The sequence below is a fragment of the Nesoenas mayeri genome, assembly GCF_963082525.1.
Source record: "Nesoenas mayeri genome assembly, chromosome: 3".
In the NCBI taxonomy this organism is placed as follows: domain Eukaryota; kingdom Metazoa; phylum Chordata; class Aves; order Columbiformes; family Columbidae; genus Nesoenas; species Nesoenas mayeri.
Window position 1 is genome coordinate 15208048 of NC_137544.1, and position 144179 is coordinate 15352226.

General features: G+C 39.7%; 2 protein-coding genes across 2 annotated transcripts in view; both read right to left on the reverse strand.

The window, feature by feature from the left end:
• Positions 1-4842: 4842 nt before the first annotated feature.
• LPIN1 (lipin 1) lies at positions 4843-83726 on the reverse strand (the record flags this gene model as incomplete). The annotated part of the gene is made up of 22 exons (XM_080341895.1): positions 4843-5002; positions 5797-5900; positions 7833-7947; positions 9790-9942; positions 12753-12839; positions 14880-15028; positions 16597-16741; positions 19128-19204; positions 20582-20674; positions 23518-23587; positions 25247-25340; positions 26456-26643; positions 27958-28051; positions 29558-29867; positions 31727-31856; positions 35104-35211; positions 36343-36462; positions 36840-37174; positions 38724-38819; positions 40124-40324; positions 61058-61114; positions 83646-83726. 22 exons carry the CDS (start codon positions 83724-83726, stop codon positions 4843-4845), a joined length of 2967 nt encoding a protein of 988 aa, XP_080198021.1.
• An 8058-nt stretch (positions 83727-91784) lies between these two features.
• GREB1 (growth regulating estrogen receptor binding 1) overlaps positions 91785-144179 on the reverse strand; it is a gene marked incomplete at both ends in the record, with an annotated part of 58417 nt that continues 6022 nt past the window's right edge. The window contains 31 exons of the mRNA XM_080342018.1: positions 91785-91948; positions 93750-93888; positions 95481-95681; positions 96222-96357; positions 98639-98857; positions 99821-99995; positions 100824-101028; positions 102695-102856; positions 103616-103758; positions 106138-106296; positions 107979-108081; positions 116220-116836; positions 118254-118343; positions 119995-120194; positions 120906-121021; positions 122537-122876; positions 124118-124254; positions 124834-125026; positions 126853-127033; positions 127124-127321; positions 127749-127874; positions 129330-129458; positions 130277-130627; positions 131192-131377; positions 131562-131699; positions 132574-132696; positions 134595-134717; positions 136032-136175; positions 136492-136674; positions 143199-143375; positions 144082-144179. The exon at positions 144082-144179 is cut by the window's right edge and continues 22 nt beyond it. Of these exons, the coding sequence (XP_080198144.1) occupies positions 91785-91948; positions 93750-93888; positions 95481-95681; positions 96222-96357; positions 98639-98857; positions 99821-99995; positions 100824-101028; positions 102695-102856; positions 103616-103758; positions 106138-106296; positions 107979-108081; positions 116220-116836; positions 118254-118343; positions 119995-120194; positions 120906-121021; positions 122537-122876; positions 124118-124254; positions 124834-125026; positions 126853-127033; positions 127124-127321; positions 127749-127874; positions 129330-129458; positions 130277-130627; positions 131192-131377; positions 131562-131699; positions 132574-132696; positions 134595-134717; positions 136032-136175; positions 136492-136674; positions 143199-143375; positions 144082-144179 (5656 nt within the window). The remainder of the gene's footprint in view (positions 91949-93749; positions 93889-95480; positions 95682-96221; positions 96358-98638; positions 98858-99820; positions 99996-100823; positions 101029-102694; positions 102857-103615; positions 103759-106137; positions 106297-107978; positions 108082-116219; positions 116837-118253; positions 118344-119994; positions 120195-120905; positions 121022-122536; positions 122877-124117; positions 124255-124833; positions 125027-126852; positions 127034-127123; positions 127322-127748; positions 127875-129329; positions 129459-130276; positions 130628-131191; positions 131378-131561; positions 131700-132573; positions 132697-134594; positions 134718-136031; positions 136176-136491; positions 136675-143198; positions 143376-144081) is intronic.

A 144179-nucleotide genomic window follows, 5' to 3' on the forward strand; every position in this document is an offset into this window, starting at 1 on the left:
ACCACTATACACTGGTGGACTTTTATAAAAACAAAACAAAACAAAACAAAAAACCACCACCACACCAAGAAAAAAAACCTCCAGGCTTCACCTTTTATGCATTCATGGAAGATCTGAAAACTGTATTATTTATATTTTTAGACACTAGCTCTTAGCACCAATGGCCTCCTGCCTCTTGCAATGAACTATCCTGAGGTACTTGATGGCATCTGCAATGCATATTGAATTAAGACTATTTATTTATAAGGAAAAAAAAAAACAACAACAAAAAAACATTCCCTGTGGCATTGGGTAAAAAAAAACATGCCACACAAACACAACAACTTTATGATGTTCACCCCTCAGGAGGCTTGCTCCTGCAGACTGCTCTGCCTCTAGTGTTAATGGGATATTCCAGGAGCAATTAATACGTCCTTATAAAGTTTATGTTGCTGATGCAAAAGCACCATTTCTCCAACTTTTAATTAAAAAGGCACCTTCATTTCAAATCCTGTCTCCAGAGCTCCAGTGTAAATGTTTACACAAGCCAGAGACATACAGAAAACAGAGAAGACTGAAGCGGCAGTGACTGCAGTCTGCCCAAATACGGCTGCTCTTGTATTTTTAACGCAGAACTTGAGCTGCTGCAGAACCTTATCAACCCCAAACATCTTTGTTTTCATACCGACTGACACAAGCCTGGCAGACTCACTAGGGCCGCAATCAGTCTGCTCAGCAAACCCCAGGGCAGCAGGAGGCAGCTCTGGGCTCACGGACAGGAGGGAAGAGAATTTGCTTCTCACCACCACCACGGCCAATGTCAATGGGAACAAGAAAAGAAAAAGTTATCTGGTCTCATTGCCATGAATAACAGTACTCCCATTCAAAACGGACGGTTTTTCCTTAGGTCACACTAGGAATTAGACAAAAGGAAGATTTTAAAAAATTCTGGGGTGGGGTATGATCCCTGACTGATCCAACTTGCTCCAGTTTCCACCTCATTGTTCTTGGCTTTGAGGTGTTTTTGCTATCCCCCAAAACAGCCAGAGCCCAGACTCTGGCCCCATCTCATCAACGAACTCTTTCCACTTGAAATAGCTCTGGGTCAAATGCTGCAGCTGAACAGCAAACGTTTTGGAAATGCTGGAAGTTACACCGGATAGCCCTGAGAAGAGACAGGCAATCAAGACTGGAGCTACAAACGCGACGTTATACAGAGTGTCAGCAGTCCTGCAAAAGCACTCTGCCACAGTCAAAGCATAGAGAAAAACAGAAAAGTCAGAAAAAAATTATATTTGCTTTTATTACAATATATATTTCTACCTTTGTTGTATTCAGCAGATCAAAACGAGGTGTTAAAATGATTTTCATTGTTGCAGTAGCACACACGTATACAGAGTCAATACTGTATATAAACAGGCTTTGAAATAATAATCCATCTCTATAAATAAAAAATACTCAATACCTTCTCTCTCCTCCCTCCCCAAATTACAGCGGTAACATTTTATCTTCAGCATAACTAATGCAGCAAGTATGGTCTTCTTTCCTGCACATGATACAGCTGGAGCAGTATGGTCAGCAGCTTCAAGAAAATAAACATTAGTCACTCCTCACTGCTGCTTATTCTAGTTTATGTGTATTGTATAAATAGATATACTATGATTTAACATCTCTGCATTTTTATGTAAGCCAAATATTCTTTCTGTAACAGAAACCAACATTACACTGCAAGCAAGGCTGAATTTTTTTTCTTTCACAGAAAGAGTACAAATTTGTTAAACCATTCATTTTTCTTCTACATAAATTAACAAAGCAGTTTAAATGTTATGCATAAAATTGCTCCACTACCAAATCAAAATGTCTTACACTCTCTGAAAAAGTACAGCGATGTTTGTAGCAGGTCAAAACTCTGATTTCTGTAACTGTCTTTTCTGTGAGCAAATCTAATAAAACATTATTTATACAAACAGCACGTTCATTTCACTGTTCAGCTGTATTTCAACTTTCAGACACAAAGGGCTATAACAGGATGTCAGAACTCAGGCGTTTAAGTTGACACAATCTCAGAAATGTTGGTCAGAAGGGACCCCTGGAGGTCACCTAGTCCAACTTCACGCTTGAAGCAGATTGTTGCCAACACCAGATCAAGTGAGCCAGAACTGTTCTACTGCCTTGAAAAACTCCGAGATAGAGATTGCGCAGCATTGCGTGGTTACCTGTGCCAGTGCTGCACTACAGCTAAAAATCCAATGGAATTAAAATGACCACTCATTCACACTATCATTCGGTTTGAAATACTAATTGCAACAAACGACCCTGGTTTAGCTATTTATTAAGTTATAAGTAAACAAATCACAGGCTTTAATTGTGAAGAACTTTCAGGGATCAGATTTTAACCACTGAGAAGGATGAAAACAACAAAACCAACAGCCTCTCACTGAAGAGAAGGGTTGGGTTGGTTTTATTTTGCAGAATAAATGGATTGAGACAGGCCTTTACCAAAACTGAATTAAAACAGGATGTAGTTAGTATGTTTATCCATTTATTCCATCATTAATGACACATATTAATATATACTGTGTAGATACAGTGTGGCTATATTTAGAGATGCAACCATCTCAGTTTGGCAACCTACAATCCACACTGATTGTCTTTCAGAAAATCCATACCACATTCCTTCAATCCATAAGTAAAAAAAGTATTTGCATTTTCTTTAAGTTTTTGAGTCTGGGTTCTTAAATGTACCTTTCTTCCCCTTTGTGTCTGTCTACTAGTTCTGGTATCTCCAAAGCAGGCAAGCAGCTTGCCCAAAGCAGCAATGTCCACGTGAAAAGGAGGGCTTCGGGAGGGCTCACCACTCAACACTGCAGCTGGAGAAAGGATTGCACTTGTATTCATTACTACTGAAGGCACAGGGAAATCATAAATTGGCCCCTGACATCGCAGGTAAAGACTTCAGCACTAAAAGTTAGAAAACCCCTACAACAGAGTTACCATCCTACCAACGTTGCAATCTCTGATGACATGCAAAACCACAATTTTGTTGAAACACAACAAATGTGATACAGAGCAGCCGTTCCCAAACTTTTGGGTGCTAACGAACCACAATCATGTATTATAATTTCTCCTGGACCACTCTGCCTTCCTATTATTAAACTCTTAACTGAGAATACTACAAAGCAGCTGCAAAACATGCACCACAGCCTCACAGATCATAAGCTGGCAGAGACCACAGTTCGTGAACCACTGTTATAGCCATACTGAAATACAATATACATGGAATACCATGATGCCATTTTCAAGTGTTTCAGAGAATAATTAGACTTTTGAATACATTTTAAAAGGAAAAAAAAAGTTTCTTTCCTAGCTACAAGCACATTTGAGGATCATTTGGCATATGGCAACTTGATGGCTACATTTTAAGTCAAGCACCACATTGTGGAAAGGCAGACCATTGGGAAAACATTATCAACTGATCTGCAGTATTGCTTTTAGCATGCACAGTTAAGGCATAAGGCAGTCAAAAGCAGGTAGCAAAACCAGTATCTGCAGCTTGTGTCTGGACAAATAAGGAAAAAAAAATATATTAAAAGGGAGATTTCATTATCTTGGAGAATAAATTGCACTAAAAGCATCCATTCCTTATGATACAAAAACAAAAAAAATCCATACAGTAAAAACCTGAGATGCATCATTCACCAGCATCAAAGTTCACATTTTCACATTTTAGCCAAAATAACATTTCAAATAAAACCATTCCATTTTGACAAAATCCTTAGTGTTCCTGGCTCAGTAACAATCTTGAAACCCAGTACATTTGGTGGGTAAGAAGTCTTTACTGAAAATCATTGACTTCAGTAAGATGGGCACTATGTGCAGTGGCCTGTATCCTCCACTTGCACACTTACTTTAATCCGAATCATAGAATCACTTTGGTTGGAAGAGACCCTTAAGATCATTAAGTCCAACCATAACCTAAACTTAGCATCTACATGTCTTTTAAACCCCTCCAGGGACAGTGACTCCACCACTTCCCTGAGCAGCCTGTTCCACTGCTTCTCAACCCTTTCTGTGAATAAATGTTTCCGAATATCCAATCTGAACCTTCGCTGGTGCAACTTGAGGCCATTTCCTCTCATGAATGGCTATTTCTGAAATTTTTCTCAAATTGAGAAAGACTGCCAGGATCTGGCCACCTTATTTCCTTTGCTTTCTATTTAATTACACATCATTTCCTCAGAAAAGTGTTACCATGTCAAAACAACAGGCTGGAATAAATCAACACAGCTCAATCGGCTTTGATAGCTGCACTGATTTACTATGGCTGAGGATCTAGACCAGTAATTAACTCTTAAACAGTTGTTGGTCAAACAAGGGAAAAGAGGATCAATCACTCACTCCTTCAGAGAAAGGAATTTTGACATACAGACTGCAACCCCCTGTCCGTGTCACCAGTTGTCAGGACAGGTGCACATCTTCAGCTCCCTTACTTACTTGCAGGGGGTTCTGATGAGATGAAAGATGACTTCAGCGATGCAGAAGAGATATGATACCACTTTACAATCTTATGGCATGTTAAACTGCAACTCCAACATAACTTCACTTTTATTTGACCTTAAAAAAATGAAACTGTATGGCACAATTTGAGGAGCTAGAAACAGAACTTCTATTCCTAGTGAGACTCCTCGTCATCTGGAAATGTGACTAAGTATGAGAAAGCATTTCTAAGTTTGCTCACAGCAAAAGAATACAATGCTCACATCACAGATTCCAGCTGAACTGTCAAGAGCCAAAGCCAAGTGCTGTCCATTCAATACAAGCTAACACCTTCTTTGAGTTGAGGCCAACCGTGTGGAGGTGCAGTTAAGACGAAGATGGATGTGTGTCCTGAGTTTCAAAAGGCGGCGGAGGTTCTCTCCAGTAGGTGAACTGACTGTAGGTATCAGAACAAGGGAAGTCTGAAGAATGGCTTCTTTTCAACAAAGGGAAAATGTGGTCTACCACTTCACATAGTCTGACATAGCTGGAAAATAAACAAATAAAAAGAAAACTGAGCCATTTCAGATGGGTTTTGAATTTTTATAAGTCCCTAACCACTAAGGTATGGCTACTCTTACACAGACAAGTCAGCCCACTCAAATAAATGAAATTAAACTAGATTTGGGTTCCTAGCTTCCAGGAAGGATTCACAGTTCAGATAAGAAATCCATAAATTCTAAGCAACAATACTTATATAATAAGAAATACATTGTATTTTCCATCCAGATCACCTGCCAAAATATTCAAGCCCCCTATTTTGCTTCTCCATTTCTGTCCGGCTCAGCTCAAACAGATCCCTGCTCAATTCATTATTCATATTTCACACACATATGGCTCCCCTTCAATTAAGGACAATCTTAACATTATTAAAAGACCATTTCCATTCAGTTTTAGGTGCTACAGTGCCTAAGTATCTCGCTGGAAGCCCTCAGCCCTATCTTCAGATTTTGTTTTCTGTCTCTTCCAGATAGGAGCTGCAGGAAAGGGAAGTTTTGAAAAGGCGGATGGCTTCAGGAAACCAGCTAGTCTCATTTTTATGCTGACTAAATAGTACACTGATAATTCATTTCCATCTGCTTTACTCATGTAATATATTAAACTAAATACTAAACAATTTCTTTTTGTCAGTTTAACTGAAGGAAAGTGTCGAGTCTGTCTTTTTTTCTGTTTTGTTTGAAATGTCTAAGAAATTAAAAGCATCTTTGGGCAATCTGAGTCATCAATTAGAATAGCAAATTAATTTAGTCTGCAAGGTGTTAGGCATAAGAGATTACTTACGATGAGATGTTTGTCTTTGCATGCTCTTGTATAAGTTCTCCTTTGGGGTTAACTGTAAATATCCTGTTTAAAGAAACTCCCACCTGTTTGTATGAATAAACATCCTAAACAAAAGAGAGGGAAAAAAAGAAAAATCATGATTCTGCCTTCGCACAATGATGTTTATTCTTGCTGGATTATTTCACACAGAAGAACATATTTGCACAGGATTGGTACTGTATCTATCTAGTCACTGTGTATCCGAAATTCTCTAATATATTACAAACCTGAGGTCAGACTAACAAAATGCTCATGAAACAGCCAATTTGCAGCTAGGTAAGGAGTTTGCCACTTCTGTTTAAACTAGTGATCAAAAACCTGTTTTGTTGGATTTGGGGTTGATGTTTGGTTTTTCGTTTGGTTTGGGGTTTTGGGGGGGGGGGGGCAGGGTGTTTGTTTTGGTTTGTGTTTTTGTTTGGTTGTTGTTATTGATTTGTTTGTTTTTCAGTAACTTCCCTTGACACAAAAATAACATTCAATTAAAAACTAATGATATCTGGTTCAAAAGTATTTGCACTTCCATTTTTCTTTCAGAGAACAATTAATTTCTTGAATGTGTTGTACCAAGTATCTTGCAATAGTGTAAAAAGATTAAAACATAAGTGACACGTAAAATAGCGATTAGTTTGTAAGGACAAGATCACAAGAGGAAACCACAACAACTGTGTCTATATTAAAACCCCTGGAAACATGTCTTAGCTCCCGAGTTCGGATTTGTGCCATACCCATATATTGATGCCATGTCAGAGCACAGGGGAAAGAAGGGAAGGGAAGGAATAGATGCCAAAATAGCAGCAGTGAGCCCCAGCAGGCAATGCAAATGCAATGCTGGGAAGCAGTAGAATTAGAAGTAAAAATTAAGAATGTATTCCAATAAATTCAAATTGTTAAGGAAAGTAAGGCATCAGTTTTGATCTGTTCTGAAGAAATGCATTACCAAAGCAAAGATAAAAATAACTCCCAGAAGATCAGAGCAAAAACAAGCTTCCACTTTACTAATATAAGTCAATGGTTTGGTTTAAAAAGCTGAGGTGGTGAAAGACTGGAACGTTCATGAAGATTAAAGATTATTTTAATCTCCATATTGTAAAGAATATTCCAAAAAAATAAAGTAACTGAACAAAAGTGAACAGCAGTCACTTCAAGAATTCAGCATCATGGCAGTCCATGCACTGCCTACACCTGTAATGTCCATAAGCACTGAAACTTCGCTGGGGGGTGCGGGGTACAAAGTAAAAACACACTACCAAAGACATCAGGCTCATCACTTTCTCAAAGCCAGTAGCACACCTCACACTTGAGGACTGCTCTCCAACAGCGATCAGAGTGAGCTACCACTAATTCCTTTAGAAATATTAATTTACTGCTTTACTTGAAATTTTGTTGAAGTGTGCATGAAAATCATGATTTTATTTCCTTGGTGTTCAAAAAAATTGAACTAGAGGTAGGTGTCTTCCACAACACAAGACCAGAAAAGCGTCTAAAAAGTTACTTCAGAACAGGATAGGAGGAAGAAAAGCCGAGAGCCCCACTATCCAGCCTTTACATCCCTTCCCATGCAAAGTAGAACCTTTGATTTCAGTGGGATGTCCAAGTTATTTTGAGTGTACTTAGAGTTTCCAGAGTAAGTCCCACCAGTACCCATCCAAAAGCTTTGTCTGTCCGCAGGTACCTCACTGACACTGTATCAGTGTGCAGTAAAATAAGATCAGTGTTTTCACACAAGCTCAAGGATTTTTTGGTTAGGATTTCAGTCAGTATTACTGTTATGCTAACTTATGCAGATATAACAAATTTACTTTGCTGCTCTTCCATCTCTGTTTGTATCCGACATTGTGAGATCTTTGAGAAAAAACCTTTATATTCTCCTTTGTACAGGGCCTAATAAAACATTCCTAACTTCCATTTAAAGCTTCTAGGTTCTAATGTAACAGAACCACAACATAACAGCAATGTTTTTGTTCTCTGCAATAGAAATGAATTCAGCTATTACTTACAGCAGGTCTGTTTCCAAAAGCGGCATAAAAGGGTTCTGTGTTAGGATAAAACAAATTTTTGATGTCTGTCAAACATTGAACTTTAAATTTTTCTGGCTTCTTTTCTATCACCTCCCTGAAATGATAAAAAAGGGAGGCTGAATATGAACATAAAATATAGCACAAACCATTTTGTTTTCTTTATTAAAGATTTTCACCTGGCTGAATACTCCTACAGACCCCCCCCCACCCTTCTCCAATAAATCTCCCTTTGGATATCACAGGCCCATGAAGAAAAAAATCGCTTTCCCAAGCTTACATACTGGGTACAGTAAATAAATGCTCTGAAACAAGGGAGCTTCTATTGAAATCTATGCTGTAAAGATGATACTGAGCAAGGATGGTTGATTTCAAGGAGTAGGCGCTAAATAAAGACTTACTAGACACAAATTGTCATCAAGTAAACTGCTTCCTGAGATCTGCAGAATGATTCATAGATTGCATTAGCCTTCACTGGGTATAGCTTTTTTTCTTTCTTTTCTTTTAAAGGATTGCAATTACCTCATGTGCTACAAGCACTTCAGCCTGTTAAGATATTTCTACAGTCAGGATCCTCTTTCACTGCTAATTAGCAGAAGTTAAGGAACAAAGTAATCTTCTGCTTCTCTTCAGTTGCTCCTTACAGAATACAGAATTCATTAATGAACAGAGCAGTTATTTCATCTCTGGGCAAAAGCCCTTTCACAACAGCTTCTCTTGGCAAGGAGATGGAACAGGTGGCAGAGTCTGGAGTTCCCAAAACATAGGAAGATGCCAGCATGACACAAAAGTGCTTAAGAAGCTCAGAATCCCACATCCTAGCACCAACACATATGTCAAGGAAGATGTGAATAGCACAGAAGCTTCATAGGAGTAATACAGCCCTTTGGAACAGCACCTCCAAATCAAAGTTTGAGAATGTGCAAAAGAGGAATAAAACCATCTTTCCCCAGTCTCGCATGCAGCTGATCTCAGAGCCCTCAGATTCACAATAATTAAATCTATGGATGACAATGAAGTCATTTATTGCCCACACATCACAACATTTATGATAGCATATATTGAAAGATGGGCATTCTTTCATCTAAACAAGACACCAAAAAGACTATCACTTTAAATATATTTCTAGATATGAGTATCATAACAGTAACTACCCCTTCACTGCATTTATTATTTAATCAGTATAAGAAGTACACTGTAATATCTCCACAGTCTCTTATATTTAGAACATGACTGGTAAGACAGTCTGTAGCGTGTCACTCAATCAGGAGAACACCTGAACAACCATCCATTAAAAATTCTAATGAAATATATCCTGTCACAGAAGCTTTTAACAACTTAAAATATTTTCAGTAATCACTTGACACGCTTCACTGAATTAGGAAGAAGGTACAATATTCATAATCTGTGTTATTATAATTCACTTATTATAGTTCAACGCCTAGAAAAACCAACACTGTCCACACAGAACACCACCCTGCAGTTAGGAGCATAAAAAGTTCATTTCATTTTCACATTAATTTCTTCAAAACCCACCAAGCAATATTCTTCCACAAAAAAAAAAATATATATATATATATATTTATGCCAGTTGGAACACCTTACAAGTCAAGACAAAAGTGCTTGTTATTAATAGGTGAACAGATTTCCCATAGCTAAATATTCATATACTATGCAAAACACATCAAGTCAACAGAAGTACCAATTCGTAAACAGTGAATGTAGATTTATATTGAGGCACATTTAAGAGATAAACCAAACAAAGCGATTATCTGTTGAATTTTGGCATTTCTGTAACAAAGTTTCCTCTTAAATTTTGCACCAATGTGTAAGAAACAACAGTATGAATGATTTTCAAGCACTATCATCAAAAAAAGCTGAGCATTCAGCCCCCACCAACCTCTGAGTTTCTTTCTGCGTACAAGTGACATTGCAATACCTGTGAAAAGCTGAGAATAAGCTGCTTGGACTCAGCAACAGCGGCCCTTGAGGCAGCACCGTTCCTCGCTCGTTGACCCAGTGCAAGTATCCTCTGGTCATGTCTGCCATTCCAATAGCACGTGCTGAGCAGTACAAAAATTTATACCCGTTTCTGTGATCAGAAATAAAAGAAGAAATTACTGTAGAAATAAAGTAGGTATTTTGACATTAATAATTTTGCAGGTTTATTTTTACATGAATCAAATAACGACTGCTAAAAAGACTTACGTTTAACCTAGGCTTATTTAAAAGGAATGAAAACATTTATGCCAGGACCTTGCATAATTAAAAATCTGTCCAGCTCCACTGCAGTTAGTGATTTACACCTAAAGAGGGTTCATTTATCTCTGGTCTTCTTGTGGCTTAAGACTTCTTATGGCTTTCTTACTGACCCTCCATAGTGGAACCATACTCCTTCGAATTAACTGAGAAGAAATCTGCTAAGAGGAAAACACTTGGCATAAAGCAGACAACAGTGTCTTGGCTGTATTAATGGTGTTGTGCTCCTACCTCTTGGGCCTCTGCAAAAAAACACCAGTCTATGTGCAGCAGTAACATATTCCTTAGAGTCAGAGCAAATTTGAACTTCAAAACACAGTATGAAAAGCAATCTTGGACTTCGCACTGAAATAAAAGTTTCAGCAGAAGTCACAAGTTATCCTTCCTTCTGTTAATGACAGAACAGAATCAAATTATGCTAGTTCAACTTAATAGTAATTTACTTCCAAAGTCCTATACAAAATTATTGTTCAAAAAATAAATACTGTATTCAGTGCACATGTGGTCATAAAATCTAACCACTGAACATTAATATGGTGTTCAGCTATAATATCTAGTCCCTACATAATTAATTCGGTAATCTGAAAAACAAAATGACTCAAATCTATTTTTCCCCCATGTTTATGATCACCAAAGCCCTAATGATTCATAATGGTGGCAGACATAGAAATAACAACTGCAATTAAAAAAAAATAATTTTCAACAAATGTATTGCAAAGGTTATATACAGAACTAAATACTGCTCAGCATGTGAATTCCCAGGCTATCCTGTCTTTTCTGTGATTACATATGTCCATACAGAATAAAACCACAGACAAGTGTCTCTGGCACAATTTAGTTTCTATCATCCATAATTTATAATTCATCATCCATGTAAAATAAAAAGCATTAAATGAACCGTAGCATAACCCTAGTACACAGAACAAATCAGATTAACTAAGAGGACAGAGTGATGTGTACCGGAGGCTCTTCAAACATTTACAGTAATTTGAATATGTAAGAACAGCTGAATTTAACTTCATAAAGAAAACCAATTTTATTTTCTGCATAAAGCAAAAATATCAACAGACAGCAATCAGTAATTCTCTTTGTAAAAGTTAAAATCTGAATGTATAACATCAGAATATATTGGATACTTCATCTGATTCCATTCAGACATCAATTAATTGTTCTCCTCGTTTCCTTTTTTCTCCCAATTGCTAATCACAAAACTCGCCACATTCTCTCTTTGATCCTCCAGATTACCCAGTGTCCTGACTACACTGCAAACTGCATCCAGGGGACCAGCAGTACACCTGTGCTCTTGCACTAGCCTTGCTCACCTAGAAGGAATCCCACACATCACCCCATGGGAGTTGGTACAGTCTGACTGTTTTTCTCCTGTTCATATTTATCAGAGGAAATACCCAAGTTTTTTGAAATATATTGTTCTAGGTCTCCCTGTTCTAGTCTCCCTGTTAATGACATTAACTGACCAGAAGCACAATTGATCTACTGTTGTCCAGTATTTCAAAAGCTATTGGAAAAAGAAGTTTTTCCAAACATTGTTAGATCTCAGGTATCCTGAGCTACTTTTCAAATACGCCTGTCTTTCTCGATGAATTGCACAGAGTGTACGACCCACAAGTAAACATGATGAATCCAGATCCTTCCACCCACTGTAGCACAAAAGGTATTTATTATACGGAGCAAGAGGCACTAGCACAGATCAACTACTGAGCTATAATAGAGCAGCTCACACTGGTGTTGCCAGGTAAAGGCCAGTTCATCGGGGTCTTCACAGCGTATGTCTTACTGACTTTTAATGTCTTTAAACTGCACTTTAAGCAGTAATTTCTTATCACCTACTCCCAAAATTAACCAATGACACAAAAATATTTCAAGATTGATCCTTTCTAACTTTGCAATTTAATACTGGAATTGAAAACAAATACTTAAATACAGAAATAACAAAATAAATTGTATAATCATCAGTAGCAAAAATCATCACTATCTTTTAAACTTGTTATTTATACAACAAAAAAAACAACAAGAACATCAGCAGTGAATATCCAAAATGGGTCCATTTCTACTCAAGACATTGTGCTGAGCTAAAAGGATATGATTCACTAATCTCCCTTTCTGCTCACTGGAAAACAAGGGAACTCCCTCAAATGGATTCATCCCATGTGCTTTAGATTTCATCCCTGCATAACTCCAGGTGAGCTAAGTTTGGTGAGAACTCCACCTACAGTGACCACCCCAGGCTGAACAGTCCTTATGCATCTCAGAGACTCCTCAGCAAGGAGAGAAGGGAAGGTATAAAAGCATCTTATGAATTAATGCTGCTGCAACTCCCAGTTTGCAAAAAAAGTTCCACTTGCTGCAACTACACAACTCGTTCAAACTACTACGGTTTTTGTAATTAAATGTAGCCATATGTTTGAGATGGTTGGAGGAGCAATCACTACTCATTAATTCGGGGCTTTTGCTTTTGATATCACAAAGCAGGTTTCGCTGTGGCTATCATACAGCAGAATTGACAAGATATTGATGAAATTATCACCCTTGCAGGTTAAGAGAAGCCTAGAGAAATTTTAATTTTCATATGCAAATGAATAAACACAAACAAGCCACAGATGCACAGATTTACTGAATACTCACTGGCTCACTTTATGGTACAGCTTTGCAATCCCTTGGTGTGTCCAGTCTTTCCCAAGAGTTGGCAAAATATGACCTAAAGTATCTGACCTTAATAAAGGAAAAAGAATATAAATGAACTGAGAAAGAACAATACTTACAACCACCATTGAGGTTCATACAAACCCCACTAACTTATCTGGCTAGCGGTAAAGGAAAATAAGGTTTTCTGTAAGGTACTGATTATGATCAGAAGAGGATTATTTTACTCCCCTTTGAGACAGAACTGACATGCCCATCCTTGGCCACGTTGTTTTAATTACTTTTGTGCCCCAGGACTTGTCTTCATGGATAAGCTCATGACCCATAGGTAACAGGGAAGTTACAGCATATAGGCTATCCATCAGATCGGTGTGGTAGGCCAGCCAGTACTAAGCATACTTTTCGAGGTTTATATAAAATGTTTACTAAATAAACCACATATACCCATAAGGGAAGTTTATGGGAAAGTGTAAGCATCAGGTAAGTCACATTCTAGCTGACTTAAAACAAATCTCTCCACAAAAAGCCAGCAGTTGGTCATGTATAAAGTATCATGAAATAGCTATACTATATGTATTTCCTGCTTTACATAGGAGAAAATTATTTACACTAGAATAACACCTAGAACAAATGAGCAGCTCACTTGGCTATGCATTATGCAGATACAGAAAGTGACCCACACCCTGAATCTCTTGCATCTTAGAGAGAAAACATTGGGCATTGTCTTAGAATGGATTTGCAATGGTATTGTAAGGTGAAGCGATCCAGTAACTTTCTGGCCAGCTCAACAGCAGCGTAGATTTCATTCACTTTGTTGAAGTTCAAGAAAACAAAGCGGAGAATATTAATTTATGCTGGCACCGAAAAAAGGTTTGCCCTACAATGAATAAATCATGACAAAGAAAATAGTTCCATTTTAAATCAAGTATTTTAATTCACCCCAATTGCTCTTGGAAATTATTCTTCCTTATTCTCTTTTTTTCTAATTATAATGCAATCACAGAATGGTTTGGGTTGGAAGAGACATTTAAATGTGATCTAGTGCAACCCTCCTGCCATGAGCTTCCACTAGATCAGGTTGTTCAGAGCCCCATCCAGCCTGGCCTTCAGTGCCCCCAGGGACAGGGCATCTACTACCTCTCTGGGCAACCTGGGCCAGTATTTCACTCCCTTCATAGTAAAAAATTTGTTCCTTATATCTGGTCTGAATCTTCCCTCCTTTACTTTAAAGCCCTTGTCCTGTCACAACAGGCCTTGATAAAAAGTCTGTCCCCATCTTTCTTACAGGCCTCTTTTAAGCACTGAAAGGCCGCAATAAGGTCTCTTCAGAGCCTTCTCTTCTCCAGGCTGGACAATCCCAACTCTCTCAGCCTGTCCTCACAGCAGAGCTGTTCCAGCCCTCTGATCATCTTGGTGGTCTCCTCTGGACCCTCTCCAACAGATACATGTCTTTAGATACTACCAAGCTTGATTTTCAAATAAAATTATTTTGAAACGTATGTAAGCATTTAAATGGTCAAAAGAAAATATTTATTTTTTTATTAGGTGTTTTCCCCAATGTTAAATTACTAACTAAATAAAAATCAGCAACAGAGTGATTCATTTTGGTCACTCCAAAATGGTGGGCTTTACTCAAAGTACTAATCTGAAACTTTCCATCAAATTCTAATTCTGACATTGATTTTGGAGTCTTGTCTTCTAAATGACAATGCCTCTCACTGGAATGCCCTAATAATGCCTTCTAAAACAGAATTCACATGTTTCTTCTTTTTAATGTAGCCAGTGTACTTCATGGGTGTGATGCAGCGAAAATGTTATTATTTTGTAGAAGTTCCTCCAAAACCATTGTAAATACTACAATGGAACACCAATAGGTGACAAATAACGGGTGCAGATGGCATGTGTCTTCATGGAATTAAGAATTCAGCTAATGATTCTTGCATTGTTTGAAAGCTAAAAAAACAAAACCAAAACAAAACAACCATGCCCCCATCCCCCCCTACAATATGATGATTCTAGGACTCAAAATTCTCTGTCAATTACTTTTTCCTTTAGTTTAAAGGACAGCTTGTCCTTGCAGATAAGGCCTCTCCCTGTTCGTGAACTCACCGTGTGATTGTTCCATCAATGTCAGAAATAATAACTTTTTCATCCCAGTTCCATAGGTAAATGGTGCCTTCACAGCGGCAAGTGCCTTGATACTGTGTTGTAACACTGAAGGTCACATCGTTGGGGCCATTCTTGAGCTTTAAGCTTTTCTGCAAGACATTATCAGCAAGATAATCAACAAACTGAGCAGGTAAAATGGACACAATGCAAACACAAACCACAGATGATCACTGCCTTCGTCATAATGAATCTTATTGCTTTCAGCAGAGTTATTGTCTAAACAATGACAGCAGGGGTTTGCATAGTGTACATTAGGGATTTATTTATAGAGCAGAACAAAGCAAACAAAGAAAAAAAAAAAATCAATTTCACAGTCAGAGATATTAAAAAAAATCCCCGAAAGTTCATATAAACAATAACTAATTATGGAATAGGGACTATCTATGGAGGTTTTCCATTTCTGAGATATCGATACATATGCAGAAATGTAGGTAACTCTAATAGTGTTTATATGTGGATTTGTGTTCTATAGTATTACACCTCTTTCCTGTAATAACTCACCTCTCATATCACATGACCTATCGCCCTTCAGTGCCCAACAAATTTCCTGAACTTTGCCATTTCCGTGCCCTTCCCTCTCACTGTCTCCTGTGTCACTCAGCGACTCACTGGGCAAGAGACTACCTATTTGATTCTATTTGTGGATCTAACCATTCATTTTCACAAAACTTGCAGTTTAACATATTAAGTGTCTCTCTCTTTCTTAGTTACGTTTCACTGCAATTGTTCAGTGAGTTAAAAAGTGAAAAGGAGGTGGGAATGCAGAAGAACTGATGGGTACCTGATGACCCTCACCCACTGTTTCATCAAGAAACCAATTTAAAAGTTCTAGCTTCAGCTAATTTCTGCAAGGTTTCTGAATCTGAAATGCATCAATGTATTTGTGTAACCCTTCCTTTTTGTTTGCTATAGAAGATTACCAACACATCCCATCTGTCTCTTGGGAAAAATTCTGTATTTCTTGCAAACTATTCAGGCAGTGAGCGATGGGCTGTTTAATGCTGTGCGCCTTGTGTGGGTTTCCTTCAGAAAATTAATTGGCTGCAGATCAGATCACAAAAAGTATTTCCTTAAAACAGCCCATTTTTCCAGATCAAATTGTAATGGGCAGAACAGAAAACTAACAGTTTTGTCACCATAAGTCAAAACACCTTTGTCGCAGAGGAAGAGAACTGGCTCCAAAGAAATTAATAGCCTGGCCTCATAGTAAATTCACAAGCAGAATTCACATTCAGACGTTACTAAAAGAAAACTATATTTATGTAAAATATGACTGTCTGCCTACAAAGGAGAGGAGAGGAATAAGAAAAAAAGAGAGGTCTGTGGGTTAACATATACACATTATACATAATACAAGAAGGACATGGTTCTAGTACGCTTATTCATGCAGCTAATACATACTTTGGGAATTTAATTTTGATATTTTTCTAAATGGGATCCCATGCCTCCCAATCTCTAAACCCCAGCACTCGCTGCAAGGTAAAATATTCATGCTTAATAGTGAAAAGAGAGGAAAAACATTTTTTTTTATATATAACATGAGAAGTAATTAAATGCAAGAGATAAGAGCTAATTAAGCTTTGCAAGCCTGAATAACAGTATTGTCCATGTTGCATTAGAAATGACATTCTAGGACAAGGATGTAAAATTAACTCACAAGCTGGTCAGAAGTGAGTCGAAGTGTTTTTTTGTAACTGATTCCAGACAATAATGAGAGATGACTTGAGTTGGTTTGTAATGACCCGAGGTTTTGTTTGGCAGCTCTAGGGTCTTCATCGCTTGAAGAAGATTCATCTTTTATTCTGGAATATTGCACACCCAGAAAATGTTATCATGTCAGTAAATGCATCTCAGTATCCACTAAAAATGCATTAACAGTGAGTCACCAAATAATTCATTAACTCTCCACTTCTAAGTAGTGTCTCACAGGAGGCCATTCACATCATGGCTCTAAATATATCAATGAAGTGCCGAATTTTCATTCACACATGTTCCCGATTATTCATACTTGGATTGTTCTAGCCGTTCACTTGCCTACAAGCTAGTTTTCATTAATTATATTTAATGGATTTAAATTAATGTACCGTATTAACTCCAAAATCTCGTAGTGGTAAAGGAATAATAACCATTAGATACTGTAACTACAAAACGTCTTCAGTTCTCAGAAGAATAAATACGCATTTGTTATGCTGGCTTTCTCTTACCCACTTCTTTCCTCCTCCAAAGAATTTAGCAATTAATAAAAAACAACCCAGGTGATGGAACTTTTATTACAGAAACTAAGTCTTCTTTCTCCTTCAATGAGCAACTTTAGATCATTGGATTATTCTTTTCCAGAATTTGCAGGATTACCCCATTCAGGATGTGAAGATGAAAAGTCATAAAACCTGAGCCCCTTTATACAATTCCATTTAAATACACATCAATATAATTTTTATTCTTTTTTCCTGCTATAACTATTTTTTCAGAAATGTTTTAAGGATATTTTTCTTCAGAGAAAAAGTTTTCCTATAGTAAACAAATCTATCACCTTATAGAGAAGGTAAAATATCCCTTGTGGATCCAACAAATCTCATCTCTCAAACAAGCGTCATCTGGCCTCTTATTTCAATCACACCTGGCTGTTGTTTGATGTTAGGAAATCTTGACCAAATATCAAGATACCACATGTCATGACTAGCAACATTTAAAAGCCTAGCTTATCCTTTGTAACAGCAGATCCAAAAGCTTTACTCAATATCCCTCTTATCGCATTTTGCTTGCAGGCAATAAACTTTTAATGACACATTTCTAAGGTCAGTTAAAATTTAAACAAAGAATACCAATTACAGGATCTCATCTGCTTGAAGTCTTAATCCTACTTTAAAGCTTATCTTTAAACAGCCATGTAAGAAACAACAGACCTAAATGTCACTTGTCACCCCTTAAAGGCAAATGAGCCTTTCTGATTTATTCTGTGGCTCGCACAAACTCAGATGCAACTGAGATAACAACTAGTCTCCTACAGAATGAGGAATCCTCCTGCCAGCATGTTCTCCTGGACTGCAACTGCTGACCCCTGGAAAGAATGACAGCTAATGCCTTTCTGTTTCACAAAGATCCTTGAACTTAATGAGCATAAAGCATATTCGAATCTGGCCCTTCTCAGCTTTAAGTGCTGACAGCACACAGAGAGGTGTCTTTACAGTGAGATCTCTAAGTACAGCAAAGGGCTAATGTAGGAGAGCTATCCCTGGCTAAGTGATCCCTCCAAAGCAAGTTAAAGCCCATCTTATGGAACCCTCCTAAAGGAGAGATTCTGGCCATACAGTATAATTAATTTGGAGCACACAAAGGAAGAGACTTCTGCAATCCTTGAAAGAATAGAAAACCATGACTATTGCCTAGGAAAAATAAATCTCTGGAAAGACTTAGGCCCCTGAACTTCCCAGAATATGCAGGAACAAATTAATTATCAGGACATAAGTATATGTAAATCAGAAATTTTAGCAACTGGGATATGACAACAGCATAGGGTCACCTACAATGTTAGAACTGCATAATTGTTTTGGTTGGAAAAAACCTTTAAGATCATTAAATCTAACTGCCAAATCCACCTCTAAACCGTGTCCCTAAGCACCACATCTACACATCTCTTAAACATCTCCAGGGATGGTGACTCCACCACTTCCCTGGGCAGCCTGTTCCAATGCCTGGCAACCCTTTCTGTGAAGAATTTTTTCCTAATATCCAATCTAAACCTCCCCTGGTGCAACCTGAAGCCATTTCCTCTTGTCCTGTCACTTGCTACTTGGGAGAAGACACCAACACCCTCCATGCTACAACCTCCTCTCAGGTTGTTGTAGACAGCGATCAGGTCTCCCCTCAGCCTCCTTTTCTCCAGGCTAAACAGCCCCAGTTGCCTTGAAAACTCTAGAGAGATACATACAGCTTATTGTTTGTTTTCAAGGGGCTGGAACGTGTGTCACGGAGCTGCCAGCCAAACCACAGAAATGCCAGAGCACTCACAAGATCTGCAACCCTGCCAAGGGCAGAGTCCGCCTATCTGCACCCATTTGGTGCAGCGAATAACAAATTATGCATACTTCACTGAGGCAGTGTTTCTTTATTCAAAAGTAAGAGGTAGCTTGCTTTCATTCTTAAATAGTAACTGCTCCTCATTTCAGGGACAGATCATTTTGGGGGTACCTGTTTGCCATGCTCATTTGTGAAGAGCCTGCTCCTGTAAGTCTGCTCTCACTCATACCTTGCTCCGGCTTTGTTTCCTGTAAAAATACAAAAATGAGAAGCTGTGCATCTCCTGCTGGAGAGAGAGCAAAAGTTTTTAGAAAAATATTTGAAAAGCAAATTCTGTCCTGTACAGACTTGGTAAAAATCAACAGCATGTTTGTTTTCTTTACTTGTAGACAAAATAAAACTTAATGGTTTTCTTATAAAGGTTGTACAAAAAACTAAAAATCAGAAATATAAAACTCAGAAGAAGAATTAAGATTTAGTATTGCATGGAAGAAGTACAGAAATATCAGATTTCACATCTGGTACTGTTGAAGTTCAGGGATCAATCTCATAACTACTCAGCTCATGCACTTCAAACAGCAAGATTTCACCTGAAAAAGCAAAGTATGGCTCTGGAGAAGAAAAAAAAACATACTGTTACCTATCATACAGTCATTAAAATCTTCAATGCAATAAATCTTTCCAAACTGTTTTTACCTTGAGTAGATGCTAAGCTCTATCAATTTCGTCCCACAAAATTTTTACATAGGGAATGATTTTATGAGATACACAAACAACAACATAGCTACCACAGCTCAATAGATAACCAAACACTTCCACTCAGAAACTCTAAAAAACTTCAACCAACTGTATATAAATCTCATGCTCTGAATCTCATATCCACAGATCAGTACAATGATTATTTCATGCAAGGCTGAAAGATTTCATCGACTGAGGCACAACCAGGAAAATGTATTAGAAGTTATTTTCTCCCCTCAAGTACTAATGCTTTAGTAGTACAAATTAATATGAAGAGGTTTTATTAGCCAGCTTTAAAGATTAAATATGTCTAGACAGAGGATCAATATTTCATATAAAGTTTTGCTTTTTTCCCTGTTTTTAATGTTCATCCATGGCTTTAAGACTGTTACCACAAACTTTTAATGCTCAGAGAAGAAATTCAAAAATACTTTCAAACTAATAGACAGTCAGTTTTCTGTCTTAGGTTTTTCTGAATTTTACAGCTCACACTCCTCATAAATATGTCTGTTCACCAACTATCAAAAGAAAGCTGCAGAAGGTAGGTAATCTGCACGGAAACATTAAATTAGTGGCACTGCTCTTCGATTCCAGGTTCCTACACACATTTAATCCATTAGATAATACTGCCTCAGGTCTATGTAATGAAAATAAATGCAGAACCAAAACCCTGCAGGCAAATGTTTCAGGTAGAGTCTGATCCAAAGCTTTCTGAAGTCAAAAGAAGTCAGACTTTAGACTCTGTTTAAACATCTTTTAATGTGTATATCCTCAGTCAAATTGAATATTGCGTTACTCTCAGAAGCAGAATTCAAAGGGATGACTATGGAGGCATCCAGCCTTCCCAGTGCAACTAGAAGGAAAGTCCTCTTGCTGCTTAAACTTACCTCTTTAATAGTGCTGTTCCTCCCTCGCCATGAAAACCACCACCTTCCACCTTTTTTGGGCATCTTGTCCCTCATTATAGATTCCACAGTGGCCTGTGATAAATGGATGGCAACATAAAAAAAACCCAAAACAAAGGACAGCCTGATACATGTAAATGAAATAAAGTGTCAAACACACAATTTTAACTGATAATAAATAGAATAAAAGTAAACATACTGTCTGTGGACCATAAATTCTACTAAAGCAAAATCTAATGGTATCCAGAGCTGCTCTGAAGTAACTTAAGCATGAATACTTATGGTTTTTTAAAAAGGAAAATGAAAAAGAGATAAAATCAAAGAAGAAAAAAAAACATAAATAGATGTTAGTATAATGTCTAGAATGGAGAACCTACTGTTTTTAAGTTGAAGTTACTTAGTGCAAATCATATTTAAAAAAAAAAGAAAGGAAAATATCACTTCTTGAAGGAGCTCTCATGCAAAACGGTAACAAACACACATGCAAGACAGTTATTGTAATTTAAAAATAACTACGAAGTTCATATTTAATCACCAGTTTGGGAAAAAAAGCAGAGAAATCACTAGCTTTTATGAGTTTAGTATGATGTTATGAATTTGACAATGTTAGAACTAGGTGTTTTTTCACCCTGGCTACTTTTCATTGGCTGTAAATACAAGACCTCAGTAGAGAAAAGTTTCTTTCAATACCCACAATGACTGGAGTCTTATGCATTGTAACAAGGAGAGCTGAATTCTTTCACCCAGAGAACAAGCGAAAGACAAAAGGGGAAAATATTACAGTAAAGGTGGCCACAGTGTTTGGTACACCTGAGAACAGCTTGGCCACCGGCTTTCTAAGCTGGTAGCCTCAGAAAAAAACTGTGACATTGATTAGTGATTTAAAAAAATAATAAATCATTCTGAGAACTCTTCACAGTTAAGAGAGAGGGTTCCATACAGCTAGAACATGGTACAATGCATCCCTTTTCTCAAGTTTTCCATAGGTTCTCTTCACTGTACTATCTAAAGTATATGAGAAGAGAGAGGAATGACAGAGGAATAAAGTTGAGCAAATAAGTTGAGAACTTTTTAAACAAAAATGGGAAAAACAAGGAGCAGATGGAGCTACAGGGAATGGAATACCACTGTTGAGAACAGTGGCTAACTTTCAAACATATGGACAACTTCAAGCAGATGTCCTATTGACTTTGATTGAGATAATTCACATGCTCATGATTAGACATGTGGTTGAGTGTATTTTGCAGAAGATGAGTGATTTTTTTTTCAAAAACTCCAGTTCTCAATCACTTCATAAAGCCTGTTTCGATGAAGTATCTTAGTATTTTCATTCCTTAGTTTCATTATTACAGCAAATCAAACCTCTAATTAACAGGTCATTAAGAAAACCAGTAGGATGACTGGTAGCATAAATGAGCAATTTTAGTTTCAGAGGTACAGTTCAGCCAAGTAAACCTTCCCAATCCTACAGACTGCTCCAATTATATATACTGGCTTCTCCATTAAATTAAAATTGCACTGTCTAAAAGTTACCAGCATTCAGAATACGTTATCCACTAAAAAAAAATTGACACACTGAATTTCACACTCATAGAAGACTTTTCTTAACGGATAACCTACATGAATAATGATGTAACCATACCATAACGCTGTTTAAAGAACTGCCATTTCCCTTTGCTGTTAAGCAAAAATAATTCATACCAATTCTTTCCATTTACCCATTCTAGGCAAAACCCAAAACATCTGGCTTAGGCATCAAAATGTTTAATTAAAAATGCTGTTTCCTTTCCTTATATTTATTGCCACTGAAGACCTAATAGGCTCCTATCAAAGTCTGAATCACTCTGTGGAATTGCCCAACAAACACAGAGTAGGGTAACTATACACCTTCTGTAGGCATTTGAGTTCCATGGTATGAGTCCCACCTTTGAAGATTACTAAAATATTTGCAGTAAACCACAAAACATCTGGTTCTGTGGCATCCTTGAAATTCAAGTCAGGTTTACCAGATGTTTGGGACTTTTAGGATAAATTTATTTTATACTGGGATGCTACAGTGCAGATACACATTACTTCATACATAGGTAACATGGCACTAAGAACATGGTGGCAGAGAGTACTCTGGACTCTGAATAGATTTTTATTCCATGTTCATGGCAACAGAGATAGTATTTGAATTCACATAGATTAAACCCAAAGACATGTGAAGTGCTGCAAATTGCAGAGGAAAAGCTTAAGTTCCAAAATTTATTAAATCCATGACTTGCCAGGATACAAAGTAGTGCCAACGGTGATGCTACGTGTTTATATACATTCTCAGTAGTGTGTATTGCTGTCCTCAGCATCTATGTGGCACCTGGTCACGTGGAATTGGACTAAGTTCATCAATACATTTAATATAAGCCAACATATAGAGCTGTCACATAGCTGTAGCTATCTGCTACAACCTACCTGGGTTGGTTATGAAGAAACAACCAAGGGAAAGCTAGAAAGCTACAGGCCTTCCTTATCCAGTTGTTGAAGTTCAGTCACTGAAGTTACAATCCCAAGCCTCTATTTTTATTTGATAATGCATACTGTATCCAGATAAAATGGAAATCAGTCACCAAGTATTGAGCTACAGCAAACACTAACACAGGTCAATATAGTTTATGTTTACAATCCATATTAATGAAGGAAAACGGGAATTTCTCTCCCTTCAAAATATTTGTAACTATCTTAGCCTAGCAAATAAATACTATTCACAGATCAAATTTACTCCTGCTTATTTAGCCCTTAGCATAAGCTAGATGAATGGTTATGTGCAGATAGATATTATTGATGTGCAGATTGTTTTGCACAACAGCCCTCTTCCCTGTCTTTATAAATGGCAGAACATCACAACTCCTCTTCTGACCAACCTTCAGGTTCAATCTCACCTTTGGCAAAGGCTTCTGGAATGCCTGCATTGCTAGCAGAAGGGGACCAGCTGTCGTCCAGTTGTAGTACCTGGCCACGCAAAAGAGACAATTACAGCATTTTGTAATCCAATTCATGATCTACCTTGTATTTATCATCTGGCAGGTCAAAGCCATGAGGCCTCTTTAGCACAGGTCAAACTCTGGCCTGCACCAGTAACAGCAGACCCACTTTATTCCACAGTATGTTCATAGGTATTTATGGCATATACTTTTCAAGATATGCAACAGATGCTGGGTCCTTAAGTAGAAATGGTATTTGTTGTACATTCCTCATGTCCTTACTATACCTCATTATCACAGCATGAACTACATTTTTTTATATGCTGTTTTAACTGTTTTTCCATCAAGGAATTACACAAAAGGTAAGGGTCGTAGTCTGCAGGATGTCAAGCTTTTGCTATTACGTGGTGAACACAGGTCAGCTCTTGTAGAGCAAGATAAGGACTAAGCAAAACAAGTCGATTCAATGTTAATCACGCTAAGCCATTTATTACAGAAACAAGTCTTCTTATATACGTAACTATATTCTAATCATGCGTCCACGCTCTAAGCATGGATTCGTTAAATGAGGATCGTGGGCTGTCCGTGCTCTGGACTCTCACTGATGATACGTCCGATGATTCATGCCACGTCAGGACCCCGGTAATTGAGGAACGCCCCTCTTTCTCACAGCAGACTCTGTTCTTGAAGCGGCCTTGAAATACCTTTGAGCCTGACTAATTCAGCAACAGGTCTTAATCTATCAAAACCCATCCACAAGCTCTTGTTACAGACAATAGGAAAAACACAGTATTATCATCCATCTGTCTAGGGAAGCTGAAGCTCACATGACATCGAGATAATATGACAGTAAGAGCCTCACTAAGTACTCTTCTCTTCCCAGCATATCAGTAGGTAGGTAAACACTGCCATCAAATTCACCTCAGACCATAGAGGTCAGGTAGGAGGCTGTAACAAACTATCACATTAGGATGTACCAGGCACACGAGATCTGTATGAGCGATGTCCATGAGTAAGGGTAGCCTAACTTCTAAGGGCAGCACAATGCCACTATCTCTCCTCTGTTACACTGTATGCCAGGTGCAAGGAACAAAACACCCTCCAAAAAGCTGCATCTGACACAGACCACAGCACTGCATTGCTGCCAGCAATATAAACATAAGAAATAATGTCTTAGTCTTGCAGAAATAGAAGTCTCATACTCAGTGGGTGAAGTTTAACAAGTCTTGAAAAGCAATGTCTCCATAGAGGCATATTAGCAAAATACTCAGTATACACAGACAAACTGCTGGGTACAGAGTGCTTGCAAGCAGACTGCCACATCCTTGTAAATACTAATTATTCAAAGTAGCTCAGGACAAGCCTTAGCAAGTTCACATCCTATTTCATTTTTAGTCTGCCAATTGAGTGTGAACACTATTAGCATTTAATATCAGCTTCTTGAAATTCAAACTGTGCCAGTAAGCTGTAACAGGTCATCTGAAACTGCTCTTTACTCTCAATTTAAAGAAGGAAAGATAACTAGAAGAACCTGAATTCACTAGAGAGTTGACTCTTTCAGAGCAAATCTAAGCTATGAATGTTTAAAACCTGTTTTTTCAGCTACAATGAAACTGATCTAACACATAAGCACCACATAAGATTTTGTTACAAGAGTAAAATATTCTTTTTCCTGAAATATACTTACTTATTTCCAATCTTAACCACAAGGTTAGGGTCATCAATGATACCAGGATTGTCCACGAACTGCTGATACGTTACTGCATGTTCTAAGAACTCTTCTGTGGGAAGAAGAAAGTACATACATAAAGTATGCGTTTACAGATGCCTATGATGGGCCAACCTAAACCTCTTAGCATCTCTCAGACACATAAGCTTCACATTTCGGGTCAGCTCTTCATTACCAGGGTTCTGAGATGAGTAGTAATAAGGAAGAAAGATGTTCAGAGACTCTCAATCTCAGGAAGATGCCGAGGGTTTCTTTGTTAGCTGCTGGGTGCCCTTCCCGTTCCAAATACAAGCTAAGTGAAAGCTCAGGGATGAAACTGTCAGGGAGGAAAATCAGGTTTCTAAGCAAGGCAAGTACTTTGCCATTGTCTTTCACTGATCTTCTGCCCAAATTAGGAACAGGAACTGACAGGCTCAATGTATGTGTAAACCCATAGCCAGAAACTTAATTATCACTTGTAAGGCCTTCAGCAAAATGAAAATGTTTACCCATAAACACCCTTTTCTACTGCCTGTAACACCTTCCACAAAATCTATGCAATTCACAAGTGATACATATAATAAATACAACTCCAATAAATCACAGTATATTTCAAGTGTTTTAATAACTGGTTTCTGAACAGCAATCAGTGTAGCATCAGGCTCATATGATTTTCAAAACTGCAGCAACTGCAAGTCTTAACGCATTTATCTTCACTTTATGCAGCTGGAAATTTAAAGCACAGAGCATTCTAAATAACTTATCTGAGAGTCACACAAGAACCCGGATGTAGAGCAGGAACTCAGGTTACGGTTTCCAACTCCTCCTCCCATTGTCTCCATTTACAAACTACCTTTTTTATTTCTGACACCAGCAGCTGGGAATTTCCTAGCTACACACTGTACCAAGTGTGATATAAAATTTAGTACTGTCAGGAAATAAAAATACCAATAATATACTTTGAAAAAATTTAGTATATATTGGATTACTGAGACATGTTAAAAATCACAAGACCTACGTAAGCCCACTATTGCAAGCATGAAAATTCTAGGAAACTTATTTCAGGGACAGTACTTATCTCCTCAACACATTCTTGAGTACAGCCACAGGAGGGCACTGCTTCCTCGGTCTACGATGCTAAAACTTGGCTGACAGCGCAAGCCTGGAGTTCTGAAGGGATTCCTGTACCTTTGGTTATCTCTTTGTTGTCAGTAAGGCCTCCACAGAGAGAAATGGCAATGGAGGGCAAATCTCGAATTCCATCCGAGGTGCTTTCAACTCCACTGTCAACACCTGAGCTCCCGACAGACTGCGGAGACTGACTGGCGGATCGCGGCCCCATGTCATTCGCGTTCTTGCTTTGGGCAGTATCCCCACTGGAAAAGAAAAATCCGTAATTCAGTCCTCATGTATTCATTCCCAATTTCTCTCCCTTCAATAAACACCATTTCCTTCTGGCACACATTTAGGAAAAAAAAAAATGCTTGGTTTTGCCATAAAATTTAAACAAAGCAGCAGAGATCTCATGTACCCTCAAACATTAGATTGCTTCTGCTTACTTGCCTAAACTAGGCATGTATAATGATACCCACACTTACTTACAAGAGACAGGACAAATAAGACAATAAACTATACAACCTTAGTAGACAAAATAATGCTACTATAAGCAGAGTTTATACTAGTAGAACTATTCCCATGCTGGAACAAGAATAAACGTATTAGTTTATTATTTTATATTAATTATATAAACTGATAGCTAAAGCCAAAACAAAGGATGTGTATGTGTATTTATTTGTCATGTACATATAAATAAAATACTGAATATATAAACCATTAGGATTAAAATTTTAAGAAACAAAAAGTAATTATACCCACCTAAAAATCTGTGTATAAATGAAATCATTATTACAGAGCGTGGGCCCAAACTCTGCTTTCCATTCTAGATTTATATGAATGCATTTGAAAAAGGAATTATCAATCCAGCTTTTTTCTCAATATTACTGATCCTTCTCTGTTTTACTGAAATGCTAATATTACAACAACTAAGTTTAAGCAAGCAAGAAAGAAAAATAAAATATGCAAGCTACTTTAGTTGTTGCTCAATGACTTTAGTCAAGTGACTAGAGTCTGATGTGGAAAGCGGATAAAAGGCTCTAATGTAGATTGGAACAAGCTGGAAATTATATGTTCAGGGTAAAATATTTTCATAAATAAATCTGTTGTGTGTCATCAAAAATTATTATAACATTCATATTTATAGGTCATCACCCACAGTAGAACAACATTATAGCAATTATTTTGTGCTAATGCTGTTAGCAGTAAGGCATGTTCTTCACTGTAACAGGCAAGGACATACGGATAAATATATCCCAAGGCCAACTGCTCTCCCAGGGCATGTGAGTAATACTCGCAAACATCAGTGTACATTACATAACAATCCACAATCAATATACGCTGCTTAATTGACCCAAATAGAACAATCAGCTTCAAGTACATTTCTCAGGCCCAAATGCAGAGCCTTCTAAAAGCTCTAATATTTCCCTCCACAGAGTTTTCTTTTCCTTCTGCCTTCATCTCTGCTTGTACTCTGAAAAAGTAGTCTTATTTGGTTGGCAATTAAGAGTCTGATCTAAATCTGGAAGGTGACAAGAGCTCTTTGAATAGTAAAAATATAAGAAAAGGATTTATACTTCTTGGGGAAATAGAGTGCAGCAACTTCTGGTTCCATGTCAGGGAGGTCATCTAAATAGACACCATCAGCACCAAGATGACGGCTTCGTTTGTCTGTAAGGATAGCACAAATAAGCCTATTAATGAACTTTTCCTGAGTAACATGCCAGAACTATTATTCCTTTTTAACTACTTATTTCAAGATTGAGAAACCAGACAAATTGTAACAGTGTGTGAACTTTTCTATAAAATGGTACTGCCAAAAATTTTAAAACAAGTTGCTCATATACATTGTTCAGACCTTGAATACACAACATGGGACAATAGGGAGCTAGTTCTGAGATCTGTTGAAGCCTCCTTATCCCAGACAAAACCACTGGGATTTAGAAGTCCATGGTCACTGTAGGAAAACAGCAAAAGGAAAACTTTCTGTATCATTGTGTAGGCCTGTTATCGCAGTAAGGCAATCAGGGCATTTAATCTCCAAGAACTAATCTTCAATGCCCTCTTGCAAAAGGGTAATAACACAACAGACTATACTATAGTTACTAACAGACTGTAACCAGCTTGTTATGGAGACAACTAACTGTTTAGCACATACATCCTGATGTGTTGCGTGTGCACATGCACCATTGCAGGGGACAAAAAACCCTCCTGGGTTGCACCAACACACGGAGCCATCGCTGCCCTGCCATTGCTGGTTCATCTAGACAAGTAACCACTGTAAGACCAAGCCCTAATTGGAATTCGTTCTAAAACCCACAACTTCTCACTGACCCGATTTGCAACATCAAACATCAGAAAAGCAATCAGAAAAAAAGTTATGCAAAGAATTAATAGTAAGCAGAGTAACGCTGTCATTTTTGTCTTCAAAGACAGTGGAAGGCATGGGGAGGTGGCTACAAAACTTGTGCATTTATTGACTAAAAAGCAGCCACGCAAACTGGGTTTATTTAAGGCTTATGTAATTATAGAAAAATCAGAGCTCTAAAACATAACATTTGTAAGCAAATAAATTTCATGTGAATATTATGACACTTATTATAAAGCACTATGGGTACAGAGCCCAGAAATTAAGAAGCAGAAAAGCAGATGGAATTATATTTCACAATTTCAAGACAGCATGTGTACCACAGGGAACTGAAATTGCTCATGTGAAACAAAACACCTTATTTTATGGTAAATCTGTTGTTTGTGCAAAAGACATACTACTACTTTGTATTATCACAGAGAGGTTCCACAATTACCAGCGACACATAACACCTTCGAAAGTAGTCAGAGCACGTAAAGCAGCAGACCTACAGTGTGCTTGTACCAAAAAGTGAAATCTCTGAATCTGTCGAATATGGATGAATTTGGAGTAAGCTTTGCAGTCTTGCTCATATACAGAGAGCTGACAAAAACCTCAGACCAAGAAGAATCTTATATCTTACTACATGGCTCCTGTGAACAGCCTGCTGCACAGCTCAGGTTTTGAAGTTTCTTTCCAAAGCTTATTTCTTTTCAGATCTGAAAGTGCCTTCAGGGCACAGATTAATTTATATGACAATGAGGTGCTCTATCACCATGAAATTTAAAGACAAAATCATACATATGAAAGTGCAGAATCAACAGCTTTACCTTTCTTTCTGGAAGGGGAATCTGTCTTGCCAGCTGATTGGGCTGAGCAAGCTGTAGCTTGTTTTATTTCTTCACTGGCAGGCAGTGATGCTACAGCTGCTCCTGAAGACTCTATCTCTGGCTTATTTGTCTCAGCCGGTAAGGGCTCACTGTCATCCCCAGTTGTTGCACCTGCTTCTCCAGTGGCAGGTAGAGGAGACATAGTGTTAAACTCCTCTACAGGAGAACTCTGGATGACCCGAAAGTGAGTGCTTTCCGAAGGATTTACATCCACCACACTGGGTTCCTTTGCTTTGAGCACAGAACTGGCCTGTGAGGGAAAATAAAAACAAACAGATTGCTATTAAGGAAAGCTCTTACACTCCAGCGAGATTCTCAATGTACACAACTACAGTAGAAAGCCACAACTAACTCAGGTAGAGACTACAGCATACAAAAGACCTCTCTGCTGTGCACTCGCTCACACAAAACTCATCTGCATCTTGGGGCCAGGAAATCTTTGTTCTGCAATGTGCTCTACAGCCCTCATTTCCCACTCAGCTACCTGGGAGCATGTCACAACTCCAACCCTGCCCTCTTCCTGGCAAATCCCAGCTTTTCATCACAAGTTAACCCTGACAAACATGAGAAGGAAACACAGACTGGAGTCCTTAAACAATCAGAATGCTCTCAGGGACCAGAACAGGGGCATAAAGTCATTCATTTATACCCTAGATTTAGATTTTATATCACTTTATGGGAACAATTCTATATCTTCTCTGAACATTGCTCAGGAAGCGTTCTTACAGAAGGGAGCTGAGCTCCTACAGCAGCAGCTGTATACCTGCTGTGACCTTCTTGTCACAGCAAATTCCTACATGAAGATCAACAGCATCCAAAGTGTAACTCCCAGTTCAGATATGGCCAGATCATTGCCAAATAGCTTGGCTGGGACATAGAAAGGGACTGCAGAGGGAAAAGCCTCTAGGAATAAGATTTACAATACAGACACAGCTGTGTGACTGGGATAAAAATGAAACACCTAAATCTACTAAGAGGAAACCCTGAACTCTAAACTGGAAATGCCAATTTGAAACTCCTGCCTGGGTCTGCACACTTAAATCACGTCTCTATGTACAGAAGATAGCTCCCAATTTTCTTGTAATATACATGATGAGGAGAATAAGGCAGAGGTGATAACAACAGTTCATGTTTGGCCTAGTAAAAAAGAGGACAGAGCTTTTCTGAAGGAATTAAGAATTCTGGATTCCTGTCTCTGCTTTTTCACTAGCTACCAACAGTGAATTGAAGATAAATTATATTAGTCCCATTATGATTCTGGTGTCACCACCAGAATGAAAAAGTCATCTTCTTTCTGAGGAGGATACCACTTCCCTGGCCTGCAAAGCCAGGGCTTTGTTTCTTTATACTGCTCCTGATGCCATCACAGCCCTTAAGTCAGTCTTAAGCAGAAGGGACCAGACCCCGCACCATTCCTGCCCCAATAGTTGCAGTACGCCACGGGAACTCCATCTTTATTTCTCAGACCCTGAGGCATGTGTAAGCCCCAAATCTCCCCTTTCCCATAGGAATGCTCCAACTCCAGAGCTACCACAAGGAGACAGCCAGCACCTGACTGCCCCGTCATGTGCTCCTGTGCAGCACGGGTGACAATGCTGCTGGCACACTGCAGATCCTGCCATCTAACACGAGACAGGCACCAAGCCAGTCACTCAGCCAAGGGAACAGCACGTCTTGGCACGCAGAGACACAGAACTGCAGGTGTTTCTGGATGCTTATGTACTCAAGTAACACATTTCAATTCTTGTGAATCACACTGCAAACACCAAGCACCTAATTTCCCTCTAAGACCATTTCTGAATTTCAGTGATTTACCAAAGGACAATGGGTTTTATTTTCTATGTTATTTAAGCTTCTAACTTTTACAAGACTAGGTCTCAGATACATCCTAATTTTCTACTGCATATCATCTATGTTGAGAACATCCATAGCACAAGGTCCTTTCCTGTACCTCCTAAGGAGAAAGATGCAATTCTCTTACATAAATATTGCAATTCTATGTAAAAATAGAATCCATTCCCTCTTGGGCAGTCTGCAATAGAATAAGCACATTTGCCCCATTAAAGCACCATAGATGCTAGCAGGAATTAAACAAATTATGCTGGATACCTTTGCAGCCTGAGGTAGTTCTCCCCAGGCCCAGTGCATGTGGGGATTATTCTTCAGTCCACTTCTGTCCGCAGGCTTACTGACTAATTCTGAGTCACTTTGGGGAGTAGGAGGGCGTGAATCTGAGGGGCTGAAGAAAACACAAACAAACAGAAACACTACTTATTACAAAAATGTTACAGAAACAACAGCAACCACAATGCACTACACACTTTCCAAACTGATATCCACCAATGCAAAACATTGAAAAACTAAATAATTATCAGCCAACTGAAAGTGTGCAAGCACAGAAAAACAGTTTAAACAGCTCAGGATCCTCTTAGACCGGCATTCTGAGGTCTCATCTGTTTTTAAATGTGCATTACAGAAGTAGTATTTGAGAAGCTGGAAGAGACTGGACCTGAGCATTTCAGGAAGATTTTTGGGTTTCCGTGTGGAAAAAAGAACAGGGATGGCACAAGCAGCAGCAGATGAATAGATGTTAGTATTGTTATAATGGATGTGAAGAGTAGAAATTACTCACATCAACAAGACACTTTATCCAGAGTAAGTAATAAACTAGTCTAAGGAATCCAGTTGATTAGTTCCTTCTACTAACTTGTTCAGTTCTACCCTTGGATGCACGTTTATAGCAAAACCAGGAGAAGAACCATACAAAGAATGTGAGCCCTTCCAGTGAAAAAATATTTAACTGTTTGCTTTGCTGACTACTCAATATAAAATTTTTAATACTTAATTAGTAAATTATCAGTTTGTAGTGTATTTTTAATGTGGTGAAGTCAATAATCTGATGTCAAGTCAGCCATTAACAAATAACAATTCACTGATTCCAGTGACAAAAGGTAAAATTCTGATTATCTACTCTGCCTTTCCACATAACACAAGTCATAGAATTTCACCCAGAACCCCCAAACAAAGCCCATTATTTTTTGTCAGAGCTACAGCATGTCTTTGGTATACTCACGCAATCCTGATTTAAAAACTAAAAGCAACAAGAGAATCTAAAACATTCCTAAATCAAATGTCCAAACTGAGTTACCTTCACTCCCAAAAACAAAAGGCTTCCTAGGTTTACTATTCTTTACCTTCTTCTTGATAAACTGAACATCCAAACCAGTTTTACTCTTTCAATATACGGCAGTTCTGCAGAGCTTGCTGATAGGGAATTCATTGATCACAGACAAATAATTACTTCACACTAACACAAAGCAGCTTTCAAAAACTCTGTGAATTTCACATCTGAAAAAACAGCAACCTAATTATCTACATTATTCCTTGTTTTCACTTATGTTGTAGTTAGGTATACTTTGAATATGGACAAACACTCTGACTTTTTAGCTACATATAATTATGTTATCCAACTAAGCTATAAAATATATAAGCAATACTGTGGAAGATCTTTTTTGCCCCTAAGAATTTCAAATTGTTATTAGTCCTTAGGATATAAACTACCAACTGACAGATGAAGGAATTAATAAATGGGATTTTAAAACTACTTTCAAGCTCTAAGGATTCAGGAAATACCTGGTGACATTTTCAGCACCCTTCATCACCCACTGACAAGTTTGTAGGATTTGCAGTATTTTCCCTGCATCTAAGGCCCACTGAAACCTTGAAAATCAGGAATCTGGACACTTCAGAAAAATCTCAGCAAGCAATAATGCTTCTACAGCTGCTTTAAGACCAAAACATCTCGATTTAAGGAAGTGGTGTCACTGCACAAAATAATCTGTCAATTATACATATTTTAACCTTGAAAATACCTGTTTACTTAGAAAAATCTCTGGTCTAGGCTTTGGTGTATGTTCAGCCCAGGTTCACTTACCCAGCTGGATGACCTGGTATTAGAGGGCTACAAAGATGATTAGGGGTCTGGAGCACCTTTCTTATGAGGAAAGACTGAGAGAGCTGGGTCTGTTCAGCCTGGAGAAGAGAAAGCTGAGAGGGGATCTCAACAGTCTTCATAAATATCTCAAGGGTGGGTGTCAAGAGGATAGGACCAGACTCTTTTCAGTGGTGCCCAGCGATAGGATGAGCGGCAACAGGCACAGACTGAAACACAGGAGGTTCCATCTGAATATGAGGAGAAACTTTTTGAGGGTGACAGAGTACTGGAACAGGCTGCCCAGAGAGGTTGTGGAGTCTCCTTCTCTGGAGACATTCAAACCTGCCTGGACGCAATATTGTGCAATCTCCTCTGGGTTGGACTAGGTGATCTCCAGAGGTCACTTTCAACCCCAACCATCCTGTGATTCTGTGAGCCACCCAGAACACATCACTGCTCCCATCCCAACCTGTCTGTCTGTCCTTCCTTACCATGAGAAACACTGAGGAGAGCCGCCTTGAATGTTCCAGGATCTCACCTTAACTTGGTGCTGCAACATGGTCAGGTTAAAGAGAGCAGATCTGATCTAGAAGCTGAGAAAACCTCGAGATTATCAATTTTGATACAGCCTGAAGCACCTAGTATGGCATCTGTTAAGATAAGCAATGAGCAATTTAGCCTGATTTGTTACTCAAAGCTTCCCCAGCATCAGTGGGGAATTACAGAGGTCATATTCAGACACTCACTTCAAACTGAGTTGCTGCAACTTCTCTCCAGTGACTTAATGGAGAGAAAGTGCCTGGCTGCAGAATCTTCAGACATCTCAAATTTAAAATATCGTAAAAAGTGTCTGTATCCACTTTTAGCTCTGTAGAAAATACAGTCAGAGGAATCCTACACTACAGCAAAGGCTTAAGTCTCCTAAACTTTACACAAGATGCCTTATCTATTGCATCACCTTTACTCTATAAGATGCTCCCCCACTGTAAACCAACATACTGAAAATTTTCCCCTCCCCTAAACCAGGGAACAAAATAAATTCTCCTTTGGTATTGAGCTCCTTCCACTGCAAGCTCTGCACTCCTTATTTATCACTCAGTCCCTGAGGCCTTTGCTTTGTTTTTACTTTTGCACAAGCAAACGACTCTGGAAAACCACTGGATAAATATGTCATTAAAATGTATACTGACTGTAAAGAGCCACATGGAAATGTCAGTCTTCAGAGAAATGTAAGTTTTCATTAGCTAAGTTCTCCCTTTTTTGTTATCACCTTAATAGAATTCAGTTTTAACCCAGGTTTTCATGGGCCTGATTTTATATTAGCCACCCTCATTCAAGGGATGATTCACCAAGGCAATTTACCTCCAGTGGATGTCCACAAAAAAGTAAGCAGGAGAAGTGGCTCTCATTACTTTCTTTCAAAGTGTCCTGGTTAGCATTAAGTGCAGTTTTAAGTTCAGCAAAGTCCACATACTATTAACATGTTAGAAGTGCATTAACGTGTTAGAAGGATTAAAGAGCATTCCAGAAAGAGGGAGGACAACTGTTCTACCTGTCTGGAGGAGAAAAGTGAGAAGACTGTTGAGGACAAGAGTTAGATAGGCCTCCGTCTGCTGGAACACTGAGAAGAGAGGATTGCCCTGTGCAATCTATAGGTTTACTGGACAGCACATAGCATGTTGGTAGAAAAAAAAAACAAAACAGGGTGCCATTATTCACAAGTGTTGATTGACGTAAGCTCTTCGTGTGTTAGCTACATGAATGCTGAATTTACAGCTAGAGTTTTCAAACTCTGGAATACTGCAATCAAGAAACAAACGGAACATACAGTTCAAAAAGATACTGATTGGGCAGGGTACTGACACACGGTATCACCAGACTGATGAAGCTAATCACGTTAAGCTCTACAGTCAGTGGAAAAAGTTACTTCCAGAACACAACTCAAATTAAGCCCTTGCTCTGAAATCATCTCCCTGCTCTCCCTTCCACTGTCCCTCATCTACAGCGCAGTCTATTGAGATTAGACTGTTTAGGATATAGTCTTGTGAATATTGCCTCACTTCCATAGTTCACATGGAAGACATGCAGCACATGCACACAGACACACACAGACTTCATGGGATTGATAACACGATGAACATCAAGAAAAAAATTGTCCCTTTTTGACAGTGTTCCACAGACACAAGCGTGGATGTCCAAACTAATCTGCTCTGTCAAAGGTATACACACGCACACAAATACACATACAGGAAAAAGTAAGCAAAGTCCTGTATGTGTTGTTGTCACACAATCAATATTTCAGGTCCATCTGCCTCTGCAATTCAACAGACTAGCTTTCAAAGAGACACAAGAAGCTCATATGCTTATTCACTAAGAAAACTTTTTTTAAACACCGGTTCCAATCTTGATAGTTCTTAAAAGGATTACACTCAAAGTACTACAGATTTATATACCTGCATTCACTGAAGACCTTACAAGGTGTGTGCATCAGGCAGAGTCAGATTTCACAAAATGTTCATCCTCCCCACAGTATTTATATGCAGTGACATTAACAGATATATATACTCTTCAGAATTTGTGGACCTGTCTTTGTATGCAAGCATTTGTTGAATCAAGGAAAAAGTGAACCTGAAATTTTTGTACACTACCTGATCTCAAATACAGAAAGCATTCATCTCGTAGTTGACAGTGACCATGTTTGATAGCAAAATTTTTAGTAAGACTTCATACATCAGTGGCACATAAGAAATTAAAGGAAGGTAATTTAGAACTGTACTATCAGAAAAAGTACCTTTGAATAGGTGACCATTCTCCATCTGAATGGGGGTAAGATGTAGACTGAGAAAATGTAGAAGCTGCAGGAGCCTTTATATTAGACACTTCATCAACACAGACATCTGGAACAGGGACTCTAGGTACAGGAAAAGATGTGATATTTAAAAACCATCCTTGATTACTGAACTGTCATATACTCCAGATAACAAAAAATCCCAACTGTAGAGAAGAATTAGTATAACTTGAACTAAAAAGAGATAGAGAAATGCTACCCAGTTCACACCTTCCAGATCACAGTGTGATGGAGAATTGTTCTTATGTTTTCAATGTCATTTTCATTATTTTTGTTAGTAACATTCTTAATAGCTTTCTAGCCTAAAGGTTTTTCTTAAAATAAAACATGTTCATAAACCATAGATACTGACTTAAACAGAAAATACCGTTAGAAGGTATGTAATGGAACATTAACCCAGCATTAGGTTTTAATTATGTATCTCAGTTCCACTGTGATACCTTGAATTGTCCAGTGGTTCTTTTTCTTCCTCTGAGCTAATCTCTATAAGAAACATGTCCTCATCTTCTGACGTGTCTCCATTCTCTTCTCTTTTTAAGCTATCTAATTTATGGGTAGACTTCCTCCTCTTTTTCCTCCTTTTTTTCACAGAGCTACAGCCTGAAGATGTTTCAGTAGAAGGCTGAGATCCATGGGCTTGAGGTGGTACTTGTGAGGGTGCACCAGTGTCCAGGTTTCTTATTCTGTCTATGGAGTTCCTCTTCAGCTGAGCTTCCATTAAAGCAGTTCCCTCAGACAGAATAGGAGATGTGGAGAGATGAAAAGGAATTACCTCCTGAGAAACAAAACATGCAAACCACATAACATATTAGTCCCTCTACCAGTTGTAAATGTGGTTCTAAAATCTCTGCACAATTGCCAAAATCTAAGTCATTTATTCCCCAGAAAAATAACAAAGATTGGACATCTGGGTGCTCACTATGATCCTATAGAATAGGGGAATTGTTCCATTGCTCCATCTCCTTAGACAAGCCAGGAGCAATACTCTTAATAAAAAGGATTCTCTGAGCATCTGTTATTGGCTAGGTTATGTCATGAGTCTATCCACTAGATGCTAGATACAGAGCAGAAACAAAATCCTAGTTTATAACCTGAGCATTTTGTAAAATCCAATTTTCCTTCACAACTCAGATGACAGATAGTAATCAGGTAGGTCACTAGTATATAACTAGGTCACACAAACTTCCTCTTATTCCATCATATATGTACATCTCTAGACAACCATGGAAGTAATTCTAGCAATTTTCACCCACCAAATAACTGTTACCACAGAGAAGACTTAAATATAAAGATACAGAGATTAATACTGCATGTGCACACAGCTCTCACCTGAAGAGAGTAGTATCATCCTCAATAGAGAACCATAGAATCATTTTGGTTGGAAAAGACCCTTAGGATCATCAAGTCCAAACATTAACCTAACACTGCCAAGTGCTAGAATGGTTTGAGTTGGACGGGACCTTAAAGATCATCAAGTTCCAACCCTGCCATGGGCAGGGACACCTTCCGCTAGACCAGGTTGCTCAAAGCCCCATCCAGCCTTGAACTCGTCAAGGGATGAGGCATCCACAGCTTCTCTGGGCAGCCTGATCTAGTGCCTCACCACCCTCATGGGGAAGAATTTCTAATCTAAATCTATCCTCTTTGAAGTCACTACCCCTTGTCCTACATAAGAATTTTAGAACTCATCACACTCTGGACAGTGACAAAAATTATGGGAGATATCTGAAGAGAAGTGCCTGTATAAAACTCTTCTTATGTTACATTATGTGAGGACTATTTAAAACTAGTGTGCCCATAACTTACATAGACTAATATTTAATCACATGGCTCAAAAGCAGGCATTCTCATTTAACAGAATTCCACATAAATAGTAGTTGCAAGATCATGTCTTTGGTAAATACCAGAATTACTGTGTGCACCAGTGTTTACAAAGCACAAACACTTTTACCTGTGGTGTTCAGAGTAAAGATTTCTACAAAAAAAACAGGTCCATGGACAAATTAACCTCTGTTGTACACATCTTTGGAGCATGTGAACTCTGTACATGTTACTTCTGTTCACACACTGGCATGCACATAACTTCTAATTTATTTTTTAGTTATGTGATTACTACCTTTAGATTTTTTCAGTTTTGGTGACCTAAAAACCAAAGTAACTCCATAGTATTATATTAAATTTCCTTAGCAGAAAATTGTCCTGAAACTTTCAAAACTATAAAATGGGTAGAGGTGATGTTTTTCAACAAAATTTGTTCACTCAGAACTGACTCTGAAAAGCAGGCATTGAATTTTTAACAAATTAAAATTAGTTTTGACTCTCACCTGATCATTATCCATCTCCTGCACAAAAAAGGCCTCTCCATTGTCTCCTAGTTTCATGTGCAAATCTACAGCCTCTCCATTAATTTCTATGTCAACCTGGAAGAAAATAAATATATTTTTAAATGAAAATAAAGTTATTTTAGGTACACAGCTCCTGTTCAGATCTCCTACAACTGTCACTGGACAAATGCTTCTCAGGGAAGTGTAGGAAACCTTATAATAAATATAAAATACTGAACTTGTCTGTTTTGCTCCCCACCCCTTCACAAGGCCATCAATTGTCACCGTGCTTTTCTAACTCATTCAGCTCATTACTGTCTTGGTCCTCTACTCAGGAAGGTTTATAGTAATTATATAAAGTCCTGAATCTTTTTAAATGTAATTCTGAATGCTTCACTCACCACACAAATCTTTTTGCTCTTTTAATTCATAGCCTAATTTTGACTTGTGCAATAAGTACTTCAATATGCAAATTCTTACTATACTGTCTTTCAGTTGCATTAAACAGACTTCTCTTTACACTATGAGAAGCACAAATGTGAAAAATTGTCTATTTCTTCCAGACATTTATCTAACCACTATACAGCCTCAACTATTTCCATTTTTTGTCAGAAGGATCTCTCTCTTCACCTATAACTTTTCTTGCCACCAACTCTGTTCTCACTGGTGGGTTTTTCCGGACGTTTGGACAAGCCTACATTCATTTTATATTGCAGGACACAGTACACTATTGGCACAGTAACATTATTAACTTCTGCCCATCATAAATACTGGTATTCTTTTCTGATTCATGTAATAATTTAACACAGTCCACAGCAATATCAGGATCTTTCTGCTGAACAATTATAACTACGTTAGAATTAGACTGTGTGTAGCTACAAATTATTTACTATAATAATCCATCATGCATTACTTACTGGCAACTTTGCATCTGATATCATATTGCCAGGTCACTCAGCTTGGTTACACTTATCTAAACATCCTCACTGCTTTTTCTATCTTCAACTAGCCTCAACATTCTGTCATCTGAACATATTACTTCATTATTAACTCCCTTTTTATAACTATCAATGAACATGTTAAACAAAAGGGTCTTAATACACAGTTACTAATTAAATATTATAATCCTAGATCAGCACACTCAAAACTTTGCTTATTGAAAATAAATATTGCCAATTTCATGGTTCTTCTTGGTTTCTTTTTATAGTCAATGTCTTAGAAATTATGCTTTGAAACGGAAGAATAAGTAATGATCATTTTAACTGAATCTAGCCTCAATTTGGGCACCTTGCAAAGAGTGTCTTAATAAAGTCTTGACTAGCACATCATAGAACACTCAGTAATTTTCACACCATTAGAATCCCCCTCACAGAACATATAAAAATTCTCAATTTTCTTACCACTTTCTCCCTAGAACGTAGGACTCCCATTTTCCCAAAGCGTACATGGAAAGGGGAACATTGAAGATTTCCATCTGGCTGACGTACTACAATTATATCTATACATCCAGACAGTGTGGCTGGGTTCAGTCCCTTGTAGAGCTCCTTCACAGTCACAAATACTTGCCCTGCTAACTGTCCAACGTAATTCATGGTTTGGACCTGAAACGCAAAAGATGGAACAAATAAGATTTTGAACCCTGCTTTATATTTTCTAGACATTTGAAAGCCAGAGATTCCAGCAGTGGAGTATTCTTCTGTTACACAAATAAAAAACTTCATGTAGAATCAGAATTCCACACCTAACTTGTTTACAGCTGACACGTGTTTGTAGAGAGCTATTAAAGGACAAAACCAAAAGAGACCTTGTAAGTCAGAGAATTGTAACAACTTTCAAAAGTTCATAAAATCACTCGCATTCAAAACCACTGTCACTTTTAGATTCTGCAGCTCTTAAGTATCTCCAATTATCTCTGAAAAGCATTGCTTCCAAACTAACATCTCCTCCGATCATTTATTGTGCCCTCAACACTAAATACACCTTTCTCATGTATTTCTACAGGCTTTTAAGTGCATGGCAAGTGAACGGTTTTAAGTTGAACTAATTTTCCACTACACTCAAGTCAAAGACTATTTTTTCACTTTCCATGGATTTATCCCATTAAAATATTATAATGCATATGCACAATAGATATGCATTAAGGTTTGACAAGCAACCTTCGCTTCAAAGCATCTGAACTTTAGAGTGCTTCCTATCTCAACTTTACCATTCTTGTTTTAAAATTGCCTTTTAGTATCAGCAGCTTTATTAAAAATCAGGCCTGTGTTGATGGTTGAAGTGGTTGGCTTTACTTCCCATGCTCCTGGAATAATTTAGAATTTAACATTTAGCTTCCCGCATCTACACTGTTAATGCACATTCTGTTTGCGCTTCATTAACACACTCAGTCCCCTAAACAGGACAGCATGCATACTTAAGACATACACTTGGAGGGAAGGCAAGGGTGAAATTCCCATTGATGGTGATGAGAACAGAACTGAGCTCAGAGCCCGAGAGACAGTCACAGCACTGAGCTGCTACACACAGCACACCAGCTGCTACAAGAGACTCCTTCAGCTGTGCTCTCCCATAAACAAAGAGATGCAAGTGTGATGCTGTAAAAATAGCTCCAATTCCTAACCGATTTATGCTTAGAAACAATAAACTATTAAAAGAATACAGTAAAAGCATTTCAGTAAAAAAAAAATAATCAGAAAGCTAGGAAACGCTATAATTAAGGCTGGTTAATGCATGCATAGCTGTTCTAGTTAATTAATGAGCACCTGTGTTTTTTTTCCCCAAAAGTCCATCCACACAGGATGGACTGAAGCTTTGCTTTCTTCTCTGTTTCTATTGCAATACATGAACATCAGGACACAGATCATGCTCTGAAGGAAGAATTATTTATGTTCTTTTGGTCTTGATGATAGTCATCACCACATTGCCTCTGAAAAGCGATGATGCTCTCCCTGTCTGACAACTGGGGAATCACGAAAGGATAAAGATTAAAACTAGTCACTAACTCTGGAAAGCAAACAGACTTTTTTGAAGTATTTAGTATACAAGATGTTAACTAATGAAAGAACACTGTTTGGAGAAGCATTTCTGCACAGTCCTCAATTAAGGCATCTAGGAAATGCCACCTACTGAAAAGTCAACAAACAGAAACTTCATGGCAGAAAGAGCAATTATATTCAGTTCAGCATTCAACTGGTATATCACTTCTATTATATGTTAAAAACATGCCTTCTTGAATGCAAATCTAGTGGTAAACTTCCATAGGGAACTGCACTTGAAACTCATGCCACACCCTGTGCTGAATCACAGACCAACAGGCTGGAACAGTCCTCTAGAGGTCACCTGGTCCCAAATTCTGCCCAAAGGAGGGACAACTTGGACCAGGCTGCCCATGACCTTGGTGTCATTAAGTTCTTAAAGGATGAAGACTTCTCACCCTCCCTCCACTCGTGTTCCTATGTTTGCCTCTCCTCACAGTGAAATATTTCTTCCCAGTATTGAATCTGAATTTCCCTTGTTGCCTCTTGTCCCATCACTGCGTACCCCTAAGATTCCAGTTCCATTTCCTCTATAACCCTCAACAGGTAACTGAATATCCTGAAGATGGAACAAAAGGAGTTCTACCAGCCTCTCCTTTTAAGTAATAAGCTCTTAGCCTCCTACATATCTTGGTGATCATAACCTGAACTCCTTATAAAAGCTGGTACCACACAGGCACAGATGTAAGTTGAGAAGTGAGCCCCCAGGGTGACGGATGTAAGCAAACTTTTAAAATTATTCCTCTGCTTTGGAAAATGTTTCCATTTCTACTAGGGATTTTTCTAACCTAAAGCACAGTAAGAAACGCATTTCTTACTGAGTTAGGACTGAATTTAAAGATGGCTACAATTAGACTCAAAATTACATGGTGTAGTTCACCCTAGTTAATGCTTGGTCTGCTGAAGCAACAAAATTTCTAGGTGCAAAATAGCCACAACTTCCTTGGTGGGGAAGGAGTTACTGGGATAGTACATACACCACACTGTTTGGGAGACTTACAGGCAAATAATCCAAATATGAGGACTCACACATCCTCTTCATAAGTTGCACCAGCCAGTCTCCTAAACCTCTAAACCTCTAAATTTTGCAACTATTCTTGTTCACAACAAATCTTAGCTGCATTGTCTGCCCTGTCTTAGGAAACAGAGATTATTTTTATACTTGTGAATTTAAAAAGTTAGACACCATCCTCAGGCTCTGAGGCCAACTGGCACAGCACAGCTTGCTTACATGCAGTGAAAATCTCTTATCCCTTGGAGTGTCACATTCAAACTGTCAGCTGTTGATGGACAGTCCTCTCAAGCTGGGCTGAACCTGGCCTGTGCAACAATATCACTGTGGAATGAAAAGACAGACGGGCAGACTAATCATATAAACCCCACTTCCTCGCGAAATCAGACAAAAATGGGTTTATATTTCGAACATAGGGAACAAAAGATGCTGTAGTTAAAACAGGGGAGAGTTCAGAAACTGGACTCTGATGGATGTAGACCCTTTAACCTAACTTTTATACATGTCAGCCAAAGCTGAGATTGTTTGGAGTCAGAGGTTTTTAATTTTATACTCTGAACCTAAAGTCAGTCCATACTATGTCAGTACTCCCAGAAACCAGCATTCCTCAAACCCCAGAGAGACTGCGTGTGGTTTTGGAGCATTACTTTACTCCGGCCACTCCTGGAAGTCTTTCACTTACTAACCAGGCAGCAGCAACTTCGGCAGCAAACAAAGAGTTTATGTCATAGGCTAAAACCCCAGAGCCTGCCTGTTAATTATGTTGAATTTAGTAAAACTCTTGTTGTCATACCATGCTAGTGGACATAGCATAGAATATTTTTTGCTGCTGGGAACAATCAGAATCCTTTTGATCTAAGCTTACAGCAAGTGAGAACAGCCTGTACTGCATCTGCCAGGATATTCAAACGTCTTGAGTCCTGTTTTTTTTGGCAGGAGACACTCCACAACCTCTACACTATGTATCTATTATGAAATTTAAAGTATTTTCTAGTATTATTTTTAATGTCAATTTAACCAGCGTCACCTGCCAGGAGGCTCAGAAAATTTCCAGATCTTTTGAGTTAAAGACAGCAGTCATTTTTCAGAATTGATCGTCTTGTGGAAAAAAATGCGAAAAATAATAGCTAGGTGTTACCTTATTACTGAACTGATTTATTACCTTACCAAAGATTGACCTAATAAAGATAATTCTTTAAAGTACCGCTCTGTTGGATGCCATGGTAAGATCAAATGCACTGTCATCTCCATAATCCACTTCTTTCACACAGGTACAGGAGACTATGTCCTAATTTCACTGAAAAAGCTAGTAACTACACCCTTTGTGGCCTGTTCTTTACAACTCAGGTCTTCCCCACAACATTTCACCTTTCTTTACCATATTTTGTAAAATAAAATACTGAAAGTCATAGGAACTAAAGGCCTTTTTTTCCTTTTGCAAGTCTCAGCGTCTCTTCAGGCACCACAATGCAAAGTTTAACAGGTTAGATATTCGCACATGTTGAAATTACTTAGGGATACAAATGCCATTCAACATGTTCTAAAGATGTACAGTTTTCTGAACAAAAAAAAAAACGGACCATGATTTAGGTAGCATGCTGGCATTCTGTAAGGGTAATTAAAAACTGAAACACACTTCCCTTGGAACATATGAAATCTCCAGTACAGAAAATTTTGAAAAGCAGGACAAACATCTGTTGGGACTGATTTAGGAACACGCAATTGTAATCTTTGGAACAGAAATTGTCACTGTGCCTGTGTCCAAAGCAGTAAACTAAACCATATCACATCACAGACCCAACCATTACATCTATACCGAATCTATTTCAATTACAAAATGTGCTTCTGGCACAATTTAGGCACAGGCGAAAAAATCACACTCCCAAGGATTCCTGGACAGAGCTGCTAAGATGAACTGGGGACTACACCCATAGCCAGTTTAGAAGTAGTCATCTTCTTTTAAAGGTTTATAGAACAGATGTGAGCAGATGGTGCTAGCTGGTCTGGCTGCCAAAAATGGACTTTGGCACCATTTCATTCACTAGCACGGATGTAGCATTTAGGTCCCTTCCAGCCCCTTTTCTAGAGTTCTACAGTTATTGACTGTGCACTCAATTTGTAGGCCATGAGAGCAATGGTAAGCATAATACAAACCAAATGCTTAGCAAAAAGAAAATGCATACAGATACATCTTTCAGTTAGGCCTCTAATACCTGATGTTATGATGAGACCCCTGTCTGTGATGGAAGCGACAGGCATAAGCACAGAACAAACCAACTTTCCTAAGAACTTCTCCATACAACTTGGGAAATGGTAAAAGGGAGCCAAAAACTGATGGGCCAGTGTTCAGTTAAAATAAATCACTGCAGCTCTGCTGCTGACACTGGAACTGTAACAATTTTACAAACCTGATCCATCTGGTTCTCTGATCTGCCCTTGGCTTATGTTTTGAAGACGTAAAGCTTGAGGGAGACTGGATTATATTTGAGAATCAGGCTGTGGCCCCTTCAAGACAATTATTCCTCATTTACAAAAAAGTAAACTACAATATTTCAAAGACTCCTAGGTAAGTGCTTACTCTTTTACTATGTATCACACATTTGTTTTCTTGACTCTGAAGCAATCAGTTTTGTTTACAGTATTGAACACCAACTCCCTCTACAGCAATTAATGGAATTCTGCTATTGACATATTCTTTACCATGCAAAACAGTATCAGAGGTTATGTTCTAAAAAAGATATATGATAAAAACCTAAGAGAGAGAAGGAAATATTTCAGATAAAGATTCCCTAGATGGACTCCTTCAAAATTAAGCTTAGCCATTCATGTCTGTACCACAACCACAGTAGCAATGATTCCTTAACTACAACAGCTTATAATAAGTATAATTCTATTCCTTTCTAAGAAGGTACTTCTGTTTATTAGTAAACAGTCAATACATTATAAAGCTGCTAATGCTGTGTGACCATCACATTCAAAGTCCTTAATATTTTAACTAATTTCAGGTTGGAAACTGAAAATCAGCAATAACTTTCTAAATATTTTTTCTTAACTATTTATTAGCTCCTACATCAATTCAACCCAGAGTTTCTGCCATGAATTCCCATCCCACTTTTTTGGTGTAAATTCCCAGCCAGAAGTTGTGCATTTCTCAAAGGAAAATCAGAGCCTGGATTTACTTTCTCTAGAGGAGCAGTGAAGGCACTGCACAGGACTTTAGGAGACCTCGGTTTAGGTCCCTGCTTTGCCACACAGTCTTGGGCAAGTTGCTAAGGCTTACCTCTTAGAGGGTCTCTCAAGCAGTGTGGCTGTCTCTCAATCACAGCATGCCAAGCTCATCCAAGTGAAACATAGACAAGCACTCTCCCTTGGGCATTTGTTTTTTACCCTGGGAAGGGCAACCTGGACATATAAGCTGGAAGGGAGCCATAAGCAGCCATGGCCCTGATTTGTACAAGTTTTTGAGGGAGAACTCCAGAGCATTCTGCTGAGCAGCGTGATTCTGGTTGTTCTGTAAACAGGAGGGTAAACTCTGTCCAAACCTGATTATGTGCACATTTTTTCCAGACCTCCTCACAGGCACAGCAGCATGGGACAGACCACAGTCCTGCAGGTGATTTGACAATATCTCTCATCAGTCAGCAAACAGGTGCAATTCACTTGTGCATCCCAAATCAGAAAGCAAAATGCAGCATGTGGCTGCCTCTATAGCAGTGTAAGAGCATTTTGATTCCTGACAGCCAAATCTCCAGAAATATTTTAGGGTTGGGATTATCCTCAGCTTAATTCTATTAGGAACTATTTGACTCCTATTCCAATTTATCCAAGGTGCCAAAAACTTTGACCTCTTATAATGGCCAGAGAGTCAAATGGATCAAATGTCAAACTTATCTGTCGAGCTTCCAGTCTCTCCCAGAACAAACTCTCTCACACTCACTCACAGATACATACTCTGACTACAAGATGACAATTCACTTGGTATTGCACTGCCTTTTGAATATCTGAAATATTACTTGGTTCAATGCTTCACAAAGTCTCTGTAAAGGACAGAATATTTTCTTCAGAGCGGCTAAAATAAAAAATTCAAATTGAAGACCTGCCTGTAATGAATCCTCAAGTTCAAAGGGAGGACTGTCCTGTAGTCCCACAGTCAGGGCATTGGACTCGCACACAGGGGTCCAAGAGAACTATTTCATGTCCAGTTCAAGTGTACAACCATGGTCCCCACACCAGCCTCCCAATCATGTATTCCCAGTTCTCTCAAATCTTGCCCTTGTGTCAGCACTGAAAACTAACATCACTAAAGCCATACAAAAATAATTACCAACTGGATCAATGAGATGACATGACTCACTGCACACCCATACAAGTGCTTGCCTCAACTAAAAAGAGAGAAGCTAAGAGAGAGTCAGTGGTTGGCAGTACCAGAGACACCTCTGTTGGCATTTCAGGCAATTCTGAAATCACCTCTCAAGATTCATCTCCTCCTTTCACTGGGATCTCCTGGGCGACCTTCCACACTTCCCTCCACCTTCCTATGTTTCAGCCTCCCAACTGTCCAGGGCTTCCCTCCTCATGGAGACATGTGGGGGGAACACACACAAAGGCTGACACCCCTTTGGATTGACTCTGCATAAACAGGATCAAACTTTACAACAAATTTAAAAATATAAAGTGACACCTGAAACTGAGAACTTTTGAAATAACTGTGCTGCCCTGTGCTACTGTCCCGATGTCAGAGGAGGAACATAAATCAACACGGAATCACAGCAGTAGCTCTATGCTGATACCTCAGGTGACTTGGCATCCTTTCTTTCAGTGAAATTGGAAAATAAATTTGTTTGTCAGACTACAACTTTACATTTTCAGAGTTTAAAGTAAGCTCTTACTGCATTCCAACTGTTTCTGATAGTTGCTGAGTGTATGTATGTGTGTTCATAAACAAACGTGTGCACCTGCACATCCTCAGGTATGGAAAAGGATTAAAGACTAAAATTTTCCCAACTCCCTTGCAAACAACCATGCTGAGTCAGGTAAGTAGATATCATCAGGTAGTCTATATTCCACATTAGTGAATTTCAGCTATCAGAAAAGCAGAAAGTATCTAAAACCATTAGAAGCTACTTTCATGGCTTTATGCCTAACATCATAACATAATTGAGTCTTCCCCATCTTTATCTCCTTCACTGCCTCCGCACTTTTTCTCCAGTTCTCTTAATGGAATTAGACTCATTTTACTGTAACAGGCCCATATCCACCTGACTTCTAACTGGGTAGACTTGCTGACAGCAAAACCGTATTTACGTACACTAAACATATGTTGGTATTTGTTTTCCTAAGACAGCAGAGACACAGAAACAGCCAGCCAGAAAATAAAATAAACAAACCACTCCAAAACACCCTCCAGACTGTGGACCAAATCAGAGGTCAATAGATCTATTGAGGCTGATGACTTTACACATGAAAGGAAAAATTATCTGCTGGTTAGTCTGCAATATCTGTGCTGAGTCCCTGTTATTAGTACTGGCCTGTACATAATTCCTCTTTTTGACAGAGATAACAACAACACTGAACAGTTTTGTCTCCAACCCTCTCTCCACAAGATACATTCTCTTCATCTTCCTGAAGGTAGATGAGATACACTGATCAGTAGAAAAATTAATACTGTTCGAGGGTGGGGGAATCACGTAAGAGAAAACAAAAATTAAGCTTAGTTTCATATGCAGCAACTGCACTACTGCCAGCCAGGCTCAGCTGTGGCATTTAATCCCCCTGGCCTGTTACCGCTTTCATTATTCCATCTCAGGCCACTAATGCAGCGATTTGCATCAGCAGTTGCCAGCCAAAGGGAGGCAAAATATCACCTCTAACGTACAAAGCAAAGCAGCGCATGGAAGGGCACTGGACTCCACAGGCTCACACAGCTCGGCACGGGCAGGGACCCCAAACCGACACCCCGCAGCTGCCAGCGCTGGGTGCCTCGCTCTGAAGATAAACCACGAAAGCATCAGATTCCCCTTCCCCTCTCACCCCGTGCACGAAGCCCTGCCAACCCCAGACGAACACAGCAGCTCCGGGGCTCGCTGTCACTCCCCAAAGCCAGACTCCCCGCCAGGGAAACCGCAGGTGCTGCGGAGCCCCGCCGGGAACAGCGGGATGCCCAGGCCCGAGGGACCCGCTGCCTCCCGCAGCCTACCCCGGCCAGCTCAGCGCCGGGGAGCAGCGCTCCCCTTCCTCCTCCGCCTTCTCCTCCTCCCCGCCACAAGCCGCGGCACCCACCTCCGCCGCCCGCCGCCTCGCCCCGGCTCCGCTCACCGCCAGCGCCTTTGTGCGCGCCGCCCGCAGCGGCGACAGGCACAGGACCCGCCCCGGAGGATGGGCCGCAGCGCACGGGGAAGGCGGCCGGCAGACGGCGGGCGGCAGAGGGCGGGCGGGGAGGGTGCTCAGCGGCGGCACTGAAGTGGTCCTCGCCTGACCCGCCTCCCGCCAGGCACCGCGGCAGCGAGCGGCACCGCGGGCTGTGCGGAGCGGCCCCGGGGGCGGGCCGGCCCCCGCCTACCGACCGCCGGGAGGGGGGCGGGCAGCGCCACCGCCCCCAGCACCGCGGGGCCGACAGCCGGTGGTGGCGTAACGGCCCCGGGCAGGGGCCGGTTGGGCCCTGCAGCGCTGAGTCAGCGCGGGGGGGCGGTGCGCTGGCGGGGGCGGGCGGCTCCGTCCCTCACGCCACCGCGGGGCCGGTCACGGGCCGTCCCGCAGGCCGCGGCTGTCCCTTGTCCCTCGGGGAGCTTCGGCTGCTCGGCTGGTACTGCTGTTGGTGTATTGAAACCAATACTTCAAGCTTGAAATGAGAATCACAGACGTACCTTCTCTTCTCCCAGCTCCTTTCAGTCGATGTCAAAAACATTTAACAGAGGCATCTTTTTTCAGATTTATAGGTAGGAAAACCAGGGAGCGGAAAAGGGGATCGTCCTGTCCAGGCTGCTAAGCAGGTCCTTGAAAGGCTAGGGTTGAAGCCTGGAATCCCAAAGTAATGGGCCACAGGGGAAACATCTTTCAGTATCATATATGCTTTATCACTGTAAAGAAATGTGATGAAATACAGTTTTTCCACCAGGTAGTGGGTCTCTTGCATTAAAATAATATTGTAATCTCCTTTTACACTGAGTGCCTTACACAACTAAACAGGGAAGTGGATGTCTATTATAAAAATTAACCAATAGAGAAGTCTTCCAGCCTTTTTCGCCTCTGTTTACAGAAAAGGCCAATGCTAAGTGCGAAACAAATGAGCAGGAAGCAGAGTAATATGGAAAAAAAAGGACAAAGAATATGCACAATAAAACAAGGATCAAAGTTCATTAGTTGAAGATGATCCTGCTAATTTTAGGCTTGAAAACAAGTTTTTCAGAGCTGGATTTAGTGCATTTGCATGTTCTAGTCCCCAAAATGCACATGCAGCTGGAGCCTGGGAAGGATTTCTTGTTGAGTAATCAGCGCTTAAGCCTTCAGCTTTCTGTTACCTTCCAGTTACACTGTAAAACAATCTCAATGCAATCTCCTCTAAGTCCTCACCCAATTAAAACCCTTCCTACTGTTTTCCTCTGACATGTTTCCTGCCGTAGTTCCGCTAACTCTGTCTCCACGTTGGCTGGTCTTTGCACAGCTCTCAGCTAAGACAGAACGGCTGGGTGACAAGATCTGGTGCACACTCACAGGCTCGAATCCCTACCTTGTGTTCTCCTCCGTTCCCCGTTATGCAGCTACACTAAGGAGTTCACCTCCATTTTAGATCACAGAAGTCAGTGAAGACAGTTTCTGCCCAGAGACCACAAAGATGTTTACTTAATTCCAAAGAGAAAACAATATACAACTGAGCCCAGAAATCCCTGGAGCGTTGTTTCCCAGGCATATCGTATCTAAGCCCTTGTCAGTGGGCAGTCAGTCATTCTGGGCAAAGATGTGTTGGTAAATAATCCCATTCCTGATAGAAATACAAGAAGCTGTGTCTGTGCTGGCTGTGGATCCTGGCCAGTGCTCTGCCCACCACATTTGTATGGAAGACAATCCTGAATTGTGCTATTTCTGAGGGGGTGGTATCCTCCAGCCATCACTGTCGAAGACTGCTCTAACATACTGTTTCACTATGGTGTTTCACTACTACACTAAAGTTGAAAACATGATTGTAACATATTGAATCAAAAACACTGTCTTTCCACAGCATCAACAACACCCACCCTTCTCTGCTTCTTTCAGAAATCCAGAAGCTGGAGCCTCAGCTTTGGGAAGTACTGTATTGTTTTTAGTTATTTATCGTGTCCAACAATCTGCTGCTTAATGTAAAATAACCCACAGAATAATGCTTCACATTTTTGATGGTTCCATGTGCAAAGTCATGTTTTCTCTTCCTCCAGAGCAGTGTAAATATAGCCATGACACAAGACGCTGTGGAAAGTGCTGAATGCTTGAACAGCACCAGTGAGCTTCTGTTAACAGCAGGGCACCATCTTTGCCCTTCTGTGCTTTTGTACTCTGTTCTTACTGATGGTGTGACCACAGTGCAGGGCAGTTTTCCTCATATTACTTCTCTGGAACAACCTCTGCCAAATGATTCTGAAATCCTTACTTGTCTTGTGCTGCACTTCACTCGTAACTATTCTCACCAGTTCCATCTATCTAGAGGACCAAGCACTAGTAGATAGTCTTCTGTACCATCCAAGCCTTAGCATGATCATGGCTGTGGTTTTGGCTCAGCCCAGTGCAGAGTTTGGGGTACAATATGGTCAGGGACAGTTCCTAAGAATAATCTGGAGTTACCCACAAAACTAGATGGCTGAGGGAGTTCAGGCAGGAGGCAACACTTTGCCACTGCAAGAGAACAGTCCCTGGCAGTGTCATTTCCAAAACGGGAATGATGAAGTTCTGAACTATTACCATTTTGTTCCAGTAACATTTCCCCCTTGACAGGTTTATTTCTGGAGGCATTGTGTTGGGCAACACAAGCTTTTTTCCCCGAGGTTTGTGTTAAAACCTTCCACAAACTTTCAAAGAACCTGCTAATGGCAGTTTTTTTCTTTCCACTCATTTGCTGGTCTGTTCATACCTGTCCATTGTCACCTGACTCTTGATTCCTGTCGCAAAGAGCTTATAGTTTACATATTCACTCTGTGTTTGTATGGTTCTGGCAGAGTGGAATTCTAGCCTATGATCTGGCTCATAGTTACCATGAAAATCCAAGTAAGAAGGAAGTGGAGCTGTGTTGTCTTCTCTAAATTAATAAAACTGAGTTTAAAAAAAAAAAGTCTACAAGCACAGAAGAGTTCCATAAAACTCAAGAACAGATTCCTAGAGAGCAGTGCCTACGTACATGCAGGGGGAGTAATAAAAAAAAGGCCTTCAGTTCTGACTTGGGACACCAGATTTTCCCAGCAAGAGAGCAAAATAACCACTCAAACCAAAAAGTTCATTATTTAATGCACTATCAGTATCATGTGGCATTTCTCCCACTAAAACTGGAGTTCACGTTTGGGCACATAGTACCTGGGTTATGAATGACCTCAATTGTTAATGCATGCACACCATGTATGTAAAAATGATTCAATAAATAGAAGAGCTGACCTTTTAGTTTTTAATTTATAATGAACTCATAAGCAAAGATGACTCTGGAGTCTCATGCTGACGTTCTGTATATTAGTATCAAACTCGGAGTAGCTCAGGCAATATAAATTAAGAGTTGATCTAGTTTTATTCCAGTGTAAGCATCAGGAAGTAGTTGGACTTTGATTCTGTAATTACCTAATTAAATGTCCCACCATCCTAACAAAGGAATAGTTCTCCTAAAGTAAGTAGATATTTTTGTACAATACCTACAGTACCTGTGATAATCTACTGAATTCTCTGTCTGGTTCACATTATTTTTTCCCTTTCTTTTTCGTTTCCCTTCAAGTCCAATTATCTAGTACTTCGTTTTGGCCTTCCTTTGAAGGCACAGTAGTGCTGGTTATTGTAGCATGTAAAACCTGGCATTTAATTTGCCTCTTAGTGCTTGATTTATCTGAGAGCTTTAAAAAAATAAAGTGTAAGTAGATTTTAATTAGTTGCAGAGATTTCTAAAATGTTTGGCCCCCTTGACTTTAATTCTTTGCCAGTTTTGTCTGTGCTGCTGATTTTGCTTTGTCTCTTTTCCTGGGATCAACTGTTCCTGCAGTTTCAGTATCAGATGCTTGAGGATCTGAATAGTAAAAACTCTGAAAAGAGAAAGAATGCCATCCTTGTCCAACATAATCCATACAGGACAGACCTTATTCCACATGAAACCATCTTGCTTTCGGCAGCATGTTCAATCTGTCACATTTAGGCAGATGCTTCTGGTCTGCACCAGCCGTCAAGTCTGTCCCACCTGAGCTCTGTGCACTTTGCCGGCTGCAGCTTTTGGGTTTTGCTTTCCATATGGTCACAGTTCCCCAGTGTTGCAATTGCCTGCTGACAGTCACACATGCTAGCCAATACACTGCTGACATCATTTCGTATCTTCCTTCTTTGGCCTCACTTTTCAGAGGTGAGATGATTACATCATCCTCAGAAGGACTGCGATGTCATCAGAACTACTATAAAGTTTAAGTCATCAATGAGGCAGAGTGGTGACAGGTGAAAAGGGAAACTGAGAGGATTGTTTTGTCAAATGATCAAATGAGGGATTGTAACATTCCAGGAACTATTGCAGCTGAATTGCGAGGCAGGGCAGGAGGCACTGGTCACGTACCAAAATGCTCATCTGTGACGACAACATGCTTATCAGCTCTAGTGCCGTCAGGGCTTGCGTTGCATAACCAAACTTGATTTTGAACCAAGTACTTTTCGACTTAGTTTTGTGACACATACACTGTTCCCACACACACGCACTGAAAATACAGTCCCAAAAAGGGGATCTGTAGCCAATGACCTTCCAGACAAGTTGTTTTTCCTTCTCAGAATATAACAAGTCTTGATGATGAAAGTTCTCAAAAGAGGCTTTCTTTTTGCTCTAGATCCACATGCAGCCTTGCAAAACCATGAAAATCTCAGTGCTTCCTTTATATCCTAGCAGCTCTTTCCACAGTCAAAACTCAGTTCTCTGCTACAAAATACTTGGCTACTGAGAAACAGAGGCATCTATTGACTCCTATGATCCAAATGTTGCCAAAGAAAAAGAGTGTAGGAATATTTGAATTAGGATATTTAAATTAGGCTACGTATATCAACCCTTGCCAGAGGTCCACTTGTACCAGTCCAATCTCATTAGAAAGTAATTTAGCTCCCAGTCTGTTAATAAATCAAACTTGAGCTCTCTAAATATAATCTAAGAAAGCTTAGAAAATCTTGAGCCCTGATAAAGCAAAGCAATCACAATGTCTGAGATTAAGGATGTAACAGTGAAATCATCATGTTCTTTCTTCAGCCAAAGCCCGGAATTCCTGCATAGGCATGTTCAAACACAGGTCTGTACTCTGCTCAGGCAAAATACATATTGATGTTTAAATGTGCACACATAAAATAAATAAGAGATTGTATGCAACTCAATGGAAAATCCCTCTGTCCTGTTTTGGACTAGCTTTTCATCAGTCCAGTAAGTCTATGCATGACTGACAAAGCTTTTGCCCAGAATACTGTTTTCAAAGCACAGCAAATCAAAAGCAAGATGATCAGTATTATTTGTTTAGAACAAAATAGTACAAAACACGCTTTGAGAACTTCAAACAAAGCTGCTCTACTTCCCAGGGTATAATCTTTACTAGTCCTGCATCTCTTGCAAACTAAAATAAAAATCTTAATCCTTGAGAGAAAATATGTTTGGAAACCAGCTCCTTCTGTTGGGAAAATTGTTGCTCTCTTCTCAGCCTCATGTCTGCAATTTCTACATCAGACTGCCTACCAATATTGAATTATCCTCGCAAACATGTTCTGAAAGTTATTGCTTGGGGTTGTGGAGTAACACATCTTGATTAGTTTACTGCACTGTTACCTCCTTCCTATGCAGACTAGTCCCTCTTTCCTGTAGCTGGCCAAGATGTAACAGCGATAGCCAACTTCAGATAATAAGATAAAGAAACATTTTGTATAAAGCTTTTTCTTATGGTAGGCTAGCCACTAAGTGCTAATAGAGCTCAGTGTGCACTGACGGAAAGTTTCTAAAATCAGTTTTATAATGAAAGTAACAATATCTGGTGTCTCTCACTGTGACAGAAAAATTCATTACTTCTGTGCAGACCAGGGTATAAAAGTCGTTGCTCTGTGTGTGGCTTCTGGTGAATGAAGGGACACTCTGTCCCTTGCTTGTGGTTATGGGAAGCAGGTTTGCTTGGCTTTGGAGACAGAAAATTCTGTACTGTCTCAGGTACTGTCATTAGTTCATGCTGTCACATAAACTGGATGAAAAAGGTTCAGTGTCTCCTCAAGAAAGAGGCAGATGGAGGATTGTAAGGAGAGGCAGACCCTGGCTGCTTTCTCCTGCACCAGTGAACTGATGGGAGACGCCTCTGCAAGTTTTGCCCAAAGTTTACCCTTTATTTTTCCTAAAAAAAAAGTGAGATAATCCAACCCCTTGCAACTAATTTTTTTTTTTTTTCTCTCACTAAGACTCAACTTTCTTGAATATTTGAAGTGGTAGAATGTAACCAAATTAGGGTATTTTTTTAAACAACTCTTTAAAAGAGCACTTTTCAACTGTTCCCAGTTCAGCCTGTGCAGCAGGTGTGGATCCTGCCTGAAGGGCATCGCTTTGCCTCTGCCAGGCTTTAGTCACAGCCAGGCAGGTGCAGGGGAGCAGGTCTGGTCAAGAGCTTTGGCACACAGGTCTTTCCACATTGTCTTCTCGTTCCTTCTCATGCACTGAGTGGTGAGGACACAACCTGGCAGCACAGATTTCAGATCTCTCTGATCTTTAGCCTCTAGATCCAGGTAATTTGGGGGGAGAAGTGAGATATTGTTTTGAGATAACCAGTCTTAGAGGCATCTTATTTCCAATTCTTGGAGATTTTAGTGATTACAGTTTATGCCAAGGACTGCTTGTTCTGTATTTAAAGTATATCCTTTGAATGCTTGTGATAATTTCTTCAGTCAAAATCTGAGCTGTATGGAGCAATGATAATGTTTAAAAATGCACTTGGCTTAAGCACGTGATCTTTTCAGTCTTGCTTGCTGTCTGAGCTGACTTAGTCTTACTGCTTCCAGAATTATATGTTCTCATAAATACATTGTTACTGGTAAAGATCACAGTATCATAGAATCATAGAATGGTTCAGGTTGGAAGGGACCTTGAAGACCATCTAGTTCAAACCCCCCTGCCTTGGGCAGGAGCACCTTCCACTAGACCAGGTTGCTCAAAGCCCCATCCAGCCTGGCCTTGAACACTTCCAGGGATGGAGCATCCACAGCTTCTCTGGGCAGCCTGTTCCAGTGCCTCACCACCCTTGTGGTGAAGAATTTCTTCCTTACATCTAACCTAAACCTCTTTCAGGTTAAAGCCATTACCCCTTGTCCTATGTAGAAAGTCCCACTCCAGCTTTCTTGTATGTCCACTTTAGGTACTGAGTGGCTGCTATAAGGTGTCCCCAGAACCTGCAGGCTGAACAACTCCAACTGTTTCAGCCTGTCTTCATAGGAGAGGTGTTCCAGCCCTCTGATCATCTTTGTGGCCCTCCTCTGGACCCTCTCCAACAGGTCCATGTCCTTCTTACTTTGGAGGCCACAGAGCTGGATGCAGTACTGCAGGTGAGGTCTCATGAGAGCAGAGCGGAGGGGCAGAATCACCTCCCTTGACCTGCTGGTCACACTTCTTTTGATGCAGCCCAGGATATCGTTTTCTGGCTTTGAGGCATTCTGGGCGGTCTGCACATATTATCAGGTCATGCTGAGCTTCTCATCAATCAACACACCCAAGTCCTTCTCCTCAGTGCCGCTCTCAATCCATTCTCCACGCAGCCTGTATTTGTACTTGGGATTGCCCTGACCCATGTGCAGGACTATGCACTTGGCCTTGTTGAGCTTCATGAGGTTCGCGTGGGCCCAGTTCTCGAACCTGTCAAGGTCCCTCTGGATGACATACTGTCCCATCAGATGCGTGTCAACTGTAACACTTAGCTCGGTTTCATTGGCAAACTTGCTGAGGGTGCACTCGATACCACTGTCCTTGTCACTGACAAAGACATTAAACAGTACCAGTCCCAATACTGACCCCTGAGGAATGCCACTTGTCACTGGTCTCCACTTGGAGACCAAGATATAACGATCAAGATTGTACTGAAATCCCAGAAACATGTTGGGGCACAGAATTAAATCCTGTGCATGCAATCACAGGACAATAAATTCTCTTTAATTATTTGTACCAGGTCTGAGCTATTTCTCAGTAAATAACATTGTTTACTGCAGTCTTTCTCATACCTAAGCAGTTCACTCTCCTAGTTTAGGCTGAGGACTTTTCACTGGTGCCTCTAAGTTTCGTATTTTAAAGCTGGAACATCGTAATTTATTTCAGTTTTACACCTGCTATCTCTCTTTACATCTTCTGTAAGGACATGTGACCTGAAGGTCTATGTGACCTTCTCTGAGGAACTGGCTTCATTTTTATGATTTCTGTATCTGGAGTACTTATATAGTCAATAAATGTGATTTGCTTTGCAAAATCACGAAAATAGTACTTTTTTTTTCAGTTCCATGTTCAAATTTCCATGAGTGAGAGAGGTGTCCCTGGTAATACAATAGTAAAGCCTTCCTTCAAAATATTCTTGAAATTGAGTGTAGTCTTTGCAGAAGTGTTATAAGTGTTAGAGCACTACAATCCTTGACGTGGTAATGGATGCTTTTTTAGAACTGCAATTAAAGGGCATTCCATCTCCAGCCTAAAAATAATTATTTGGAAAACTAGATTTAGATTTGCTGTGACAACAATATATCAGCCAGTTTGGAAAATAAACTATTTAATGGAGGAAATGCATCCTGTAGATTGACAGACAGGAGGTATTGCCTTTTTCTGATTTTTGCTGTTGTGTTTAAAGCAGAGCAAAAATTGGAATTTTACCCCAATGGGAAATTTCAGTATTTGAATATTAATATTTGAACAAAGACTGAAATTTAAGGGTCTTGAAGCAGAAAATGCACAAAAGTTTTTGCACGTGAAACATTAATCTTAAAGTGGGGTTATTATGGATATGTAATCTAGCCAGAAGGTATGATGTATTTGAACTGTTCTCAGGAAGCAATAATCCATTAAGGAAATATAACTCAATGTTGAACTAAGAAATTTGAAAGCATTTATTTAGTCCAGTATTAAAATTCTGTAAACAAATGGGTAATCAACTCTGCCTGCTCTATATATTATTCTCTAGACTCTGCACTTAAATAAAATCCAATGAGGATCCATATATTTCTGTTCACAATTTGAAAAAAGCTTACAATCCCTTGCACATACATACAAGAACTTTTTAAATTATGTTTCAGACATATTTCAACAAAATGTCTGCATTCAAGAACGAGCACACTGTGAAAATAAGTTATCTTTTTTCCATAGATTTGGCAGAGGTGTTTCTTAGAAGAAGCATTTTGCATAAGTCTGTGGAAATCATTTACTTCATGAAATTGGTGGAATCCATTTTGTTAGGTCTAGCATGTTCTGGGGAAGAAAGCCTTTGTCCTGGCAGGCTGTGTACTTTACATATTCCATTATGCAAATCTGAGAATTCATCAGAGACTTCGCCCCCATCCTGCTACCCTCGTTACAGTTTACTGTACAGTTTATCTACTGCAGACAAATCTGCATACCATGAACAGTCTCTCAAACCTAGCAGCTTCTGCCCACAAAAGCAACATAAGCTTGTTTTACTATTATTCACACGTCAGCAACATTGTGTTCAGTGTATCATGTGCAAAGAGAATTCCCATCCCAGCGAGTTTACATCCTGAAAAGTATCGGGCCTGATGCTCAGTTCACACAAAGCAACATAATCCCATTCAAGCCAGTGAAATCTGTATTACACAAGCAAAGGGTCTTGCTAATTTTTTTCAAACAGGTGGAATTTTTTTTTTAAAAAGCAAGACTAAGAACAGGCAAGCAGGTAGAGCTTTGTATCAGGCTCTGCCATAGTATAGGAAGAGAACAAAGACCCGGTCAGAAAATACGTAAAATTATTCTATTTAATAGAATAAAAAGCAAAACCATACCCACAGGTAGCTCAGAGTCATGTCAACGTACATGTCTGCTTCTGATCTGAACACTTCAGACACCCTGTTCTTCCCCATGCCCACCCCCACACTGCAATTTGGGCACAAACAAGCCTCCCTGTGCGGTCATCCTGCTGATATCAGATGTCCCTCCCCTGCAGCCCTCAGTGACAGCCCAGCTCATTCACCCAGCTTGTTTTGCATGGTGCTTGCATGGGGCTGGGATCATGCTAATTGCTCATCTGCTTTGTCCAGGCCAGATGTAATTTATCCTGAGTAATTCTGCTTCCTGTGACAGATACAGTTTGATAGGGTTTTCTTACTTTCCGTTTCATACTGCTGACATGTCTGCACAGGTGTAGGCACACCTTAGTGCAAACATGTCTTTTGTCTGCAACAACTTTGGGATTTTTTTGGTATTAGTTGTTTGCTAATTTCACGTGATCTCCCTTCTATGTAGCACATTTTAAATATAGCACATCCATGTTGCAAAATTCTTCCTCCTCCTTCATATTTTTCTGTACTATGTTATGAGTAATCTAGGACAAACAGCATACTGTTGATATATAAAAATGAATTCCAAATTTTGTGAAAATAAAACATAAACTGATTCTTCTTAAAGTATAATCTTACTGCGAGAATACATTATCCTCAGTTCTTTCAAAGTTACAGCACAAGTTCACATGACATGTTTTGGTTACCCAGAAGATGGTCTTGTAAAGTTCAGAATCCCGCCTGAATGTAGATCTGAATGTTCCTCAAGTTTGGAAAGGAAAAATCACATCCATAGTATTGCTTTACATTCATTTAATTTTCAGATTTGATGCTATCCTTTGCTAATTGGAGCTCCCTCCCTGTTTACTTTACTGGCATTTTGAATTGCCAGATGATACCTTTCTGTCTGCATAGCTTGGCTGCTGAAATAGCTGTTCAAACAAAACCCTGCCAACAGCAACCAACCTCACCCACATTTCAGACTGCCTGTTTGACTTATCCACCTGTCCAGTTTAGATGGCATTGCTAGTATCAAATTCATCGTAAAGGTTGGATTGCCAGTTTGTAAAAGCTGACATACCTTCATGGAACTCTTGAGCTATATCTGCTGAACCCAAGCTTTAAAGCTGCCAGGCTCTACCAACCAGCTGAGGAGCTGCATGCAAGTCGCTATAGACTCCTGGATCAGAAAGGTTCCTCTGTAAACTATAGAGTATATCCCACACTGCACCATGTAGGTTGTATGGAAACACAAGTGGGATCCACGTGAGATAGCAGTGTAGCTATGCTAACTTCATCCAGGATAATACGTCTTCTGTTCAGCTAAGCGGATGTGTCTGTGTGGCACTGCTTGATGCTGGGTAGAAGTGCTGTGGTCCTTCCTGTGATTTCAAACATGTCAGTCCCTAATTACTCTGCCCCACCATCACTGTAAGAGTAGGTAATACAGTCCAGAGTCACTTAGGAAATCATCATGTGGTTTCCTGGGTTTGCCTCTTTTCCCTCCTTCACCAAGCGTTCAGCAGCTGCAGCTCTGTAACTGGGGTGGGAAGTGCTGTTTTCCCTCTCTCATTGCTCCTCCTGAGTGGTTCTTCTGTCCAGTTCATGCCTGTGTCCCGAGACCAGCGCCTCAGAGATGTGCTTTCTGCCTTCCAGGAGAGCAGCAGCAGGGGCATCTGAGCATGTTTTCCCTGGCTTGAGACGTCTCACATTTCACATTTGCCACAGCTTTCCTGATTCTGTTCTTATTGCCCATGCCCACCCCCACACTGCAATTTGGGCACAAACAAGCCTCCCTGTGCGGTCATCCTGCAACTGTACCTAATTTCCAAATTTTTGTGCTGTTTCTGTTTGTTAACCCACTAGTACCTGACACATGTGAGGGCCACCAGTTTCACAGAGCCACCTAGCCTTTCAAAACAATAATAATGCCTTATGGTAACAGTGTCCAAAGGGTGACACCTGGACATGCTGTGCTGGGTACCAGAATGTGGACAAGAGTTAACCACTGCCTTATCCTGTTTTCCCAAAACCTCACCAGGCTTCAAGCTGGGCCTGCCTTAAGGCACTGGAGTTAAAAAGCAAATAAACACTTAAATTCCTACGTTTAGGTTGCGAGTCCAAACATTTCGAATCCAACCAGGATCTTTCATCAGTGGTATCTGAAAGAAACAAAGAATAATGAGGAATAATACAGTTAATTAACTATGAACAGAAGTTAATGTATCCAGACCTCAATTATGGTCCTTGAATCCCAGCTGCTCTAATGGCTTCCTCTCTTGCGATTCCTCTGCAAGCCACATTGCCCTTGTGTCATCCTCACTTGTTATCTGTACTGAGAGCTGTTCTTGATTCTTTCTTTCTTTCCACCATCTCAGTTTTCACAGTTTTGGTGGAAGAATTTAGCCCTCTGCTAGTAGGGTCTGTATCATCAGCCAGAGAGAGCTCGGGAGCAGGGGATCTCTGTGAGCTCTGAAGACACACGGACCACAACAAGCTCTGTTTATTCTTTTGCAGGATGGGGATGTCCATGGCAAAGGATGGAGGTAGACCTGTAATCCCGTCCTAGGTAAAAAAATCTTTTCTTATGGCAGCATCCCTAGATCTGTTCATTGTACAGGAAGACCTCTAATACCCAGCAGGACAGGAGAAGGAATTTTGTAGGACAAGAGCAAAATTCAGCCCCTGTGGAGCAACCTGGAGTTCAGGGGTTGTGTATCAGAGCCAGGACTTTAATCCCTGAGTCATCCCCTGGTGACAGGGATCACAGGAGCCTCAACAGAGTGGCTGCACTTTCAGAGTCAGCCATGAAGGTGAGGTGGCACACACTGTCACAACCTCTTTCTGAATACACAGAGGTATGGTGACTTCATTTTTAAATAAGCCAGTGTAGCAAGACATATTGAAATAGATTAATACCTAGTCAAAAGGGTAAGCTCCCAGTTTTGCTGGAGATGATGGGATTCATGTTTAAAATAAAAGCAAAAGCTATTGAAGAGAAATTCTGTACTGCGTTTTTTAGTTTTTATTCCATAGTGAAATTTTACACTGAGAGGACTAATTCTGCAGAATTGACAAATATGATGATATGAACAAATCATTTGAATGATTTCTTTTTGGTGTGTAGAAAAATTAACATTCAAATATAGCCAGGTTTGCTGGTGATGTGCGTTCTGAAAACATTCATATTCCCTCATATTCACATCTCAAAATTTTTTATTAGCACAAATACTTACTGGAAAAGAAACAAACTCATTCTATTCTTTATCCTCACGTTATATGGCACCCAGCACATTCTGTGGAATCTTACTGAGCAAATAGAAAAGGCAAGAAATGATGCCTTTTCTGAACTCTCATTTAAATACAGCTAATGAAACAATAACAAATAAGGTGGAATCAGATATAGAAAAACAAGCATTACAGAAATCAATTCACCCAGTTCTGGGAGGTGCAGTTCTTAAGGGTTTCATTAATGTTCATTACACTCACTCACACACTCTGTTATATGTATAATTAGAATAACATTTCATGTGGGTCACATGAAAAGTAAGATTGGGGTGGCACAATCAAGAGAGGACAGTAGACGTCTGGCACGTAGCCCTTCTCTATTCACCAAAGTACCTTACACTTGAGCATTCCATTAGGGATTGCACCACACTATTCAAACACAATTTACCAAATCTCTCAACAACCTTATGGGCTAGGAGGTATTATTAATTCCAATTTCCAAATGAAGAAACTGATATACACCCTGATTAGATTACTTACTCTGTATTACAAAGGAAGTCTAGCATCAGAATTAGAAACAGATCTCTTTCCATATGGCCCATTGTTTTAACAAGTCTATCCTTTCTATTTTCAGATGCAGAACAAAAATACCAGCATCAATGATTAAATGATCAGAAATACCGCTACAGGCTACATTATTAATTGAAATACAAATGTGTGTTTTATGCAAATGCTAGGTTTCATATAATTACATTTTCCTGTTGCATGTACCTGTTTGGGGCTAAAATGCATCTTCGTTGACCAAGATGGTGGCTTGAAGAGATCATAGCAATTGGCTGCTCAGGGATAACATTAAATATTTAGAACATGAAATATCAGATCAAATTCACAGTGTTTATATACTTGATGTTTGTATTTCTGGTGCATGTAAATACATATGGTATATGTGTTCTGTATTTTGCTAGGGCAAGTTTCATCCCATTTTACATGGTCTGGGATGTGTGTCTCTCTTCAGTCTTCGTCACTTTTTTGAATTCCAGGAGAACTTCCACCTCCCAGGGAGAGGTGCCAGCCCCATCCATGTCTTGGGCATGTGAGAAGGAAACCCAGATGTGCTGCCTGGATGCAGTGTTTGAGGAACAACTGGGTTCATTCCCTGGAAAATGCCCATCCCACAGTTTGGCAGTAGCCTCCAGATTTCTCAAAGGAAATCAGCTGTGCAAAACAACAACTAGTTAGGTTCCAATCCACTACCTATGCACACTGCTGGATCGAGAATAGCTGCTTTGGGGGTGAGCTGGAGGGAGCAGCTGCACTGGCAGGCAGTACACTAGGAGGTGACACCTTCTGACTCCCAAACATCAGGAACATGTTGGCAGAATGAATCAAGGGTTTCCTATATTAATTCATCCCTTCCTCCTCTTTCCCCAACATTTGCAGTCTGATCTGGAGTCCATCCAGTTGTAAAACACCTCATATGAGTACATTTCTTTTTGAATATCTATAGTAATGAAAATATTAGACTGGCCCTCTCTTTTTCTTTTTCTCTTTTTCTCTTTCTTTCTTTCTCTCTCTCTCTCTTCCTTCCTTTCTTCCTCTCTTCCTCTCTTCCTCTCTTCCTCTCTTCCTCTCTTCCTCTCTTCCTCTCTTTCTCTCCTTGCTTCCTTCCTCTCTCTTTCTCTTTATCTCTTTTGCTCCTTCCTTCCTTCCTCCTTTCCTTTCCTTTCCTTTCCTTTCCTTTCCTTTCCTTTCCTTTCCTTTCCTTTCCTTTCCTTTCCTTTCCTTTCCTTTCCTTTCCTTTCCTTTCCTTTCCTTTCTTTGCTTTCTGTCACTTTTATTCCCTCTTTCCCTCTCTCTTTCATTTTATTTCTTTCTTAAAAACCAAGTTCCTGATGACTCACATTCACGATTAAATAAATAAATCTCTGAACACAATAATAGGAACTGCCACAGGAAAACAGTACATGTCATTAGCAGAAAAGTCAACAGTGTGTCGCAACAGAGTTGGTAATTGTACAATAGTGCTGTTGCCTCTGCATTCAGTTCCTCTGGAAAACAGTGAGACAGTCCTGTAAAACATTCTTTGTATGCTGGTGTAACAACCACGCGACTCTCCAGGATCCCTGCCAGCAGTTTAAAAGTACAGTTAATGTTGCAGCTAAGAATTTGATCTTTAGAGTTGTCTCATCTCTGGTCCTGCTTGCATTTGAAAAACAACCCTAAGGAGTTTTCATTCAGTCCTGCTATTAATGGAAAAATTTAGCATTTACTGAATGATATTTTGTTTAGAGTGACTGTTATAAAGCCACTGTCTGCCTTTACTGTTTAGTAGGCTTGGAAATGCAAACTGACATGAGTAAAAAATATTTTAAAGCAGACAGAATGCATAAAATCTTTTCTTCAGCTGTGCCAGTCTCTGCAGTCACCCTGCTGACCTTAGAGAACAAAGCTAACGTAGGGAAAAGATGACCTGGCACTTAAGTTAGTGAAATAGGACACAAGAGCTATTCCTGTACAAGAAAACTAAACAGAGTCAAGGCACAGGGGAAGGCACGGGGACACTCTGGTCTGTGCCCTGACGCTGGAAGAACAGCGCCTGGCATGTCTGCAGCCCGGCCAGCTGGCAGCTCTCAGCTTGGGAATGAGCACAGAGCATTTGAACAGGCATCTGAATTTTGAACATTGAGGGCTGAAGGAGCTTCATAGCCTGGAGGTGACTAGATCACTCCAGGTAGCATCAAAACCAGATGATGGTCACTGCTGCTGTTCAGTTCACTAGCACCAGCATAGCCAAGAGATCCAGGTGTCCACTGGAGCTACCCCACCTTTCTTCCTTCCAGGAGTGTGGACATATCACAAGCCTTGTTGCTCAGTTCTCCTTGTATCTAGCAGGAATAATATCCTCCTAAGTTGCCAGAGTAAATTCATTAATAAAATTAATAAGAGAATTGTAACTTTTGGTGCAAAGCAAACTTTGCCTTTCAACTCCTAAAGAAAGGCTTTATGACCCTATCTTGGCCAGTCCGGCAGCATTAAGCCAAGCTGTACTTTTCCAAGCTAATTATGAGGCATTTAAGAATTAAGAGATTTCTTATAGCTGATAGAAGCTGGAGTAAAACAGGAGAGGATTCAGAGACAACAGATGTTACGGTATAATATCTAGAGAACAGATTAGTCCATATTTCATACTCTTACTGGAGTGCAAAATGTATTAAAATATTGCAAGGAAAAAATGAAAAGGTGGTAACTGTAATCCGTGTCTCCTTGGGAAAGATATGGAGATGCAGTGAGCATGAAATGCAACAGGAAACATTTAAGCATTAGGAAAACTTCATAATACCGGGAGCAGGCAAGCTCTGGCATGGCTTTCCGGAAGAGGCTGAGATCTTCCAGAGCAGGCTGAAAACACATTTGTCAGAAATGTTTTAATTGTAGTTGAATTTGCCTGTAGGCACAGAGTTGGACTGAATGATCTGTGAGTATTCCAGCCTTGTATTCTATTGTACTTTGATAGAGTGACACAGCAGGATGAAGCTGCATTTTCAGGAGTTCTTTCCTAGCAATTAAATCTCACAGGGAAAAAAAATCAGACATTGGTGGCTAAAACCCTATTATATGAAATGTTTTGAATCTGACTAAGAAAATAGTGCAAAAGAGAGCTGTAGGGAAGCATGGCAGAGTAGCCAAGGGATGGGCTGAGTGATTTAAGTGGCTCTTCTGTCTCAAACTTCCGACTCAGTCTCACGACATCACCTGACTGGTGTTTAACTCATCATGCTGATGCAACAGATATTGTAAACAAAGTTACTCATTTCTGCATTACTCAGTAATTTAAATCTGGTTCCTACAGTAATCATGCCTCTTAATGTAGTTAAGTACACACTGTGTGTGCTCCATTGCTGCTAACACCAGATAGAAACATCCTATTTCTTCCCTTGAGGAGCACCTGATTTTGAAAAACAATTATAAGACCCACCTCTGATGCCCAGAGGTGATTTATAAAACATTTTGTCTGTGGTGTGGGTGACTAGTGCAGAGCAGCTGATCTGTTCTTCCACAGAGGCCCAGAGCCAATATCTTTGATGAGGAGATGCAGTCTGTACTACTGAATATCTTTTAAGCAACAAATAAAAGGAAGGCCACCTTCTTTTAAGATAAGATGACATACCTAAATTCAGCATATGACCAAATTACCTTTCTAAATGTCATAAAGAAAACTGCTTCCTTGTATCTAGAATAGTCAGATTTGACTGACAACATTAAGTTTCTATGGAGAGATGTAACTGGAGTCAGATGAAACTTGGAACATCACTAAATATGGTAAATGAAATGTAACTGCAGAGACCTTTGTCAGAAACTGCAGTAGTGAGTTCCTAAGCAAATGACCTGATGTTTTATCCCACTAAGCCAAAGAATTCCTGTCTACATTTACTTTCTACACAAAGGCTACCAAAATAGAGCTGCTGGTCTGTAGCAGGTCATAGGGGAGGACTACAGCACATGCAAATCAGCACAGCAGAGTTTAAGTGCTTTACAGCATGAAAAGCATAGACAAGCTTTGTCATATGAAGTGGATGAGGCTCAACAAGAAAACCGTTTTGCTTCATCACCTCACTCAAACTTGGCCTGCATCATTGCTTTCAAGTCAGAGGAGCCATTATGCTCTAGCATTGTGGTAGCTCTGGAGTCCCAAGACATCTCATGGAGGGGGAGGCACAGGTATGGGGTGGGCAAATCCCAAGCAGCTCGGAGCCTCTTTGCCCAGCCCTCACAGGCTGCATTGCTCTGGGGTCAGCCTGGGATCCAGGGCAGCTCCTGCAGCATGAGCACAATGTTATCCCTTGCCCTGTCACTGCTGAAGGTACAGATGGCTGCATTTTGCACTACCTAAAGTTAGTAAATTATTTTAAAATCTAGACTTATGCTGAATGCTTTTTAACAATCCAGCATCCATGGCATTTCTTCTCTGGAGCTCCAATCTTCTTGCTAAGCATCAGTGGGAGAAGAGGAACTGTTGGACAGCAGCAGTCTGCAGCAGAGCCCGGGCGTGTTGCTCTGCTGACCACATTTGAAAGTGAATTTGAGCAAAGGCAGAAGGAGCATTACATGGCAGTTAAATTATTTTGCCAGATGCCTTGTTGAGTATGTCTCAGCACTGGGTTAACACATAAGACTCCAGCACAGGTCTTTGAAATACATGCATACAGCTGCCTTAGGCCAGATCTGAATTCTTTCTGCTGAGCTCCTCCCATTTCTAAACGCCCTGTTAGTCATAGTGAAAATTATCAGCTGTTTATCTAAAATCTTCTGACACATCAACTGACGGTTGATAAAGGCCATTTCCTCATCTCCACCAAACCATTCAGCTGGAGGAGCGTGTTTGACCACCACCTCCATTGGCTGGAGTGGTGGCCCCACCACCACGCCTGCTCCTGGCGTTTGGCAGATATTTTAATGACTGCAGTTAACACCGCGCCTGGGAGTGTTCCTCTTAGGAACTACCCCAGGCTACCAAAAGATGTTTCATGAGGTGATGTCTCCACATCACCCGATCATCACACTCTCCTTCATGACTTCAGCCTTTCCAGACCCAGGAGCCTCCCAGTCCTCTCCTTTATGGGGCAGCCGGGCCATCAGGCCTGGAAATGGATGCTGCTGGCTCTCCACTGGACCACCAAGGAAGGCCATACATGTCTTTCACCAGAGGAGGGTTAATATGACCACCTCCTCCTCACAGTTCAGGGCAGAAAGCTGGTGGGTAGTGGAGCTGCACAACTGTGGTATCTGCACCATACATGCCCCTCCATGTTGGGCTTAGTCTTGTGACAAGCTTTGGGTTGTTTGGATCCTCATTAAGTAAAAGGCACAGAAGTTCAGAGCTAGATTTGTCAGAATCTGGGGTTTGCACCCCTGAAGAATCTGGAAGCTTTGGGTTTTGCATGATAAATAGAGAACAGACCAAGCTGATGCCTGTCCCATTGGTTTTCATGCTGAGACACCACATCCATGCTTAGTCATGCTCACAGAGGACCCTCAGGAAGGAAGAAAGACAGGAGCTATTAAGGAGCTCTTGGCTTAGTTCAGACATATTCTGGTCAAACAGGTAGGGCAGCAGAGCTAAACCCTGAGCGGTCCTGTTTACAAGCTTGAGAAATGGGGTTTGTGACACATGCTGGATCTCCAGGCTCTGCAGCAGCAGAAGTGTGCAGGAATAAAAACTGCTACAGCTGCTGTGCTGCTGCCTGCTCTCTAAATAACACCGGGCACAGGCAGTGTGTGTTTTCACTGGCTAGGAAAATTTGCCATAGGTCACAAACAAATACTTTATAGAAGCTTATGGCGAACTTTGGAAAGGAGAATTTCTCTGATTCCATTTATTTTCTGTGTAAATCTAAGCAGGAGTTTCAGGAGCGGGGATGGGGTTAGGGAGATGACAGGCACAAAAGTGGGTGCTGCACGCTGAAAAGCTGTACGAGTGTTTTGTGTTGTGAATTGAAGCCTTTGTTCATTTGTCCAAGGCAGCTGCCTCTGTAGCGAGGCATAAATGTCGCAGCAGCAAGTGGGTGGTAATGGTCACATCTGTGGCTGACCTTTAAAAATCAGCTGGGCCTTTCATTCTCTGTTTATTCGCTTTGTTTGCTTGTAGGATTTTACTCAGAGGTCTTCCCTGTGGGTATCATAGCTATTTTTTACTGCAGATGTTGCTTCCCATCCCCCTGCCCATTGATTTGTGGTAAGCCTACCATCAGAATGCAATTTATTCGGAGCAGATTAAATTTTGCCACATATGGAAGCTGCTTTGAGTCAGTACTGATATCTAAGTACTTGTATATAAATTACCATCCAGAGTACCAGCAGAATAATGTGTACATCAGATTTCAATATATGGCTTCATGACAGGTTTGAAGGAGTGATAACAAGCCTGCATTAAAGTGCCAGTGTATTAAAATACTTGTGTGGCTTTTCCATTTTTCTCTGTCCATCTGGGAAGAAAGAATATAGACAGGTTTGCTGTGATTCTTTCAAACCTTTCATGAAGTCAACTTGTAAAGGCTCACATACACATAATTAACTGCAGAAAAAAATGTATCGTCTTCTGTGTAGTCTTCATAGTTTTTTTTAAAGGGATTTGCTAGCAACAGCCTTTTAGGGAGCAAGTGTAGGTCATTTTGTGAAACATGGGTATGTTTGTAATATGGACAGGACAGACCTTGTGTCACAAGATCAGATTTCTGAAGTGAAAACAACAGGAGAGGAAAAACAATCCTACATCAGAGGGGTGCATCAGGAAGTTTGGAAACTTCCATTGAGGCTGGCACTATCACAGGTTTTCTGTGCTCTGCTGCACAGCCCAGCTTCTGGGTTTTTTAAAAATATAAAATACACAAAATAGTATCAGCCTCAGACTACTGTTATGAACTGAATTTCTTGGCATTCACAACAGTTCTGAGTTCCTTGGGTCAGTACATAGTGTTCACATATAGTAAAGACTACATATACATAAAAGTAAACATGAGTTCATAAATAGACTTTGGAGGCAGTTCCCTGCTGGATTTTATCCAGGAAATCAGAAAATAAGGAGGAGGGCAAAGCTAAGTGTGCCTTTCATTGCACGTGATTTGTTTTTCTCACTAACGCTACATGCTGTACAGGACTATTTCTAGGAAGAAGGAGGTGGCCATAAAAACCAATCAAAATATGCTGCAATTTTTCTGACTAGTAGATAAACAGCACATGCAGAAAAAGAGGAAGTTTTTAACTCAAATCCTTGGTGAGAAGGATCACAGAATGCAATGGGGAAGGAGTATATTATTCCTGCAGAGCAAGTTTAGTATTTGCTAATATATAAAAAATAAAAAGCTTTAAAAGTCTTTAGAAGTATTTTAGAACATGTTAATAATCCCTTGGGCTTAACTGGACTTTACTTAATACTAAAATAATTGGACTGGCTTTGAAACTGTCCTACCATCTAACAATATCACACTTTAGAGGTTCCCTGCCTCTCCTACTTCCCTCAATATTTTGCCTCAACTAAGCTCAGTGGCCCGGTATCTATCACTCTCTTTTGCTAAATGTCATGTATCTATAGTTTTTCTGCAAGCAGCACAATGCTGAGTGAAGCCTTACAGACATCTCGGCTGTGGAGCATGCAGTTTCCACCACCAGCAGATGCTCCACACAGGGCTCGCTGACCCCAGCACAGAGCAACAGGTCCTAACGTCAACTACAGGTGTCTTATTTTATACTCCTGAAGATGCCACTGCTGCTAGATTGGGGGTGAAGCAGCACTAGGTTGATACAGCAACAACCAGCTGCCTGTGGCAATGCCTTGGGGCTCTCTGTTTTCTGAATTTGTAGCTTAAGAACATTATGGAGAGTCGGGTCCCAAGATCTGTGCCACAAACCTCTCCCAGAGTCCAGTGATGTGACCAAGAACATCAGAGATTCACCTCTGTTGGTGGAGGATCCTGGCCAGTATTTCTGTTACCTACACAGGGCTGGTTTTCTCCAGAAAATTTTTAAATTAAATTCATATATCAGGAAGTCAGCAAAAAGTGAAGTAGTGACAAGAGACAATCTATTCACTGTATCAGGCTCCAGTATATTTACTTGTTTTCTTTCCATTATGCAGTGCCCGTAATGTAATTATTCCTATGTAAAGGGAGCCCTGCAGAGAGCAAGCACACAGGTCCAGCTGTTCTTGTTTTGCTTGAGGTGGCAACACAGGACTCTACCTTTTCAGAGCCTTTCTCACCCACGTCACAGTCTTCATTATGTGTCATCACTTGAGTAGAAAGATTTCCTGCCTCTGGGTTAGTTTGTACTAGTTTTAATGAGATAACATTAGATTTGGAGTCCCCATGGTATAGAGTGCAAAGATGTTTAACATAAGAACCCTCCTATATTCAGCCCTATCTGGATTTAAGGAGAGAGAATAGTCCTCCTGACTCCAAGGTCACCTTTCTCCAGTGGCATCAGATCCTGAAGCTGTCCCTCCTACCATAAAGAAGATGATTACATTTGGATTCCCTTCCTAATCAACAGGAAGTGTAGCATTGCTAGAGCATGATCCATATGACTACCTTAAGCTGACAGAATCACAGAATCGACTGGGTTGGAAAAGACCTCAGAGATCATCAAGTCCAACCCTTGGTCCAACTTCAGTCCATTTACTAGATCATGGCACTAAGTGCCATGTCCAATCTCAGTTTAAAAACCTTCAGGGATGGTGAGTCCACCACCTCCCTGGGCAGCCATTCCAATGCCTGACCACTCTCTCTGTATAGAATTTCATTCTAATATCCAGCCTAAATTTCCCCTGGCAGAGTTTAAGCCCATGGCACATGACACAGAGCACTCAAAAGTAGTTTGTTTTCTGTCAATGGACCTCTGGCTTGTTTGGGGAAGACCATTTCTGTAACTGCCAGCTTTTCTTTTTCCTTTTCATTTTTCACCCTTTTCCCCCACAGGATGGATCTGCTTTTGTACTTTGCCAAAAGCATACTGCTTGCAACAGGGGTTGCAGCTCCACAACACAAAGCCAGCTTTCCTTCAGCAAAGATGGGCAGTGGAAAACTGAAAACAAGTGCATATGCATCCCGAAAATCAGTAGCTGTCAAAAGAGCTTCGTTTTTATCAGTATTAAATTGTGCCAGGGTTTACAAAGGAAAAGAACGTGCACTAAGACTCATTTCATACTGCTGTTTACTGGCTTTTAGCAATGCTTAGAAGCATAAATTGTGGCCAACTTTGCCACACACTTTATAGGGACGAAATAAAAAGGTTGTGCCAGGATCTGTCTTTTGTGCAATCCTCCCTTATTTAAGAAAGTGAAGGATTTCCAAATATTAACAATTAAAAGTCTGGTCAGTCATTTACTGGCTGCTGCTTGTCACCAGTTTTATTAATATAATAAGGAGCAAGGCATCTTTAGTGCAGGCAGCGTAGGATGAGCTGAAAAGTTTGCTTGATGTGCATAAGCAGGTTGAGGAATGTGCTGCCCGGCTGCCACGAGGCTGGCGAGCAGTCAGGATGTATTTCTGCTTCATCACTTCGGATGTTCTGGTTTCAGGGATGTTTGTCTGGGGATTTTTAAAGGCCTTTTACAAGCAAAAAATAAACCACCAGCATTACCAAGCAAATAAGGCCACCGTTTTTCAATAGCTGTGTATTGACAGAAGTCAGCTAAAGTGAGGAACTGCCTCTCACATGTGGAAATGTCATGCAGATCTCTAGTGAGTAGTACTATCTTCCCTAACCTTAGTCTGAGCTTAAGCAAGCTTACAGTTCCCTCTGTAGGCAGTGGAGAGGTAGAAATTATTTCATAGAATCATTTTGGTTGGAAGAGACACTCAGGATCATCGAGTCCAACCATAACCTAACTCTAGCACTAAACCATGTCCCTGAGAACTTCATCTAAATGCCTTTTAAACACCTCCAGGGATGGTGACTCCACCAGTTCCCTGGGAAGCCTGTTCCAAAGCCTGACAACACTTTCGGTGAAGAATGTTTTCCTAATATCCAATCTAAACCTCCCCTGGTGCAACTTGAGGCCACTTCCCCTTGTCCTGATTTATTCCAGGGCTGATTTATTCCAATGGGAGTGATGCCTTCAGTTGAGAAAACAAGCCCTTCTTTTGGGACATCCTTCTTCTTCCGCTGAACACAAATATGGTAACAAACCCTGCAGCATCCTACTTCACTCCCTCTGATGTAGGTGGAGATTAAATGAATCCATGGGAAAGCAGGAGTGAGGAGCTCCAGGGAACCCGTGGGAATCCCAGGCGTGACTGGGATTGAGGCTCCTTCCTCAGATGCCACATGTGGAAGGGCTACAGGCTCATGCCTCTGGTATTTGCAGCCCTCCAGAGTGGCGGCTGGAGGCTCACTCCGGCTCCTGCCAGAAGCTAAGGGAGAGCATTGCTGGGCTGGATGCAGCCCAGCTCTTGCATACACCTTAGCTGGGTGCTCTGTGTGAGGGAAACCTTTTCCCCACCAGCTAGTGCCCCCATCCCCACGTATTTGTCATCCCCTCAACCCCTGACTCTGATTCACTCTCACCTTTCACCACCCATCTCTGCCAAGTGTTTCTCCCAAACCTGGCTCTATCTCCACTAACAGTCTTTTCCTACTTATAGGCTCCAGGTAAAGTTCCCAGCCCAAGCAAAAGCTAAATATCTGGGTCCTGTACTAAGCACTGAGTTAATACTTAGTCCAGAACACTTTCATAGTGCCTCAGCCAGCACAGAAACCTCCCTCTCCTACCCAGCTGCCCAAAACTGCTGAGAAAACAGTTGGGAAACTTGACCATTGCATCTCCTGCTACACTGCCCTGTCACCCCTGAGGCACATGCTGCCAGCAGGAAAGTAGACACCTGCTTCGGTCTCCTTGCAGTCATTAAGTGCTGGTGTAGTATGTCTGCCAAACCCCTATTAATAAACAACCTTTTTGTCTGTCGCAGAGTTATGCCAAGATAAAATGCCATTCCCTTCTACCACCCAACTTCTTTGTGTTCCACAGGTCCTGACGTGGCTTTCTTTTCTGCACTGTTTCCTAATGTACTGAGATTTGTGCAGCACTTACAAGAGGAGGAAGAATTTCAAGATCAGTGAACTAGTCACATAAATAAGAGTTACAGGAAACTACTTGTTCTCAGCAGTACCATTATGGCCTGACTATACACAACCTACCATCCTAGAGGGGAGGAAGAGAGAAAGAGAAAGAATATTAATGTTGAATAAACACAAGCACAGTTTATATCCAAATGTTTTGCTGTAGAAATGTTCTGTGGGCATCTTCATGGGCTCCTGCTTTACAAGTCTAATGCAGCAGCTGGAGAGGAGCAGAAGGGACAGATGAAAAATAAAGCAAACTTCCTTCTTCTGTCATTTTAGCTTCCTTCGCTTCGTGTTGCTTTTTACATAGAAGGGGGAGAAAAGCATTATTGTGTTTACAATCTGCTTATTAAATGCATTACCCCCCTTTTATATACAACACAGCCTTCATGAATCTCAAATTATATTACAAAAGATGTTATTAGCATAATTCTCTTTTAACAGGTGGAGAAACTGAGAGAGTTGCAGTGGGTTATTGAAACTCACCCAGCAGAACAAGGGAAAATAGCTTCATCATCCCGTGTCAGGCCAGCACTGCACTGATTAGGCCAAGAGCTATAGTTCATTTCCCAGTCTTAGCTGAGAGTCAGGTTTTACTTGATTTACAGTCAAGTTTTGTTTTCTCTTGCACACGACATAAAATTTCCAGGGCAAGGGATTTATGAGTACACAAACATTTTTACCAAAGGTCGTGTCTGTATTGCTTTAAATTAGCTCATTTGTAATGACTGTTGCATTTCCACTGACCTTCCAAAAAATGCCAGGACTTGGCCAGTGAATTCAATTTAGCTAAGGATATAAAGACAAAGGACAATTAAATACCTGTAGGAAAACTCTCCCTCAAGTTTAATCTGTTTTAAATTAGGCAAATACAAATTAAGGAAACTGTTGTTTTTCAAGAGAGTTTTCATATAAGTATTTCTTGCAATTTATTTATTTATTAAAGAGTACATTTGCATTGAATTTTCTAAGTGTCCCTCTGCAGGAAAGCCCCCTCCAGATGCCTTGGACTCATAAGAACCTCTAAACAAAGCTGTCAGACTGGTGGTGCTCAGATGTTTATGGTGAAAGGAGATCCCTGAACTCAAGAGATTTCTCAGAGATACTTAGTGGGATGGAGATCCAATAAAGCCTGGACTTATACCTGTGCCTCATGTTTCTCTGTCTTCAAGCATCTAAGAATTATTAGTCCATGGGATTCTGAAATACTTAGGAAAAGACAGGGCAATCCATCATGATTTCCAGATTTCAAAGGAAAATGAATGATTTTATTAGCAAAGCTATGCAGAACTCCTAATTGCTTGTTAAATAAAAATTAACCTTGAGATGCTAGATGATATATTATTTGCTTTTTAAAAGGTCACCTCTGTCCTGTAGCAGATGGCCATATGGAGGATGTTAGCATCAAAGCTGTGCTACGTGCAGAGGGTGAGCAAAGATAACCCCAGCATAATGCAGAAAAAAACACCCCTGAGACGTAAAACACAAATGCAAAGATAAATAAATTAAATACCTTCATCCTGATTAGTAGGTGTACAAAATATCTGTATGTGAGAATATATCCAGATTAATGGACCTTTTTTTTTTTAAGTATACATCCAATTTAATTGACCATGCTTGCTGCAGGCTGTTAATTATCATATTGCCTCATTTTTAACACAAGGAAGATAAATAGTAGACACCAGCCATAAATAATGTGTGTGACCACTGGAGGTCACTTTTGATTTAGAAATCCTCCACTTTAGAGGCCTTTTGATAGCAATGCAAGTTCTGCAAAAGCAGAAGAGAGCAAAACTGGAGTTCACAATGAAAATTCATTGGAAAACATTTATTTCATTTTAGGATATTTTGTAACCCGGAAGGGCTTCAGGGAATTATAGCAAATTATCTTCATGAAACAGCTATTCTCACTAAATTTCTACCAAATTGCAGAATTCACAATGTGGCTATTTTGTCCTGAAAGGACATAGAATCATAGAATAGTTTGGGTTGGAAGGAACCTTAGAGTTCATCTAGCCCAACCCACCTGCCATGGGCAGGGACATCTTCACCCAGATCAGGTTGCTCAGAGCCCCGTCCAGTCTGGCCTTGGATGACTCCAGGGATGGGGCATCCACAGCTTTTCGGGCAGCCGGTTCCAGTGCCTCACCACCCTCATGGTGAAGAATTTCCTCCTTATAGCTAATCTAAATTTCCCCCCTTTCAGTTTAAAGCCATGACGCCTTGTCCTATCACTACATGCCCTTGTAAAAAGTCCCTCCCTAGTGTTCTAGATTCCCTTTAGATACTGGAAGGCTACTATGAGGTCTCCTGGAGCTAATAAATCAATGGATTGAAACAACAACTATAGGACTGGTTTAGAATGAAAAATAACGTTTTTTTGTCTTTTTGGTTGGCTGTGTACTTAAAAGAAAAAAATGTTAAAACAATTCACCTGATCATGGACCAGATATCTACCACTAGCTCAAAGGCTCCAAGTTTCAGGCTTTTGCCACTGAAGAAGAAGGAACAAAGAAAAGTAGCAATATTTTGTGTACTGGCATAATTTCTAGATTAATCCTGCAAAATATTACTTCTCTGAGGGGGTCATCCTTAGATGATTGATACAACTGACTTCAGAGGCAAAGTGTATCTAAATAAAAAAAGTTTTCTAGACTAGCCTCCATGTTCAGCCTCTTTCTTTTTGCAGTTTTTCTTGTTTGCTCAGGCTCTCATGAAATAGGGCTGCTTCCTGGCCTCTTTTGCTTGGAACTGGCCATGCAATTCCTTCATCTCTTATATTCCCCATCTCTGCTGGGCAAAGGACAATTTGCTCATCCATTATAACAGTGCATTTCAGCAGCAATGCCACAAAAACAGCATTATTCCAAGATCAGACTGAGGATCTTGCAAAATTCAGCAGACAGAAGGGAAAAATGGAAGAGAAGGCAAGAGAATATAGAAACTACATAAATCCCTCCATCAAGTATTTTTTTCTTGGCCTTTCAGAAGGAAGGATAGAGAATTTGTTGTGAATGAGCACATCTCTGTTGCCTAGTGCCAGTGCCTATAATAGAGTGCCTGGTGTGTTTGAGGCAATGATTGCTCTTTTGTCCTGTGGTCTGTGGTTTTGATGATGAATTTCCTGGGAGACTGTAAAGATAAAAATCACAGCTTGCCACTTGTTGAAGATTTAAAGAGCTATAACTTCTGACTGGTAATACTGAGGGATAAACAGACTTTCGACTCCTGCCTATGAGCACCATGGCAGTGCTGCAGAATTTCCCAGGACACTGAAACCTCATGTCCCTGGAGGCTTACTAAAAATACATATTTTTAACATTTTTTACTTACTTCTCTTTTTTCACTTCAGTTCCTAAACCCTAAACAAAACCCACAAGCACACAAAATCCCTGCCCATGAGCGGAGTGTCAGGCCCCTATAGGACACCATGCAAAGTCTCTGCAAAGCTGATAGGACACTTTGCTGTCAGCTTTGCAGTAAAATTATTCCAATACAGCAACAATAGGCAGTGGCACAGGTGTCCAGAGAGCTCGAGGATGGCAGTGAAGGTGCAGCAGAAGGTACCAGCTTCAGCTGAAACAATACAGGCCGTAGGTTAAAGGAGAAACAGTTTCAAAAGCTTCTTTTTCTCTCTGCATTCATATATATGACATTGTACTGGTAATTTCTCATAAAAATCAGTGGCTAGTTTTCCTGTGAGGATAGATACTGGTACCAAGAGAGAAAATTAATTCCGAGGATTGTCTTGGGTCACTTTCCTTCCTCATTTCATGAACTGCAATCCCAGGTGGGATGTACCTCAGTTCTAAACCACAGTGCATTTAAACTGGGCATGGGGAGGGCCTGAGCTGTAAGGCAGTGTGCCCTGTCAGGATGGGCATACACAGGGCTTTGAGGTGAAATGTGCCCTTTTTGCCGGTCCTTTATTCCACAAGCAAGCACAGCTTTGCTTTCTGCTCCCACATTCACTTCCATGCTTATTTCCAGCCCTCAACATATGCAGCTCTGTTTGCAATTTCTTAATTACTTCTAGCTCTGTAAAACCAATGAGATCCACAAGAACATTTGCTCCCATTTCCTTACCCACCCCCACATATATATAATTATGATCAAAGTAGAGGTCAGTTCTGCATTTCCTGAACCATTTTGCCATGAATGCTCTTCTCCAATGATCTCACCGTTAATGTGCTCATTAAAACTAGAGGATGCACATTCTGGGGTGCCAACACACTGGTCCTTGTTATGATACCCACAGCCTTGTGGTTCCCTGGGTGACGGTGGAGGGAAATGCTCAGATGATGACAGCCCAGACTTATCTGCTCCTCGATTTGGAGCAGAAGCTCTTTGGGAGCCTGCAGCATAAGCGCCAGATGTCTGCTGCTTTTCAGGAAGCTTTTTCTTATCTCCCTGACACAGGGGACTTTAAATGGAAAAAAGTTTTAACCTTCACCATGACTGGTAAGAGCTTGATAAATCTTTAAATACAAACATCTGAAAGTGGGTAGCAGGAAATAAATATGTATCCATGCTTCGAAATATCTCAGATTTTAAGGCAGCCCTAGTTCTTGGAGATGAGTTTGTGTTTTGTGCCTGTTTGGACTGGGTTTTCCTTGTGTGCTCCACTTTTAGGAGTGTTTTGAACTTGCAGCCTGGATCTCAGTGTGGGTTTTTCTCAGCTGCTCAGACAAAAGCTCACCCCGGGCTGACCAGCCCTCAGCCTGTGGCCTTGACATGGTGCAAACTCCTGCACCAGGTGAGGTTCACCTGTCACAGACCACCACAAGGACTAGGAGAGCCGGAAACAGAGAGGTTAACACTCTGCATTTACGGCAGCACAAGATAAATCAGTGTTATTAAAGCATTACACGTCATGCAGAGCAAGGTTATCATGCAAAGGCAGTGTAGGCGGCAGGAACTGGGGGGCGAAGCAGCTGGCAGCCTTGATACTGTTTTGTACCACTTTATACCCTCACAGCCTCAGGTCCCCAAGGACCAAGCTGAACTTTCAGATCTATATTAAGACAGGGCAGGTTCCCTGAGACGTGATCTGCAGATACAGAAGGATCACTGACCTCCAGCAATCTGCTCTAAATAAAATGCAGAAGGACTGGGTCTCCGGTCATCTCCCCTGAGAGGTGCTGAGCGAGCTGCAGGGTGAACCACAGGGAACGGTCTGGGTTCGATTTACTGTTTGTTTTTCAGCAGGTGGGAGGCAGCACACATGCTTGATGAAGGTGAAGGAAAGCAGATCTGTGGTGAAAACCTTTGAGCCTTATTTATCCATGCCAAAATCCATCCTCCTGGCACTGAAGCGTCAGCCCTGTGGAATGGGAGCAAGGGGCTGTGACCAGCTCATACCTGCTCCCCAGCTACAGCTGCTGGCCTGCTGGGGATAAGAAGCTCCTGCCTCTGAAAAGCCTGAGGTTTGCTCAGCAGGTCAGTGCAAAAAAGGCCCAACAAAATAGGACAGAACAAGAGCCCACACCATGGAACTTGTGCACAGGCGATAGTTGAAATCTTGTGCCTGAAGTGCTGCAGACCAGCCGCGGGGCAGAAAGCTGGCAGGGAATCAGGCCCCATATGAGAGATCCCTCACCAGGGGAGGTCCATGGGATGGGGCAGTCGCAGAGCCCAGGCCATTCCCATCTGCGGGGACAGCTGGGAACAGTCCCACTGTCAGAGTAGCTGGGGCACCCTTGCTGTAAAGTGCAGGAGATTCAAGGTGACCACAGCCACCAGGTGAGTGGCTCTGATCTCCAGATGGCTTTTATGCAGTAAAAGTTTCACAGTGTGAGACACACAGATGTTTTTAGCTTTCAAAAAAACTGGGGATAATTAAATTGTTAGCCCCTCTGGAATTTGGTAAATCCAGGACTACCTGCAGCCCTGGAGAAATAACAGTGTTTTATCAATGAGCCAGTGGTTTGGTGTGGGACTGGGCAGAGACTAACAAGAAGCTTGCCCTTGAGAAGCCAATGAGTCTCCCTCCCACGGCAGCATCAATGGCAGCTGCAGCACTGGCAGCAGATGGCAACTTAATTGCAGCAAGGCGCCGCATTCCTAGAAGGCTTCTCCCAGAGGAGAACACAATATAAGCTCCATGTTAAATTAGCCTAAAAAATTTGGGGGGAGGAGAGAAATGAAGGTTATAGTTTTCAAGTGTGCCCATATACTTTGAGTACCCAGTATAAGTGGCTCAGGAGGGATTTTCACAGATGATCGGCTTTCGCAGTTCAGGTGAGATTTGTAGAAATTCCTCTGAATGTGGAGGTCCCGAGCCAGTGTCTCAGAGCAGAGCTACCTACAGTCAGTGGAAACGCTGGAAAATAAAACCTGAATTTTGCCTCAGGCCATATGGGAAGGTTGTATTTGATCCAGGAATTTGCACAGATCTCCTTGTGTCTGCAACTCAGAAAATGCCCCCATGGCTCAGCCACTGGGGGTGCTGGGGGGGACACAGAAGGAGGGGTGGAGGGACACAGGGATGTCTGGGGGCAAGTCAGGCCAGGTACCAGGTCTCCATCTGAGATAGCTCCATCACCCTGCTGAAACATTTTTACAATGAGGATGGTGAAACACTGGCCCAGATTGCCCAGAGAGGTGGTAGATGCCCCATCCCTGGAGACATTCAAGGCCAGGCTGGACGGGGCTCTGAGCAACCTGATCTAGTTGAAGATGTCCCTGTTCATTGCAGGCAGGTTGGACTAGATGACCTTTGAAGATCCCTGCCAACCCAAACTGTTCTATGATTCGATGAATACGACTGCTCTTTGCCCCAGGCTGGAGGAGCAGAAACGTTCTCCACACATGACCCAGTAGTGTCCATTTTGGGCAATATTTGGTTGGAAGAGAAGCTCCACAGCCAGCCTGGGACTCCTCCACCCCAGCTGGTGGCTGTCCCTGCAAAGCAGCAGCCGTACAGCCTGACATGGACATATGTCCCCCAGAGCAGCCTCACACCATCCTTCACTGGCGAGGCATCTGCCTGACCCAGAGCACGGGGATTTCCAGTACATTCTTAAAAAGAAGAAAAAAATAAAAAACCCTGACAATGAAAAAGCTGGAATCCAGACAAAGTAATCACTAGAATAAAGGGCCTTCCTCCATGTCCCCACCACCAGCCTCGTCCCTGCTCATCACACTTGTGCCCAGCTGCCAACAACAGCAGGTGACACAAGCCCAGCTGCCACCGCATGCCCCACGTGCTCAAATGTGGTTGCCAGTCCCAGTGCCAGCCCTACACTAATCGTGAGGCTGGGACAAGTTCCTCACCAGTCACACACAGCCCAGCTTGTTGACGCTTGCAGACGCTGTCACTGTCTGCAGGTTGGTAGAGTCCATCACTGAGGGTTTGTCACCAATGGGAAGAGGGGAGTGTGGAAGAGCCTTGTCAAAATGCCAGTGACACACTGCTTCTCTATCACAGCCAGAACAATCCCTTGAGGTGCATATGTTGTCTTCTACTCCCTCTTTCTGTACATCATGAACTTCTCAACTCCCCAGCCCTGGCAGAATCCTCCCCTCCTGACATTCCCATTTCCAACAACACAGATTAGTCATCATTTTCTGTTCAAACTTCACATGCTGTTACTGGTGGAGAAGAAACTGAACAGGTTTTTAAGGTAACTTTTCCTTGCTGCTTAATCTGTTGTGTCATTACCATAAAGCTGCCTTCCTAAGTAGGTTTCTGTTCCAAGTCTAAGGGTGCTTTTGTTTAAATTCTAGTACCACCATCCCCACCATATCAGCCTCTCTCAATGGTGCATAATTTATTTGTCTGGAATTTGTTTCATAATTTTTCATTATTACTCCTCTGAAAAGGACAGAAGCGTACAATCTCCTTCATTTCCTAAGAGAAATAAAATGTATGAAGTAATATTTGTGTGGTCTTCTTGCAATGTCATGGTAAATCAGAGGAAGCGTTTTGAGGTCTAGATGCTCACAAAACCAAGCTTTTGCTTCTGGAAGCATGTAATTTTTTAATCACACGGTACATTTCAAAGCCTAGGGTTCGTATGCTTATCTTTGCATACCTAGGAAATCTTTTTATCAAAAAGCTCTCTTATGAACATTTAGTATTCTCAAATGTATGTTTTCTGTCATCCTCTCCAAGGACCACAGTTTTCTCTGGACTCTACAATGTACTGATATGCAGAAACACTTCTGTAAATCTAAGGAGGCAAGTGGTCCTTCTTTTCTGAAGCCCTTAGCAGAAGCACAGAGTCAGCAACACCTAAAGGCCAAAAGCAACTGTTTCAAATGATCTTTACCACATCTATTTCTATCAGAAATCCAATATGCTGTATATTCTAAATAACAGTGTTTATTTAACTTGTAAGGAAACTTACACATTTGTTGCAGAATAGATTGTCCCACAGAGCAGTGGGATCCATTATTTCCGTTGGCAGTTTAAGAGACTTATATGTTAAGGAAATTCCCAGGAGGAAACTTAAGGTAAAATACACATCATAGAAATGCAATAGTCAAAATGGTGTGCAGGAAATCTCAATATTTAATAAAACTGATAACCAGAAATCCACTGATATCGGAAGTAAATAATAATCATCATCATCATCATCACCTCTGCCTTCATTTATACTCAGAGCTTGGTTTATATTGAATGTAGTTTAGATGTTCCTTAGAGCTCTAGCCATCTGCTAATCATTCAGTACCAATCTGTCCACACCCAGCCTCCAGTCTGCTTAATCTGAATAGGATTTTCAGTGGAAACAGAACATTTCCACTTATTTTTAAGTAAGAAATCAACATCTTTAAATTGTCTTTCTACATGTCAAAAATGGACATTCACCAGCACAAAAATCCTGTGTCCTGGTGATAACAACTCATATTCCTTTTCATCCTCTCTGCATCTTCCTCTAAAGATGGGACTATTTTAAATCCACAGTTCTATCATCAGCTGAATCTATTTATTCTGCCTCCAAGAAGCCATTGTCTCTGATAACTCCTTGGGTACCTGCAGAAAATGTTGGTTCCGTGTGCCATGCACACATTCATGCCTGACCACAAATACTTAGAAACCATTTCAAACATCGTCATTTCCAGAAAAATCATAGATGTGTATGTTTATAAAAATATATGGAAATGAAATAAAGCCATAAATACTAATTTCAAGATATATAATTGATTTTTAAACAACTTTATTGATTTTTTAAAAGTAATTTCAAGGCTTGGTTGTACCTCCCTGTCTTTTCCTGAAACTTAGAGAATTCCCAGACCATTCAGTAGAGCTGTTCCTATTTCCACCTGAAGCCCTTTCAGAGTGAATGCATCCTCTGTCTTTCCATCAGAAAACTGTACAGACCCCTGTCATTTCTAGTAGCACTGGGTATCAAGCCCAGATCTTAAAACACTGTTTGAGGACCATCAGTGCAGACTGTCTCATTAAGGCAGCTTCTATCTTGCTAAAAAAATTAAAGCAAACATTCCTGTATTTGTAATAGGGGTCTCACTGGCTTCAGAGCAAACATTTGCACTATTGTTTACATCATTTTCCCTCCATTTTACCTAAAAGGTACCTTTCAGCAGTGCTGCTTTACACAGCCTCTGGGACAGCAGAGCAAACAGCACAGAATCAGCCAGGTTTTCTCGTAGCATCTGACAGACACAACAGGAGCAAAGGAAGGTTTTCCCCATTCAATTTTTCTTTAAATGTCCATAGGTAGAAATAGAGCAGACAATCTAACCATTAACAAAACAGAAACCTCAACAGCAGAGTAAAAAAGCTGATGATACTCAGTTCTATCTGGGTTCACACAGCACAGTTTGTTACTTTCTTTCTAGAGCTTTAAAATTATATTTACACAACCTCAGGGCACAAGCTCTTACCCAAGACCACGGGGAGCCGGTGAGGGTCTCTGGCTGGTCTTCCTCCTCAGACGACATTCTGAGCTGATCATTTTCCCCCATTCTTTGCATACACTACTAAAGCCACTCTTCGTTTCGGCCATGTACAAAAATGCTGCCTTCAGGTTTTAGCTGTTTACAACAAAGCTCCAGAGAATATAATTGCTCAGTGCTCATGTTTGCGTGCTAATTTTACCTGCTGAGGTTCTTGGAAGCACAGTCAGAGCAAGAAACCTGAGCTCAGTAAACCGGAGCACACTTTCCTTGCAACTGACTCCTCAAGTATCCTGATTAAGTCATAAGATTCAGTGAAAAACTAGAGCCTGACAAATGCAAATCCACTTCCAAACAGTCAGTATCCTTACTTTCATATGAGATTTTTATGGTCAGACAATTCATTGAGTTATAAATTCCGTTAAGAGAATAGAAGGAATTTTCACTGCGAACATTTTATTGCCATCATTAATCGCATTTAGTATGGATTTTAGTGGTTTAATTTTGTTTTCAAGGCAGGTTTTTAATGTCAAAATCTTATTTCACCATTTTGAACAGCCACACAACTCCACAACCATACCTGTATGGACGTGAAGGCAGCACAGCCTTTCTGTTCTCAAGTGCAATCAAGTTTCAAAGGCAGACATTTCCATTTGTTCCTTTTGGTCTTCTATGTCTGTTTGGTTTGGTATCAGAGTGTAGAATCTGATTATTATAAATCTCACACTACATAACTCTTGATCCTTGCAGGACTTACAGTTCTGGAAGACTGGAGAGCTGAGTCCAGCATCTTAAAATCCCTTCTGGCACCTGACAGGAATGGCAGCTTTGTCTCCAAGATCAGGTCTAAGGGAGGCTTTGCAGCTGAACTGACCAGTAATTCACAGCTATGAAATTATTTCAAATTCACAACCTATTTATTATTTCTCTGTTTATAAGGCATCCAGTTGCAGTAGCTGGTGAAATAAAATTTCTGTCAAAGTCCCTGAACCCATCGGATATATCTCTGACTTCAGGCAAAGGCTTCTAAACCTTTCTGCTGATTTATGTATAGAAACGTGCTGTTTATAGCACACCATTGCAGGACAGTCCTAGTGTTAGCTATGAGCTGATAATGGTTATCAAAGGAACAAATATGCCCAGCTATGTTTGATATTTAACCTTAAGCTACATGCAAATTCGGTAAGTAGGAAAACAATTTATAGCCAGTTATAGCCAGGTGGGGATTGGTCTCTTCTCCCAGGCAGTTAGCAATAGGACAAGGGGGCATGGGCTTAAACTCTGCTGGGGGAAATTTAGGCTGGATATTAGAAAGAAATTCTTTACAGAGAGAGTGGTCAGGCATTGGAATGGCTGCCCAGGGAGGTGGTGGACTCGCCATCCCTGGAGGTTTCTAAACTGAGACTGGACATGGCACTTAGTGCCATGATCTAGCAAACAGACTAGAGCTGGACCAAGGGTTGGACTCGATGATCTCTGAGGTCTTTTCCAACCCAGTCGATTCTGTGATTCTGTGTAATAAAGTGATGGAAAGCCAAAACTTTGGAAATACAGCATTGAGTAGAGAAATTGCCTGTTGCTGGCATGTGGTCTCTCATCACTGAGCTTGGCAGCAAGTATTAACAGAGAGGGCTAAAAAGTGGCATCCCTCTCTGAGAGCTGTTAGCCCATCAGGCATCGTCACCTTGAGGATTAGGGTATTGCTGTTGCCCAGACTGTGGTTTAACAGTGAGTTGTTTTCAACAGCAACACCAGCTTCAGCCGTACTTTCCTCCATCATCCTCCTTATCCCAGCCTACAACATGCAGGGCTCTTAAAAGTCTGAAGCAGCTTCCTGAAACAACTTATTCTGAGGTCTCAAGAAGAGCTGGGACATGCCAGCTGATGGGGAAGCTCACTGCTGCCGGGAGTTGCCTGAAGTTTTGCGAGCACTGGGAACTAGGATTCCAGTGGATCCACCAAAACTAACACAACTGCCAACCTGCTGCAAAGGTCTGACATGGAAAAGGAAATGTCAGTTTGCACCAGAGGACACACATCAGGTGCAAGAAACACAACAATCACTCCAACTACTCACTGGGTGTACAGGAATCTGCTCAGCATCCCTCCTGTACTGGCAGCTCAGACCTGCTCCTGCCCCTGAAGCTCTGCCCCTCCAGCCCACTGGTGCCCATCCCCAATGGACATCCCTCCTGATGGGTCACTTAGGATCATAGGACATTGACTTGGAAGAGACCTAATTTTCAGAAAAATTGATGCTTGCTTGAACTTTTTCATATAGCCACGTCACTCTCAAGTTGTAGACTAATGCTTTCAAGAGAAAACAGCACAGCAATTAAGTTTTCAAGATGCTCAAGTTACTTGTTTCTGCCATACACCAAATGTTAAGACTGTGAGCACAGAAACCCATTTATTAGCTATCTGACAGATCACATTTTCTTTCTGGAACAATTTCGGGGAAGGAAATTCAATACAATTCTCCTTATTTCAGCTAAACAGGGAAATGCCACACCTAATGAATTTCAATGGCATTCCTGCTTCTGCTGAAAGTTCTATTCACTAAACTTAAAAGATAGGAACCACAGTTTGTTGAAGTAATTTTCCACTGTCCCACCCATTTATTCTATTAAATTTGCTTTCAAGCTGCGATGAGTAAGTACAACAATCTATCAGAAATACAGTTTAAATCATTGTAATACATTACATAATGTTTATTTACAAAATTCTTCAAGAAGTGGCTGTGTACCTTTCCCAGCACACTGCATTTCTGAAGCCTTTCTCATATTCTGCACTGTCCAACTTCAGGACCTTTCTGCTTTCACCAAGCAGCACTAACAAGTATGGGCACTTCTACTGGGCAATATATATGAACACAACAACTGCTGTTCCTAGATGAATGGTCTGGCATCCCATGTCCAAGGGTGACCATCACCAAACACTTCTGATCAAGAAATCCAGAAAAGGAATAATAACCGGATGTAAAAAGAACTTTCTCCATAATTTTCCTCAATTAGGACAGTGGTTCCCAGCCTTTTCCCAAGGCTGCCATTCCCAGCTCCACTCCCCCATGGCCCCAACAGCTGCTTTTCCTTCACTCCCTTCCCATTTCCCCACTCTCAGGACTTCGTGGCTTCACTGCTACTTCCCCAGTTGGTGTTTTCAACCAAAGACACATGTGGAAGACAGCGTCTGACTCAAAATTCACAGAAGATGTTCTCAGACTCACAGTTCACATAAGCTTCATGAGGGATTTTGGACTCCTGCTCAGCTTGTAACCTCTGTGAGATCCTGTAGCAATGAGTTTCATTGGATAATTATGCAGTATAAACAGAAACCTCGATGTCAGTTTTAAACATTGCCTGATGATTCCACTGCATGACACAGGGTAAATAGGAGCCAGCTTCTTTTTATAAACGGCATTTGTAAGTGCTGTATCATGAGAAGGAAAAAAAACACTTGTAATCATCCCAGAATATTTAAGTATAGTAATATTAGCTCATGCTAACCTTCATGTGAACTTTATTTTGCTGAAGTGATAAGATTATGTCATCTTATTTTTAATAGAATACATGTTCAACTTTAAGATATTTTAAAATACAGTCATTACTGTACTGAGACAGTGTCACTCACCTATAGAGTTAAGCATTTGAAAGTGTGTGACATTCTGACGGTTCTGTTTCTCCAAAATCAACACACTGGTCACCTAACAAATGTGAAGAAATTTCCTTCTGTTTATATTACTATGCAAATCTAAACCAAATATTTTGATTTTCTTGGGAATTTTAGTCAAAACCACGTCGACCTATGAAGCAGCTTTATGAATCTTTCTTAAAATCGTGCTAGTTGATTCCAAATGTGTTTTTCTCGCTGAGCAGGAGTGTCACTGTTATACCTGACACCCCATCGCTCCGTTATCAAACAGCGTGTCAGCAATGGACAATCCCAGCAACTGAACTATTGCCTCAAAAGTCCCTGAGTTGTGTCCTCCACAATCTTCAATGGTTGTTTTGGGGGCTGTCAAAACAGGACTGGAAATGTTATAAAAGCATTTGCAAATGACCAGAACCACTGAATATTTCTTCAGGTGAAGACTGGAGCAGGGGTCAACAGGCAGAGGATGTGTGGAACTAGTTTTACTTTTCATTGAAAAGCTACGTGCTTAAGTAAGAAAAAGGAATGAATATGGATTTTATTTCACACCAGCATAGCCACTGTATTTCAGTGACAGCTGATGAAGTACTAAGGCTGGTTGCTGAGAAGCGGGGGACAAGATGTGACGGAAGGCTCTGGTGGGAGGATGGAGAGCCAGGGGGGCGCTGTGCGTGGGGTGCTGAAGGGCTGTGCAGGGGTGTGTGGGTGAGGGATGCAGACAGAGAGGGTCTTCAAGATAATTGCAATGTGTTACCATGCTGAGAAACAGCTCTAGTGCGGTCATTTCTGCTACAGGCACTGTGGCAGTGGATGGGAACAGGCCCCAGGAACGAGGGATGTCTGGTGAAACCCACCAAGCAGTCAGCCCAGCCCAGCCTCCCATGGCATGTGGCCGCGGCCTGTTGAACTGGGTGCTCATGCCACCCACCTGAATTCCCCCTGCCATGGAAATCCTCGTTCTTTCCCACCGCACACAGCCCCTGCCCAGGGCCCTGGTGCCCCAGCAAACATTTCCTTCTGCAGCCAGGAGCCCAACTTGCCCCCAGGTTTCTTCCATGCTGCTGCCTCCAGTCGTAGTCCCCACTTCCCTTGCTCCCCATTTCCCACCCTGTAAACCTCTCCCCTGACCCTTTCTTTGGCTTGTTTGTCTATTACTTTAACCTTTTTGTATGAGTGAGACATTTCACCACAGAGTGTCACAGATAAAGCCTTTGAAAACCAGCCGCCTCTCAAGCAAAATTTAGCAGCTGCTTTTAGATGCAGAGTGGGAGCTGAGATCTGTACATTCCCTATCACCACGACAGGAAGCACTTGCTAGGGAAGGATGAAATCCCTTACATCCTCTAGTGTTCAAATCATCTTTAATGCCTGGATGAATAGATACCAGACATTAGTGCTTCTGAAGAGTGCTTTGTTAGTGGAGAGAGGATGGTAAGAAGGAAAATAATGTCACCTTCCCAGCAACCTTCTCTATATTTGGATACTGTCTTTTGCAGGAGCTGAATCATAAATACTTCACCCTGTGACACACAATACAGAACATGCTGACAATACTGTCTGCAGGTGATAATAGTGGATGACTAAACCAGCAAGTATGGAAGGCACTAGAGAAGAGCAGAGGCTGTAAATCGTTTGCAAAAGCAGGCAGGCTGTGCCTTTTATTTTATTTGCCACTACGTTATCCTTGAGTCAGTCCATGGGATGGTGAGCTCTATCTTCTTGCTGTGTCCAAAGTCAGAAAGGAAATACTTAAAAGATTTGTGTATATAATGGGCATAGGCCAAGTTTTCTCGCAAAGGTCACTGGCACTGAAAGTCAGAACTCCTCCCACCAAAGGCAAGATAAGAGAAGGGTGGAGTTGGGACCTGGGTTCCCAGCCCTACACATGCCCCTGTGGCAAACAACTACAGCACAAAGATGTTGGAGCACAGAATGCCAGTCCCACCCAAACAGACTTGCTTTTATTTATCATTATTATTTATCTGCATTACTGTAACATCTCAGAGTCACAGCTGGACACGAGCCCTACATTGTCCCTCTCCCTGAAAGCTTACACTCTAAGGGAGCTTAGCTTGTAAACTAGGTCAGGGATGAAGAAACTTTTGGATGGAGCTCTGGAGAGTGGCTCTTCCTGACTCATCCACCATTACTTTCGTAGCATTCTGTGAACAAAATGTTGTATTTTTCTATCATGTTGAATGCATAGCTGGTTTTATGCTGGGAAGTAGCTGCATTTTGGTCACGCAGTACGTGTGTATCTGGTCTTTTAACAGGACGTGCTGCATCCTGCACAATGGGCTGTGCAAGCAAGTTTTGCCATATGCGACTGCTTATGTATATACTCCATGATGAAGAATGATTGCACATGTTCACATGGTAGACATATGCCTGGTGAGGCCAGGTCCTGAGACTCCTGTCCTGGAGACAGGACACGGTAGGTAACTCATGGAGCAAAAGGCTAATGGTGAAACAACACTCAGGAGTATGATGGTTTCAGCCCACTAGTGGCTGCATTTTGTCAAAGTTCTGAAGACTTTGTGGCAAAAGAGAATGTTAAGAAAGGATACGATTTATTTTTATTTATTTACTAGTATTAATCTATACCTTTTTTCAGTTTCCTGGAGAAAATGGATGTCTAAAGACTTGCAAAGCAAATCTCTGATCTGTAACACCGGGGAAGTTCACAGACACTCGGTATAAGTTGCTTAAGTAATTGGTTACAGGAAAGGAGGTTTCAGCCTGTCATCTTTAGTTCTGAGTTGTAAAAACTCTTACACCTTTAAGCCTATGCTATGCTTTAGGCCATTAAGCAGCACTTTATTTTCTCCTGATTTGTTCAGGGCATTCCTTAATTATATTAGCTTCTTTCAGCCAACCCTTTTCTTCTTTTTTCCCCCCTATGAAAGCATACTTGACGGTACATCACCAAGACAGATATCCATGCAGCATTAACTTTATTATTTATAAAGGATGGATTAGACATGAATGTCACACTTCTTTAAAAAAAGTTTAAATTAACTAATTAATTGGCGAAAACTGAACAGATAATACTATTTACATAGGACAATGCTCACCTTCCTTTCCAAAACTTAAAGTGAATTCTCACTCTGAAACAAGGACAATGAAATACAGAGACACACTGATTTCTAGCAGTTACCTTGTAAATAGCGATCTCAGTCTCTCAAACTCAGAGAACTCACCTTTTCCCTGTAAGTGAACCTAAATTAGCTCTTTGGCATAGTCATACTGATATCTGCATTTCAAGTCAGTATTGTAATGAACTCAGCCGCCTAATAGCATTTCATCAGTATAAAACCAATGATCCTCCCACTGGCGCATCCAGCAAGAAAAGATACTAGAGGTCTTCTGACAATATCTATACTCATCCTTCCTCCATCTGGAGTGAGTGAAGTTAACACTGATTCAATAAGACAAACGGGAAGTTTGCAACTCAGAGAATATTATCAAAAGTCTAGACAAAGACTGTGATCACTGACTTCACATGTAAAGTGTACATTCTAGAATGTGTTATTAGATTTCCACCTGAATTCCTCAGAGACGTAGTCTCTATTTTCTCACTCTTTTGAAGCACTTTGGCAAGAAAATATCCCCAGAAAGTGTATTAGGAGTGTTTCAAACCACCTCATCTGCTGCCTTGGGTGCACTGGGTCCAGCTTGAAGTCTGCAGCTAGTGTAACAATTTAATTAGAAGCCAGGAAACACCAGATGTAGTAAGTCACTTGCGGGTCAGTCTCACCATTTGGTCTCTTCAGCTACTTGAGGTAATTTCAGTTTTAGGTTTAAATGTTCAGACCTTATTTAAAAGCTACCTTCCTGACTCTCTTCTTTATGCTAATAAAATTAGACATATAGTTATGCTTCTATCCCAAGAGTTCTGTGCAGTAAAACTATCCAGCATGGCACGTATTCCAGAAATTAAGGCTCCAACTGAGTGCCCACTATTAAAGAAATATACTTTACAAATCTTCATATAAAAAGCCTTCCTGAATCAATCAGTAGCAGTATACTACAAAACTGTAACAATTCTTGTTGCCTTGTGCCAACTGTTAGATAAATAAGACTTGTAAGACAAAATATGCTATAAATTTAAACTTCCTATTTCTGGAACACAAGTAGTTCTCTTTTCTTGCTTATGAACTTGCATGTGATCTTTTTTGTCCCAGCAGAAGTGCACTCACTGACCTCCCTTCTGATCCAAAATGGTTTCCACATTGCAGAGTAGCAAGTTTCTGCATCTCTCTCAGGAATTAGAAATTGCTTCCATCAGACAATTAAATTAGAAAAGTCACTTCAGGGTTTGGAAATATGAGCGTAAATTGTCTGATTAGGTATCATTCTAATAAACAACAGAAAACAGTCCTGTCTCTGTTCAGAAAGCAGAGCCTCTCAAAAGTCATTTCAAGAGATGGTGGCAATTAGTCTCTTGTTTCATTTAGGAAATGTGTCTCCTTCCAATTAAATATGTCGCCCAGTCAGGAAGAAAAGTGGTCTGTCCTCTTTTGCGTTGGCAGTCTGGAACTCATCCCGCAGCCGGAACTGCCATTCGTCTTCCAGCTCTAGCCGGACAACAGTCTGGCGAAGAGAATTGCGATCTTGACAAATGACGCACAGGGTGGCACCTAAGCAAACAGTAGAAAAGAAACCAACATGAGTATCCCCTTCATTCTCATATCACTCAGCTCCCACCACTCTTCAGCATGTACAACTCCACCACTTTCACAACAGGAGCCTGGGAGAAAATTAAGGCACTCATGTAGAACTGAGGAGAGCTCTGTTCAGCTCCCTGTTTATCAGGATCTTCTTGTGTAACTGGAGGTACCTAGTATTCATCTAGTAAACAAGACCAACCATACAGTCCCTACTCTTTGGAGTAAGGAAGAGTAAAACTGCCAGGTCTAAGGAGGTGATGGTGAGTCCTGGCAGAAAACAAGACAAATCCCTACATCCATTCCTGCTCTAGCCCTACCTTGTTGAGTGAAACCCTCCCTCAGCAAAACACAGCACAGCCAATTGCCATGAAGGCTGGATGAGCTCCGTATGCTTTGCTGGCCAGAAAGGGTCTAAACATGTCCTTAAAGCTAGTCACAAACTTGAGTGCATTTCAGATTGGTAAGCCAATGTGCTGGCAAGGAAGAACCTGGTCTGTATGGCTATGGACACAAGAGAATCCAGAATGCCAAAGTAAAAAATATCATATTTTAATAAACAATATTGAATGTCTTGCCCGACATGCTGATGCCATTTTAACTTGTGTGCATGATTTCCTGGCTTCTGAGAAAAGTGCTCAATCAAGAGGAAATAATTACCTCACCAGCACTCAATACTCTGAATGAGAAATGGTGAAGTAGGAGGAAATGCACAAGACATAAAAAACCTGAGAATATAATAAAAAGAAACAAGACAGGCAGTCATGTGGTGTTTAATGCTCATGTGGTTGGTTACAAAATCAAGTAGAAGGCCAAGGGTGATGGAGAAATCTCAAATCAAATACACTTTGTGCTACATGGCATAAAAATTTCCTGGTTTATGCAAAATGAAACTGATTGATAGCCTCCAGTCACTCAAAAAATGCAACATAAAACACTGCTTTCATCTGCAGTTACTCTGATAGCCGTGATAGAGAAACTAAAGGCTGATTATGAGCACAGACTCTGGCACGCATGTGGCTTCAGTGGTGTCTGCAGGTAAAAGCACTTTATACACCAGTTTGCACTTTGCAACAAAGGACACAGCAGTTCATAACAACTCTGCCTGTTTCAAGAAGGCATTTGCCACGGTGTTCTTCCTCCAGTGACAGTTATAGCTGTGAGTGAAACAAATCCCCAGAGCACTAAAAGCCTAAGACAGTAGCAGAACAAGCCCAAGGAAGCTTGCAATGCGACTGCCTACAAATGGAAGTTATTTGTCTCCACTGCTATCCACCACCGTAAGGACTACAGGGAGAAACTGGTTGTTATGAATAAATTTTGAATGAGCCAGTTTCTATTTCCAAGGGTAGTAAACAGATATTGATGGAGGCTTGTTCATCACCCATTTTCTATCAAAAATTAGAAAACCTGCAAGAACACAATAGATAAATGACTCATACATAAATCTTAAATACTCCATTTTTGAACATAAAGTAAGGACTTATGCAGATACACTGGGCATAATGATACAGATGCAACATTCCTCCCCACTTAGAAATCTGCAGAAATTATAACACTGTTATATACCAGTTTACTACTGTACAGAGTCAACACGATCAAGCATCGAAGATGGGTGGGACATATAAAGACAAACATGAATACATGCAAATATATATATACATATATATATGTATATATATATGCATGTATATTTTCATATAAAACACATTTTTTCCCACCTTCCCAGAGACCAATTCATATAACTCTTCATAATAACATTATTGCATCTCACCTTTAAGAAAATGAAACTTCTTCAGAAAGCTGGCTACAACAAAGGAGTCACAGAGGTACAGCAGGAGACCACTGAATGTCAACCCAGAGGAACTGATATTCAGGGAGTGAGGCCGAGAACTCACATAGCAAACTGCAATCTGATTGTGACATGGGAAAATAAAAAAAGTAACATTTTTCATGCCACTATATAAAGCTGAGGCTTGATATCAAGCTTTCAGTACTTGCACCTGACTCAAATTCAGACTTGCCTTCTAACTCCAAATATTCTGATCTTTATAATTTCTTCCTAAACATCCCTCTGCTTATTAAAAATCTACATAAAAGCACTATTTGTAACTATTTTTCAGTCGTTACTATTCATTACTGTTCTTATCATGAGTTTCAGATATGATTGATAGGGTTTGAAAGCTGCAGTAACTCCCAACAGCCATAATGCTGTGACCTGCCCAGCACAGTTCACACAAGTAAATACAGTAATTCCATGGTCAGACATGAAAAGAACCCTTTAGTAATGCCTAATTTAATTTACATTATATAAGATTAATCAAATCAGTAGAACTGTGCATATACATAAATGCATGAGGTTTCCTCTTGTCTTCTTTGTTTTTAGGGTTACTTCCCAAATCCACTCTGAACTAGGAATATTTATAGCACTCTTTCAGGTTTTTATACATTTAAGTTAAAGAATCTTCCATACAGGCTTTGTTTCCAAAGTGCCTTTGTACTGCATAGTTGGAACAGACCCTCATCTAGCATAAATCAGCATGATTCAGTGGAGGAAGGTTGACCCACAGCAACTGAGACTCTGGCCCAGGGAGCTTATATTTATCCATATTCCTTCAAGCCTATTGTGTCATATCCCAGCTCAGGTAACAATTCCAGAGTGAAGTGAACTCATTTCATGTGTTGAATGGGTTAATGCTGAAAGTGTGCAGCGGATGAAGAGAGTAACAGTACAACACCCTTCCACAGAGTTTGTTTATCCAAGCATGGTGGGAATGTAGAGCTATAAGAGCTCAGCCAGAAAGAAAATTAAAAGATATAGTTGAAAATTTTCTGGCAGCAGCCTATATGGAAAGGTCATTACACAGCTGTTTTGGTAAAGAAGTTCAGCAAGACTGAATTTTGTTTAGTATTCAAGTCAGGTGAAAAGACAAACACAGTTTCCCTATCTTGAACAATAGCTTAGTATCATACTTCTATCTGACCTACATTTGTGTCTAAGTATGACCTTGGCTTTAGATCCAAACCCATTAGAGAGAGCCAACCACTCCCGAGATCTAATGTCAGCTTCTCTCACACTGTTTTCTTGGTATTTGCTTCTCTGACTCAGCTTATCAGTCAAAAGTGAACAAAAACATTTGTATTTTGAAGTGCTTTCTAAGGGCTAGCTAGTATTTGTAAAACACTCTTGTGGAAGAAATTTGCTGTAGGAAGGGCCAAATTATAGCAGACTGAGCAAACACTTAAAGAAGAATGTGCTTTGTGTTAATGCAATTCACAGACTACAGTAATATTTAGGACAACTCTGGTATTGTTCTCCATGTAGTTTATTCTTAGTCTCAAATAATACCTCTGTGGGTCTAAGAACTTGATTTTAACATTACAGGGATCTAATACCTGATTCTTTAAAGGCTGTGTAACTATTATTGAGGAATGCATCAACAAACTCATCCAAAACATAGCCTATACATTTTTAGAGCTGCTCAAAGATTATTTTGTTCAGTACCTGTGGTCCTAAGTTAAGGTAACAGTCCACAGATAGCACTGGATGGCTATAATTCTTCAGTGAGAGAGGGAAGAAGCGATGGCTGTGATACTGGAGGTATTTTTCAAGGAGCAACTGAGCAGGTGCTGCCAAGAAGGTATGCTTGCTGTCGGGAGCACAAATGTACTGAGCGGGGGAGATTGAAACTGGAGTGTCAGACACCTATGAGGAAAAATATTTCTTGTACAGATCAATCCTGATAATCAAGTTGTACTTATCTGAATTTTGGTTTGTATAAAATATAGCTCTAGCCTACAAATCTAAGATTTATATAAGAAATGAAATCATTCAGCCAAAAATATCTGCTACCAAAAAGTTTCAGAGTTTCACAGCATGATATTTGTACTTATAGAGGCTTTGTGGTTTCTTGTTTTAACACAAAGTCCTCCCACATATGAAGATGAGCAATTCAAGAGCTATAGAGAAAAAAATCATAGTGAATGGTTACCTGGATTGTAAAGAGACACCTTAGGTGTTTTAAAAAGTTTTAAAGGAAAATTATTAAGGAAAGGTGCATTTATGTCAAGAATATTGTGGGTTTCAGAAGTAAACAAATACATACATATGCAACAAAATATATGGAAGACATACCCCATTACTGGCAACTGATGATGCACCAAAATACCTCAGTTCTCCTGGTTATAGGGTACAAAAAGGAAAACAGCATTTTAACAATAATGAAACAGCAGTCTCAGTTCCCACCTTAGACTTAATGTGGAAGGATCGCTGTCCTCCTACTGCAATTTGCTTTTTCATGACACTGAAGTGATTGAACCGACAGATGAGAAGGCCAGCGCTGTGGACGCGCAAGTTGAAGTCAACATCATCACACGTAAATCTGGAAAGAATAAAATCAAAGCAGTTCAGAGGAATATTTCTCATCACACACTAACAAATACAAGCGCTCAGGGTCTTTGACAGGTGTGAAATACACTGACTCTCCACTGGTGCCAGTCAGGGAAAGAGGTTTCTGCTTTGTAGCAATAAACCAGGCTAGAAAGAGTTCAGGAAGACCAGAATGAGGGAGAGAACCACTTAGGGGGTGAAAGCACCAGAAGCACAGAGGAAAATGGAAGGAGAAATGTAGGAAATTGCCAGGAAAGAGTCCTAAGAGTTAAAATATTTTCTTTGCCTTTTACTACAATAAAGCCATCACAGAAAATAGCCACATACGGTACTACCTCAAATAATGTCAAGGAAATTAATTCCTTTGACTTCCAAGGAAATGGTTGAGGCCCTACAATCGATTCGTCAAAGACACAGAGGTCTCTGACTACTCCTTTTTCCCTTAGCATATGAATATTCAGAAATTTTTTTTCAACATTCCTCTACAGAAATAATGCCATTTGACATTAGAGACAAAATCTATTTCAAGGCAAGGAGTCTTTTCTTAATACACCAGAACTGCTGAGACATAGGAATAAATTAAAAAGAATGAGGCGAAAACATCCCTGAGCTAAATTTGATCAATATTTAAAAATAAGATGGAGCAGAATAAAAGATAAATTCCTAAAGCTGACTAAATTCAAATTCTGTGGCCTTTGGGAAATTCAGGTTCAGTTCTCCATTTTGTATGTAGGTATTACACAGCAAAGTGAATGATGTACAGAACTGCTGGATTAACATCCAGGGCTTGGGTTTAAGAGAGCTGAGCAGGTACTGCAATGGTGAACACCAGTGAGAAATGTGGCATTTAATGATACATTTCTAAAATCTTGTCTTTGATCTTAGTAGTATTTACATGGATATTTGGTATCCCTGAATGTCAGTGTCTCTATTTTAAAAAGTACCTGTTTCCTTGCCAGCCCAGGCATGGAATGCCATGCAATACTTCAGACTCAGCAGCACCCACGCAGAGGATTACGGGAGCCACGCATGGTTGAAGGACACAGTCAGGAAACAGGTGGTGTGGTCTGGCATTCCTGACATTTTAATTTTGCTGCCTGCACTCATACAGTTTTGCTTTATTGTTGTTATCTTCATTAGCCCTTTGTAGTGATTCATAAGGTAATATTTAGACAGGCTAGGAGATGCACAGGAGCGTGTTTAAAATGCTCTTTTAAGGTGTCAGCCTGGTGGTGACAGAAAGTTAGGTCATTTGTTTGTCCGTGGAATTATGACAGCAGAAGTGCTTCCCTGCAGATATAAGTAAACTTGGACTTCAACAGACATCTTCCTGATATAGAAGAGTTCTTCTGAGAGGTACAGTGACGTTCAGTTATCTAAGTCTCGGTGTGTAGAGCCCTTTTAGATTACCTGGGGTATCCCACCTAGCTTACAGAAAACCACATTTTGATTTCATGTTATACCTGTCAGCCCCATACGGACATCTTGCATATCTGGAGGTGTCTAAAGGCTGACTTTAGACAAGTGAATCCCACCTCTACCGATATCTACTTCATTCTGTTGTAATAAATGATTGTGTCTCAGAAATGGGTCCAAAGCTACAGTTTATTTCACATAGATCAGTGAAATTCTGTGAGATGATGTATCCAGTGAATGCATTTCTGGTAACTGTGGTGATACTGTGCATGACAGTATTATAATCTGATACATCCTGTGTGGCACAATAAATTAAAAATTGGGAATTCTGAGACAACTGAATGTGAAAATCAAAAGCAATGTTAATGAGGTTCATTTTTTTCCCTTCTTCTAATTGTCCTGATGAGCACACATGCAGTATGCTCCAGTGTTCTGCTCCTCAGGGTAAAAAATCCCAGCTATATCTCAGTTCCATGTCCCAACAAAATGTGGTTATGTGCTATTCACCCATACAGCCCTGTTTCCTTTGGAAGGGAGTGCAGGTAAGCAGGCAGGAGGGGAAGGACAGTGTTCACCAAAAGGCCACTTGGACTAGACCGCCGGGGCACCAGCATTGCAGGTCACGCTGCTGAGTGTGTCTGCTCTGCAATTCAGATACAGCTGGTTTATTTGGAACTATGGACATTAATGTCTTTTTCCAACTGCTGACAATTTGGGAAGGATTTGAACCATCAATAAGAAAACAAAACCTTTCTGTATCCCGTTAACAACCTCCCCAAAAAGCAAACAAGAGCTTCTGTAAAAAAACCCTTATATAGTTCATTATCTCTATTGAATTATGCTACTCATTCACTTACCTGTTTTGATTGTACTGTACATTTTGTGTCAGATCGACATTCAGCATAATGAAGTCATGCACATGGCAGCAGGAGAATGCTTCCTTGATCTCAGCACTGTTCGTTTTACTGGACCATTTCCTCATCCCAATTAAGGCATAGTGAGTGACATTGGGAGTTGCTTCAATGTGTTGCAGAATTTGCTTCAAGGAAACATTCCTTTCAGTCCATGTATAGTCACTACAATAATTATGAAAATGTGTTTATTTTAAAGCATATAGAGAATATTCAGAATCTCATTCAGAAGAGCAATTCTCAACAGCTGAAAGTAGCCATGAGTACCTGGTAAGCAACTTCAGTGTTGTGTTAACTTTACTGCAACTTTTTGTCTCTCACTCTAACCAAAACTTAAAATTAACTAGTCCTTATGTGGTGGGGACTGGTATGACAGATCTGGAACTTAAATCTGGATCTTTCAAAATATTCACTCAGATATGTAAAATTAGAAAGTTACCTGAATAATGTTCCAAATTACTCCGGGAGGGTTGCTGCCTTTGTGCCATAACTTAAGTGCAAAGCCTAAGATTCTCCTAGTCCACCCCTAGAGACATAAATCTCAGTTTTCACTGAGCTTAGCTCTCTTTGAAGGTTTGCTGTAAAGCCTGCATAGGACCATTCTGGGAATAGATAAAATATCTAGTACAAACAATGTTCTATAGTTATGAAAACAAAAATAAACAAAAATACTTGTTTGGGGGCTTGGGGAGCTAATAAAGGAGCCATACAGACTGGGACTGACAGCCAGAGGAAATCAGTTGCACAGTTTGCACAGAAATGTCTTTTAGCTTCCTCAGAAAAATCCTGTTAAAGATGTACCTGTGAATGTCCATGTTGTCCAGTATATTAGGGGTTGTTTTGCAGAGTCTGAAATCTGCAGCCCAAATAAGTCTAGTTTGAACTAGAGTCAAGATGTACAGCAAAGGCTGCAGGGCACTGAAATCCCCAGGGGACAGCAATGAAAATCAGGCACTAAACTATGTGCTATGCAAAGGCAGATATCTAGGGAAAATACTTCTGTCATTAGGCAAATGTTCTCTGCTTGTAGAGGGTAAAAGTTGTAGTATATCAAACTTAATTTCAAAACTGCTGTTCAGTGAAAGGTTAAAAGAGATCAGCTGAAAAAGTATATATTACTCTGTTTACCTTTTCCTGTCTCCTGAACAATCAACTTCTACTGCATTCCACATAACACAAGAGTCATCTGAAATCACAATGAAAGGCCAAATATCCTGAGGTTTTATCCCCAGCTCCTCCTGCCGATTTCGTTCAAGCTCCAAGTTATGATAAGACAACTCTTTTATCAGGAAGTGTGCAGCACCTGAAACCGAGGACATAAACCATCAGATTAAAAGTAGGAGCAGAAATTGTTTGCTTTTAACTTGGAAATGTTTTGAAGTGAATATTTCTGCAGACCAGGATACAAATCATTCTGAAGATTTTAACGCCCTAACATTCCCCAAAGCCAACTTACTCTGTCACTTGCCAAGCAAGTGACTTACAGGACCCCACTGGGAAGCACCAAAAATGAAGCCTGATTTCTGTGATAAAGAATTGCTAGTGTCTTAGCGGTTTAGAGACTGATTCTTTTAACCTGACAGATATTTGGCTGCACTAGCATCTCTTAGTGAAAACATCTAGAGATGTTGCTTGATCAGCTGAATAACATGAGAATACTTTCCCCTGACGATCTACATTGAATGTTTGTCACTACTGCTGTCTATAAGTTGTTCCAGTAGTAAAAGCAAGGTTCTGAATATTTCACTGATATCACATTAGCGAAACCCACCTAAGAGATGTCTCTAATCAATGCATCACTGCCTATGCAAATAGTACATATCTTATTTCCACAAGGAAACAGAGTAGGTAACTCCATCTGAGTTAACATCCTCAGCACCCTTTAAAATCAATAGGAGAGAGTATTTCTAGGTAAGTATTACTAGGATGCAATTAATCAAGCTTGTTTTAAGTGACCTGGATTAAGTGAATTGCATCTTCAACTGTGACACATTGTCCTCAAAGGGAATCCAGGTCACCAGATCCAATATGCTGGCTACAATGTGTGTGTCTACCTTCTACTATTGAATAATAGTGCCTCAAAGGCCCAAGTCATGTGTCTGCATCTGTTAGAACTTTTTGTTATACTTACCTACTCCTGCACTGTTGAAAATGCTTGGAAGAACAAGCATGATGTGGTTGGGCCAATACTTCTTATATATGGCCATTTCATATTCCTTGACAACTAAAACATGCAAATGACTGGCTCCATCCATTGCATGATATAAATTGAAAAGTCCATGTTCATGACGACCAGTAGTGGGAGTAAAAGTGGGGCTTTTAATGTAATCTTCACTCTGTAAATAAAAAGAAGTGTGAGTTTCTGTATCAGCCCGGAGGATGTTTAAACAAAGAGAACCAGATCCTTTAGGAGAATAAGCCAGATTAATTGATTCTGGGCAAGCTGCTACATTTTAAATAAGCTTAATAGGAAAATGAAAACCTTTCACAGAATTTGGGAAAAAGAAAACTCTATCACTTAACTTATTCAGCTGGTGAGAGTGTGGTGGACTGGATAGGACTGCTAAACTTGACCTGCCAACTGCACGAGAACCCTAAGGCTATATCTGGAAAAGGATTTAGGTCCAAATGACAGAAGATGCTAAGAAACACCTTACTCCCAAACCACAGTACGACCCTTATGAGTGACTGTCACCCAATCTTGAATGCAGTGGAAATCATTAGGTGCTTCCAAGTTTGATAGCACAGCATCTGAGAGACTTGTTTCTACAGATATCCAGGGCTCTTCCTGTCTGGGCAACAGATTTTAGCCCAGTTCCTACTAAGGTCATTAAGGACCTAGAATGAAAGTATGCTTCTTTACAGAGATTCTCCAAAACCCTCACAATTAAGCACTCCTGATTTAAAACTGACAAAGCACAAAATGCTGAATTTGATGCCAGTGCAGTGCATGAAAGGGAATTTAAAGTGGATCAAGAAAATATTTTAAAATGGTTTAATAAACTGGATTTGCATCCTATGGCACTTTTCAAACTTGCAGCAAGAATGCAGGCATCACTCTGGAGCAAGTGAACAGAAAAAAGAAGCAAAGAAAGAGGAAATGGTTTTGTCAAAGCCTCAAGGCATGTCAGTGGCAGAAGCAGGACCACAAGGACCCCGTGCACAGCATTGTGTAGCCAAGCACAAGTTCACTGGGTGAGGAAGAGCAGGAGGTTTCATCCTCACATTGGACAGTTGCTGCCTGGACAGCTATGTTGCTGCCTGGGTTCTTGCATTTCAAAACTGAACTGGACATAAAAGCCCAAACTGGAGGGTGGTATTGATTGATTATTGTTTATTGGAAGCAGCTTATTTTCTCCAGAAGTGCTACTGCTTACTGCTGTTCCACAAATTGCTGCAATAGTCCAAGCAGTGTGGCCTGAGCAAGGCACAGTTCATCTTAAGCACAGATATTAGGAGTCACTGTAAAGGTCAACATCAGAGTTTGCATAGCCTGTCAGATGAGTGACCTTACAGTGTTTTCTGCAAGTATGATGTGATTCTTTGGACAGGTATGAAGCCATGACAAAGATTCTTTGAAAGCCTTATATTTATATGAAAGCAACTGAGCAGTTACACAGAATAAGAGAGGATAATCCACTGCCTTCCTCTAGAGTAAAAAATTGTGTCCTCTTAGTAACTTTATGATAACAAAACCATTCTCACTTTAACATCTTAAACTTATAACCAAAGACCTTTTGCCCCAGATAAAAGTGTTCAAAGGTAAGTATCCTAGTGATCAAAGGATCAACCTTGATAACGAGCAAAAGAAACAGCTTATTGGTGGCTTAACAATTTTGCTTCATGTCTCACTTTCTGGGAGAAAATACAAGCTTAGTATCAGGACAACCTCATTATCTCTTGCCAGCACGACCAGAAGTGTAAAGAAGTCTAACCCAACAAATTTTAAAATTGGTGTTGTCTTTCTCCCATATGTGGCCATAAATATAATTATCCATCTACCTTATCTGTGACTAGTGGCAGCCTCATGCTTTCCAGTTGTCTTCCTGGTTGGCTGAAGACAAAATGATGCTCCTTTGACTTTGGAATGATAAAATGCAGCTGGATCTCTTCTCCCAGCATAGAATAGGAAAAGGCAAATGCATGCAGAGTGGACTCATAAAGCTGAGGATGGGAAAAAATAGGGTAATTCCAGTGGTTAGAGTCAAACTACAAGATCTCAGTGTAGTTAATAAACATTTATAACATTACCAAACAATCACTTACTGTATTGCATTAGATTTTACCTCATAATTCAATAGTTGTTAAGCAATGCCCCTTAGGCTAGAGCATACACTAAAAAATATATAAATTAAACTGCTCCCTCTTTTGAAATCATTGTTTCAGCTTTGTCTTGCAGATGACACCAATAGTAATGGCCAGTCTTGGCTTTCAAAAATACTGACTCCAAAAAAACAGTATTTGCATTGCTAATACCTTCTTCCTCACATCCTAATAGGCAGGAAATTGGAGGGTTACTCTGAGTAATACACGTCTACCTATCACACACTATGCCGGACTACTCCTGTATCAGAAGTATTAGTAGCATCTTTTGCAGTTACTCAGTTGAAAATGCAGTGAAGTCCCAGTGGGAAATGTTTACCAGGAAAGTAGTTTTAACTGGCAGTATACGAGGAGAATGCAGATAACAGTACTGAAAAAGACAGTGTAAATGAGGCAAGGATCAGTCCTCTGATGTCCCCAAACCTGCAGTCTGTTCAAGGCAGGCAAACCTCAAGAAATAAAAAAATCTGTAAATCAGCTGGTTTTAACACACACATACAACATGTCAGCCAATTCAAATATACAAATGTAGGTAAAACAGTGTGTGGGTTCTGTCGTCTTCTGTTTCTGATGTGCGGAGTAATATCTGGAAATCTTTACCTGGTACCTGGGATTGAAACCCATATACTGGTGACACTGTTCACAGTGATGGTAGGTGTTATATGCTGCATACTTGGACAATCTCATCCTAGTTGTTTGACGGCGTGTATACATATCCTCCTGTCGCCTGCTTGTTGTTCTGTCTATTAAAAAAAGAAACTATTTAAATGTAACAAATATTCAAGGCCAGAATCTATTCCCTTGTGACAAATCGTTGCTGTCACTGTAATTAGCTTCTGGGAACAATGGCAGGATTAACCACATGCAAAACAAACTATTAATTCATTCTAAGCACAGTATATTTTATAAATTGTTATGCACAACAAAGGAGACTACAAAGAAAATTCATTATTATGATAATTCTGTACAGATTTCATGTGAGGCCCAGGTGTAAGCAAAGCCAGATTATTAAAATTATTATTGTTGCTGCTGCTGCTATTATTGAATACTTGCAAAAGTAATAAATATGACAGACATCTGCTGTCTGGTGATGGACATCACAGTAGATTATGTAAACTTGGCAAATTTAGTGATGTTCTTCTGCAGCAAATACCCACATTTTAAAAGAGTCTCCTTTATGGGAGGCTGAAGGAAGATGAGATGTAATTTCTGCTGAGAAGGACTTCTGTTATGTCATCCGGCCAAATCTTTCACTCAGATTTTCAGCATCAGATCAGGTTGTTCCTTGTCCTGACAAGTTTAGAAAATCGCTAAGAGTGGAGTTTCCACAGTCTCTCTAGGCAACCTGTTCCATAGTTTGACCACTTTTATTCTACAAATATTTTTCATACTATGTAATTGTAAATTCCCACGTGGCAACTTGTGTCTGGTGTCTCTTGCCCTTCTGCTGTATAATAGCTTGTGTCTGCAAGTTCTCATTAGGAAGTTGAACACAGCAATCAGATGCCCCTGAGAGACTTCTCCAGACCAAACCAACCCAATTCTCTTCAGTTTTTTATGTTCATCATGTTATGTTCAGGCCTCTGGCCATCTTGGTGGCTACTCCCTGGACTCACTTCTATATGCTTATGTCTTTCTTTTACTGGGAAGCCAAATATTTGACATAATACTCTTACAGGTGCGATGCACAGAAGAATAATCACTTCCCTTGACCTGCTTGCTAGATTTTAGTAAGCCATTAACCCAATGGAGAACTGGTGACTCATGTTCAAATTGTTGTCTACCAGGATTATCAGGTCACCTTCCTCAAAGCTGCTGTCTATACCTCTGGCATCAAGCTTGTACAGTTGAAAAAATTATTCCATCCCAAGTGCAAAATCTTGCATTTACCTTTGTTGAGCTACTATGTATGAGGTTCCTGCTCCTGTGGTTCCTTCCTGGAGGTTCCATTTTTCCAGCCTGTCAAGGACTTTCTGAACGGCAGTGCTACCTTCCTGCATATTGACTGCTCCCCCAGTTTGGTATCAACCATGAACTTGCTGATGTAGCATTCTGTCCCTTCGACCAGATTATTAATGGCATTCTCAAACAGCATTTTTCTCACTGTCAGCCTCTGAGTTTTGCCATGCATACCCAGCTGTCAGTCAGATTTGTGCCACTCATCACATTTTGAGTTCAGTGGTCCAGCCAATTTCCCACCTACTTTACAATCCACTTATCCAAACCATCTCTCTCCAGTTTTGGCTCTATGAGTATCATAGAAGACAGTGGCAAAGTCTTGCTGAAGACAAGATAAAACCCCTGCTCTTTCTTTGTCCATAGTGCCAGTCATCTCATCATAAAATGTAATCATGTTTACCCATCATGATTTGCCTATGATAGATCCATTCTAGCTGCTCCAAATCACTTTCCTGTCCTTCATGGGTCTGGACATGGCTTATAGGAGAGTTTGTTCCATAATTGTTTTGAGGACTGAGGGTAGGCTGACTAGGCTGTAATTGCTTCAGTCCTCCCTCTGTTCTGTACAGCAAGGGCAGCTCCTTTTTCCAGCCATCAGGAACCTCTACCAGTTGTCATTACCTTTTAAAAATGATAGACAGTAGCCTCACAATTATGTTGGACATTTCCCTCAGCATGCTTGGGATACATCTCAACCTACCGTGAGATTGTATATGTCCAGCCAGATAATTCAGAGGACTAATTCACACCTCAATACTCCAGGAATCTGGATCTGAACATATGCATCTCACACTTTCCAAACCTAAACCAAGACCTAAAAAATAAACCTGTAAACAATTTTAAGTACATAAATAACTTTACTCACAGAGGTCACTTCATTGATACAGAGCAGGACAATGCTACTACATAGAAGCATTCAAATGCACAAACTTATTGTGGAATCAGAGCATTTTAATGGAAAACTACATATATAATATTCCATAAAACATTTATAAGGCTCATACTCTGGTGCTTTATCTGGAAAACTCAGAATCTTTTTTCACTATTAATTAGTCAAGAGCAATTCTGATAATTCACTCTGTTTAAAAGTTTTAACAGGATTCTCAGGTTAAAAACAAATAAACACATATAAGTGTACCAATCTAGATTTCTCAAATTCTAACCTTCACTGTTCATAGTCTGAAGCTTTGAACAAATCAGACTTGCATCTTCATATTTTGGGTCATGGATAGTGTAGTCAAAAGGCATCTTCTTAAATGTCTCCAAATCTGGCCACATATCTTCTGGCTGATGGTAGTATTGATCAGATTCTTCTTTTATGTCTATGATATTATTAAAAAATAAGGATTCATGTAATTACAATTTTTAAAACTTTTTATATTACTGTAGATGGTTTTGCTATGCCTATTATTCTCACACAATTTTTTCTTTCATCATTCTGAGGAAGCAATATTAATGTGCATCAAGAGGTGAAACTTTGAGCAAATGTACCTCATACCTCAATACAATTCTGGTTTTTAAACCTTTATTATCAGTTTAAGACCTTGGTAATCCTATTGGAGCAGGTGGTGGGATGATGATGATGAAAACAATGTCAAGAGTCAGGTAAGGCTGATCTACCCGCACCCAAGCATTTGTGGAGTCTTTCCACTGACCACAACATTCATTAATTTAGTTGAGCAAAGATATGTTATTCTCACTGAGGAAAAAAAGTCCTTTAAAAGCTTCAGAAGTTGCAGTATTAAGTACAGTGGAGAGTTAAAGTCTAATGCTTCTTCAAGTGACGAGACCAGAGTAATCAAAGATAATTCACAGTATGGCATGGTAAGAGAAAAATAATAAATTATACTGGTATAATGTGCAGTGAAATTACGCCTTTTTCTGAAATAGGTTAACTGACATAAAACCCCAGATGTGCAGAAGTCCCTACAAAATATATTTCTGCCTTTGTCAAGAGAATGGAAGATATGACAGGAGTAAAACAGACATTAGTGAGGAGTTCAGCTTGGAGTCAGCTGTAAGCTGCTGTAAAGAGCCGTAATAAGTATAGTCTAAATAATTCTTTACAAGAGGTAAGACGCTGTCTTTTGGCACCCAAAGCAAAACTCGGGTGGAATCAGTCAGATTGTGAAAATATCTTCATGCCCTGACTGCGAGTTACCTGTAAAATCCTGCCTAAAATAGAAAGGATTGCTTCCACAAACCTTTCCCCTAGCAGATCGGTCACCTTTTCCTCAGGCTTTGCCTCTTTCTCAAGCACAACTCAGTGTGCAGGAAGAGCCCTGGGTACTGCCCCCAAAAGCCCTGAGGGAGCAGAGCTGAGGCACCGTCCCAGAGCAAAATGACTGAACAGCTTCCAGCCAGGGGCAGCCAGCACGCACCTGAGACTCTGCATGGCTAACTGGACATGCTTTCAGTGCAGTATTACACACATTCCATAAAATATCACCCATTTTTTCTATGTAATCCAGCCCTTAATTACTGAGGCTGAGTGTCACAAATACATCTGGAAACACGGGGGAGTAATACACTGTAAATAAAGGAAGTTTGGACTAAAATTAGCTATTAAAGAGCAGGAACTGTTTTCCTCCCTCATGTAGCCTTATGTACTTAGAAAATACGACATTGCTCCTCATGGTGTAAATCTGCCAGACTTTCACTGATTCTTTTTATATACTTTACCACAAAAGTTAATTCCAATTCTAACCTCAAAAACAATGTCTGGATACCATTTAATATACATAAATTCTGTTGATTACTTCGCAAGTAAAACAGAGTTATGTGGTTCTTACTGAGAGGAAGACTAAACTCTAAATTATGAGTTGAATAATAAAATATTATTAAGTACCAGTTGAAGATCACACAAAATTTTCTTAAAATATTTCAGTAATGTAAATAAATTGCAAAAGTGAATGGCATAGAATAAACAGACAACTATTTTTCAGTTTAACACATCAATTTTCTACAGTCTCCAGAAGCAAATATTTTTATATCAAGAACTTACTATTGTTGATTTCTTCCTCATCATAAACATCCACTTCTGTCAGTCTAATCAGCATTCGGGACAAAATACTGAGGAACTGCAGATAGGCACCTGTTTTTCCTATCTGTAAACATATAAATTAGAAAATACAAAAGTAAACTTTCATTTTTCAACATGTTGCCTTTCCACATATCTGGAAATTGCAGCTACAGTGAAACTGATTATTAATATTCAGTGCTTGCATGTCCCTGTATTTGTATATTCCTTGGCATAAATGACATGCTTACATGCTTAACGGTTTTGTTCTATCTATGCAGGAACCCAGTTTGGAAAATGTTTTTTATATCACAAGTCTAATTACAGGCCCATAGCTGACAATCTTCTCTCCTGATATTATATCTTCTACATAGGCAATGAACTTTTTAAAATCCCTACAAGATCACAAAAGGCTTCAAAAAAACCTTCTCAAAATACAAGATAACTAAGTAATTACCTCAATCCATTCATATTTGGACAATTTACCAGTACACTGACTGCTATTGAAGTGCAGTGACCATCCTGAAGAACAAAGTGTCAGGCATAGAATCACAGAATCAGTTTGGTTGGAAGAGACCCTCAGGATCATCAAGTCCAACCATAACATAACTCTGGCACTAAACCATCTCCCTAAGAACCTTGTCTAAACGCCTTTTAAACATCTCCAAGGATGGTGACTCCACCACTTCCCTGGACAGCCTGTTTCAAGGCCTGACAACCCTTTTGGTGAAGAAACGTCTCCAAATATTCAAACTGAACCTTCTCTGACTCAACTTGAGGCCATTTCCTCTTGTCCTATCACTTGCTACTTGGGAGAAGAGACCAACACCCTCCATGCTACACCCTCCTTTCAGGTAGTTGTAGACAGTGATAAGGTCTCCCCTCAGCCTCCTTTTCTCCAGGCTAAACAGCCCCAGCTCCCTCAACCACTCCTCATCAGACTTGTGCTCCAGGCCCCTCACCAGCTTCATTGCCCTCCTCTGCACTCTGTCTAGTACCTCAATGTCCTTCTTATGACGAGGGGCCCAAAACTGAACACAGGATTCAAGGTGGGGCCTCATCAGTGCTGAGTACAATGGCACAATCACTTCCCCAGTCCTACTGGCCACACTGTTCCTGATACAAGCCAGGATGCTGTTGGCCTTTTGGCCACCTGGGCCACTGCTGTCTCACGTTCAGCTGGTTGTCAATCAACACCTCCAGATCCTTCTCCACCAGGCAGCTTTTCAGCCACTCTTCCCGAGCCTGTAGTGCTGCCCAGGGTTGTTGTGATCCAACACATCCATCTATAGGAGAACTTGTGGCACTTCCACTCCTGGAGAACATGGTATATGTAACAATGTGTTGTTCCACCTCTTATGCTGAAATACGTTATTTCCCTTCCACTATTTTAAAATTATTTTTTAAAAGTCTGTTTTAACATTCTCTTAAGATAACAACTTTCTCCTTTCTTTTTTACCCCACCAACACACTATAAACATTTTCTCTTCATTATGTCTAACAGTAGTGCTGCCCTTTTGCAGTTTTTTTCAGCTGAAATATATAAGCCACAGCCAATGATTTACTCAATGGATTGTTCTGTGTCTTCCACATAAAGTTTGCTGATGATAACATCAAGTAAATAATGCTGTATCTAAGCAGACATCTTCACAAACTATTACACTTCAACAGTCAGCAGTACACAATGGGCTTCAATCAGACAAAAAGAGACCATCACACTTGTGTCACTCACAGGAGAATGAACACAATGTGATTTCTTGTGTGTGTGTGTTGTGTGTACAGTTCAGCCTCAGAATGACACTAATGTCCAGTTGACACACCTGTACATGTAGATCAATTATGAGGCATCCTGCTGTACCTGTGTAGTTTCACAAAGTGGTATCAGATTTTGCTAGGTTTATATTACTACTGAATTGAAAACTCAGCTTCACTGCCATTACTGCTACTACATGTCACAAGCATAGGGTGTTGAATATAGTTGAAAATAGTATTGGATTTACTATTTTCCATATATTCCAAGTAAAACTTTCATTTTCTCTCAACATTTGAAAAAGAGAGGCTTTGAAGCTGAAACAAGAGTAGGAAAATATTTGTTTTGCTCAAAGTTCACTATCTGTTGTTCTTAATAAACCAGATTGCCTTTGAAGCAGTTGGTTGCCAAGGGTGGAAAAGGGAATGATTATCCCTTGTGAGGGTCAAATAACCCTTCCAGGTATACATGGTAGACCACATGTTAGCACACAACTCTGTGTTATCCAGGAGTAACAGAAAAAAAGAGTCCTTGAATAGAGGAAATGACAGCACAGATTATGGTCAGCCCACGTACCAGATGTTTCTAACTCCCAGTCTAGGTTTTTATCTAAAATCCATTGAGACTGATGAGAATCTTTCTATTGATCTTGGAACAATGTTCTAAACAATGGTTATTTATTGGAGAGCTAAACAAAAGCATATTCCCACATCAGAGGCAAACTTGATGATACTTTGTTCTAGAAGAAAATACTTTCAATGTTTTCTCTCAAGTCTGAGATTGCCTTTATGAACCCTCATGAACATATTTTATAAAGTGCCTCTGATCATAATTTCATTAAACACAGGATGGCCTCACGGATTAAATGTTCCCTGACTTCAAACAAATGAGACATCATTTGGCAAAAGTACACAACCTCTTCCCCTGGTATCAGGTGTCTACACGAAAAACTAATTCATAATCTGTTTGAAGTATATACTTAGAATTGTCAAACGAACAACAGGCTGAAAACCTTATTTTTTATTTTTGGTAGCTGCTTAAAACTTATTCTATCAAAATAATGTATTTTTCTCTTCCTAGGGGACCGGTCGTCACCAGTAGTTTTCAGCAATGTATCTGGGAGTGAGTAGGCTGCTACTTGGTGGTACTTAGATGAAAAGTTTCAGTTGTCAATTGACTCAAACATACACAAAGCTGTAATGTCATGAATCAAAAGTGCTGGAAATCACAGGACAACAAATGCTACTTCCTAACCATCAAAGTAAAACATATGATATTCCATGCATCATGTCTTACTCAGTCTCATTATCTGTCAGATAAAAATTGTCCAATACATTACTGTGAGCTTTATGAACTGTTAGATATCAGCAACACTACATGTAAAATGCTGGTGGGAACTTTAAGGAGTCTCTCCACATTTTCAGACTGTTTCTCTGCCAGGCGAGAGATCAGGCTGAGCACATGGCGACATTCATATTTGGGCTCCATTCACTTGTACATCTGCCTGCATCTTCTGCTGAAGAAATGAATTGGTGACATAGAGAACACCTTTTCCAGGTAATTTTGAGATTTTCAAACAGAAAGTGAGGAAAAAAACCCTCCAAACCAACCAACTAAAAAAACCTAAAACCAAACAAAAAAACCCCAAAAACTAAGTAACAAGTAACAAACAAACAAACAAAAACCCAAACAAACAAAAAAACCCTACCCTTCTCATTTACAATCAATGTTTACTCCAAAAGGGAAGAACCTTGAACAACTGAATTTGTAGCATGCCCAGACAAGTAAATGTGCCTTTAATTTTTTTTTTTTTATATGTACCACCTCTAGGCAAAATTGAAGTGCACAAAGTGTCTTTTGTTGTTTGAAAATACTGAATAGCTATCAAAAAACAGAGCTTCCATATCTCTCCAGAGAGTCCTTGTCCCATCTGTCATCAACCCTCTTTTCAATACTTTGGGCATCACAGGTATCTGCAAAGAGATCCTGCATGCAGCATATGAACAACTCTGAAGTATAACACCCCATATTTGCCCATCCTCCATCCCCCAACTGCAACAAAACAAAAGATCTGCAAAGACATTTTAAACTGGATACATGATTGGGCTGTGGCTTTACACATCTTTAGAGAAGCCTGGTACAAATTATGTCGATCCTAATAGTGACTCTGGGCTTAAACACGGTATGATATGATATATTAAAAATTATGATGATGGGTAGGGAAGTGCTCTGAACAAGGTGTTTTTCTCCCTATCCTGTCTTTGCTCTGCAATGAAAAGCTGCAAAAAGATTAAAAGAATGAAGGAACCTGGATCTTCACTGCATTTTTATGATTCCTGAAACAAAATGTACATGACAGGTACTGCTACTACAGGCAGGTCTACTTCCCAGAAAGCGGTTCCTCAAATATGTAGCTGTGCCCAGTGCCTTATCAGATAAGGCACCTGGGGGCCAGATATTCCCATGTAATGGAAGTATTACTCTAATGTGTTTCTGTCTACCTGAATTTGGGAGACAGAAGTTTGATGAATCAGACTTGGAAGAAGAAAATCCCAGAAGACTAAGAAGTAAAAATCCCAAATCTTGTGAAAACTTCTGATAACAAAGGAATGTGGGGTCTGCAAAAATTTAGTATTTTGGTTTCTATTTTCATCCTTAGTGTGAGGGATAATTTGCCTATTAAAAAAATAAGAATTTGTTTACAGTGAAGTTCTTCATTTATGAAAAGTGTAGCAGTGAGGAAGGAATATGAATTCAAATTCTACCTGCAGAGAATTCAAGACATACGAAGGTCTAGTTTTGTGTCAAACACACAAATACCTAAGAGGAGTGGAAAGCAACCCAAGAATTTTGACCACTGAACGGCACTTGCCATAGATATCAAGGATAAGCTGAAAACAAACTCTCTAAGAATCTGAGAGAGAAATATTCCAGAGAAATTACGTGTGTGCCTCCACGGTTATTCATGAAAGTGACATCAAAAAGTGCTGTTGCAGCAAGTCTAACAACAGTGAGTTCCCTTTTTTAACTTGTTACAGACACTGGATGCCAGGACCAATAGAAATACTTCATTATTCTTACATGTTGCTATAAAGTAGTATCTGATTTCAGTCTTCATATGCAGAGAAATAGGGCAAAAGGGGAAATAATTCCATAAGGCTTTTCTATTTTAATTTCCAGAGGAGATACTTCTTCACATACCACAGCAGTGGTTTTCAAACTGTGGTCTGCAAAACAATGGTGATTAATAGAACACATGCTGATGGTCCACAGGCAGCTGGTCAAATGGTGCTGGCTCTTCTCCTTGTTTCCACTTGATACATTCTTCTAAAAGACAGCTAACAATAGATATATTAAATATTTCCCTATATTTTTCTTACATAAGGTGAATGGTAGATAAGCCCATTGTAATACGATTTTAGGAGTAGAGGAAATCCAAATAATACAGGCAGCAGTTTTCTCCCTTAGAAAGTGTCTTAAGACACGCTTGCTTCATTCCCTGGATGTGGGGCCACAGGACTGAGCCATGCTCAGGAGCAGCCTTGATACTCAAGGAAAACGCTATTTCCAAGTCATAATATCCAGTTAGAAAGCAAAGGTACAAAACCTTGATTTGCGGGTTGGGGACCTTTAAGAGTAACATTTCCAAGAAAAATATTTTTGTGAATTTAGGCTTCTTTATAGGCATTTCTTGAGTGCACTAGGGACTAGATTTCTAGCTATAGATATGATACATGTTGTTCATGGTTGTACATATTTATTCATATTCATGAGTTAATGGCTTAACTTCAGTGGTGAGCCAACGTCCAGATAAATATATAGATCTATTCTATACCTATCCAGTTTTTGCTGTATTTCTTGAAGCCTCTTGTAAAAAATAATGCATGCATTGCCTTCTAATTACCTAATTGTCCTTGTAAAAATACATCAAGTCTTCTAGTGAAACATTTTGATCAGTCCAGAGCATAAAACGTCTCTGTGAGTGAACAGTGAGTGTATCCAATTCCTAATTATCCTGACAGCAAGAATTACTGTTTCGGTTCACTAATGTGCCTAGTTTTGTTCCTGCATTGATTTAATGTTTGTCATTTAAACCAACAAATTGCTTCCTGTTTTGAATTTTAGTAAAGTAATACTGATAAAGAAAACAACTATTTCTGAATTTTTGAAAAGACAGTACTCTGGCAGTCTTCTACTTTGGTCGAGGTGTTAATAACACAGAGGTGCTATCTAATAATTGTTTTGATTTCTGCCTATATCTCTTCATGCATTAAGTCCACGTAAAATGTTAAAATCACCAAACACACATGTACATAGAACCTATTTCAGGAAGCAAAATTACTTCTACCCAAAAGGAGAAGGGTAATTCTAATTCCTGTGTATTTTATTGTAACTATTCCCTAGAAGAAACACTGTACTGTTTTACTTTAGACCAATAAACAATCACCATAGTTTTACAGTTCTTTGTTTGGTTTACAGAAGCTTTTAGTACTTTGGGAGGTTAAAATAATAAAGGAAGAAAAGCTACTGGTTTTTTCCACATACTGAAATGAATATATACCCCCACATTTTGATACTAAGGAAGAAGACACGATACTCCTAATTTGATGCATGTTAATTTGTTGTCTATGAAACGGGTATATTCTTCAGAAAGAACTGAGGAATACATAATGAATAAATATGTGAAGTGTGTCCTTTAGTGACTGATCCCCCTGTATGACCCAATGCAAGACTAGGAAATACCCTGCATTGTGGAGACAGCTGGAGAAGAGATGGAGTTTCAAGTAAAATAAGTGATATTAAGATAAAAGAAGTGATATTAACTCACTGCTGTACAGAGGGTCAACAGGAGTACTATTTAATATTACAAAAAAAAGTTTGATAGTGAAAAGTGGTGAATACGATACCCTGGCACAGAGCCGATGAATAAATAACCAGCGTGTATAATTATTATTAGATAATGGCAAGTACCAAGTGTGTGAAGCATCAAAACCTTCTCATGGTGTCTAGTATGGTCTCAGAAGTCTCCGAATGCCTCTTCTGAGAATCACAGATTTTCATTGGTGACCCACAACCAAATGAATAACGAAGAAATACCTACTTATCAGCTAATCTGGATATTTAGGGTAGCTTTGGGAATACTATCTTTGTAGGGTTTGACGTGTATGCACATAAAATTCTAATAAAAATGGTCACAGCCCATGCTTTTCTTTGACATGGAAATGGAAAACATCTCTCTTCCAGAATGTATTTGTTTTTAAGCTGAAGCTGAGTAAGAAATTTAGTTTCTTGACCACATATACCTCAATCTTTGGCAAACATGGACAATTTAGATCAAAGGCACGGACAGTGAAATACTGCTCATCAGAGTACCTTCTGGAATGCTCTAGGAACTACAGAAATATTTGCAGGAAGTCCCAATATGAAAAGCCCATTTATGCTCTTTCTACTCTGCTGAGTCATAAATTTGGGTGTACAATGGAATACATTTAACAAATAGCAATATGTGGTTTCCTTTTGCAATGGATGGGCATAGAAGAGTGGATCACGTGGCAAGCTAAATCAGTGACTAACTTTAGATTAACTCTTTGGGTTGATGTTAAAATAACTGGAAACATGGGGCATTGTCTTGGTTTTGATTTATCCTTTTGACTTCTGAGGTTCACAGGACATATTTATGCTCTCAGTACACATGATGTCTCTTCTTACTTGTTGCTTTGTACTTCAGCAGAACATGAGAGGCACAACACTACCTTTAGCATGTAAGTTGTGCATTGAACTAGGACATACCTTGCTCAGAAATAAGTGCTAAACTTTCTTAGAGAATTTAAAAGAGAAGGAACTTCTTAGGACTATATCCACTTCTACGTATCTTTTCAAAGTAATTTAAAAACTCTTGGGTCAGTTACTCATCTTGTACATATGACTCTGCTATGTTGAGCTGGCCTACTTGCATATGTTATTTACAACAGCTTCTATTTCTGTCTGCTGTGCGGAGGAAACAGAGAAAATAACTTAATTACAAACTGCCAACTGCCTTCAGATTGATCATAAGAAAGTGGTTTTGTGAAGATCTTTGATCTTTATTTAAAATGCAAATGCATATTCAGGCTTACCAAACTGGAATTATACATGTAATCTATCTCTTGAGTGAACTATCTTTTAAAACATCTAAATAGAGAGAGACTGACACAATATGAACATTGTTGAAACTTCATTGTTTTTGAACCCAGGCTAACAGTAAAGAAAGGAAGTTTGTTTAATCTAAGATTGTTTAATCTGTTTATAAAAAGTGATTAGGAAATAAAATATAAGCAACTTACTCTCCACCAACAAAAAAACCTTCATAAGCAACTTACTCTCCACCAACAAAAAAACCTTCATGTATTAATAATAACAACTAATCTATTTTTTCTGAGATTATGATAAAATTAAAATAAATAAATCAATGATAATACCTTGTTCTTACTACACACCTGTGGTGGCCCACTCAGCAGCAGCCTCCTTGGGTGAAAGGTGTCCATTCTGCCCTCATTTCTATTGTTGTAGTCCATATGGTTTGGCTTGGGAACCGTCCATTGGCGGTAGTATAGAGACTGCTCCGTGCAAGTCATCATCTTGCTCATAAGAGGGCGAAAAGAACTTGCCCACATAACAGAATGATAAGGCAAGAGGGAAGATGATTTGGGAAGTCCACTGCTGTCCGTAGAAGTAATAATGTCATAAACCAGTTTGGGCAGGAAAACTATGGGAGGCTGTTTTGATGCTTTGGTCATGGAGCACTGAGAGGTCTGTAGGATGAAGGAGTTATGAGTAGGTGCAGAGGAGGAAGAAGAGGAGGAGAAAGGTGAAGAGGATGACGAGGTGATGGAAATTTGGGCACTTTTTATGTTTTGTTTCATATCCAGCTGTTCAGTTACCAGTGGCAAGTGTTTGCTAGTTGTTGTTTGTGCCCCCTTGTCTACTTTCTGCTTCTGTCTTTCATGGTTATTTGCAGTTTCTTCAGCATTGTTGCTTAGGACTTGGTGAAGGGATTTTGCTGTATCACCTGCTGCTGTTAAAGGAGGTGATGACTCACTGCAGAATGCTGTAACTAAAAGAAAATTTGTATTTCAACAAAGTGCAACTATCTCTGCTAGTCAATGTCACAGTTAAACAAAACAGAACAAAATAATCATTTAGATAGAGTATCCATCAAACACTGCAACTCCTGTTCTTGCTTTCACCTTTCTCGTACAGGAAGCCATAATAGTTTGGATATTCATCTCAAGGCAGAAAGTGGCTTTTAAAGTACTGAAGTGCATAGGAAAGACGCCAGTGATTGTCCTGTCCTCTCCTTCCCTCATCCACTTGTTGCTCAAGGTGTTCATCAGATAGTTTCATCACTCAAGACAAACACAAAATTACTGAAACCATCATTTAAGAGAGTGTAAGAAAAGTATTCACAGGCTATTACACCGTCAAACTGCAGAAATACCTACATAGATTGACATGTAGAAGCAGTCCTCAGCTCTGAGTCGAACTGGTCTGACACTCATGTGTCTGCATCACTGCAGCACTTAGGCTGATCTAACAAAGCCTGGCTCTCAAGTCTCTGGTGCTATGTAATGCATTCACACAGCTTTTGGTCAGCTCAGAGCACATACTGAACTCACGAATGTTGGCCTTGAATATGTGACACAGATATACCTCACCGCTAATTGCTAATTTTCTGAAAGTGGTGTATTTTTACCTTATATATTCTAACCACAAAGATTTCTTGGAAGTTCAAGGCCTCACTTTAAGTGGTTCTGAGCATATTTAATGCTTAGTGAATTCCAAAGAGAAGATGCAAATACTTGAGTCTTCAGAGAAGACTGAGAACTGGTTGAGGAATCAGTCTCCACATAGTAATAGGAATATCTGTCTGAAGCTGAACACAGATAAATCAGCTTTGCTCTCATGGTGAAAACAACAATTTTGCTTCCAGAAAAACCCATACATTTTGAACTAATAGAAATCCATAGTTTCTCTTGGTCTCAAGAAATAGTCAGGTATACTCTAGCTGCATATTAAACTAAAGTAGCCAGTAAAGGACATTAGCGCTAAATACAAAAATATTGGCAGAGTATGAGTGGCTTCAAGTAAAACCACTGTGACATCTCCCAAAATACCAGTATCCAAGAGCACAGAAAAAAAAAGATAAAGGAAAAAAATATTAACTACAGGCAAATTGAGGCCACAAAGCCACAGACAGGTCACACATGGACTCTGTGGAACTGATGAGCAGCCCAACTTTAAAGAAGAAAAAAACATTTTGAAAATTAAAACGTTGATGAAGTTTATCCATATGTTTTCAAGAAACAGAAGTCTGATTCTTATTTTTTTAAAAGTTATCTTTAGTGATCTCATAAAAACAGGCTTTACCAAAACCTTAGTGATTTATGCCTTTGATTATTCCTCTAATAAGCTGAATAAAAGGTCTCTTATGTCCTAAGTGTAACTTAATAGAGATGATCTTAAGATCTTACTGGAAGCTTTTGAAGAGAGAGATGAAGATGCAGAGTCATGAGAACGAGATCTTTCTCTTTTCATAGGACTTCTCTTTTCTGCAGTAGAACCTGTTTCATGGGTGGTGGGGGAAAACAAAAACAAAATATAATTTAAATAAACCTGTGAGAAGGCACAACTACATTGTCAAAATAGGGGTAAGGACACAAGAGGTTGTGTGGGTTTTGTCCTCATTCTGACACTGTTTTCAGTGTGGAGAGTATCTGTGCCTACCACGCAATATTGGATCAGCCTGTGATCTAATCTAACTATGCTGAGCTGCAATAGCTTCACAAAATCAATGGTGCAGCCAGGACCTGGTAATTTCTAAACATGTTTCAACCACGTTTTCTCTTTCTACCCATGTCTTACTTTCCTCATGAACACAGTGTCAAGGAAACCAACAGGCTACAAGCTCTATTTTGTCATTATGGTAGGAAATTACCTCTCATCCCATACACTACAGCTTTATGGCCAGATTACATCTCAGCTTTTGGTGATGAAAATCCATATTTGAACAGCCACCAAGGGTATTCACTTGAGGTTCCTACCTTGGCCTTTAACTTAAAATGCTTGCTTCTGTACAGTTTTACCATGATAAACAGAGACATAAGCACTGCCAGCAGAGAACTTGGAATGTAAGTCTGTCTCAGGTGCTCTGAATTGGACTCTGGAGGAGCAAACCATACTTCATGGATTAGGAAAGTAGCCTTACAGTTTAAACACCTAACAACTTTGGTGCCCATTCAATTCAGATCACATACAATCTTGGCGTACTTCAACTGAAGAGACAGAAGTACTCATCACATCTAAAGTAGGCCTCTATCATAATCTGAGTATGACCTCAGGTATTTCATTCCTCTATGAAAAGTACATATTTTATTAAATATTTTTGTTCTGCTTGTTATGCTATCCTTATTACCAATGAGTAAGAACTTAATAGGTGAACAGTAACCAGCTCTCCTCCTCCTCATAGTATAGAAAAGGAAATGAAGGCAATTTGAGATTTAAATAAACTACAGACATAAAAATCCCTTGTTTACCACAGTTGCAAGGCATAATAGACAGCAAAGAAAAATATAAATAACTTAATGATAACTGATACATCAACTATCATTCAAAAAAAACCCTGACAGTTCCTGGGTAAATTATTTTTGTTTGTTTACACATTTATATGTTCTTAATTGCTCTCTTAAGAAATTATAAACTCACAAACTCTACATGGTCACTTTGAAGTCATAAGGCGTTTTCAAGGAGTACTGAGGAGTTACTATGTTCAAATATATCTTCCAGACATACTATTTAATACCTTATAAACTAAAGCAAACTCATTCTCACTGGGGTGGGTACATCAGCCTCACGGTTGCCTTCAAAGGGCCAAATGTAATTCTAGGACTGTATAAATGTAGGGATAGTTTTGTGGCTGCCAGAACATTTGGGGCAAAGGAGGTAGGGAGGAAGGGGAGAGAAGGGAGTAATAAAACAGAGAGCACAGATGCAGCAGCAGGACTGCAAGAAATCAAAATGCTGCAGCAGCAACAGTTCTCAGGCAGAGAGGGTGGGAAAACATAGGGTCAATGAGATGAATCAAAACTGAGGAGCAGAGCTCACTCAGTAAGGCCAACTCCAGAAACCCTCACCAAGTAGGTATCCATACAATCCTGCTTTTTCAAATACAACTCAATCATTTTACAGCTTCTTTTTTATCACTACTAATAATACCTTCCGTTGCTATTTCTTCATCTTCATTATCGGTGCTGCTTAGTTTCTCTGGGTCACTTTCTAACACATCATTCACAACTGCTTTCTCTGTGTGAATTTCTGAGCTCACAAAGTATGCAGCCAAACCAAGTTCTTGCTCCAAGGTTGTCCTTACCAAAGAAGATGAGTTTATTAAACGTAGGTCACAGTATCTCAGTGATCTGAAGAGAAACAAGAGGGGTTAGTATGAAAACTCACTGGAATCTACTCCCTTATTTCTTTTACAAACACAGCCAAAGGGGAATTTTTCATAATCTGCTTAAACTACAGATGAGATAGAACACAGTATATCTTTTGTGCTTAATAGGTTTACCACTGCAGTGTATACACTTTTATTTTTCTTAATCCAGTTATGCAGCTTAATCTGGTGCACTGAGCATTAGCATCAGCATAAGAAAAAGAATAATCATTTGGGTTCCAAGCCTAATACACAGAATGGGATTCAGCTGAACATATAAAAGCATTCAGTGCCCCAGAGCAGTTTGTCTGGCTTCCAGCTTCCACTCCAGAAGGCACCGATCTCCCCTCATGTCCTGTAGTACATGTGCCAGCATCATACAGATGCCTCAGCGACTCTAAGGTAGCTAAGGTAGCTATACTTTTTTTTTCTTTATACATCCTCTTCTGTCCCCTAAACTGGGGCAACTCTTACAATATGTTCTGAGCTGTTTATGTCTTGCTATAGGCAGGAGGTTGTTATTAATAATATGGGGTTTGTATTTATGATACAAAGGCTGTCAAAAAATTGAAAAGAAATATCTTGACACCGAAATGTGTTTTCTTCTCCCGCAAGTGATTACACAGTTCATCTTTAGCCATTTGGTAAGCAATGGATTAAAAACTGCCATTGAGAAAATATTGGATCTTCTTACCGTGGCAAAGACTCCCCTTGAGGATCCATACCACTAAATATCAATATACAAGGCAAACCTTCCAATTCCAAATATGTCTGTGGCCTCCAATCTACATCCTCAATCTTCTGCCATACCTGTATAATATAAGAAATACTGTTGGATATATCTATATGATGTGAATAAATATACAGAAATATATAATTTTATCATCCATTATATGAATCAGTTTATACAGTGGATGGATGTTCCACCAAAGGAAACCATAGAGCAGGGCCAATTTCAACAGAGGTAGATTGCACAATTCCTAAAGCATTACAGCTAGCAATCTGCCTGCTCTAAGTATGAGGAGACTGAGACAGTATGTCCCAGCCTGAAAACAATCCCAGCTTCCCAGCTGCAAAGCACTGAGGGCAGGACACAGACAAGTAGAGTGGATATGGTACAATGGTAAAGCTGAGTAGGAGGTTTGGGGGAGAAGAGAGTCCAGAGGGTTACTTCTTGTGGCAAACATGGTCTGGATGTCTGAGTCCAAGGAAGGAAATGAGCTGGGAATGAGGCTTTTTCCCCTTAGAGGAACAGGGCAAAGCTGGAAGTGTTCAACACACACACACCACTGTCCTCACTTGCTAACCTCTGAAGCCTCCTGCTCTCCCCCAAAGCTGTCAATTTTCCTGAAAACTTCATGAGAAGTTTGGTAACTAGATCTATTGTTTGACTGTTCAGCATCAGGCTATACTGCTTTATTTACACCAGTCAGTCGTTTCTGCTGTATGACAGATAAGGATGAATAGTACAACAGCTCAGCCTCTGACATTCATACATTTACCACTACTATGCATGTCAGATAACCAGGATGTGATTCAGAACACTTCAGAACACAGCTTAATTTATAGCAGAATGAGATCAGCATTAAGCCCTGGATCTCAAATGACTTTGTCTAACATATAACATATAACACTGTTAGACAGAGTGACTGTGTGCTGTATATATATTACACCATCCATGAATGAAAATATATTTTTGCTTTTGTGATCATATGATCAGATTATGGTAATTTTAGGAAAAGCAAGACAGTATCAGGGGCTTTTGTTACATACATAACCCAAGACTCTGGACCTAAAGGATATAAATTAATCCATAAACCAACACCTGATCCAGAAAGCATAAAGTCCCGAGCTGTAACTACCGGGGTGCTGTAGTACCCATAACTATTACAGAATCACTGATTTGATGCCTTTTTGCCACCTGCTGGTGAGAAGCATAATATAATTCTCAAACAGTCAAATGTTTTTGCATTATGATGATTTTGTGAGAAAATTCTATTAAAACTGTGACAATTTTATCTGGCTTTTTTCCTTATTGCTCATGGCCCCTGTAGATAAAAGGAGTTCAACTGTTTGGGAAGGCTGATGCTTGCTAGGGAAGTCAAGTTCTAGCCACATTAGCTAATATTGCACTGAAGTATTAACTAGCAGTAGGACAGTAGTCACAGATGGTATGTCTAAAAGATAAAGTCATGGTCCTTAAGGCAGCTTTTATTTTTACTAGTAAGACCTGCATTTCAGCTCCCAAATACAACTCTCAGTAGTGAAGTCTCCCCGCCTACCCATCTGATGAAGCTTCCAGGTACACATCATTCTGCAAGTTACCTTTAGTTGCTCCACAAAGTGCTTCCCTATCGTGATTCCAGAATTAGGATTTCCCAAGATTATTTCAAAGTTATCTTCGAGGGCTAGTCTTTCCCTTACATTATACAGACGTTCATATGCCACTGCAGCCAGCGGAGTACATGGAATTCTCAACACTACCATGAGGCCATGACCACTAGGACATTGTCTTGAAGAGTTTATTAGGTTTTGGGTGATTTCCAAAGTTTCAACTGAGGTGTAATTCTTCATCTGAGAAAGACCACACACTGCCATCATAGCTGCAGAGTAGTGTTGTATGAGGACAAAAGTCCTTATCACTGCACTGTGTAATCTGGGGAACCTGAAATAAATGGTGAATTAAATAGTGAAGCATTAAAGGCTAAAGTGAAAAAGCTAATGTTTTACAAATTATCATAAATTCAGGTTTTTCTCTTGTACAGAATCCTTCATACCTAATATACAACAGAATCTCACCAAATTGCAGTTGTATAGTCTTCGCAAGGCATCATTTCACAGTTGGAAATGATGTTGTGTCTTCATTTCTAAGTAAATATTGATTAAAGCAAGTAGTCCAGTAAAGTTACATCACATCAATTTACCAAGACTTCACCACTGTTACAAAATTTATCACAGAATATTTGCTAATGCACTCAGTAATACCATCAATCAAAACGAATGCACTTGTCAATGAGAATACTGCTCTTCATGACATGCTTTTCTTATTTTTTTTCTCTTCTCTGTTTTCTTACTGAACCCATGAACCAAATCAACCTTGTTTCCAAGAAGCCGGAATACGTAGGCAGCATCCAATGAGCACTACAAATTCCCAAGCCCAGATACATCTTGTCTCAATTCCCAGTCTACGGAAGGGAGAGACATGAATATGCAATAGCTTCCTGTGCTCCAGTTTTCATGAAAATGAAACCCAGGTGCACAGTATAAAGAGAGACCAGGGCTTGCTCAGCAAAAGTGCCTGGTCTGTGTGATCAGAGGTCCACAGCACCCTGTAGCAAGCCCCAGCAGTTGTGTGGATGTGCTCAGTCTATCAGCCATACAAATGCACGAGATTCTACCTCTCACATCTCATTCTTCTTACAAACCCCAGAGAGGTCACCTACAGCAGCAGGTATGCAGAGAATTTGTCACTGCTCTTTTGCAGTGATTCTAAACTTGTTCCACAAGGACCAAGGAAAACTGATGATGTATTATCAAGATCTGATGATACGTCTACTTCTCCTTGTGGTCCAAGTGCAGTATATACAAATTCTACACACCAAAATCCACCAGGGTCAGCAAGTGATAAGTTTAGACAAAAGTAATAACACATTTGAAGTTACTCTAAATTGTGCTAAACAGTTATCATTATCACAGTAAGAGGCAGCCTAGACTGAACAGACTGCCAGCCAAATATATAGAAAAAAAATGTAACGAGAATATAAGACCAAATTAAATGTTCTTGCATACATGGATTTGTGGGACAGTGAAAAAAAAAAAAAAAAGAAGTAGGTTTCTAGCTAGTAACTCAAGTCACTAGAACACAGCTCCTAGATTCCCTGCATTAACCAAAGGAATGCACTGTACCTCTTTCCCAAAGCCATGACCATTGCTTCAAAAGAGCTGTCGTACCGAAGCAGTGGAATACTGTGTCCAGAGAGGGTGGACTCAATGAATTCTGACAGCCCAAAGTATTTCTTATTCTCATGGTATAAATCTACACCCTAAAGCAAATGAGGCAATAAACATTTAAAGGTAAAGTCTATAAATTATTAACTTACAATGGATTAATCATTGGTATCGGATATATTTGCAATCACATTCTCTAATAAGCATCATATACTCAGACATATTAAAACAAGGAGAGAAATAAACTATTTGTTTTAGAAAATAGATTGTACTTAATTTTCCCATTTCATTTGTTCTATCTCTCCATATATACATATACACAGACAGAACAGTTACATATGGAATAAATGTGCACACAATGAAGAAAATCCATGCATGTACACATATTTATACAGTAATGCACTAGAGACAGATTTTCAGATGGTTTCCATTTATGTAGCTCAAAGATTTTTAGCAGAGTTATTATAGTTCATATAAAAAGGTTTAAAAAAAGGCAAGAAATGACAGGACAAGCAAAGGGAAAAATAACTTGCTGCAAACTGAACAAGAAAAAGATGCCATGCAAACTTCACTCTTTGCATGAAAATCATGGGACATACAGAGTTTCACCAGGTATGTATATGTCAAATAACTTATAAAAAGTTCAGAAAAGCACCTCAAAGCATCCATCTTACATTGCTGTATGAAGAAGGCCAGTGGATTTCATTGTAAGGGCTGATATGAGTATGTTGTGTCTGCAGCGCATAGGGGAAGGAAGTCACATGGAGAGTCACAATATTTGGCGCCTCTTTCACCTCCCTGCAGTTCAACAGTCTATCAACAAGTCCTGTAGACAGTTCTGTTTGAGGATAAAGGCTATGCATAGCACTGCAAAAAAGAAACCCAAAACGCTCCAAAGTGATCAGCACAAGGGAACAATTGTGTCAGTGGAATAGCTTTAACCCAGATGTGAAATCAAAGTTAAACATGTACAAGGAACTTAGGACTCTATTCTTTGCCCTGCTTTTGTTACACAGAAGGATGGGAAAAGAAATGCAAATTATTTCACTGCAGCTGAAAATTTCTGTAAGTCTGATAACTCCCTAGCTAGCAAATTACCAGTCCCTTACAGATACCAGCATATGAGAGATAAAGGATGAAAGGAAGTTGATGTTTGAACAGCTGCCATTAGACATATAGTCCTGTATTAACTTTGGCCAGATTGTTAGTGTTGCCCTTACGAAAATATCATTCGTAGCTACAAAAATGAAGATAGAAAATGACAGACAGCAAGTTAGTATAAGAGAAAAACAGAGGGGAACTACCTGTGATAGAGCTACTACGAAAGGGAAGAGTAGTTATTATTTGGGCGAATGCCAGTACCATGGAACACCTACAGTCAATTCCTTGCTTTGGTGTAAAACTTCAGTCCAAATTAATGCTGTCTAATTTTTGGCATTTACCTGCAGAGACAAAGTTACAAGCTTCATCACTGCAAGGTCCTTCTATTACCAGCAGAGAGGGATAAGCACCTCCAGAAACTGTTTGTGTCCACCCATCGTCTGTCAGCCCTCAGAGCTGCCCAGTCTCTGCTGTGACTTTATGGGCAACCCCAGGCAATTACACTCCTGGTGGAGGCATCTCCTTTAACTGACTGCAGTCAGGTAGCATGAATCCTGCTGTGCAGAACAGTCACTTAAATATTTGTCACATATCTTTATTAGATAAGAAGAAATATCAGAGGTAAGCAGCAATACAGGTATTTCCCCACCACTCAAGGATGCTAAGTGAATAAATGCCTTAAAGGATGTGAGAGCTGTGATAGGTCATGTAAGCTCCTAAGATTTAGAGGAGTTGAACAAGGAACCCTCACATGCAAAAATAAAGTTTTGGCAAAGTCATAATTCTTAACCAGTGTGAAAGACAAGACTGTGTCATTTTTTTCACAAGTAAAATGCCTTAGTTTTTGGTTTCAGAAACACTACTGTGCTCCTAAAGTTGGCACCTGTTGGTGCTTCTGGAATTCAGTATGTTCTCCAAGCTCCCCAGTGCCTTAGGAGCCAGAAAAGCAACAGCAGCCCAACTTCTCAACAGGCAGATTGTTGAGAAGCCAAGGAAACAGAGCTCAATTAAGTGATACAAGTGAGCTGATGGGAAACTTGGTAAACATTGGACAGAAAACTCCCTTCTTCCCTGAGAAGTCTACCTGCCATTACTATGAATTCACAGAAGCTTTCAATTCTTACAAACTGGTGATTCTGGATAGAAACCACATTGTGCTGGGAAATTTCCAAACAGCTAAAAAAACAAGCAGCAGTGTTGGGTCACTAGTTGTCTACTCACTGCGGAGGGTTTTTGCATGTTTTACAGCCCAGAGGACACCGACTGAGGATAAAGAGCTCTGTGTATTTTCACAGGAAGCTTTCCCTTGAACAAAAGACAACCAGCCAAAAAAAACAATAGCTGTGGCTGAAAGAAGATAAGAATGGTGAGCAAGGAAAGCTGAAATGTTCCACTGAAGCATAATATAGTAAGCAGGATAAGAATAAGTCATGAAGGACCTTTAAAGAAAACATGCTTATTCAACACATGGGAAGAGAGAGTTAGCAGAAAGATGCAAACAAAGATGAAAGAAGGGATAAATCAGAAAGCTGATCTTGAGAGCTAGTGCAAATGGTAATAATTTATCTAAAAACAAGTTACAGTTTTCTTACCTCATGAGATCCCAGTGTGCATGATCGTGGATGAGGACAAACAGTGTATGTGGATTCTGCATAGAGTTTTGTAAAAATACTTTGAATTTAATCTGGGCTTCTGCATCTAATTTCATAACATACTGTTCCACCCTCTGCTTTGTAAGATGTTCCTTTTCTAATCCAAGTTCTAATAAAATACCTAAAGAAATGGAACATATGTCAGTATTTCCAGATGCAAATGCAGTTAACAATTTCCTGTAAATCTAAAATTAAGCTAACTAAGGAGCACCTGAGTGCCAGAGATGAAACAACGTCTGCTGATAAGTCACTTCGGAGGGTGGAACACAAATCAAGAAATCAATTTTCTCGAAGGAACCCAAATCAAGATTTTGAGTGCTGGAGTCAGCAATTGAACAAATATGAGACAACAATTTCTGAGCCACTGCCAGCTGGAACGGACGAATCTGATGTCGTTCAATCTCATAACCTGGAAAAAGGCAAAATTTTGTTTAGATATATGCCCAAAGCCTAATATAAAGCAAAATGTTAGAGTCTGGCAAAGAATGACTGATCTACTCTTTAAGGTGCTTTGCTTATGAACAGGACTTCCACTTTAGTAAACTCTATATGAAATATGCAAATAAATCTTTCCACATTTGGGCATTTTGGTCCTATAAGTCTCTTAAATGTCTGAGAGCTGAACGTGAACTCGTGCAATAGCATTCTGCTTGGAGCTTCAAAGACTACAATACCCAGTGGAAGGAATCAGAGCTTCCATCACTGTAAATCTGAATATCCCAAGAAATGACTTGCTGTTTGCCTCAGGACTCTGCCCAGGTGGATCTAACTGCACACCGAGACCTGCTCTCAAGCACTCTGTTCTGTCACCTCTTCAGAAAACCTTCCTTACTTACTTGTACACGCAGCTGCTCCCGTTCCATTCAGTGCTGTTGGTTTAGTCACTGAAGCAGAAAGCGATGAAGAGATGTGTCCTTGGTTTTCCTGATAAAACTTCTCCAGCAAAAGATCAATGTCACTCTCTATCAAATTCAAGGGATAGTGGAATAAAGGTCCACGTCAATAAGAGCTGCGTTTCTTACTGATTTTGATTTGGCTTATTGCCTGTTTTATACAGGAAACCTCTTGTTATTTTCTATTGCATCTGCTTTTACAGCATATCACTAATAAAATGCAAATCAGGCCAAGGAATGACAGACCAGCTCTGCAGACTACCAACTAGGACATTTATGGAGGACGGTAAAACAACAGCCTCAAGGCTCTGATGCAAATCAGCAACAACAAAGACACAAAACCGGCTTAGTTTACGGAGCGATGCTGTTTACTAATAAGGATTACAAGAAACTTTGGAAAATCTGATAAATATTTAAAAATCTTTAACATTTTTGAGAGACAGAAAGAAAAATAAATCCCTCTGGAGATGAAAGAGAAATACGAGTTTTGCAGCTACACACAATGCTGAAGCAATCGAGGTATGTTTTATTGAACCATGCGTATCTGCAAATCTATCCTATTCTATTCAGCAGGGGCCCTGCTTGCAGATGAAAGTATGCAGTAGTATACTTGTCCTGAGCATTTAGTATTTTCTGAGCAGTTGATAAGAAGTTTGATCACATCTGCACTGAGCTCAGAAAGCCAGGGCCTGCCCCATGAAGTGCAATCCAGTGGATATAGACAGCAACTCTTCTTAGGATGCTTGTTGACTTGTTCTGCTCAAACAACAGCAATAGCAAAAGTGATTTTGAGAACCATACTTTGAAGATACTAAGAACAGAAACACTAACATAACTACATGATGGTTCAAGGAAAGTGACTTTCTCTTAAGTGGCCACTCAAAATACCATGACACACCCAGAAGGATTCTTGTGATCCAAGAACAGATTTACTGACGTGACATGAATGGCAGAGGGGACTGTGAGATTCCATTAACACTGACAAACATGCTGCATTTGCTATAGTTGTGTGACACAATTTAAGTCTTTATGTGGCTGGATCTATACCCAGATAATCCTGCCTGTGGGAATCCTCAGTATACTCAGTTAAAAAAATGATCGAGTTATCCGGTCTCTCTGCAATTTGCCTCTTTCCCGTGCATCGTGATCAGGTTCACAGCATGGTAAGTTGAAAGGACAAATCCTTCCTTTGATAAAATAACTGTGTTCTATCACGGTCTAAATTATTTCTGTGCTTAGGGCAAAAGAATTTATGCATCTTATGGATATGGACTGCACAGTCTACAGATGTCTTTGTACAGCTAAAGATAATATGCTCAGCTATTTGCTGGCATATTTTTATGAAATTGAGTGATTTTAGAAACTGACACTTTTAGGAGGAATTTTGGTTCAAATGTACTTTCACAGCTTATTATATCTTACTAATAGAGTCTTGTTTCTGGAAAGGTAATGAGTACAGCTATTTTCTCTGATGTAGAAGTTTCAGGGACTTGGAAACATGCCTCTTTACAACCTGCTCAGTACCTGGGCAGAGTGTGTTAAAGAAGGACCCCAGACTTTCCACCTTTCCAGTGACCAGCTGATAGTTAACTTCTTTTTGGTAGTCTGAAGGAGTGAGCATGCTCTCAGACAGAACTCTTGCCTGATACTTTCCTAAAAGACAAAAAAGTAATTTTGAAAGCACTTCAAAATGAAGTTCCAAAATTATCAAAGTCATAATAAAAACACTACCCAGCTACACAACCCACAAACACAAAAATAGCAGAGATGAGTCTTTCTTTCTCCTGTACATGTATGCACCAGACACCATGTTTTATGATTCTTTGTGTTCTTTTCTCTTTTTAGGAAATATTTGTTGATGCAGTATATGAAAAGAGCTTATAAATAGTTAAAGGAATTGTCAGTTATCTTACACTCATAATGAATCTTTGAACGGCTATTCAAATAATTTGTTTCATTATCAGCACAACCCTCAAAAGGTTGTTGAAGGGAATAACATTGGAAGACCCTCTTTTAGAACAGGGGTGTCAAACTCATTTTCACCGGTGGCCATATCAGCCTCGCGGTTGCCTTCAAAGGGCCAAATGTAATTTTAGGACTATATAAAGGTAGGAGTAATTACAGTTATACAGTCCCCCAGTGAAAATGAGTTTGACACCCCTGTTTTAGAATCTCAGAAAATATTCAGTCCTCTGCTCACAGTAATATTCCAGTCACATAGAGCAGGAGAGCTTTATGTACTGTGTGTGCTGTCACTTGCCATTATTTGTAGTAGTGTTGGATGGGATGCCTGGGTGAGAAAACAGGTGAAACAGGCAGAATATGACTTGCTGGGGAGAGACCCAACCGTGCAGCATCAGCTTGGGTTCAGCAAAACCCATTACTTGCTGGTGAAAGCTATGCTTTCTGAGGCAGCTTATTGAAAGCCAGCTTACTCTGTTTTGCCCAGAGATACACCCTTGTGATCTCACCTGTTATCACAATGCAGGAATCAATGGCTCGATTTCTACCGGCACATATGATCACCACGTAGTTTGTCTTTATTAATTTTCCTTCAATGAGCAGCTTAAACATTTCAGAAAGCCCCTCAGCCAGAGAGTAGCTGCACTCAATTATATGGACGCTGTCATTACAGGAGCTGGCGGCGAGACCCGCCAGCCAGGGCAGCTGCGCTGAAGTCACAGGCGCGACCTGGCTGGGGACTTGAGGAAAGGTCTGGGGCACAGCCTGCTGGTACTGGCGGATTTCAGACAGGTGAGATTCCCGCCACGAACGCATGAATATTTGTTCCAAATCCTCAATCAAAGGAACCTGGTCCGAGGCTAAAAAAAAATTAAGAGGAGAGTATTATGAAACAATTAAACAAAACCCTTGAGGTTTGGGTTTTTTTTTCCCAAATACGTACTTTTTTAGAGACGATCATGTTTCAGATTCCTGCATGCATGACTATTGCTTTTAGCAGATGTGAACCAAATTTTTCATTTTGAGGTACCTTTGTGATACTCAGGTAAAGACGCCCTAACTGGAACCTGAGTATCAGTAATTAGAAATATTTAAGAGGTTGAGTGCTGCCTGTCTCAGCATACTACTACTTGTAAACCACAGACTGTATGCAAGAGGAGAGAATGAAAGAAACCTTTTATTTTTACTTTTCATTGCTGAGGTCCCAGATTATAGCAAAATATGAACTTTGTATTATTATATTTCAATCTGTCTGGTCTTCAAGAACTAATTATTTAGTTTTATTTCATTACCATGAATGAGATTATTTAATATCACATGTCCTAAGACTGGTATTTAATATTGTCCTACCCTAATATTCCCTTTCTCATTTGCCAGCATGCAATACATTCATGGCAGTCTATGTGGATGTAAAATAACCTTACCTAGTTGAACAAGGTAGTACACAGTCAGTAAGAGCTGCATTTCCTCTGAAATAGGCTGTATTGTGGAGGTGCCGTATTGTTCATATGCTCTAGATAAAGACTGTGAATTTCTGTAACAGGTGTACAACAAAGGACTCACTATCACATCATTAATATTCCCACAAAGATAAGGGAAGTTTCCATGACCTACAAAATAAACAATATTTGTACACATGACATTCATTTCATAATTTCCCATGTATGCATTAAACAGTTTTAATAGGAAACGTTTTTAGATAGACAGCTTTAGCAGTGTTTAGCAATAGGACATATCTTTACATCTCTTACAAAAAAAAATATAACATCTTGTTGGGGGGGTTGAGGTTTTTACCTTTAAAAATAACTGGCTTTGCTTTACAGATTTTCAGCAAGTTGTCAGGAACTGAGACGGGTTCTCCTGAGCCCACCATCGGAGATGAGGCTGGCCCCACCAAAGCAGAATGTGGTAAAGATGACAGGCTTCCTCCATCTAAGATTTTAAACATATTATTACTGGAGTGAGCTCTAATAATGATTTCCTCAAAGACAAGTTACTCAGCATCATCTCATACCCACATTTGGAATCAGTATTAAAATGCTTTTCATGGTTTCATCATACATTTCATGAGCTGTTGCTACAACCCATCCTATTATGCTAACTGTCTTGGAGGACTAATTATATTGTTGTGACCATGAACATCACGCAGGCCTTTCAAGATTTTGAAATGTTTATAAAGAAACAGTTTCAGGTATGAATGCAAGAATACAGAGATACCGATGCACAAATAGTTATGATTTGTGTGTTCTGTATGTTATTTTTAGTTTCCCTGCTTCTAAACAGGTTTTCTTGCTATAGCAAGTAAGACAAAAATAAGATTCAACATTTGCACCATCATAACTTCTTAATTAATACTTTAATTTAAACTGTAACACATTAAAAGAAAACATTTTTGGGAAAGCAGGTTTATTACACTTCCATGACACTCTAGGCTTCATCTACACTATAAAATCCAAGTGCCAAGAACGCTGTGGCCAAGAGTTAAAAGAATAAATGGTACCTTGACATCAGTTATGACCCTAATTTGAATATTCCAAAGGTGTTTCGGTGTCTAAAGATGGACACAGGCATCTGTTGGGATTTATTAATAATGACTTGAAAACTGGATCCTAATGAGAGTCAGGCTCAGAGCCTCAAAAAGAAATCAATGGAAATGAAACACCTAAACGTAGGTAAGCAAATAGGTATCAAAGACCTTACAAAACTCTAAAGTGAATCTGCATATATCTTTAAAATATTGCCTCTTTCCCCCCGTTTTTTCTTGAATACTGAAACAAACATTATCATTACCTTGGGTATAGCTTACCATTTTTAATTCTGTTTGGAGCCTGTGGATTGAGCTGCAAGTTCCAAGTTTCAGTAGATGATGGAGATTCTGGTGACCAGCCTTTATGGCGCTTTTTTGGAGGCCCTGAATTTGTTAAAGTGCCTGAATAAGAGTAATATTTCAGAAAAGTATTAGAATAAAATGCATTCAGTTTTGTGCATGGTAATTTAATATGTTTGGATAGATTGAATGTGTATATTAAGTACTGTGGTAGACAGGGTCAAGTCCATGAATATAATAATTTTTTAATGGTTTTTATTTTACATTGCTATGTCCTACTTAAATGTCTGGAAACTTTCTGATGCAGAGCACTCTTAAGTATCTAGGCAGACTTTGCTTATTTTATGCCAATGTTTACTCTGTACTAAGAATAATGTAGTAAAAATTAGACATACTAAGAACACTTATAAGTGTTGCTATTTTGGATTCAACACTATACACATTTTGCTCCTTTAATTTCTGAACACGTAACACTATCTTTCATGTAAAACATTGCAAAATAAAATTCTCAAGGATTTCAGGATAATATTAATAAAGATCTGTGTTCTTTTCAACGATTTTCCCATTTACAGTAGATTTGCCACTTCTCGCTGGCTACCATATTTGGTTTGACGTTAGTCCATATTAACTCCTAGCAAATTACTTCTTCACATTCCACCTATCCACATGCAGCTGAAACACCTTTATCTGTAAAAACATAACCTTCTCACAGTCTCTCTAGGAGCTCCTGATGATTAATTTCTCGAATTTTCTTTCATTAATTTCTTGAATCTCCTTGTGCACTTCTGCAAACTCCTACAATGATGAGCTTCCGCTAATACCAACTATTTCTAATTATTGAGAGTCAACAGTCCTCCAGGAATTGCTCAGCATCTTGCACGACTGAGTCAGTTCTATTTTTGGACATAACTATGCAGAAGTTGTAACACTACTTCCCACTGGCAGGGCTGTAATTCCTGGCAGAACTCCCACATAAGATTCAAGACAGATTAAGAATCTTATATAAAAAGGGGGTTTAAATTTTGCAAAAGATATTAAAAATATACTTGAAGTCTTCAGATCTAGAATAAGCTTGTTCACTTGCAGAAGAGCTTTACATACAGGTTTTCAAAGATGAGTTTGTCCTTCAAACTTTTACCACATGAGGGCAGTACTTGGCCATATTACTGATGATTTAATTTCGTTTCCTGGCATAACGTTGTGACAAAAGTCACAAGTTAGTTAGAGCAATACAAATAATATTTTATTTGAAAATGCTGTACTCTTTCCTGCAGATACGTTAATATGTGAAAGTAATCCATCTGAAATGAATTAGCAAGAATATGTTGTTGCATGGAAGAAACAGAGCAAGGACCTGAATAGGCAGAGAAAAATAATTTGGCTGTGATGCCAACAGGGAAACTTGGGAAGATCTATTCTAGAAGAGAGTTATAATGTGTTTCTAGCCATAGGGAAGACTAACTTTCTTGCTTAAACAAGCCAGTGACACAGAATACAGCTTGCAACAGAAGACAATTAACCCAAATCATTATTATAATGGTGCAGTGAGGACAGTTTCTATAATTTAGAGCCAGTTGTCAAAGTCTAGTGTTCATCCCAAGGTGAACTATAACAAAGGAATTATCCTAGGAGTTATTACTTATAAATCTTTCTTAATTCCCTTCACAAAACCTGTTGGTGAGATTGATGCAAACTGACACTTTTTTAAGAACCTGGATCCAGAATGTAGTCTGTACTTCCACTAAGTGAATGAACTCTAAATATAACAAAACAACTTCCAATTAATAATTGAACCTATAAAAAGCTATGGGTGAAAACATAAAACCATCTTTTTGTCTGAAAATTAACACCAAAAAAGGCATTATGATCAGAAAGGACTTAGAAGGGATTGGTAATTTCTATTTATACAGGAAATTATGTTTAAGATATCATTTGTTCAATGCTACTATTACACCCAATAGAGAGTTCAGGTTTATTACACAACAAATCCATACAAATACCTAATACTGAAGGTCTTGTCAGAGCAGACAGGTTATTTTTCGCCACCTGTTTAGGTGATTCCTTGCCATTATAAACTGCTGAGCTGAATGCTGCTGTTGAAGGGATGTGATCTATGGCTGCAGCTGGCAAGAAAAAAAAAAGAAGTATTTACATTAAACACTTGTGGTCAAGGTCCCAAGTTGATACAATAAACTCATCACTTGATCATTTGCTATAATAGAGCCATCGGGATCTGCTCAGAGTGAATTCAATGCTGAATAAAATGAACCCAGTTCTGATCTCATACCAGATTATTGCTGTCTGACTCCCAGTTAAGTGCCTGAGTAAAATCTGAGTCTGCAATTGAAGAAATAAGTCAGATCCTTTAGCTTTTTTGCAGGTGGATCCTAGTTCTTACATCAAGTTTACTCAAGAACGAGCTAACAGAGAGAGGCTGTTTAAAATGTATTAAAAATCTTTTAAGTCTCCATTCCAATTTGACATCCTCTTTCCAAGCTTCTTTTTAACTACGCTTGATTAAAAAGACAGGTTTTCTCAAGCCTAACATGCATGTAATTAATGTAGCTTCTCTGTATATGTCCGACAAAAGAAAAATGCCGATCTGCTATTATAAGGAGATTAATGATTTGTTCTGGAAGAGTACCAGTATTCCAGACCACAACTATTTAACAGGTTTCTATCTCACAGAGAGAATATAACCACCAAGAGATGTGCCTCAGTTCTCCCTTGTGAATCTCTGTAACAGCCACAAGACACTAAAGAACTGTTTTCATTCTGAAGAAGCTGAGAGACATCTCTTCAGCCTCATTATCCATCACCTTACATTTATGTCAAGCTAATGTACATGTTCCAGAAATCATTTTTACTACCAAAAAAAAAAAAAAAAAAAAAGTTACAGATATTGGTCATTAGTTTGGTTTTTAATTAAAAAAAAAAAAAAAAAACACAAAAAAAGCCAAACACACCTCTGAAGCTTGTAAGTTGATGCCCATATAATGTCTGCATTAAAGACGATTCTGGTCATAACATGAAATAGACTGCATCAGAAAAAAAAGCTGAAACAACACACGTTCCTGTAACATTTGTCATCTGTGACCAGACAAGCAACAGCCACAGGAATGTAATACCTATTTTCAGCAACTTTAAAGATAATGGCTTTTAAAAAAAATATTGGTTTGCCTTGGCTATGAGCAAGCTGCAGAACACCTAATTTACTAGTCGCTAACCTTTTATACATAAACCTGAGAGGAAAAAATGGGCAGCAGGAAGCCTTCAAAGTGTGATTGCTTTCTTTATTTGCCACCTATCTCTAAATCTATTCAACTTGTTTTCTTTTACGTGGTAGCGTACTTATTTATTTGCCTTCCCACCCACAGGAGTATGCACAGAAGAGTATGAGGAGGGGATAACCCAGCATGTTTTCCCCCAAGTGGTACCTGTTTGCGGAGCCCCAGCTGGAGCACCGGGGTTCGCTGCTGGGAGAAGCTCACTTGAGGTGCTTCCCGAGAGACCCGAACTTTCTGGCAGTTGGAACAACGTGCTTGAGCAGGTGCTGGGTGAAGCCTGTCGGCCTCTGAACTCTTTAAGAAAAAAAGACACTTCTTACCCCCTGACACCAGCGGCGTTTGCTTTTTCTCTGCGTATTTGATTTGATAATTTCACACATGAATTACTTAGAGACTATGGCACTTGGAAGGGAGGAACCGGTGCCTTCAGATGTGCCACCTTCATATTAGGTCAGTCAATTGCTTTTTACAGCTGGCCAAGTAATCACTTAGCTTTAAAGTCTTTCTTTCAACTGGTCTGTCTTAGGTTTTACACAGATGCCCGTCCCTCTGATAGCCAGGCTCGGCTGATGAAAGCCAGAGCTGGAGGAAGACAGATTCATTATCTTACCTGCCCCTTTCCAGCAGATTACAGATCCTTTGGTCAGAGCTCCCTGTGCATTCCTGACCAGATAATACTTTAAGTGTTTCTGTTTCTTGGGCTGAGTGGTCAGTTTAAGGTTAATGTGATTTGAGAATTCTGTAAAGTAGCAGAAACCCTTCTTGCCACAGCCAACACAATTGCCAGAGAAGCCTGATAAAATAAACAATACATATAATCAAATGAGATAGGTGAGTCACTATTAATAACATCCAAACACAACTCCTTCCTGGAGAAAAGCTGTACTTATCTTTTTTTTTTTCCAATACCTGAGCTTTTTATTAACATTTTCCTCAAAAAAAAAATACTACATCAAGCCTACTGTATTGCACTTTGGCTACCAGATTGCAAAAGAAGAGCCCCACATTTACAGAACAACTAAAATAGGCCATAGTTTTCCATTTTCTCACACAAGAAAAAGATCACAATTACCTACCTGTGAAACACTAAGAAATTTCTGATTGAAGTGTACCGAACCACATGCTTAACCCCAGCCCTTTGCAACACTACAAAAAGTACAGACTTCTCTTGTTTCAGCTTTCATTGAAATTAAACATGCAATTAAGTCTTAAGAAATCAAGTATATTTAATCTATTCTCTTTAACAAGATTTAAGTATATTTAAGTACCAAGTTCCTACTACAGAAACCTTTTTAGAGAAGAAAATAATACTGAAGCCTTCCTGGGCTATTAATTTAAAGTGGCTTTCTCAAATTATGGCTGGACTGTGTTAGCACTTCACAGAAGTTTAAACTATTTATGATTACGGAAACAAAGTGTCTGCAACTTTATAGGCACGACAGAGACACAGTCCTTGCACGTAAAGAAGCTTATTGTACTAAGGCCTGATGGGGCATTTCCAGGGACGCTGCCATTTCCTCTCATTCTGAGATACACAGTCTGAGCCTCAAAGAGTTTCATGATGGTGATGCCACTTTCACCATAAATAAAGGGCATTCCTTGCACAGCTGATTGTCTTTCATTCTTAAACAACTTTTTTTGTCCATTTTCTAAAGTATTTCCTAGGAATTCTTCATGTTGCATCAGACCAATGCAACTCTGAAAATAATTTTTATCTACAAAGAAATCCTACGGTGTGCAATTAGAAGATGATCTTCCCCATGGAAATCTTCTGTCTGTTCTCTACACATGACCTGAAGCACGAAGTTTTATTTTATTTTAATCATATCTAATGTACATTTTTATGTGTCATCATAGGGATAGAAATGGAAAGGGTGTGTTCAGTGAACTGAAAGATGGCAAAAATAAAATAAAGGAAATGCATTTCACATAACAGATACAGAATAATGCTGGAAATAAATAGTACAACTGGAGTAAAGGATCAATAATACGGTAGATAAAGTGAAGAGCCATTAACGAGAATGGTGATTTCGAACACATTTTTCTGGCAAATTAAGTTTTCTGATTAATGGTCAATACTTTTTTCCTTCTGTAAAATACAAGCACTGAAATATAATGCTTTGTAAAAACCTGTTGCTTGGTTTACAACCTGAGCAATTTCATTAGTTTTCAAGTGGCTCAGAAGAATTTATTAAAAGCATAAATACATGTGGAAATTGGTCTGGTATCTGTGGGAACAACTGGCTAACAACTATTGAAAGCTGGCTATTATCTCTCTGATCCTGGTCGGTAGGATGATAAAGGTCATTATGACTCATAAAATCAGGACAACTCATGAGTCTGCAGAATCCCCTGTGTTATATCAGTCAGCACAAAAGCAACTGTCTAACATTACAGAGCCTTCAGTAGCTGCAATAAAAGCAACAACAAAAGGAAACAAAATTAGAACGGATGTGGCAAAAGCTGTAGAGTTTGCATGCATTTTATGCAGATTAAGAAATCATTAAAAATGCTTCTGTTAGTAACTGAAAACTTCCCATATGTTTGGCAGGACACCGAGCATGACCAGCAGCATTGCAATTTTGCCTGGTTGCCACTTGCAAGCAATGCATTTTCAAATACAAGCATGAAGGAACCATTTCCAAAAGTAAATAGAAGTACCTGTGCTGATTTTAGATTTTATCATTATGCTGAGAGTGTCCAGCAACTTGCTAAAGCCACAGGCCGAAATATTTGTCCAACAGAAAGTTGGACAGTGGACATAACATCTTGTCATGTGGACTCTAGGTCAGTCACTATTGGAAACTCCTGTCAATCATCACCAGCCTAAACCAGATTTAGCAACAACATCTGCCCGAAACAACCTTTGGTCCTTATCACCTATTTTTAATGCTGTGATATGTACCGGAAATTAGTTTACACTACTTACAGCATACAGGTGAGGCCTAGTAAGGATTAAACTGAACTAAATTGTCCACTTTTTTGAAAAGTCCTTGGAGAATGTTTTAGAAGTTTATTTTTTAATTTTCCTTTTACGTCAAACTACCACCTTTCCCCTCAAGCTTCCTGAGCTCCGCTGAGTCAGACTAGGAGTCTTTTCTTGCCAGCTCCTTGCCAACAGCAATCTTCACCCCATTCATTCTGACCCACGCTCTCTTTCAGGACAGCCTTCGCTTCATTAGCACACCTCAGCCTCCACACCACAGATAGAACACAGCATGATATTAGAATTCCAGTGTAAGAAAATGCTGTTCAACCATTACTCATCGCAGGGCTCTGCCAACCTGGCTCATAGCACTACGTGTAGCAGATTGAGTAACACTGAGAACCCAAACATTTAATCATCTTCCTTTCGCTGCATGCCCTGTTCACATGCTGCCTGGGGCAGCAGCTGATAAAGGGGACAGTTTGTTTCATAAACAAGCTGCATTAAATATTCTTCCATACATTATAGAGAGGACAAAGGTCAGGGGAGTCGGGGCAGCCATGAGGTGACTCAATATATCTATGTCATGGGATTGATTTCACAAGAGAATTAGAAATCAATGCCTGGAGTTTAGGGGCTAAAACCCTTTCACCTTTAGGTCACCAGTTCATATCCAGCTCAGTTCAATAGTGACTTAAGGCTGTAACCCTCTGAAGATTGTTTAACCAGAAGGTATTTGATTGCATCTGGAGTTTTATCATATGCACTTGCTTAAATTTGCTCACATCACAATGATCAATTGCTCATAATTCAAAAAGGTCTTCCACAAGTAGGTACCTTGTGGTCAACAGAGAGCTTGGGCTACGGATGAAGAGAGGACTTCAAGCTGGGAGGAGATCCCTCTAACGTTTCATAATCTAATATTTAATAATCTAATCTTTCATAAATTGGCATAAAATTATCCTCCTGTTTCTCTTTTAAACGAATAACAGGCTTTTCATCAACATTATTATTTTTGCTGAAAGTTGGCAGCCTTCTTAAGACGAAGAATTATTATCTTTTCAACTTTTCAACTATTTCTCCTCTTCAGCCTACTCACAAGAAAAAGCATACGGATACTGACAATATTCCACATTTTTCTCTCCTACTTAGTACAGCTCCATTTGAAGACTGAAGTCCTAAATTTTAAAAACAAATGAAATCAATATGGTCAAGCTGGAGAGTTCCGCTGGACGGAAACTCACTACTATTACAAAAGCCCAACAGAACATTGTACATTTTAACAGAAGCAGCCACAGTATTTTATACTACAACGTTTCTTCTTACATACAGCTTACATGCAATCAAACTAATCTTTTCCTCTCTCATTTTGACCTCAGGGACCCATTGAGAAAAAAAAAGGATTCCCTGCTAGGAAAGTGGGCAGCTGTTTGGTCTTCTGGGAAGGAAAGTGATGAGTGAATGGCTGCTTTGTTTATCATGAAATAGTCTCCTCGAGTGAAAAACCCAAAACCCAAAAGAGAAAAAACCTTTGGGAGTGGTACATGTTAGCTGCTTTCAGCCGAGAACAATAAATATTGCAGTATCACAGAAGTGTTTCCTCCATCTAAGCATTCCTTTAGGTTGAGAAAAACCCCAAGAAACAGCTTCTTAAAGGCAAAAAGCTGAATCTGTTTTGCAGAGTAGTTAAACCTGTGATCTAACTTGATTAACAGAAACATACAAGCTACATGCTCAGACACAGAGAACTTTTTGCTCGCCAAAAATACAGTGTTTTCCAGAAAGTGTTTTGTTTTTGTTGTGTTTTCCTATGGAGTAATACATCAATTGTAAAAACAAAGACACAAAACAACCTCCAACAGAAATTACTTCCAAATCACAAGCACATATGCCTCGATGGTGGGACAACTTATTAGCATAATCAATAAATTGGCACATGCCCCCGAGGCAATGTCAACAGCCCCTAATGGGAACAAGACCATAAGTCAAAAGCCCAGAAATACTGCAACATTTCCTGTTTTCTTCTGGAATTTTTGTGTGTTCCACAGGCATCTTCACAAACATATGCAGAAGGACTATGTGAAACCAGGCAACTACTGGGTAATTCATTAGTGTTTTTTTCCTTTCAAATAAATTGTTTTGGAAAAAATGTACAGTACTGAGTAAGAGCTGCCTTACAAAAACAACAGTACAAAAAAGAAAAAAAAAACACATTAAATTTAGAAAAAACGTTGGGGTTGAAGGGTTACAAGTGATATGCCTGTATCACCAATAAGCCTTACCAAAAGTCTGGGATATACTCTGATCCATGATAACGGCTCATTTCAATTCAGCATGAATCCAATTCCATTTCCCCCTAAACTTAGAAAGGCTTGAAGGGACCACTTCCCATGTTGTTTCAAAAGTCCAGCATGTTTGAATGAGAACAGCCTAAACTCAGAATACCAAAAATAAACTTTCTATCCCATCTTTAAAAGTAAGACAACGAAAAGAGCTTTCCTTCTTCATATCAAATGTTTTCAACTTAAGTCTGTCACAGGGCAGAGGTCACTATGTTATACTAATAGACAGAGATTTTAAAGCAAGAATGGTTCTGTCTTTTATCTCACTATTTGTTTGAAACTGTGAGACTACTCATGTCTGCTTCTAATTTTACTTACCCTGATTTGACTTGCATCAGTGTATGAGAACCAGGATTATTTCTATCTACAGTATGATCTATTGTATGAATAGGATGCAATCCTCACTTCAATAACATATATCATGTTTTTTCATTAGATTAGGGACCGGGAACCTTATTTTATTCCCAGCTTTCAGATTAAGACATTGGATCTTAAAGTAAGTTCTTTCATATTTAAGCTTGTTATAAAATACATAAAAGTCATCCTACAGAATTACTAAAATTATTTGCCAAAGAATGTGATTCACTGGTGTTTAAGTGTGTAACAACAGCCAAAAATAAGCATTTAAATGGTTTCAGGAAACTAAAATGTATTAAATAAGCAAGCTGAGGATGCAAGTAGCATAAAAACCTCCCAGTTATGTTCCTGTTGCTTTTTTCTGCCCTTGTTTAGCACGCAATTAACAAATACATTACTTCCTCTCTGCTAACAGCCTAAGGAGCTTAAGCTGTTAATTGTGCCAGCACTGAATGACTTGAGTGGTACAACATTCCTGCCTTTATCTTTAAAATGGCAACACGTGGGTGATTTACAACCCTCTTAATTCTTTTACTGTCACTGGTCAAATGTACTATGACCAATCCAACCCTGCAAGATCACATGAGGAGAGAAGTTACTGTACATGGAATTATATTATGCACCTTCACACTACACTGTCATCCCAAATGCCTTGAAGAGTTGCTGAAACTGAGGTAACTGAGTTCATGTCATATCCCTCAGTGTTTGTGAAAGAAAACGATTAAAAGACATGACAAATGTTTCTTTTTTTCCTTTTTGAATCTTGTGTTTGTACAGAGACACAATACAGCATTTTTTGGTTAACTAACTAAGAAAATAATACATAAGAACATTAAAGTGTCTGATTGAACAAAGAGTTTTCCACCTGATTATATATTAATACAACTTGTCCCAATATAAAAATTATTCCACTGTCATAACATTGATATTCAGTTAAGTCATTCACATGATGGCAGATCATGCCTATTTGGGTTGATTTGGATGAGGGTAATGGCCATCAGAAAGGCTACAATAAAAACAGAAGGACCGAGTTTTATGTCAGAAGCTAGATTTTTAAACAGATGAAAAGCAACAAATTAGAGTATCCTACAAACACTATTATTCAAAAATATAGTATTACCGGAGTACTTATACAGGAAAACAATCAACTTGTAATAATTCATATTTATTTATATTGTGATAATAGCAGAGTCATAGGTTAGGGTCCAGAACCCATTCCGTTGTTCAAACACAGGGGAGAATATTATCCCTATCTCAAAAAGATAAATCAAAAAGGTCATAAACTTTTCTAGTCCAAACTATCATCAAACTGTTTACATGCATATAGTAGCCTGAAAGCTCTACTTGACAGACTGTCCATGTTAGTACTTGGAAAACTAAAATAGAGACAGGCAGCTGTTTGACTAGTCCAGTTACCAGATGTGCAGTTCCAGCAATAACATAAACAAATCGGACTTTAGTCTTGGACTGATGGATAGAAGGTGATGAAGCATTTCTAATGAACTGGCTCACTCTGTATCTTTCCAAAGCAAACACAGTCAGCTCTGAGTTGTTATCTTGTTGTGCATCACCCATGAGCGTTACTGTAGACATGAAACAGGAGTGAAATCTGCTGAACTCACTCTGCAAAAAAAGATTAGTTATCAATTGTAGCCCACAGAAGCATCCACTACTGCAATCATAGACACTTACCCAACAGGGCATTGCGCCCGTTGTCATCTGGCAGGAATCTTTTATCCACAGCACACACTAAAAGGTGATCAGGTAAATTTGGTGACTTTGCACCAACAAGTAAAAACCCTGATGGTACATCAATATGTTCATTGGAAATTGACACCAGTCTCAAATCTTTACCAGCCTGGCAGAAACCTAGAAAAAAATCAATTCAATATATTTTTAAGTTGACAAGATTTTTTTGTTTAATACTCAAATCGCCTTTATTAAAAGACTTCCTATAGTTTTAATGAAAACATTGTTTCCTCTGAGGTCAAGGGCAAACTAAGAGATAATTTTGATCCCTGCCTTCAGCCAGCCATAAACAGACACTACCAGTACAATAAACAAATCTAAATGTAAAGTTTATTTTGATTATGTTTTGCAACCTACTAACATCATCATATATCAGGTCAGACATTCAAAAATTCAACATCGGGCAAATTTCACTGGCTTTTCCTGAGTTTCTGAGTATTTTTTACAGCAACATTGAACGAGGTACACTTTAAATAAAAAATAACAGTGATAAAGCCATCGGAATTATCATATTCGTTTCAGCAAACACCAGGCCTGCAAACTCAACCTTATAAAGGTCACGTTGCCTAAGAGAACTGAATTTCCATCCTCATGTCATGCGTTCCAACACAAATGTTTATCTGACACACCAGGCAAACACTCTGCAAAATATAAGTGCAACCAAGAGGAATCCAGCTTTATCTGGCAGGTAACAAACGCTACATTTTTAGGATTTTTATATTGTATATATTACCTTGTTCTGATGAATTATGGGGAAAATGGCCCTAATCCTACCCTTTTAAGTAGCACAAATGCCATCTGACAACACGTTTAGGGCATTTCTTACCATCAGTAGTGCAACATCCTTCTGGAGGAGGCTTCATCTGGTAAGAAACAGGACTACTTGATTCTGAGCTTTCTTCCTCCTCCTCTTCTTCTTCTTCC